General features: G+C 41.0%; 1 protein-coding gene across 1 annotated transcript; it reads left to right on the top strand.

Annotated features, from left to right (window-relative positions):
- The first annotated feature begins 55549 nt into the window (after positions 1-55549).
- PTCHD1 (patched domain containing 1) lies at positions 55550-118266 on the top strand. Its single transcript, XM_003917497.4, has 3 exons — positions 55550-55973; positions 101390-102050; positions 114041-118266. Exons 1-3 carry the CDS (start codon positions 55623-55625, stop codon positions 115693-115695), a joined length of 2667 nt encoding a protein of 888 aa, XP_003917546.1. The 5' UTR covers positions 55550-55622; the 3' UTR covers positions 115696-118266.
- Positions 118267-144179: the final 25913 nt, after the last annotated feature.

The following is a 144179-nucleotide window of genomic DNA, read 5'->3' as shown; positions in this document are numbered from 1 at the left end:
TCTGCCTTTTAAAGAAGAGCCCCAGGGAACTGACACAGCTGGTCTTTGTTGTTGGTTTTTTTTTTTTTTTTTTTTTTTGGTTTGTTTTTATGATACTTTAAGTTCTAGGGTACATGTGCACAACGTGCAGGTTTGTTACATATGTACACATGGTCTTTGATTCACCCTTTCAGAAGCACAGTTCCACACTGCCATTGGCTGACAACAAGTTCTGTTCCTAAACTTTAATCCCCAGTTTCCAAACATTATGTTTATAAGAAGTATTGGTAGTAACCACGAGGCTAGTCTAATTTTCTTTTAATCCTTTATGAGGCCCCAGTTCTTTTTAAATCAACCTTGGCAGAACTCATTGGTCTTCAGCTTCAACATAATTCAGAAAGGAAACAAGAGGTGCACAAGGAGGAATGAGATGCTTAAAAATGTAATTAAAAAACAACAGCAGGAACATTTACTTAGTACATACTAGATGTCAGATTCTAAGTGCTTTCATGTGTGAACTTAATCATTGTAACAACCCTGGGAGTATATACTGTTATTACCACTGTCCCCATGATACAGATGAGAAGACAAGCACAGAAAGGTTAAGTAACTTCCCTGAAGTTACGCAGTAGCAAGTGGAAAGCTCGTCTCAAAATAATGAAAATGGAAAAGGAACAAATGAAATGGGAAATGGGAACTCTCCCCCAAAGGTATGCTGTCTTCAGTCAATGTCATGTTGTCTCTGTTTTGGTGCTGGTATTTCTTATTTAATCCACATTTCCGATTCATGAGAGCACTTTTTCATAAAATGTTTTCTGCTCAGAAACAACTTCAAAGAAAATGAGTGCCATAAAACAAAGACATAGGTCAGGGGCAAGGTACCCAACATGAAAAGAAATATAAAATTGCATCTTCCCACTTGAAGTAATTTAGCTTCAAATAAGCCAAAGTCTCTTGAAATCAGGTATCGTGTAGCAGATTCCATTCCACCTTCCAGGAAAAAACCATAGCAAACAGTTTAACTGCCACACATCAGATTACATCCAATGCAACAGTGTGCTGTTGGTCCACAGCAGTTGTTCCCAAAATGAGGAGTGAGGCACAGTCAGGATTGCCTGGAGAGCTGATGGACAGAGAGGTCTAGTTTGGGTAAAGTGGAGCAGGGCCTGGGCCTCAGTATCTTACAAGTTCCTCTTTAGTGATTCATATGCTCACCAAAGTGAGAACCACTGGTCCAGAGTGTTCTGGGTCCATGTTCCTCCATTTCTTGAGGAATCCTGAAGAGAGGAAACTGGTAACTGATAGGGAAGACTCCAGGACAGCTGGAACACTGTTAGCAGACACAAGCTTCAGGTACCAGAGCTACCTCCCACCTCTTCGGTGTGTCTGTCCACAGCTCTCGATAGCCCCACATAGGTGCAATTTACTTGTCTGCATTCCAAATGTAAGCTCTGTCTTGCCCAGTGCTGTGTCTCCAGAATGGAACTCAATGTCTACACATAATAATTATAAAACAAATATTTGTTGGATAAATTAATTGATGGAAATCTACAAGCATTAAAATTATACAATGGGAGTGTTGAGAGTAGTATTGAATTGCCCACAAATCTAACTCCAAAGAGTCTATAGTTCAAGTATTGAAATGGTTTTGTAATATATGCAGCTAGAGATTACTTATTTTCCTTACCAAGGAACTGGCGGGATGACTAGTTAGTGATCCTGAATTCTAAGCCTGCATCCTCTCTTTCAGTGAAGAACTTGGATACATATTTACCCCCTAGGGTCTCCTGAACTTTTCCCTAAAACACAGATTATTCTATTACTCACCTACCACATAAGGAGTATTTGAACTAAGCAATTAATGACCTGGGCACCTTAAAAAATGCCAAGTGCTTTTCAAACATCTATTATATGGTCCTGGGCCTAATAATGCTGCTACAGAATTTCTTTCATTGAATTACACGCTCTTTAAATGTAAAAGAATGACCTTTTAATCATAAAACAAATGACTTGCTATCAACTGACCAAGAGTAGTATTTTCACAACTTGAAATAATCTGGTCTAAATCACCAAATACAAAGAATGTATACAAAAATGCTACCACATTCCCTCTGAACATGGTTTCTACTAAACAACAGCACAGTTCCCGGCTTGAGTGCCATATCGGCATTGTTGTCCACCAATGGTGAGGCTGCATAGGGGGTGATTAAAGGTGAGAGCTTAAAAACAACAAGATCTAAGCTTACTTCCAGCTTTGGTTTCTTCAACTCTAACATGGGGAAAATAATCATCTTTTTTAATGGGTTATCAGAAAAAAATCACACATAAGAAGTATTGAGCTCAATTCCTTAACAAAATAAGTGCTCAATAAATTTCACACTACTGTTACCATCATCTTTGTCATGTCAGTTGGCATCTAAGGGTTAGATAGAATAACCAGTCTGTCCCTCTGCTTGTTAGCCATTTCCCATCATATCACAATCCCAGCTAAGTCAGTTCCATCCTAATGGCTTAAACAGTTAGGGAAAGCATTCTGGAAATAATAACACTTAAACTAGATCTTAGAAGATGAGCAAAGAGCCCCAGCTTTCACAGTCATTCATCATCCAGTTAGCTGTGGCCAAGGAGGACTGGAATTACCCGGAGCAGAACAAAGATACCTAAGTGAGTTTCCTTTGAGTGGGGACAGTATCCTTCAAGGGAAACTCTTAATTTTAACACTCACATATCTAGAAGGCCCTGCTGAGCTACTCTGACATTCTTACCAGTCATCAAGAATAGTTAACTTTCCATACGCTCTTGGTATATATGTGTGCCTGTGTGTGCAAGTGTGTGCAGCGAACTAATAGAAAATTCTGGTAGCCCATCCCTTTATATTTTACATAGACTCAAAGACCTTCTTTGGATCTGTAGCAGCAGGAAACATTTCCATTTTCAATATGGGCCTGCCATCTGTCGGAAGGCTAGCTTCTAGAGCACCACGTTTTCTCCACTGCTATTTTCTACCACATGGTTATATTCTCAGTTTTGCTCACAGCACCACATGCAATAATAATTGCTATTTATTGGGTGCCTATCATGAGCCAGGCACTTTAAATGCAGTCCCTTGAGGTACATAAGATTATCCCATTTTATAGATGAAGAACTCAAAGGCTCTGAGAGGTTAGGTAACTTGCCCAAGTTCATACAGCTGGGAAAGCTGACCTGGAGTTTGAACTGCAATACGGTTGATACTATATAACGAGGTCCTTTTCTCTCCCCAGTGCTTGTGGTAGTATCATTAAAGGACATACTGCTTTGAGGTATGTTTAATGCATTTTTTCAGTCCAGCATGTTGTATTCACATCACTTCATTTCACCATAGCCATATAAGCAGAAATTGCTCAGGAACCTGCTGTCCCTGGGCTGGGCTTACATCCAGCTCCACGCTGTACTGGGGGGAGCAGTGCTTCTATTAAATTAATGTGCTCCAACACGAGTGCATCATTCCAGTCACCTGAGAATAGGAAAAGCCTTATCAAGAACTTGCTATTCATTTTAAGCTGCTTTAATCCCCTCTGGTTTGATGCAAATTCATTTCATTAATAATTAACAGCGCTTGGCAATGCTTTCCCTCAGTCTCAGTTCTTGGTTGGCATTCCACTTTGCTGAACCTGAGAGAGATCAGGGTCGAACCAAGGGAGAAAAGAAAATGAGAGAGCCAGGATCTGGCATTAACCCACCCACCTCGACCCCTATGGAGAAGGCAAGCTAACTACTGAAGCAACAGATATTGGCATTATCTGTGAGTTAGTGTGGATGATCCTTGTAGTTCATCTTCTTAAATATTACATCTTTAATGAGCTCATCCAAGCTTTGATAGTGTGGCTTTAAACCTTGCTTTTGGGTAGATATTATAGATCAGTGGTTCTCAGCTTTGGCTAGGAATCAGAATCACCTCTAAGACTTAAAAAAATACACATAAAATCTACTAAAAGCTGAACACTTACATACCTTATGACCCAGCAATTCCACTCTTAGGCTTATGCCCAACAGAAATACACACATATGTGCACCAAATGATACGTCAGAATGTTCAAAGAAGCACACAGTAGCCCCAAACTGGAAGCCACCCAAATGCCCGTCAACAATAGAATGGAAAATACATTTTCACACCATGGAATAACATATAGCATATGATTGAATAGCATACAACTACACAGAACAATATAGAATACTCTCACATACTTTGTACTGAGAATAAAAGCCATACACAAAGGAGTATATGCTATATGATTCTATCTAAATAAAGAATACAGATATGCAAAACTAATCCACAGGGTTAGATGTCAGGATACTAATTAGTGTTAGGGGGACTGGTGATTGGAAGGGGCTTCTGGGCTGTTGGTTATGTTCTGTTTTTCTTGATCTGGGCATTAGTTCTGTGGATGTGTTCACGTATAAAGATTTAATCTGTACACTTATCATACATATACACCTTTCTACATAGTTGTTATCCTCTAATTAAAAGCTTAAAATATGTACACATAAACCTATTGCCTCCAGTCCAGTAGCCTCTGCACTGTCCCCTCAATACACATGTATATACACACCCACTCACTTCTCCTGGGGAGCCCAATTCAGCAGTCTTGAGGCCCCTACACCCTCTTTTAAACTTCTAAAATTATTTCATGCCGTCAGTGTCATCTCAGTATCCCTAGTTTTCCCTAGCCTTCCAGCATTTGCAATAAACTTCGGTGGTAAAACAATCTAATTCCATTACCATCTGCATGATACTAAAATGTGGGAACTGAAAAAAATCAAATCAGTGTATTGAACAAAAACATAAACAGAATAATATAAACTGCTCATTTTCAACTTATAAAAAAGAAGCTGAGGAAGAACTTGAACATTTTTGCTACACAGGCTTAATGAGTATGACATCACCTGTCCTTTTTAATAATAATAACTACAAAGTAATAATAGCTAACACATATGCAAGGCACTGCTGTAAGTGATTTACATAAATTAACTCATTTAATCCTCATAACAGTTACTTGAAATAGGTATTATCATTATCCCCATTTGGCAAATGAGGAAACTGAGGTACAGAGCAGAGCTAGAAAACCATGATTTGAATTCTAACAGTGTGGCTTCAGAGTTCGTGCTCTTACCACTTCACTATATTCCTGTGTATTTTATGTTGCCTAACATACTTTTCCATTTTAAATCGACTACATTTAATATATTTAAAGTGGTAAGCTAAGTCCACTTGAATATTGGCATCTCAGCTGAAAATTACATGTGAGATGACTGAAATCAATAATACCAGTTTTATGTCAGTTCTTCAAGTGTCGGAAGAAATAGGTCAAACATTAAAAAAAAAAAAAAAAAGCCATGACCTAAAGGATATTTCTGTAAGTGTCATCCATTCATTGCCAAAACACTGAGTGAGCAGGTGCTATGCTTGTGCAGTGGGCCCAATAGTGACCTCAGTCAAGGGCAAGGTTCAGGCCCCCAAAGACCTCCTCATTCAGCAGGCAGACACTGGTCAAACAGCAGAACAGTAGGTGGAAGTTACACATGTGATCACAGGTCATGAAAGCGTATAAGAAAGGGAAGCTTCCTACTCAAAAAGGTCAGGAAAGGTCTCCCTGCAGAAATGGTGATGGTGTGAAATATGAAGAATGAGTAGGAGGTAAAGGCAAAGGTGAGTGGGGATGTAGAAAGAGTTGCATATGCATATGCAAATAACTGTAATGTAAGTCAGAATGAATAAGTACTATAATAAACATACATACAAAAAAGCACAGTGGAACTTCAGGATCTTTTTTCCTTTTTCGTTATTCAAATCACCTGAAATTGTTATCCTTTCAGCATGAACCCAGAAACTCTTATATTAGATTCACAGTTGGTCTCACAAGCCTGGAACACAATAAGACAAAAACCTTGTAGAAGAGGAATTTGAAACAGTACTTTTAAGTCAGCATATATTGAAGGATTCAAGACATCAAAGTGAAAAAAGGAAATAATAGTGTTTACCTTTTCTGGAAAAAACAAGCAACAAAGAGGAAAAAAGGAAAAACCCTAAGATGGTGAAATCACCAGTCACAGAAGATATTCTTACAACACTATATAGGACAGAACTTCCCCACTCCCCACCACCTACCACTGCTGAGGTTAGGTCTACTAGAAAAATAAGAGCACCCTAATAGACCAAAAGACATCATGCAATAGATGAGGAATGTGGTTAAGCACAACTTCTAAGGCTGCCTGATAGGCTCAAATTAAATCCAGGTGCAAAGAATGAATGGTCTTTGCGAATCTGAGCCAGCTCCTCACCACCTCCTGGTATAACTATGATCCAAACTGTTCTCCACTCTCCAAGATAAACCAATGTGACCTTTTGAAAATGTACATCTTTCATGGGCTACACCCTCCACCCCCACCCAATAACCCTTCAGTGGAACCCATTGCTTGTAAGGTAAAAATATAGCTCCTTAAAGTAGCCTGAGGGTGTTGCCTGGTCTGCTTTCCGCCAACCTCTCCAATGCTGTCTTGCACCTTGCTCACTTTCCTCCATATGTTTCCCAAAAAACAGCCTTCTGGCCAGGCGCAGTGACTCACGACTGTAATCCCAGCACTTTGGGAGACCAAGGCTGGCGGATCACCTAAGGTCAGGAGTTTGAGACCAGCCTGGCCAACATGGCGAAACCCCGTCTCTACTAAAAATACAACAATTAGCCGGGTGTGGTGGCAGGCATCTGTAATCCCAGCTACTTGGGAGGCTGAGGCACAAGAATCACTTGAACCCGGGAGGCAGAGGTTGCAGTGAGCCGAGATTGTGCCACTGCACTCCAGCCTGGGTGACAGAGTGAACTCCATCTCAAAAACAAACAAACAAACAAAAACAGCATTCTTTCAGTCCCTCATGTTCACCGTGCTCCATGTTACCTCAGGGTTTTGCACATGCTGCTGCTTCTTCCTACAACTCTCAGCTCAACCTGCCCTCCACCGAGTTGATTCCTACTCAGCCTTTAGCTCTTGGCCCCAATTTCAGACAAGCTATCCCTGGTTTCCCTGACTATGTTAACTCTCCCTATTACAAGCTCAGGTACCTTCCCACCATGGCACCTGCTATAGGTGAAATTTTACATATATTGTCCTGATTATTTGATCAATGTCTGTCAGCTTCTCAAATGCGAGAGTTGGAATTTTATCTGGTTTTGCTGACTTTGTATCCACAGTCCCAGGCACACTTGTTGACTCATAGTAGGGGCTTCATAAATATCCATTGTACTAATAAAATCATTTCATAGAGCTCCTCAATTCCTATGAATGTTTGGTTAGCATATTAACATATGCTTCCTGGTCACTCTCATAAGCACCATGTATAAAGAAGCATTTTTTAAAAAAGTACATGTATTATATCCCTGAAAGAGGCATGAAAGAGGGCAAACAAAAGTTGAGGATGATGTGCTACTCTAAACAAGTAGCACATTTCTAATTATCTTGGTTACCTAGAAGTAAAGTATAGTCTCAAGTCTCACAGTAGAAATGAGAAGGAAATAAGTATTTAGCTGTTTAAACCTAATGTTAACCAAACCATATTCTATCTATAACTAGATGCGGTAGGTTTTTCATTTATTCCCAACGTGTTTGATGAATGGTTCACACTGACAGGAGAAAACACTAAGTTCCTACTACAAAGGACAATGAAAGGCAAAGAAGGTAACATTGGGATTCCAGAAGGCCCTTTACTGCGAATAATTTCCATTTTTAGACTACTGTTTGTTTTTCTCTTTTATAAAATTAAACATAATTATCTGTACTCCATACCTGTCCCATCGGGAGTTTGGAGGAATTAATGAGATGATGTTTGTGCAGTGCTCAGGGCCCCTGGAAACACTATTATTAGAACAGTTAAGTAAAATGTTGCTTACGGTAACCTATGGGGTGACTTCCAGACAAGCAAGGCTGACATCAGAATAAAAAACAGCAAAGTGAAACATGAAGGACAAAATTACTAACTGGTGATTTTACAGTAATGAAAATCATCCACTTTCTGAATTTCTAACTGCACTCTCCAATCCAGTAGCCACTAGCCCCATATGGCTATTTAACTTAAACTGATGAACTAAATTTTAAATTAAATTAAAAATTCTTTTTTCCCCACAGTCTTTGCATTCTATTTTGTATTCTCTTGTACACAGTAAGGGAAAACCTCTCCATATTGATTACAGTTTACTCCAGTTTGAGCTCTCATGTGTACATCAAACGTGAGTGCTTCCTGAATATTTTTCCAATATAATCATGACAGCTACAGGATTTTTCCCCAGCGTGAATTCTCATGAACACAATGGGAGTGGCACTTACACTGAAAACTTTTCTGTATCAATCACATTTATAGAGGTTCTCCTCAGTATTCTCTTCTCTTCTCTAAGGACAGATCTAATGCTGAAGACTTGAAAATGCTACTTACAGTCATTGTGTTTTATTCTAATGTGAATTATAATATGTATCCAAAGGGATGAGTGATAACTGAAGGCCTTCTGCAGTCCTTACATTCATAAGGTTTCTCTCCGTTTTGTATTCACATGTACCTCAGAAATTAAGAGTTACTACTGAAACATTTTTCATATTAGTTATATGCAGAGCAGAAAATTCACCAGTTTGAATTTTCTTGTGTTGAATAAGGTTAGATCTTGCACTGATGATATTCATTGAGTGTTTCTCTAAGATGACTTATTTCCATTTTTTTTTTATACTTTAAGTTCTAGGGTACACGTGCACAATGTGCAGGTTTGTTACATATGTATACATATGCCATGTTGGTGTGCTGCACACATTAACTCGTCATTTACATTAGGTATATCTCCTAATGCTATCCCTCCCCCCTCCCCCCACCCCACAATAGGCCCTGGTGTGTGATGTTTCCCTTCCTGTGTCCAAGTGATCTCATTGTTCAATTCCCACTTATGAGTGAGAACATGTGGTATTTGGTTTTCTGTTCTTGTGATAGTTTGCTGAGAATGATGGTTTCCAGCTACATCCATATCCCTACAAAGGACACGAACTCATCCTTTTTTATAGCTGCATAGTATTCCATGGTGTATATATGCCACATTTTCCACTTTTTTTTTTTTTTTTTTTTTTGAGACGGAGTCTCGCTCTGTCGCCCAGGCTGGAGTGCAGTAGCCGGATCTCAGCTCACTGCAAGCTCTGCCTCCCGGGTTCACGCCATTCTCCGGCCTCAGCCTCCCGAGTAGCTGGGACTACAGGCGCCCGCCACCTCGCCCGGCTAGTTTTTTGTATTTCTTAATAGAGACGGGGTTTCACCGTGTTAGCCAGGATGGTCTCGATCTCCTGACCTCGTGATCCGCCCGTCTCGGCCTCCCAAAGTGCTGGGATTACAGGCTTGAGCCACCGCGCCCGGCCGTGCCACATTTTCTTAATCCAATCTGTCACTGATGGACATTTGGGTTGGTTCCAAGTCTTTGCTATTGTGAACAGTGCCGCAATAAACATATATGTGCATGTGTCTTTATAGCAGCATGATTTATAATCCTTTGGGTATATACCCAGTAATGGGATGGCTGGGTCAAATGGTATTTCTACTTTTAGATCCTTGAGGAATTGCCACACTGTCTTCCACAATGGTTGAACTAGTTTACAGTCCCACCAACAGTGTAAAAGTGTTCTCATTTCTCCACATCCTCTCCAGCACCTGTTGTTTCCTGACTTTTGAATGATCGCCATTCTAACTGTTGTGAGATGGTATCTCATTGTGGTTTTGATTTGCATTTCTCTGATGGCTAGTGATGATGAGCATTTTCTCATGTGTCTGTTGGCTGCATAAATGTCTTTTGAGAACTGTCTGTTCATATCCTTTGCCCACTTTTTGATGGGGTTGTCTGTTTTTTTCTTGTAAATTTGTTTGAGTTATTTGTAGGTTCTGGATATTAGCCCTTTGTCAGATGAGTAGACTGCAAACATTTTCTCCCATTCTGTAGTTTGCCTGTTCACTCTGATGGTAGTTTCTTTTGCTGTGCAGAAGCTCTTTAGTTTAATTAGATCCCATTTGTCAATTTTGGCTTTTGTTGCCATTGCTTTTTTTGGTTCCATATGAACTTTAGAGTAGTTTTTTCCAATTCTGTGAAGAAAGTCATTGGTAGCTTGGTGGGGATCGCATTGAATCTATAAATGACCTTGGGCAGTATGGCCATTTTCTTTTTTTTTTTTGAGACGGAGTCTTGCTCTGTCGCCCAGGCTGGAGTGCAGTGGCGCAATCTCGGCTCACTGCAAGCTCCGCCTCCCGGGTTCACACCATTCTCCTGCCTCAGCCTCCCGAGTAGCTGGGACCACAGGCGCCTGCCACCACGCCCGGCTAGTTTTTTGTATTTTTAGTAGAGACGGGGTTTCACCGTGTTAGCCAGGATGGTCTCGATCTCCTGACCTCGTGATCCACCCGCCTCGGCCTCCCAAAGTGCTGGGATTACAGGCTTGAGCCACCGCGCCCGGCCCGGCCATTTTCATGATATTGATTCTTCCTATCCATGAGCATGGAGTTCTTCCATTTGTTTGTGTCATCTTTTGTTTCACTGAGCAGTGGTTTGTAGTTCTCCTTGAAGAGGTCCTTTACATCCCTTGTAAGTTGGATTCCTAGGTATTTTATTCTGTTTGAAGCTATTGTGAATGGGAGTTCATTCATGATTTGGCTGTTTGTCTGTTACTGGTGTATAAGAATGCTTGTGATTTTTGCACATTGATTTTGTATCCTGAGACTTTGCTGAAGTTGCTTTTCAGCTTAAGGAGATTTTGGGCTGAGACGATGGGGTTTTCTAAATATACAATCATGTCATCTGCAAACAGGGACAATTTGACTTCTTCTTTTCCTAATTGAATACCCTTTATTTCTTTCTCTTGCCTGATTGCCCTGGCCAGAACTTCCAACACTATGTTGAATAGGAGTGGTGAGAGAGGGCATCCCTGTCTTGTGCCAGTTTTTAAGGGGAATGCTTCCAGTTTTTGCCCATTCAGTATGATATTGGCTGTGGGTTTGTCATAAATAGTTCTTATTGTTTTGAGACATGTTCCATCAATACCGAATTTATTGAGAGTTTTTAGCATGAAGGGCTGTTGAATTTTGTGAAAGACCTTTTCTGCATCTATTGAGATAATCATGTGGTTTTTGTCTGTGGTTGTGTTTATATGATGGATTACGTTTATTGATTTGTGTATGTTGAACCAGTCTTGCATCCCGGGGATGAAGCCCACTTGATCATGGTGGATAAGCTTTTAGATGTGCTGCTGGATTCGGTTTGCCAGTATTTTATTGAGGATTTTTGCATCGGTGTTCATCAGGGATATTGGTCTAAAATTCTCTTTTTTTGTTGTATCTCTGCCAGGCTTTGGTATCAGGATGATCCTGGCCTCATAAAATGAGTTAGGGAGGATTCCCTCTTTTTCTGTTGATTGGAATAGTTTCAGAAGGAATGGTACCAGCTCCTCCTTGTACCTCTGGTAGAATTCAGCTGTGAATCCGTCTGGTCCTGCACTTTTTTTGGTTGGTAGGCTATTAATTATTGCCTCAATTTCAGAGCCTGCTATTGGTCTATTCAGGGATTCAACTTCTTCCTGGTTTAGTCTTGGGAGGGTGTATGTGTCCAGGAATTTATCCATTTCTTCTAGGTTTTCTAGTTTATATGCGTAGAGGTGTTTATAATATTCTCTGATGGTAGTTTGTATTTCTGTGGGGTCAGTGGTGATATCCCCTTTATCATTTTTTATTGCGTCTATTTGATTCTTCTCTCTTTTCTTCTTTATTAGTCTTACTAAAGGTCTATCAATTTTATTGATCTTTTCAAAAAATCAGCTCCTGGATTCATTGATTTTTTGGAGGGTTTTTTGTGTCTCTATCTCCTTCAGTTCTGCTCTGATCTTAGTTATTTCTTGCCTTCTGCTAGCTTTTGAATGTGTTTGCTCTTGCTTCTCTGGTTCTTTTAATTGTGATGTTAGGGTGTCAATTTTAGATCTTTCCTGCTTTCTCTTGTGGGCATTTAATGCTATAAATTTCCCTCTACACACTGCTTCAAATGTGTCCCAGAGATTCTGGTATGTTGTATCTTTGTTCTCATTGGTTTCAAAGAACATCTTTATTTCTGCCTTCATTTTGTTATTTACCCAGTAGTCATTCAGGAGCAGGTTGTTCAGTTTCCATGTAGTTGAGCGGTTTTGATTGAGTTTCTCAGTCTTGAGTTCTAGTTTGATTGCACTGTGGTCTGAGAGGCAGTTTGTTATAATTTCTGTTCTTTTGCATTTGCTGAGGAGTGCTTTACTTCCAATTATGTGAATTAAATTTCTTAAAATTAAAATGTAAATAACCTCATGTGGCCAGTGGTTTCTACATTGGATAGTTCAGATATAGACTATTTCCATCATCACAGAAAATTCTACTGGACGGTACTATGAATCTGAGAGGGTCTTTTACTTTTGACTCTTTGTATGTGAATCCCGTTATTTGATACTTTCAAAGTCTCACCCAGAGAAGGGATTTGGAACTTTATCAGCTAGAAGAGAGATTACTCATCGAGCTGAAGAGAAATTATTCTTCAAAGACAAATGGTTTCCTTTCAAACTCATTTTGCCTTTTCTATGCTGCCTCCGCCTGGTTAGCACTAAGAATATGTGCAGTGTGGAATGGGTTAAATGTTTCTCTTTTTTCCCTATCTCATATTTCTCAGTGCCCCATCTATATATAAGTGCTGAAGTCTGGGCAGAGAGAGTAAACCATCTGAGTGACCATGAAAACAGATTCATAACTAAAAACCTGCTATATCTGGTTGTCCACAAAATAAGAGATGGGTCATTAATACATTCTCGTTGGGAACAAATCCCCTGTTGTATGAAGTGCTGCTGCATCTCATTTTTCTCTTTATACTATTTTAATCTTGTTGGATTAGGGGGTGGGGTGGGGAACAGAAATGAGCCCAGTGCATTCTAACTTTGTGTGGGTGTCTCCCTGGCTTGGTTACCAAAGAAACCATTATGTTCCATACTATTCAAATAATGGCTCTACTAGCGCTCTACATACTTGCGTCTTTTCTAACCTGACTGTAATGCAGATTTACAGCCACCATCTGTTGGCCAGCAAAAGAGAAGGGTTTCTGGAAATGTCATGGCCCTTCCCACACTGTTTGAAGCCTCAGTCTCAAGACTCCAACTGAAGAAGTCTGCTTCTGAGGCCAATGTTTCCTTACCAGGCCCAAGACACTGTCTTCATGCACCACTGCACTGTCAAACTGCATAAGTGAAAGGTATTTGCAGACATCCTGTGAGGCTGCCAAGCCTCCTGCCATCCATGCTGTGAGGCTCTTCTCCCACTGCAGTTGTGAGGGCCTTGCTGCTTCACCCCTGAAGCATGGTGGGGGATCTGACTAGGATGAGTGCTTGCCTGCCACCCTGGGCCTTGGAGGAGTCACATCACCATCCCATGGATGCCCATTGCTGATTTACAGAGTAACAAATCCAGCAGCTGGGACCACCTGTTTTCATGGCTGCCAGGATGGGTTGTGCCCTTCAGAGCCTCCCACTCCAAAGCAGAAGCCACCAGCCCAGGATGTTAATGCCCCAGGAGAGATGTGCTGGAAAAGGACCTGGTTTTCATGCTCCATTGACATTTGCTCTTCCCCACCCAATCTTTAGCTATACAGAGGTACAATGTACTTGGCAAATTCCCTGTGAATTCCAGGAAGCCAGAAACTAAGGAATGAGGTCTTCTTGTAAACCTCCAAGTCTCTGCCACAAAGGATTCTGAGCTACTCTCCCAAGCAGAGTGGTCACTCTTTCTGAGGTTTTACACAGGAAGTTGAAGGGCTTCCAAATGTCTCTTGTCTGGGCATCTAAGTATAAATCTGGTGAAATTTTGCAGTCTGTTCAATCACAAGAGTGTTAATGATTACAACTTAAGAACCACGGGCTGGGCGTGGTGGTTCACACCTGTAATCCCAGCACTTTGGGAGGCCAAGGTGGGTGGATCATTTGAGGTCAGGAGTTTGAGACCAGCCTGGCCAACATGGTGAAACCCCATCTCTACTAAAAATACAAAAAAATCAGCTGGGCATGGTGGCACGTGCCTGTAATCCCAGTTACTCGGGAGGCTGAGGCAGGAGAATCACTTGAACCCTGGAGGCGGAGGTTGCAGTGAGCCGAGATTGTGCCACTGCATTTTAGCCTGGGCTACAAAGCAAAACTCTGTCTCAAAAGAAAAAAAAAAAACAAGGAATTATTCTTAAGCTCAGTAGTTGCTTCCATTAAGACCAGTATGCATGCCACATCTTTTCTAACACAGTACTTTAAGCCAGGAGTCTCCAAACTTTTGGGGTCAAGCATCCTATTCACATATAACACCTTTGCACATCCCCAAATACACATATCTCTATTTATAACGTGTATATATATATATATATTCTAATATACTACTATATTATCACATTACAAAACATGTTCCCCAAATTGAAATCTTAAATGCATTAAAATGAAAATGCAATATTTTAAAAATTAGGTTTAATTTTGTTTCATTTATTAAAGGTAAAAAAGTCACTTTTACTCTCACTGGAAAAAGCTGACATTTTTAAGAAGAGAAATATTATCAAACTTGCTCTTTTATTTTTTAATTTAGTTTAATTTAAAGGTATTGTGCTAAATTCAGTTTATTTTGATACTTGGTTTTTAAAGCTGTGACAGCCCCCACAAAAAGAAAGAGAGAGAGCGAGAGAGATCACAAAGATGCAGAGATCCAAATGGAATAAGTGAGGTTATTTTACAACCTCATAATACCTGTCATAAAAAACTAATATCTGTATAAGTATCTGTGATAACAACATGTGTAAAAAACATATATCTGTATGCTATATGAGATACACATAAATATAAGACATATCTGTAGCCACATATATATCTATGTTTCTATATAAGTGAATATGTCCCCATTGGGACATACACTAAAAAATCGTTTATGTAAAAATTCAAATTTAACTAGCTGTCCTATACTTTATCTGGCAACCCTAAACTCGTGAAGTTTATTTTTTTTCTTATTTTTTAACCATAAGTAAATATAAATAGGAGTTCTAATATTTTCTTTCTGCATGCTTAGCAATGGTGATAATTTCTAAGAAGCTGCCACCAGAGTCCCGGGCCAAAGCAGTATCCTCCTCAATGAGCTAATATAGCCAAATGCTAATAAGAAACCCCTCTTCACTTAAGTTCCTTAAACCGTCCCCTCCTCAAACCCTCATTACACTGTAGTAGCATCCTGCATCAATGCTATGACTGACTGATATAGAACCTTCTTCATTTTTCTGGCCAATACATTTATTCAAAGATAGGGAAAATTACAAGTAAATCAGAAAGAGGCTTGAGCCACATGTGTAGGTACATGTGTCAACTCATCCATCTAGATTGCACCTCTGATTTACAGAGGTGGCAGCAGGAGTACTTTACCCTTTTCACCTCTACCACTGGCACCTAAGATCTGCTCAACATTGAAAGAGACCACATGCTAGGAATACAGTGATTATGGCCTAAAGAGTTCTAGAGATGACATGGTTGGAAAACGTGTCTTTGTGCATGTACACTATAAAATTCTGAATGGTAAATTTAACATGACCAGAAAAATGATTTATCACTCACATTTTCCTGCATACTCTGGATAAGACTATCCAGCATCAACAAAACATGGTTAAAAAAAAAAAAAAAAAAACTATGTGAGAGTCATTGGAAGACAGTATTTGTGGCAGCACAATGGATGATACAGTATCATGAGTAATGAAGTAGCCAGCATTAAAGGGTTCTAGGAAACTGTAGGGCAAGAAGATCTACGTGATTTCAACACAAACAATTCCAACAACCCATAGCATTGTGATTACTATAGCCTCTTGCTACCTCTTTCTCATGAAGGGTAGGGGGCAATGTTATATTATCCAGTGCATTTAACAGTAAAAACAAAACAAAACACTAATAGATGGTACCTAGACCTGAACAAGAAGACATTATGGCTGGACATGACAAAGAATTCTCATGTGCATTGATGTGACAATAAACAAATATGTAAATACTGCATCTCTACCTATTATTCTAAATCTTCATCAATAAAATGTTATACCTCTCATTGGTCCATGAATTTTTGTGATACATTTTTAATTGAATTGCTTACATAAATAGAGGCCCCACGCCAAATATTCGCCAGGGGCCTTGGACACCATAGGGGCAACCCTAGTACTGAGCAGTGCAAAAGTTCTCCTGTGCTGCTCCAATACGCAATTTCACAATGACACCTGGTCTCAGGACATTCTCCTGGACAAGGTCATTTTCATGGTAAGGGCTAAGAATTATTGAGTGCCAGCTCTGTGTTTGGCACTGTACTCAGGGCTTTACATACATTATCTTGTTTTGTACTAGTATTAAACCATGAGAAATAATAAATTGCTTTATTTTAAGCCGCTAAGTCTCAGAATAGTTTGTTAAGCAGCAATATACTATTGAAAAACAATCAGCTGAGATTTTTTTCATTGTTTGATTCATTTCCTCTAAACTACTGTGGAGCAGGCAGATCTCAGACTTTTCTATCTCCCTTTCACAACTGCAGAAATTGAGTAGCAGCAAGGAAGGGGAGGAAGATTGACAAGAGCAGGCCAATGGCTTTTCCCTGAGAAGGTGTGAAGGCTGCAGAACCACAGTAAAACGCCTGTCCTCCCAGATTAGATCCAGGGCCTGACCTCCCAAGCATTTTGCCTCACTAACAACTGGGGACATTTCTGAAGTCAACGGACAGTCCAGGGATGAGTGACCGTGAAAACACAACATGCCCAGACCAGGAATAAAAAATGCCTTCCTTTTCCTGGAAGTGGAGATATCACACCCTATCTGGGGTCATTTGCTCAAGATCTCAGCATCGCTTGCTGCCAGCTCCCTTCAGATAGAGAATACTGGACGGAGCCTTTTCCCCTTCATCATTTGACCTCTACCAAGACAATTTAGGAAAGTCATGATTAGTGCCAGAACCAGGAAAATAGGAGCCATCTCCTGACAAGTTCACATCAGACAAAATGTTCTAGCTTGAAAAGAGACAGGGGAGTATTAGGAAATTTGTCCTCTCTCCTCCTTGTTAATTAGTCCTTGCTTTTGAATTTCAGGGAGCGGTCCAAGAGACAGGTAAAAAAGAACATACATAAAGCATATGGTATGTTAGGTCGTGATAAGGAACATGGGAAAATATGAAGCAGGAAGAGGGGAAAAGGAGCACACTTTGGGTGGTGGTGGTAGCAGTGCATGTTTAAATAAGGTGATCAAAGAAGGCCTAGCACACAGCATTTACCAAACTTATCTAACCAAAGAAACTCATAGAGCATGTCACAGAAGTTAGGAAATGCTGTTTCAAAAGTAGTTTCAGCTAGGGAGGAGAGGCAGATAAATTAGCAATTGTATTAATAATGTTTGGCTACTAGTAAGAAAAATGTAAGTGGTTTACACAAGATAGAAGTTTCTTTTTCATTTGCATAAAAGAAGTGTGGACCAGGCAATCCAGGGATGCAGGACACCTCCATGTTGTCATCAGGGACTTGGGTTCCTTTTACCTTTCTGTCCATCCTGCTGAGTTCTTGGCTTCCATCCTCAAGCTTGCTGCAGCCCAAGATTTATCTTTATCTCCAGCCATCACATGTATGTTCCAGGCAGAACTCTCCCTCTTACAGAGTCTGCTCCTAAGTCCCACCCAACATGCTTTGCCTACATCTCATTGGCCACTCTCCAGCTAGAAGGGAGGCTAGGAAGGCATTTTAGCCAGAATATGACCTCTCATAATAAGATTAAGTTAATTAGTCTTAGTCTTGCTAAGTAATTACTAATGGCAATTAGCAATTTGCCTCAGGAAAGAAGGAAGGTGTGGTGGAAGGGACATCCCTGCATACCAGAGTGCAGCTTTCTATTTTGACACAGCAGATAGTGCAGCTGTTCACACACCAGTCCTGCAGCTGCATCGTCCATGTTTCCTATGAGAGCCTGGGGTTAAAACTTTGTAGAACACAGCCCCCAGCAGCAAAATCACTATACTCCCATCTTCTGGGGCAGTGTACCACCCAGCTCCTGTTTTGTCCATTCACCACAGAGCAGCCAGAATGCCATTTTAAAAATGTAAAGCCAGTCATGTCACTTTCCTACTTAAAACTGTCATCACACTTAGAATGAGATCCAAATACAGTGAGACGGATGAGGTGGATGGAGTCCACCTTCGACTGCTTCTTCACCACTCCTCCCCTTTGCTCAGGACTCCAGCCACACGGGCCTTTTTGTTACATGAACACAGCAAGGTCATTCCCACCTTAGAGCTTTTATCTGGAATGTTCTTTCCCACATGGCTGGATCCTTCTTATCATCCAGCTCTCCACTAAAATATCTCACTTCCTCAGCAAGACTTTCTTGACTTACTCCTGCTAATGAAGTCCCGCCCCTACTAGATAGCCCCTAGCACCTCATTTTATTTTCTTCATGAATTTATAACTAGTTCAATTTAACATGCTCACACATTTTTTTCCTTGTTCATTATCACCATTATTAAGTTCCATGAAGGCAGAAACACTGCTGCTTTTGTTCTCCCCATACCTCCAGCCCACAGTGAATAAAACGCAGAAGACTTTCAATGCTGTGGAATGAATGATATGGTTTGAAGTGTCCTCATTCTCTTAGTCACTCCTCCCCAAACACCCTTCAGCTTGGTAGACACCATCATAAACAGACTCCAAGAAAGACTACCCAATTCCTAGAAGTGTATCATTAACAAAGAACGGTATTGTGTTCTTGGGCATTATGTAATGTTCCCTGTCCTGGCTCAGTGGCTAATTTATATGTGTTTTTGCATGTGGATTCATTGATCCATTTTGAGAATTTTCAGGAATGGGAGACCTCAGGTCAGAAATCACTGCCCCATAGAATTCCATGTGATGAAGTAGGACCATGAATCAAGGCCCCTACATCTCAGCAACCCTCAGTCTCCGCAAAACCAATTTGAAATGCCCAAGTATGTATTGGGGATACCTCAAAGCCAAAATGTTTACTACACAACCATTCTTCTAATTTTAATGGTGAGTTTCTGTTTCAAGAAACAATCTACAAAATTTCAGACTTTTTATTGCATATTATTCCAATTTAAGGGGGGTAATACAGACACTACTACGCATTCACAAAATACTATTTTTTTTCCTCCTGAGCATATAGCTGGATTACAGTTAGGAGTGGTTATGTCATTGAGTCTGGCCAATGAAATCTGGGTGGAAGCGATCTATACCACATGATGGACAGGGACTGGATCCCTGAAGGACTGAGTGGAGTAGAATCACCCACATTCCCTATCTGAGTTAGACTCTGACATGAACAATAAATAAACTCTCAACGTATTAAGTCACTGAGATTTTAGGAATTGTTTGTTATGACACTATCCTACCTCGACTCATACAGAGGAATAAAATAAAGACCCTGTCATCATAATAATGTTAAATTTTCAAAGAAAAGACAATTCAACTTCCTGCAATCTCAGCCATTTTGGGCTGTTACAAATTATGTAGTTTTAACATCAGTGGAAGACTAGCAAAAAGCTTGCGGCTTCTTAGATGACATAAACATACTGTATTTGCTTTTCAAGTGCTGGAAATGTTTCTAACTAAAACATGAAAGCAATATTTTAACAGGCTGACTTGGGGAAAATGCTCAACATGAAAAGACCAAAATGTTTTTCAAAAAGGGAAACAACTCAATATGCTCCCAAAACCCTGCCCAGGCTTTAATCAAGGGACATCCAAAGGGAAGCAAAATGGCTGGACTTAGTCTGAAAGTTATGAGAAATTTTCTGGTAAGGGTAGAATACTATTTACTTATCATTTAATTTAATATTTACTTTTAAAGGTATTTTTTAAATTAAGGAAGCTATCCAAAATCTTTATCCTGAGAAGATCCTTTTATCCTTAAAAAAAAAAAAAGCCTCATTGGGATTCATAGGATCAAATGCAATCACTCTTTAACGTGGACACACTTTACCTATTTCTTGCTAACACTGCATATTCAGCCCATTATATCCTCCTAAAGAATTGGAAGACATTTCTGTAGAACTTCAGTTTTTCTTACGTTGACTTCATTTCCATATATTTAGTAATAATAATTAATAGTCATAATAGTATCAGTGCACATCAGAATTGACAAAAAAGCTTTCATAGCCATTATCAAGAGTTCTAGTGCTTGATAATACTGTAATCCATTTACTTCTGTATTCCATGTGTGACATTTGTACATTTCTAAGTTCCCAACTTCCTAATGTTTCCTGGACTACCACAGCCCTACACACTAATCATATACAGTAATTAGTATACATTAGAATGTATTTTATTCATAAAATATGGATGTATTTTCCCAGAACAAAAGTATTAATTATTGCTAACAAAAATTTAACTAGCAATATCTTTTAAGAATACATTCACTACATTTCTGCAGTTTCAAAAAATCCTTTGTTGCACTTCTCACTTTTGTTTTTTTCTTTTGTCCAGCAGTATCAAGTTTCCAGGTTTCAGGTCTCTGGTTTGAAATCCACAGCCTGCAAATGTTTTAAATAAAGCAGCGCCATGGCCGGGCGCGGTGGCTCAAGCCTGTAATCCCAGCACTTTGGGAGGCCGAGACGGGTGGATCACAAGGTCAGGAGATCGAGACCATCCTGGCTAACACGGTGAAACCCCGTCTCTACTAAAAAATACAAAAAACTAGCCGGGCGAAGTGGCGGGCGCCTGTGGTCCCAGCTACTCGGGAGGCTGAGGCAGGAGAATGGTGTAAACCCGGGAGGCGGAGCTTGCAGTGAGCCGAGATCCGGCCACTGCACTCCAGCCTGGGCGACAGAGCCAGACTCAGTCTCAAAAACAAAAAAAAAAAAAAAAAAAAAAAAAAAAGGCAGCGCCATATGAAAAGATTAAATGGATAGAGACAAGAAAGTTACCTTTGGGCGGTGTCATAGATTTCTGATTAGTGTTCATTTGGCTTTTCCAAATTTTTTGCATTGAGTTTATAATTTGTTTCATGAGTGAAGTAAAAAAATAAATAATTAAACAGAAAGCACTTCTTTTAGTCACCTATCTTTGGGTACACAGTTATATCTTAATTCATTTGGCTTCATTTGGTTTTAGTAATCCCTTATCCTCCACTCCTGCTGAAAACAAGTGATACAGTAAACTGCCCTGTGTCAAGCAGAATTCTTCTTCCTCTTTCAAAGAAGACTGTCTAGAAATGAACATTTTTTTCGAGGCACCTGTTTCCTTTCAACGGGAATGACAGATAAAGTTTGATTGAGAGAAACGCCAATCATGTCATGAGGCAGATGGATTAACTTTCTAATGTTTCTTTCCTGACAGTAAATCTCAAGTTTTACTCCTATGCTTAGCAAAATATTTTTAGAAATATCGTTTGTTCAATAGAGATGATGCATTTTACTACTTCTTAGAGCAAACCATTGACCCCTATCACCATGGCATTAGGTAGACCTCACAAATCATCCAGGCATCTGCCCTCAGTCTCGAATAAATCACTGACAAAGCAGTAAAGAAAAGGGAAATGCCAATCGGAACTAGGCAGTCAATAGGACAAGATTTTTCAGTGTCTCTATTTATGACATTTCCTTTCACTTAAAGACATTGGTTATTCTAATTCTTTTTTTTTTTTTCTTTTTTGCAATTTCCTCTTGAGAACTTATCCCATAAACTATATTTTAGCACAGTACGAATTTTCCCAGCTGGCATTTTTGAGTTCTTAAAAAATCCTATAGAGATTCATACTAAATATCATCTAGAGTAAATTTTAAAATGATAGGTTATGGGTCAGGCACGGTGGCTCACGCCTGTAATCCCAGCACTTTGGGAGGCTGAAGTGGGTGGATCACAAGGTCAGGAGTTCGAGGCCAGCCTGGCCAACATGGTGAAACCCCATCTCTACTAAAAATACAAGAAATTAGCCGGGCGTGGTGGCGGGCGCCTGTAATCCCAGCTACTCAGGAGGCTGAGGCAGGAGAATTGCTTGAATCCGGGAGGTAGAGGTTGCAGTGAGCCGAGATTGCGCCATTGCACTCTAGCCTGGGTGCAGAGCAAGAATCCGTCTCAAAAGAATAATAATAAAATGATAGGTTAAGCAACCATAAAATGTATAAACTTTACATAAATGTGCAGACACACATACTGGTATTTATTGATTGAATTTTGAAGTTCCCATCTTTAAAAAGTATCAATTCTCCAACTTAAAAATTCTCTACTTTGTTTACATTCATTTTACTATCAGGGAGGCCTGGATGAAATTCTTTCTGGGATATTTCATTATCTTGTTTATATTTTATGTGTTACGTATTATGTTATATTACTATATAATTTTATATATTTAACTTAATATTTAATTAATATTAATTTAATGGTAAGATAGTATTTCCTATTTTTAAATTCCAATCTCATATTTGATTCAAAGTCTTCATCCAAGCCAGGCTTATTAGTGGCACCAGAGGCCTGGAGCAGAGGTGAGACCAAAGTGAGGGGACCTTCTGTCTTCTACACTATCTTCTTTTCTTCTCAGACTCCTCTGAATTGAAGGTGGTGGAGAGGGATAAGAGAAAGAATTTTTTTTCATGTCTTCCCTCTGCTTTATTGGTTATAATTGCAATTATCTTAACAGTAGTGGCAATGGTGGTAAGGTCACCATCCCTTTTCTATTGGCGTCACTGTTGTCCTGTCTAACTCTGACTGCCCTGGGTTCCCTCTGTGAGGCAAGAATTAAAATGCTGGCTCTCTGAGGGGAAAGAGCATATTCATTCTTCAGAGGACCCCGTGGGAGGCCTCCCCTGAATAGCACCCTAGAATGGAAGATCCAGCTGAAGTTGGCCTCGTTCTTGCCCCTCCTCAGCACCGTCCCCATGGTGACTTGCTGGTGGGACTCCCTCACCAAGCTAGCAGCCCTCTTAGGGATATAATCGACAGAATTTCATCTCTAGCCACCTTCTGTAGTAACCACTCAGGCACAGGAGACTCCCACACTCTGGCCATGCCAAAGAGTGGGAATGCTCACACATCTAGCACTCTGCCTCTCAGTTCTTAACACCTCACCCTAGATCGTCAGACAGGAGATAACCTTACTCCCTGATTTAGAGCAGAGGGGTTGCGACACTTCTCCAGCCTCAATCTTGTACAAAGGAGATAGATGAGTTCTCTTTGTCAACCGAAACTCTGACATCTTGAAATACTGAACTTGATTTCTGGCTGCCTAATCTGTGGGGTATCTCTAAGGGAATGTTGTTATTAACAACAACAACAACAACATAACTACTGTATTCTGTACAGATAATTCCTGCCATCCCATCCAGAAAAGTATTGCTGACCTTTTGGACATCAGCCCTGCAAAAAGCAGAACCCAGAGCATTTTTTTGCTCACAACCTTTTATCTAAGATAAACACAGAAACAGCTATGTGTAATTCATGTAGCACATGCTTAGAAAATATCATCAAATTGAGCCAAATTATCTGCAAAATAAGAAGCTTTTAATTATTCTATATAACTTGATTATGACCCCCACTCCATAGCCCCTTGGGAAGAAACTTGCTAAAATATGTGTTAATACTTTGCTCCAGAAGTAGGTCTGGGAAACCCCAAAAGTGGTCCAAAATTTGAGATTCTTATCACAAGTGCTGTGGAAAATACCCATTTTGAAGAGTAACTTGAAGTGGGCTACGCAAATACGCCCTCCCCAACACACATATATTATCTATAGATATAGATATATACACTCTGTATATATAAATAAATATATTGACAACACACACACTTTATAGAGTGTGTGTGTATGTGGTATGTTTATTTACAACAGTTAATAATTTTCTGTTTATTAACAACAATTCTCTAATGGGATTCTGTGTTTTTAAATCTTTTTTTACACCATTGTATATTTTTCAAATTTCTACAATGAATATACTGATAATAAGATGAATGATGACATTGATTAAATTATTATATTTGCCAAGCACAATGATAAACTTTTATACATATAGCTAGTTTAAACCTCAAAACAGGACAATGAGATAGAAACTATGACTAACCTCATTTTATAGATGGAAAAACTACTACCTAGAGGTTCTTCATTGCACAGCAAGGAAGACAGAACAATTAACAGGTGGCAAAGCCACCGTGTAAGTTCATGTCAATCTGACTCTACATTTGTGTTCTTTCCACTATACCATGTGACATAACTGAAGTGAAAGATCCTTAGTGGGGCCACAGATCAGAAGTGGCTCAATCATAATCAGCACACCCAGGAGGTTTCTTCTCATGACATGGGATGTAAAATAGCGCTCTCCACTAGAAGTCAGAACAGGAAATAAGCAGAGGAGACGAAGATGAGGTGTCTGAAAAGTCAGCTTTGTTTCTTCTACAAAGCATATAAAGCAATGTACAGTGAAGGGAGGGGAGCAATTTGGGTATAGACTCGAGATTATACTAAAGCATGGCTGTGGAGAAAAGGTCAATTCAGGAAAGCCTCGCCAATCAGAGGTCCAATTTGCAGCTGCCTCAGTCAGCTGTAACCCAGGGAACCCCAAAATTTGTTTAAAGGACTTTCAGCAGCACATATGCCCCAAAAAGCTAGGAACTTAATCATATGAGAAATATGTAGTGACACCACTGGCCTCCTCCAAATGACTATGTTTGCAGAGAACAGCAGTAGATTAGAAATAGCAACACACTGACAACCAACGAAAGTCCACCGGGGCAAAGGAACATGAGATCAACAGAACAGGTGGAAGAATTGTTCAAGCAGAGCAGTTGGGCCGGGGGTAGACATTCAGTGAAAGGACCACCTGAGTTCTCCATATTTTGGCAGCCCCTGAAGACATCACTGCAAGGCAGCACAATAGAGAAACAACATTAGAACAAGAAAGAATAGAAGTCACTGGAGGTATCCTAGATCCCACCTTGTTTTACGGCTAAATTGATGAAAGGAAAAAACTCTTGCCACTCATAATCACAATCCTGAGTCATTAAGAAGCAGTGATTTTGTCAAAATATTATGTTTAAAATTGTTACAAAAAAAGTAAAAATAAGCCTAATGGCATTTACACACACCAACTTCTATTTTGTGAAAAAACATTACTTTGTAAAATATCTTGTGCTCTGATGAGGTCAAACATTATGAGTCTTTACGGTGAAACCTGGTAATAATATTAGTAGAGGACATTTAACTTTTTCAAAGAAAATCTCTTTTCATCGTCACACTTTTCATGTGAGATTGCCAGGGCACAGATTTGATATAATTATCTTGACTTTATAGATTTGTCTCAGTGAAGCCACTTAAGATCGGCAGAGCCACTGTTAAAACCCGGGTCTCCTAATGCACAACTCTGGGCATTTTCTTCTACGTTTCACTGCCCAATAACTTCTTTGAGTGGGTACAGGGGAATGCTAGGAAATTAAATGAGTATATAAGGACAGCTGGATATGCAATACTATGTATGCATTCATTCATTCAACAAGTATTCATTAAGCATCTAAATCAGTTAGCTATTGCCACAAAAATACCACTCCGCCAAAAAAACACCCCCAAACTATGTAGCTTTAAACAAGTCATTATACTCTCACAGATTTGAGTGTTTGATGAGAGTTAACTAATTTAGGATGGACTCAGCTGAGTAACTCTGCTGATCTCAGCTGGGAGTGAGCTGATCTGGCCTGGCTTGGCTGTGGTGGTTCAGCTCTGTTCCACATGTCTCTCCTTCTCCTCCTGGGACTAGAAGGTGAGCCCAGTCCTGCACCTCTCATGGCAACAGCAGAGGCACAAGAAGATAAGCATCATTTTCAGGTGCTTTCTAAACTTTTGTTCTGCCTTTTAAGCCTCTGGCCTGCTAACATTCCATTGGCCACAGCGAGTCACATAGCCAAAGTCAAAACCAAGAGGCAAGAACACAGCATCTGTCTCTTTAATGGGACAAACTGCAGAGTCAGATAACATAGGATGTGGATAGGCGGGAGTGAAGAATTGGGACTATTAATGCTGCCAACATCTACCATAGTCCAGGCACTGTGCAAAGCCCTGAGGAAGCCCCAACCATAACAGAAGCTGGCCTCCTGACGCTTACAGTCAAAAACAATGATTAAACATCCATGCATATGAATTCCACTGTAGCCTGCTACAACTGTAACAACATTTAATAATGAAAGTAAATCTGCTACCCCCATTATATTCTGCATTTCTAGAAGAAATATGTGCTTTGAGGGGTTATCCATTATTTTGAACTCTCTTCACACTGCTTCCTTTCTATTATCATACATTATCAGGATGATCTCATATGATGTATTTGTTCAAGTGAATAATGGTATTTATTTAGAGAACCAATGAAGTAGCACATCTCCGCTGTTTTGGCTACACATTAGTGTGAGATTCAGCAGGTAGGATGGAAAAATTCTCACCTTAAGAAGCTAAAGATCCACATTCCAGGGCTCCACCCCATATAAGCATCCTGACAATAATCTTGTTTGCATCACAGGAGTTGTTACTTAATTCAAAAACATTTACTGAGAGCCATCTATGTCCCAGGCTCAGAGATCAGGGTTTTTCCATCTAATGACTCATCTAATACTTGGGATAACCTTGTAAAACTAGTACAAGATTTATCCCATATTCAACAAATGGTTATTAAAGCACAATTATATGCCAACCACTGGGTCTGCCAGATGAGAAATACATATTTCTGGCCCTCCAGAAGTACACATCCCATTAAAAGACAGACCTGTAAACAATACAATTAAAATATAATGAGGTAAGTGCCTTTATAGGAGATAATGTACTTTAAAACATTATGCAAATATAAGGCATTATAATTAAGCATAGCTGTAGGTCTCAAAGACCTCATCCTGTTTTCAGAAGTGCGTCATTTATCTACAAGGAAGTCTGTGGTACTGAGACAATTTGAAGTGGATGGAAGAATACCCTGATTCCAAAACCATATGCCATCACCGTTTCCACTTTCTGAGAAAACACGATTAAAAGGAAAAATAAAAGCATGATGCTTGCCAGCCAAGCAGATAAATGACAATCTTGAGGATTCAAGTGGAGACTCAAGAAACGTATGTGCCCAGGACAGGGAATAAGAAAAGAGCAGTGAAAATTTCAAAAAGCTCAGAGATTGAGAGAACCCAGGTCATAAACCTAAAAAGAAAAAGAAAGTGGAACATGGGGTGACCTTTTCTGGGCATCGGTTCTAACTTCCTTGATAGGAAATCAATGTCCATTCCAGACACAAATAAAAGTTTATCACCTCCAGCACTGTACAAATAATTGTTTAAACAACCAACCAACCTATATATTTATCCCCCCTACAAATTGTTCCCTCCTCTACTTCTTTCCTTCCTTCCCCAAATATTTCCTAAAGGAAGCACGCTAATTGCTGGAAGGTACATGATAACATCAGCCACTGAATCAGCTTATCTGATCAAAAACTTTCACTGACAAATATGAAATGTTTTTAATAAAACACACACCCACGGACATAAAAGGAGTTATTTATCATAAACTTAAAACCCCTATAAAGCCCAATCGCTGATGATTAGAAATGTTACTTAGTATATCAGTGCCACAATCTCAGTACTGCTTTCATTAAATGACTTTGCCAAAGTTATGAAACCTTCATAATCCATGAAAAATGGGTGTTTCTAACAATACCATGTATAATTAAGCATACATTGCTCTGCAGTTGGAATATTCCATTGTCACCTGCATCAGCCTCAAAGATCAATTTGCATGCATGGATCAAAGAGAATCTTACAGCTTGCTGGTTCATTTAAAAGTGAACCGGGAGGATTTTAAGACCTTATTACATCCTCAAATTAATAAAATAAGAATGTTTTTACTTGTAAACAGCCAAGTATTTCATAAGGGATTATATGGGAAATGCATTTATCTATTGCTTGAGTTTAAGTTTTCTGATAAGTGTACTTTCATTACTTATCTCTCTCAAGCCTCAATATTCTTAAATCTTCTTCAAATTAATGATATATTTTAAAGTCAAATCAAAATTACATCATTCCGGCCGGGCACGGTGGCTCATGCCTGTAATCCTAGTACTTTGGGAGGCCAAGGCAGATGGATCACCTGAGGTCAGGAGTTCAAGACCAGCCTGGCCAACAGGATGAAACCCCCCTCTCTAGTAAAAATACAAAAATTAGCCAGATGTCATGGCAGGCACCTGTAATCCCAGCTACTTGGGAGGCTGAGGCAGGATAATAGCTTGAACCCAGAAGGCAGAAGTTGCAGTGAACCGAGATCACGCCACTGCACTCCAGCCTGGGCAACAGAAAGAGACTCTATCTCAAAACAAAAACAAATTATATTTTTCCATTCCATTTAACATGCAAGGTTTCAGTGGGTCCTCCAGAAGTGCAAGACTGGAGAAAATACTGCCGACATGAAGTAGCAACTAAAGTCCTCTCATCTGCATTTTGTGCAACATCTTTCCCCTAATGGAAGCCAAGGCTTCCAATAGGCCAGACTGAATAGAACAGGCTGAATAGGCCAGGCAGAATAGGAATGGAAAGTAGAAACTAAGGCAATGGACAAAGAAAGACCCACTCCCATTGGTCACCAGGCATCACTGCGATGTTCCATTACCTATTGTCTCTCAGCTCCAAGCCCACCATCCTATACTCTCCCCTGTGATCCTAGAGCTGGGACTCTGCAAGCCATGTTTCTCTGAGTCCCTTGCTTGCTGGCTTCCTGTCTAGTTCCACCATCAGGAGATTGAATGCATGTGGAGGATCTCCCAGAGGAGTGTGGCTGGACGGGGAAAGGGACTTCCTACTTCTTTCCCAGGTTCTGTCAGCATGTCTCTAATAGCAGCCTCACTTTACACCCTCAGAGGTGCCAGCAGCAGCTGGAGGACCAGCCATCTGTGCTCCCTAACTCACTGGGCCATGCCATCTGGGCTACTGGAGCACCCACTAGATCACCCACTCGTTGGCCCACGTACCAGAGGCAGGGCACCTACTCCACAAAGGTGCAGTCACCAGCCCCAGAAGGGCCCTTCCCCAAGCTCCTGGATTCTAAAACAGCACATCTTCCCTCTTGTTCTCCCAGCCCAGGGGCATTGCTTCCTGCAATTATTATCTCTGGTTCCCTCAGCTTCCCCTTTTGCTCTTTAGCCTTCCAGTGCTGGTGTAGCCAATTCCTGTGTTAAATCCCTTCTGTTTGAATTCCCAGTGTACCTTTTTTTTTTTTTTTTCCTTAACTAGATCCTGACTGATATATTCATCCAGGCAGTGATGCTCAATGAAGAAAAAGTGGATTTTTCCATTGCTGGTGAGAGATTGGGGAAAGGATCAATATGCTATTTTTAGAAGCTGTAGAGGTGATTCTGATAATGCTTCAGTTCGCTGCCATTGTTCTTTCTTATCCTTCAACTGTAACATGGTTTTCCAGTCATCTTACAAGGTCATACTGGGTACATCTAAAGGTGGCACCAGTGGAAGAAATACAGACAGTTTGACTTATGATGGTTCAACTTACGATTTTTCAACTCTATAATGGTGTGAAGGTGGTATGAATTCAATAGAATCCATAATTTGAGTACCCATATGACCATTCTGTTTTTCACTTTCAGTACAAGTATTCAATAAATTACATGAAATATTCAATACTTTATTACAAAATAGGCTTTGTGTTAGATGATTTTGCCCAGCTATAGGCTAATGGAAGTGCTCTGAGGACATTTAAGGTAGGCTAGGCTAAGCTATGATGTTTGGTAGGTTAGGTAAATTAAATGTATTTTCCCCTAAACGATATTTTCCACTTAGGACGGGTTTATCAGGATGTAACTTCATCATAAGTTGAGGAGCACCTGGATATGACAGTCTACAAGGAGTCCCTTTATCCATTAACCCCCCAGGTAAATCCACCCATTGCATGTGTCAATAATGGTGATTTGAAATGATGCTAGACCAGGTACAACCATATCTCACTCACCATGCCTTTCGGAGGCTGCCCCCACCTGCCAGTTAAGGGAGGTGGCACATAAGGTACCAACCTTCGTAGGAATTAAAGGCCACCCATATAATCATGCTTATACTCTGACATGAGGACATAGTCAACACTACAAAGGGAAAAAATAAGCAGAACTTCAGCCCACAGCTTAGGAAAAGGTTCCCAGCCCTTGATCCTTAACAACCTCATCAGTAATTGCACTCCAGAAAATAGCACTACACACTTTCACCGCAGCATAGACCTTAGCCCAGAAATAAATTCAAGCTAAAAGAGTCATTTAGAAAACTGGATATTCTTTCAGGGTATTCACACAAGAATACCATAATTATTTGTTATATCTGTAGAGTATCTTTATTTCTCTAGTGTGTTCGTTGTGTTGTATTTCAATTAAATATTAACCAGTGAATCTTTCAAGAAATATAAAAAGATAATTCCCTAGGTAAGTAACTTTAGTTTTTTAAAAAAGATCACTTCTAAAAATATTAATGCAATGCATCAAAGTGAGCATTTGAAAACTAAACTCAGGCAGATGTCGACTGCAGCATTTAGCCCTCTTTCTGAGCATCACTAGGCCCCTCATGCCCAGAGCTAATATGGCCTCAAGAAAATGAAGCCAGTCTTTGGCTCAGCAATGTAGAGCTGGTAGGGGGAGTTGGGAATAAATGCTAATGGTTTGCAGTCAAACCCAAAGCAAAATACAAGCCAGCCAAAGTAAATATTTCTGTTTCTTACGCTTCCAGTTGACATTTGTACGTCAGGATAAGGCCTTACCCTGATAAACAATTTTTTGAGTTAACAGCCCTTGCTTTAGTTTACCTTTTAGTGGGGAAAAAAAAACACACATATGCATACAAAGGAAATGAAGCATAAGACAAATGTTTCACAATAGTTCTATTTTATTTACCAGTTCCTTAGGCTAGTTACTGGTTCATCTTAAATTGTAGTCCTTACCACCCCACCCAGCCTCCACAGCACACAACATGCATCCTCTTCACACATCTAAAGCTTTTCACGTCAGTATTTCCTCCGGTATTTACCACTATTCATCTCAACTCTTCTGTACAATACGCCTTTCAAGTAGGGTCAGTATCATAAACCCTAATTTATAGAGCAATTTGCATTCAGTGTAACAGCTCTTCAGTTATAGCAAACTATAGCAGGCAGAAAAAATATTTTTTGACAAATTTGTCAGTTTAAATCTGTTTTTATCTTCCCTGTCAACTGTGGGAAAGTTGTATGTAAAGTACGATTGTTTACATACAATCGATTGTATGTAAACATCAATTGTCCTGTGATATCTTTGACAGATTGTTAAATCTGTCAAAGATTGTTTGTGATATCTTTGACATTTGTTGAATCTTCCCCCCAAAATCCTGCCAGTTTATCTATAGAACAAGAAAGGGGCTAGTGTTGGCTGATATAACATATCTGTTTGCATACAGGCCACATTATTTCTTAATTCGTCTACTTGTTTGTACTTGTTGAAGATAAGCATGTGTCCCGAACATTTATTACATGTTATATGTCCTGTAGATCTGCCTGAATTGTCACTGGTTGGAACTGTAAGCCTCAAAGTAACAAATTTTGTGGCCATTCCTAGCATGGTGGCAGATACACAGAGGTCCTCAGTATGGCAGATTCTGTTGGTGCCCTATCTACACCCTCCTGCTGCTCTTTGTTCTCTCAAACACTTAATGGCTTTTGAGAAAAATCTTTGTGGCTCTCTGCCTGAAGGTTCTGTCTAGCCGCAGGAACATGCTCCGTGTGCAAGTGGGGCAGGCTGAAAGGGCCAAGAATCACCATCCTTCCTCCAGCGGCTGTCAACCAGTGAAGGATGGAAGTGGATGGATACATACCTCAGCTTCCTCACCTCTTAGGTGGGACAACTCTGAAGCATGTTGTATACATCCCAGAGGTCCGCATAATAGGACTGACGGTCAGTCACCCACAAAGGTAACCCTATCGGTAATGTGCCTGTACTGGCTTCCTTCTCTTACCTATCTCACTTCCCACCTCTTTTCTCAGTGCTTCCTGGAATCACCTCCCAAGTAAAATATTTATATTCATGTTTTACCTCAAAGGCAGCTTATGAGGGACCTCATCCCACAACTACTCAACAAATGTTTTCAATGATGTGCATAGGTTTTTCTGCCCTACAAACTTAAATTTTTTTTGTTTTTGTTTTTGAGACAGGGTCTCACTCTGTCACCCAGGCTGGAGCGCAGTGGCTCCATCTCAGCTCGCTGCAACCTCTGCCTCCCAGGTTCAAGCAATTCTCCCACCTTAGCCTCCCCAGTAGCTGGGACTACAGGGTACACCACTATGCCCGGCTAATTTTTATATTTTTTGGTAGAGACGGGGTGTCACCATGTTGGCCAGGCTTGTCTCAAACTCTTGACTGCTGATCCACCCGCCTCGGCTTCCCAAAGTGCTCAGATTACAGGCATGAGTCACCGCACCCAGCCTGCCCTATAAACTTGACATATGAAAGGTCTGATATTTGGCAATGTGGCAACAAAAAAATGACCTTGGAGCTTTATCTTCAAAACACACCACCAAATCCCTTATAGAAAGTGTAGGCAGGCACTAAAATTTACCACGTATTATTACTAATAAAAACACACTTTTGACCCACAGGCCAGTGAAGCATTTGATAATGAAAAACCTTGATTAAATTGGGACCTGAGCCAGTGGAATTTAGTCAACTGCCCCACTCCACTCCCCGCCCTCACCACATCCCACCACCCAACACAGACATTGGTAATGCGGCCTAGACAAATGGCCCCAGCTCCTCAAACCACGAATCAATTAATAGCTAGGAATTTACACAGAAGCAGAGGAGGCTCACATAAACAACAATCCAAGATTCCAACCCTTTCTGTGTGGGCATTTTGATGTTATTGAAACCACTGCGTAGTCCTAAGGCCACATAACAGGAAAGCACAATGAGGCCATAAGGTGGCAGAGAGTGACCACTTGACTGGATTCAGCACCAAGAACCCAGCTTGGAAGGGGACAGTCACTCAGAGTCCTCTGGGAAGCTGCCATTGGAATTTGTCCCCGGCTACAGACCACTCTTGATTGAGTCTAGTACTGAAAAAAGAAGTGTCCTCCCTTGGGCTCATTCAACAAATATTAGCAAGCCAGTTAGGCACTGAGGATTTAATGGTGAACAAAACAGACCTATCTCACCTTTGTGGAGCTTACAGCATAGTGTGGAAGACAGATATTAAGTAACGAAATACCCACAAAACAGTAAATGCCTACAAAGATGAAGGGTGAAGGGAAATCTAAACAATATTAGGAATAAGAAGTTCTCAGTGCAAACGGAATATATAAGGGGCAGGCCAGAAGAAATAGCATGAGTGAAGGCAGGGAATGTGAGATTTTTTAAGGAACAAGAAAATTAGCTAAAAACCTTAACCAATGTGGCTAAGGTCAGGGGAGAGAGAAAAGGCAGGGGGAGGACTTAGAACATTGTCCGACACATAGCTAGTGTACAATAAATATTGGCTATTGAGGGACGCTTTAGAAAAGCCTTCCCTTCCTCAAACGAAACTCCAACTCGGGGTAAATCTTCACAACTCCACTATTATTCTAGAAATGCTACTGCCTACTTGATGGTCATTAACTAAATTAAAATTGTCCACGGATTTAACAGTGGATCTCTAGCTTCTCATTAGAAATACATGGGGAGCTTTTTAAAAATACTGTTTCTTGTAAAGATGAATAGCCTCAACCATCCAGACTGAATGCAGGAGCAGATATGAGAATCCAGCTGTCTTCTATTCAGCCAAACATTAAAGAAATTTGCAGAAATATAAAATGATACCACTCTTTTCACGACTTATTTTTTGTTTTGGAAAACACATTTTATAATAAATATTTATGTTAATATGTTAAAAAAATACTGCTTCTTTGACATCCCCGCTCCACCCAACCCACTAAATCAGAAACCTTAGGAGATGTGGCCTGAGTATTTAAAGTTCCCCAGCTGCTCTTACATGTGGCCAGCTTTGCACACCAGGACAACATTTTAACATGAACTAGTTTATTAGTGAACGGCTAGCCAGCCTGTCACTAGGCCAGGCCCCAAGTGGGATACAAGAAAGGTAAATTAAAATTTAAGTCTGGGCTGGGCATGGTGGCTCACGCCTGTAATCCCAGCACTTTGGGAGGCCAAAGTGGGAGGATCACTTGAGGTCAGGAGTTCAAGACCAGCCTGACCAACATGGTGGAACCCCATCTGTATTAAAAATACAAAAAATTAGCTGGGTGTAGTGACATACGCCTGTAATTCCAGCTACTCATGAGGCTGAGGGAGGAGAATCACTTGAACCCGGGAGGCAGAGTTTGCAGTGGGCCGAGATCGCACCACTGCACTCCAGCCTGGGCAACAGAGCAAGACTCTGTCTCAAATAATAATAATAATAATAATAATAAATAACAAAATAAAAAATAAAATTTAAGTCTGGATGAGTTTACCGAGAGCCTGCTGTAGGGTAGGCACTTTTCATTCACTGTGTTATTTGGTCTCCAAAAATTCTATAACGCATTTCATCCCATTTCATAGACAATAAACAATTGCTATCCAGAGAAGCAAGTTTCCTAGATCACACAAGAAATAAATGGGGGAACCAGGATTCAAGAGCTAGTTATTTTGCATTCCAAACCCTACCCTCTATCTGCTACCTCAAAGAGCTTTCTAAGAAAGTGGTACATGGTTGCAGCCCTTGGGAAGTAAAAAAAAAAAAAAAAAAAAAAAAGGAAATTAGAGACTGAAAAAGTGGTGGGATTGAGAAGAGTCGAAGGGAGAAGTATCAGAAGACATAAGACAGACTTCACATAACCTGACATTTTCCCCACAGACATTGCTGCTAGGTATGGCAAATCTCTGGGTACCCATCCTCACCCAGAAACTTCTCTCCACGTTGCTGGGGAGTCATCCTTGATACTTTGCTTTCTTTTATGTCCCATATCTAATTCAACGGTAAGTACTCTAAAAGCCTCTAAACCATCTCCAGAATCTGGCCACTTCTCACTATATGCACAGCTACAACCCTCATCTTACAGATTAAATGTTTGTCCCCGCCCCCAAATTCACATGTTGAAGCCCTTTCCCCCAATGTGATGGTATTAAGAGGTGGGGCCTCTGGGAGGTGACTAGATTTTGATGAGGTTTTGAAGGTGGGAACCTCAGAATGAGATGAGTGTCCCTATAAGAAGTGGAAGAGACCTCAGAGCCCTCTCTCTCTCCATCAGGTGAGGAGTCAATGAGAAGGTGGCCATCTGCAAACCAGGAACTGAATCTGCCAGCACCTTGATCTTTGACCTCCCAGCCTCTAGAACTGTGAGAAATGAATGTCTATTGTTTAAGCCACCAAAAATATGGTATTTTGTTAGAGCAGTCCAAGTTGATTAGGACACCCAGTCCAAGTCACCACAACTCCCCATTGGGATGACTGTCTTCACCTCCCTTGTACTCTTGCTCCTGGACAGTCTCTCCTCACACAGCAGCAAGAGTTATCAAGGGAAAAAGAAATCAGAGCATGCTGATCAAGCAAGCTGCTTCTCTTCAAACCCTCTAACAACTTCCCATTTCAACCAGACCAAAATCCCTACTCCTCCATGGCCCTCTGAGCTCTGGGTCTGCCTATTGCTCCAGCTCCATCACCTGCCATGCTCCCTCTCATGCACACTGGCTTTCTCCCATCCCTCACTATTTGCTGCTATGTCAGGGCATTCCTACACTCCGTTCTCTCTAACTGGAGTGCTTTCTCCCAGATCTTTGCATGGCAGCCTGCTTTTCATTTTGCTCTCAACTCCAACTTCACCTCCCCAGAGAGGTCTTGCCTGACAATCATAGCTGAAAGAGACCCCCTTCCTCTGCTTGCTAGTCATGTGCCAGACATTCAATAATTACTTGCTTACTGGTAGGCTTTTTTAAAAGCGTAACTAACTGCATCCATGGTCAGAAGGATTGTGATTCTTTAGTTGGAAATTCTATTCAACACACCCTGACAGGCTCTTCAGCCTTGAACTCATGGCTAGTTCTCACTTCTGTTTGCAAAATGAGAATAATGATTAACATGAGTCTTGAGGCGACCTTCTGACTAAGGGCTCGATGTGGATTAGTAATTAGACTCCCAGTGCCCTACCCAGAAAGAGGGAGAACCCAGAGCCAAATCCTTTTCTTGCACCTTTTCCTTTGCATTTGATGCTGGCTTTTCATTTAGCACATTCAGGGAGGAGGCAAATAAATATTACATTGGCTGACACTGTGTGAATGCTCATCAGATCCAGTCAGGGCAGAAAGGCTGGGAGCAAACCATTATGAGAAACCCTCATAGGCTTGGACCAGACTCTAAGTCCATTAATCTCCTGCAAGATAACCAAGTCCACTGTCAATAAAAAATTAACGACACCATTTCCTGAACTTGACACTATCTAAGAGTCCAAACAGACCCAGGAAATGGAGTGTAGCTTCTACTCCAGATCCTTCATGAAAAAAAAAAGGGATATTGCCCAGGACAAATAACAGAACTGCCTCCACAGTTAGTGTCTAGTCTTCTGCCTGCCCTCCCTAATGGCAACACTGATCTGCTGTTATATAGTCCCCTCTTTTCTCCTCTCTGTAGCCAGAAGCTCTAAACTTGTAGACCCTCATGAGGACTGTGGGTAAAATTCAGGGGTCTCTAACTTGGATGGGAAATTTTTACTTTTTTTCCCTCTAATCTCTAACTGAAATTTGGCATTTCCTTTAAATCAACATAGGTAACAAACTGCAGCACTACTAGCAGTGCCTGTGACTTCGTCGCCAATAAAATTCACTGTTATTTTCATATCACATTTCAGTCGTTGCAGATATCTCAAAATCCTGTTAATACTCACACTACTTCAAAATTACTGCAGTTATTAGACCTGTTGTTAGATCTTGTTATTTAATGTGTCAAGAAAGAAGCACCTGTATTACTGTTTCACAAACCTGTTTTTAAGATATATTTTGATAGCTGTATTTTGATATAATTGATTTCCTTTGTTATCCAGTGTATTTTATTTTATGCTTTTAAAAACATTTTCTGAGAGGGAATTCATAGGCTTCACCAGCCTTCCAAAGCTGTACATGGCACCAGAAAGATTAAGAATACCTGCCCTAGTTCCCACCTTTGGTCACACAGTAAAGTGGCCAAGTCTTCTCACTGATGTAGAAGAGAAGTTTCCATCTTAGGCAACTTGCAATACAGGCAAGGTTTGTCATCTAACCTGTCCCCACGCGACGCCCCACTCTGCCCTGCCTCACTGTCCCTAGCAGTGTTTCTTGGCTTTTGTAGGCCATGCTACCCTTTACTAAACATTTATGCCCACCTTTAATGCTCTCTGAAATGTAAAATAAACACTGTGATTAAAAACCACTCGACAGAAAGAATGAATAAGACCTACTATTTGATAACACAACACGGTGACTATAGTCAATAATAACTTAATTGTCCATTTAAAAATAACTAAGAGTGTAATTGGATTGTTTGTAACACTAGGGATAAATGCTTGAGGGGATGGATTCCCCATTCTCCATAATGTGATTATTACACACTGCATGCCTGTATCAAAACATCTCATGTACTCCGTAAATATATACACCTACCATGTACCCACAAAATTTTTAAAATAATTTTTAAAAAAACACTAAGTAGGGCAAAGTATTTCTTTATGTTAAATCCCCACATGTCAACTTCACCAGAAATTTCGATTCCCCCATCTCACTAGCAACTGTGGCGGAGTGGCTGAGAATCACTTCTGAGTGAATCACTTCTTTTTTTTTTTTTTTTCTTTTTTAGATGGAGTTTCGTTCTTGTCGCCCAGGCTGGAGTGCAATGGTGCGATCTTGGCTCACTGCAACCTCCACCTCCTGGATTCAAGTGATACTCCTGCTTCAGCCTCCCAAGTAGCTGGGATTACAGGCATGCACCACCACGCCCGGCTAATTTTGTATTTTTAGTAGAGACGGGGTTTCTCCATGTTGGTCAGGTTGCTCTCGAACTCCCGACCTCAGGTGATCCACCCGACTTGGCCTCCCAAAGTGCTGGGATTATAGGCATGAGCCACCGCGCCTGGCCTGAATGAATCACTTCTAAATGAATTCTACTGAAAGGACAGTAGAAACCACCCGTGTTCTTGGTTACCTCCTAGGTATTTACCTGAATAACTGTCCCATTCCTACCAGTATCCGAGGCTAGGATGGGTTGACTTCTATTCCTAGCCTGAGATGTAAGGATGAGGGTCTCAGTGGCATGGGGTGGGCAATTTCCCTTTCTCTTTTAGTTATGAGATAACGAGGGTGGGGTTTCTGGAAAACAAGTTTACCAAGACACTAAAGGAAAAGGCAGAAACCATGTAGAAAATGCAGAAGTCTGAAATCAAGCTTGTCTTCAGAGAACAGATTTCTTATCCCAGGGTGACTCCAGTCTGGCTTAACACTGGCCTGGCAGTCATCATTGGGCACTCAAGCCCCTGTTATTTTCTTCCTCTCTAACTAGGATGTGAGACTTGGCAACTCTAAACCCTACCCAGAGGGAGTTCATGGTTGGCACAGCTGCTAGGCCTGGCAGGAATCTCAGGCCCTTCCAATGTCAGCTTCCTGAATTCTCTCCAGGTGTGGGCAGGGTGAGAAGAAAAGAGGCCAATGGCAAAATCCGAGAAAAAACTAACATATGAAAGGTAGGGAGAGGATATGGATCCACGGAAGGGATAGAGAAAGAATGATAGTGGAGAATAGCTACCCCAAAGAATCATGAAAAGAGCACTGTGTGGGGGCCCAGCTGAGTGGCCTTCTCTTTGGCTCCCCCTTGAGGGCATTTCCTAGTACTGCACCTAGCCCTGGACACCCAGCCTAGGCCACAAGTAACCCTGGCACTCCTACAAGACAAACATACACAAACACACATACACACACACATTCCTGCCTGGTCCTCCAAATACTCATTTCCAACCTCCTTCTCCCTTCTCTGAGAAGCTGAAAAAGCTAATCTTTTCCCAATGTCTCTTGAGTGTAGGAGTGGCCATGTGCTACAAGTATGACCATTAAGATATAAAAGGAAATTTACTAGAGTGGTTCTGGAGAAAGTATTATGTTTCCTTATTAAAGGAACAGACACAACTTTCCCCTCCCCTCATGTCTTAAATACAGACCTGATGTGTCTAGAACTGTAACAGTTATATTTTGACCAGAGGCAATGACCATGGTGGGAAGGCCACAGGGATGGTAGGGATGCCAGCCCTGTCATTTTTTTTTTTTTTGAGACGGAGTCTTGCTCTGTCACCCAGGCTGGAGTGCAGTGGCCGGATCTCAGCTCACTGCAAGCTCCTCCTCTCGGGTTCACGCCATTCTCCTGCCTCAGCCTCCCGAGTAGCTGGGACTACAGGCACCCGCCACTTCGCCCGGCTAGTTTTTTGTATTTTTTAGTAGAGACGGGGTTTCACCATGTTAGCCAGGATGGTCTCGATCTCCTGACCTCGTGATCCGCCCGTCTCGGCCTCCCAAAGTGCTGGGATTACAGGCTTGAGCCACCGCGCCCGGCCGCCCTGACATTTTTGAGCCATTGAACCAATACCACCAGACTTTGGGCTATGCAGGAAAAAGCAATCCTTTTTTGTTAAAGCAATTCTTAGTTAGGTTTCATTACTTGCAGACAGAAGCATTCCTAACTCATATACCAGAATAGTCCTTTCATGCCAATATCTCTTCATCAGCTCAAAGTAGCCAACTACCCGCTTCCCACACCCATCTTCTGTGAGATACCTCTCCATAGCAACCCCTTAACACACACACATACTGATGACTCAGGAGACACCATTTAGATAGCAATACCAGCTATCAGATTCAATGTCAAGCCCTTCTCTTCTGGCTAATTATATCTTGCTCTGACCATACTAGACCCCAAGCTTGTCTCATCACCAGAACTCCCTACAGAGAGTATCCACAATGCACAGGCACAAAGCAGCAAGGTCTGTGAAATTTCTGACATCAACTTTCACAGTTTATCTGAAGTCCAACTCCTCCATGAAGTCCCTCTTCATCACCGCAACATGAGGTGACCTCCCCTATTTTTGAATGCCTCTTATGCCTGCACCCCTCTGTTAGTGCTGAACACTTATGGCACTGGTATACATTGGTCTTAGTTATCTTCCACCTCCACAAAGCCTCCATGTTCCCTCTCAGTCTGAGTTAGATACCCCTAATACCAATTCTTAGAATGCCCTGTGCTTCCCTCTAGTAAAGTCTTTACCAAACATTTGCCACCTTCTGTCAACTTCTCTACATCCTCCAGTAAACTATGACCTTCTTGAGATAAGGATGGATTATGGCTTACTTGTCACATGTATCAGTCCTTAGGTTGGGTCTGGAACATACTAGTTGCTTTAAAAATATATTTGTTAAATGAATAAAGAACATTAACTCGCCACCAAGATATCAAGCTCCTTGAGAACAGGAATCTGGACTTGTGCCTCCTTGCATCCCCCAAGTGATGCACACAGTGGGCTTATAATAAATATTTGGTCAGTGATTTGTGTAAAGAGGAAGCCATGTTTTACTTCAATAGCTTTCACTCGACACCTAAGGAACATGATTTTGTTTATATATACCATATAAAAAATCTAATCATTAAATATGTATTTATAAACATATACAACACATAATCAAGAGTGTCAAATGGAAGCTTGGCCTGACAATTTTCTCCCACCAAATGGCTCGGTGGTTTGACTTGACCCTCCAACTGGTCCTGCATCATGCTGACATAGCGTCTATTATTTTCTTATTAGATCTTTGCAACAAAAATCAGCAGTAATTAAAAGGAGTCACTTCTGAAGAAGCTATTAGATGAAGGAGAGCAAGATGGGTGTGGCCGTTATCATAGGTAAGAGCAAGGTGCCTTCCAAGGATAGCTTAATACTGATACATATATCCTGTGACATTACTCACAAAAAGTCTACAGTCTACCAGGATACTGCTGGTGATTTTCTCAAGAGCGAGCGAGCCTTGCAAAGTGCAATCCATCATTTACAGCAAGGGCTGATTATTCAGACATTATGATGCTAACCTAGGTGTTTAGGATACTTAAAAGGATGACTTTGGTCTCCTTTTTTCCAGGTGGGAAACAGTAGCCAAGTGATTCTCCCAAATCCAAATCCAAATCCAAAGTCACGTTAGGGTAAGGATGGGATGGAGATGGCCATAGTGCTGATGGGGCAAAAGGATGTGGCAGTTAAGCTGGGAAACTAGGGCACATGTTTTCAAATAAAGGAGAAGAGAAGATTCTGAGAGGGCATCTGTTAGGTTAAGAAAGTGAAAATTCTTGCGAGGTGGGGAAAATACCTCCTATAGGAGAGAGCAGTTTTATACAAAGTAAAAGAAAATACCTGTGGGTCTTCTGACACAAAACTTCAAATTGGACTGGAAAATATATGAACACCCAAAGTATGAATATTATCATATTATAATCTTCAAGCCTAGAAGAGACCTAAGTCACCCTCAAAAAACTGTGACAATTTTGCCAAAGTTTGAGTTTCTCTCGGACCCCAAATATTAAAGCAACTTTTAGTCCCAGTCCTCTGAAATGTGGAAGAGATGCATCAAAGAGCATTAAGTAAAAACATAGAATTTTATGTTCCTGGCATACAGTTGACAGCAGATTTATACAAAACTGGATTAGTCTTTCTACTTTGCCCTTATCTCCACCCCAAAAGATCCAATCAAAAGTGACTTTTGCCAGAGATCACAGAGACTGCTGGGCCTCTGTGAAGGTGCTATTGATCTCTTACCAGATGTTACGGGTTGAATTACATTAAAAATTTATATTTATAAATTTATGTCCCCCCAAAAATGTGTATATTGAACTCCTTACCCCCAGTACCTCAGAATATAACCTGACTTGGAAATATGACCTTATTTGGTTCATTGCAGATGTAATTAGTTAAGATGAGATCATACTGGAGTAGGGTGGGCCCCTAATCCAATATGACTGGTGTCCTCCAAGAGAAAAAGGGTAAATTTGGACATAGACAGGCACACAGGGAGAACCTCAAGTGAACATCAAGGCAGAGATCAGGGTAATGAATCTACAAGCCAGGGAAAGCCAAAGTTCGCCAACAAACCACAAGAAGCTAGGCAAGTAGCGTGGAACAGATTCTTTCTCTCAGTCCTCAGAAAGAACCAATCATACCCACACCTTGATCTCGGACTTCCAGCCTCTAGTACTGTGAGATGATCAGTTTCTTTTTTTTTAAGCCACCTAGTTTTTGGTATTTTGTTACGGCAGTCCTAGGAAACTAACACAACAGATTAACAACCAAGATCTCCAACGTTTGCATTGCCATGGGCTCTCTTCCACAGATTATGTTACCACCACTGAAGAATTACCACTGCCCTGATTTCCAGAGTTATCTTAAGTTACCTTCTCATAACATCATGTTGGAAACCTCAAGTATGCATAATCAAATTTATCTTAACAAAAGCTTCTTTTTCTTATAGCCCCTTCTTATGTATGTACTTCTGTTCCATGGGTGGTAAAATCTGTGTTTACTAATTTCTAAAATGAGATTGATACGAAGCCATCTGTTAAATGGGAAATATTCCTGTATATATGAGATAGTCAACAAATATGGTTCCAATTAATGATCTTTTAATTAGTATTTAAATATTTACTTGGATGTGCCCATATGATGTCAAAATAACTGATTTACATGTGAATATTTCATCCAAACAAATAGCTGTTTGTCTACATAACACTAAATAATGTGGCTGACTGTTGTTCTATTAAAAGACTGACTGGATTGGCCAGTGGTTTTTGGCATCATGAAGCATAGCCTAGATTCCTTTATGAATACCAGGAGACCAAGCCAGAGAAATAAAAAGGTTTTTCTTTTCTTGAAACTCCCAAGTACTATTAATAATGAAATATTACAGTGGAGGGGATGTTTCACTTAGGAAGTATCACTTAATAATATTAGTTAATAGTCCTTCCTGTGGGATTTTGTCACTACCTTATTTCATCTTTATTGTTCCATAGGGAAGTTCATTTCCGTGGCTTAGGTGATACTAACTGCTTTATAGAGATGAAAAGTGTTCTCTCTCCAGATGAGGCAAACTAGTATGCCTACCAGACTGATAATAAATAGGGAGGCAAAGAAGTAGGGGAGGGGTCATGAACACGGTTGTTCTCATTTTCCTCTTTTTCCCACTCCCTACTTTTTCTCATCACTCACTGCCCACAGTGATGGGGCCTGGATGGATAGACGTAGGGTGAAACCGAAAGAAGTAAGCTGGGAAGAGTAGCTTGAACTTGAGAAAGAGGATGACATGAATTGGACAAGTTTCCAAAGGGATCCAAACCAGACCCATGACTGTAACTCAGACATTGGCCTTCTGCCTACATCAAAGCCATAACAGTGGGCATGTTATGTCTTTGTTGTCTTTTCACAACTCTCTCTGAGTCTTCCACTTCCTTTTTGCTTCCACCTCCTTTCTTTCCCCTTCTGACTATAAGATGAGTGGTCCCTATAATCCATCTTTACTCCCTAATTAGAGATCCTATAGATGTGGGATGCCATAGCAAGATGTGGACATCGCAATCTGAAATTCAGGATCCCTAAACAAACAGCTTCTCATATCTATCTAAGTAATACATTGGTCTAATCCAATACATTTTCTAGACAATCTCACTGATTCTTATTACGATAGTATGGGGATTTTCAAGTAACATTTTAAGATTTTTTAAAATGTTTTTTACAAGAAGGAGAATTTAAAGATACATCAAGAATGAGATTGCAAAGGTTTGTGAAACTAACATCTAGTAATAAGTAGAGAAAAATTTAGCATATATAATGGTATAAAAACAAAAACATAGCTGGTGGGAATATATGATGGTTCAGGTACTTTTGAAAACAGTTTGGCAGTTTCTTAAGATGTTAAGCATGGAGTTATGAAATGACCCAGCAATTCCACTCCTAGGTATATATCCAAAAGAAATGTAGACTTATGTCCACATAAAATCTTATACATGAATGTTCATACCAGCATCATTTATAATAGGACTAAAAATACGTCATTAAAATGGTCTCATATTTATAGTGCCCCGACACAGGTGTCAATGAAAGAATGAGTTGGTCCTGTTTTCTTCAATGTGTTTGCTGTGTAAATTAAAGCAAGCAAGTGTGTGTGTGTGTTTCCTAACAGAAGTATAAGCTGCCCTCAGGTAATAATAGGGGCCTTGTGCATGGTGTTTGATCACCTTCAGGGATGGATTCTAGCAGGTCATCAGAAGGAAAATCCCCAATCCCCACCTCTGCATTGTAAAGATAAAAAGAATCGAGATGAACCAAAGACAGGAGGTTTTCCAGAGACTCTCACCCACGAAAGCCAATTATTTCCTCCCCCTTCTCCTTCTCCTTCTTCCTCCAGATTTATCTCCTTTCCTTCTTCAAATGAAGTTGTCTCAGGTAAGCAACTGGCCCTAAAATCTAACTCAATTCTTTGAGAAGCAAGGACATTCATTAATCCACATGAATCTCTACACTGTGGATTTGACCTAATGAACTGTGGCCTCTACCTTGTGGACTCCTCCAGGCCACTTTCCAGGCTGCTGGTCCCTATTGTCCAGCTTTCATTCCCAAAATATTATAACCACCCCCTATTTGTCATAGTCTAGAGCTAAACACAGTCCACCTTTTTTCCTTCCTCACTCTGATAAGAAACTGTTCTTCAGTTGAATTTGGTAAAAATAAAAAATAAAATAATACTTCTGGGGTTGGATATGGTTTGGCATGGCTATTTGGAATGACGTCGTGTCATCAGAAATCACGATGCAGTATCTTAGCTCCATTCTTCAATCATCCAAGTCCTGCCAATTCTATCTCCCTAAAAACATATCAACTCTTCCCTTTCTCTCCATCCCACTGGCCTCTACCTTGCTTCAGGCCCTAATTCTTTCTTGTCATAGTTATGATCATGACTTCCTAATTGGTCTGTTAGCCTCTAGTCTTGTTTTCCCTTATCCACCTCCTATGTGGCCACCAGACTTGTAAAATATAAACAAACATAAACCTGACCATAAACTCTTTAAAGCCCTGAAATGGCTCCCTGTCATCTCCAGAATAAATACTCTTTATTTGAGCTTAAAAGTTCCTTTTTAACCTAGTTCCCGTATACTTTCCCAAACTATTGCCTATCCATCCTGAGCTATTCATAGTTCTCAAAACAAGCTAAGCCCTTTATCCCATCCTTATAATTTTGAATGTTATTCCCGCTGCTTGGAATATTCTTTCTCTCCATAGGTGGGTTAGCTAACTCTTTTACTTAACAGCTTTACTGAAATATAGTTTACATACCAGCACGTTTACTAGGCTTAACTAACTGCTAACCTTTGAGACTCCATTTGGATGTCATCTCCTGTGTTTGGTTGGGTTCCACCAAAGACAGATCCTGAAATAAATATGTGGAAGCAAGTGGTTTATCTCAGAGAAGATTCCCAGAAAGCAGAGTAAGGGAATGGAGAAGGGAGACAGAGAGAAAAGTTTATAAAGGATGTGTTAATGAGCATGAATGTGTTATTGCTGTGGGCAACAAAGGTTCCACTCCATTGGAATTCTTTGAGAGCCTGTGAGAAACACATCTCTGAGCTGTCCCATTGCAAGACAAAGAAGCCTGGGTATTTATCCATTTATCCTACCCCTCATTAATTTAAGGTCATTTCTAGAGGTGTTAGCTCTCTGGCATTTGCAGTGTGTCTCATGGCCAGGAAATAGCTCAGACAGAGAGAGGCAGGAAGACTTCAGTGTAAATGGAAACCACCTAGAGTGAACTTCTGGGGGTGGGGGAGGGGATAAGGATGGAGCACCAGATGGCATCTGTGCACATCTTCTTGAAAACTTTTCCAACCTCCCCACCCAACTCACCTGGCTCTGCTTCTCAGGCTAGGTTAAAGGAACCTTCTCACTGATTGCATAGCACAACAAAGTCCTTGCCACACTACACAACTTTCTTGTTTCACTTGTTGGCCTCACTCCACTGCACTGTGGACACCTTGAAGGCAAGGTCTTTACATCTCTTCATGCTCTGCATTTAGCAAAGTGCCCTGGACCTAGAAGGCCCAATAATGCATGTGTTTGTTTCAAAGCATTCTACATTTCTCATCAACTTTTACATCTGAAACCCTGCTTAGGAGGGAGACAGCATAATCATCATCTTTATTATTCCCATTTTAAGGATAGAAATCTTAACTGAAGTGACGTAACAGAGCTAGATGAAGGACCTTATCTGTTGATGACTAGGCTAGTACCCAAACTACTTTAGTTCCTGTTGCTTAGCACACTGCAGGAGGTAATGGCATTCACCTGAGGCTAAACCTTTCAACCCATGGCAGAACAGAGTTTTCCATGTCCAGAATAATCCCCTTTACGATATTCAGAAGATGCCTGAAGGTGGAAGCAGGGCAGCCCTAGAAATGCCAAGTTCTGTGCTTTGTCTAAAAAAGGAGGCTTTGATTTTTTTTGTCTTCCCACACTTAGCCTCTCCTTGGAGCTGCCTCCTGATTTAACTTTTCTACAATTTTAATATTTGTGAATATGTAAATCAGATTTTACTATTAATTAATTCACTAACATAATGCCATTTATGAGAAGGAAGTGATCAGCCATGGGGAATAGAATGCTTGTAGCTCTGTCATTTTTAAAAGTCAAAGCAAGAAGTACACAATTCTAATAACAGAAGGGATGAAGTGCTTTGTTCTTAGGTTAGGCTCTGGAGTACGAGTTTTAAAAGGATTAAATATATAAACATCAAAGAAAGATTGCCCCGAAGCTAAGAGTTGTATCAGGAAGCCCCCTGCTTTCCTATGTCCCCTATGTTCAAACATAAGACAATGGATCTGGTGATTAGAATGGTCTCTGTTCACTTTACACAGTAAAGGAAGAGAATTAAAGAAGCTTTCCCTTAGCAATATCATGACTACTGGTGAACCACTAAAGCAATGGAAAAATTTTAACATGCATAAGGTCAGAGTCTATTCAGTTACTTTTTCTGCTATGTATTTTGGAACCACTTGACAGTTTTCCATTTTAACATTTTGAGGGATTTTTCTTGGTAGAATTCAGACAAGGACTGCAGAAGTTTTGCCATCTGCAAAAAGAGTGGGTTGGATTAGATTAGCAAACACTTTGGGTTCCATACAATATTTTTGTTGGTCCACAGAACTCCTCTAAAGAATACCAACATTAGAAATGAATCCAAACACTGAAACCCCAATTAATGGATAGGCCACAATATTGCCATTTTACAGTACTATTAAATGAATAGCAAATACAGAAATAACATTAAATTGTTTATAATATTCATGGCATATTATGTTTTCTGATTAGAATGTTTTTAAATCTAGTCAAGGCATTTTAGAAATGGAATCAAGTAATTTTTTGCTTAACAGCAGAATGAGTGAATGGAAAAATATGGATTTTTATATCAGATAGTCCTGTACTCTATTTATACTTCCATTATGGTGTAACCCTGCACAAGATATTTAATCTCCTTAATCCTCAATTTCCTCTCTTTAAAATGGGTTTGACAATGCTTAATAGCCCACAGAGTGATTTTGCAAATCATACAGGCTAGATATTTGAAAGTGTCTAGGGCTAATCTTGGCATACGAAATGCATAAAAATATTCTTTTCCCATTTTCTATCATTCCTGTAAATTTTCAGCACAATTACTCCTCAAATGCAAGAGATTATATTTTAGAGTCATTTCTAACATTTCTCTTCAAATGTCTCCCTCCTCATGCAAACATCACAAGGGTATAAAAGTAATGGACACACTTTGAAATATGATCATATTGGATTAGTGGCCCACTGATTTAAATTTATTTTCATCTTAATTGGCCTTGTTTAGAAAAAGATGATCAACCCCTGTATTATATTAGTTTATAAAACTTCTTTAGCTCTAAAAATTTTCTAAAACCAACTTACAAGTGATGGAAGCTGGAAAGGGTAGGGGTAGCTAGGTTGTTTCAGATCTGTCCCTGGTGCTGAAAGTGAACAATGTGCCTAAACTCTCCTCATTTAGACACAGTAGAGGGGAAACTAGTGCGATTTAATGAAAATCCTGAATCGTGCCTTGTTGGCTATGAAGAAAGTGACAATACTCAGGCATCTCCAGAATACAGTGATCATCCTCTTTGATCAAGTTAAAACTTTAAGACCACTCCAAGGGAAGAAAGAGAAAGGAGACACCAGCCCAGCCCAGTGATCAAAAGGCTGATGCATGCTGAAACACAATTACATGCTCATCCACTTGAGTTACAGATTAGTTTTTAAATGCATATGCACTTTGCTGCTTTCAATGTCCCAAGTGCCTCTAAGTGTTCCTTGTAAAACGTGTCTGAACCAGTATCCCATTCAGCCCAGTTTAGCAAAAAGATACTCATTTATAGTTAGCAACATTCCTTCACATATTAAAATATGCACATTGGATTTAAAGGATTTCTCTTAAATAAGCACTCCCCATCCATCTTATTTACAGCTCGAATTTATCATGTGGACTAACAAATATTTTGAATATGTGAAATCAGAATTGTTAACTACTTTTTAAAAAATAACTGATCATTGGTTCTAACAAAATGATTTTAAAAACCATTTATCTGAATGTGGCAGCATCCTTATCTTCCTTGGGTGATTTGTGTATTTTACTCTAATAAGCCAGTAACATGCATTTACTCAAGCCTGCTCTGTGCTCAATCCTAGCACCAAAGGTCTGAAGGTGAAATCAAAAGGTAAGGTTCTTGGCCTGTAGGAAATCAAAATCTTGTTAAGAGAATAGGAAAAATATATAATATATATACATATATATGAAACATCAGACAACAAAGAAGCTCAAAACAGCAAGCAAGATGCTAACTCTAGGGTTAAAGGTATTCTAAGACCAGGGACCAGCCAGATATCATTTATGATTTCTCTGAATCCTACACACTGATGGGACAGGACTTCACTGAAATTCACCTTATACAGGTTCATATTTTAATCCTCTGTATTTTTATTCAACCATGTTAGACTACAAATCCCTTGAGAGCAGGGAATTCTTTGCTCAATTTCTCCTAGTTGCCAAGCACAGTAGGAACTTGCTCACTGAAATAATTCAAATAAAATTGCTCAGAGTTAATAGAGTTAAATTAATCAATGTTGGTTGTGGCAATCAGAGAAGGTTTATTGGATGTGTAAGCTGGGATTCTGAGAGAACCTTGAAGGAAGGGAGCATTTTGAAAGGTCGAGAGAAGGTATGGCCATGCTTTCTGTTAGGAGAAAAAAGCAAAGCAAAGGTTTAGAGCTGGCCACCTCAACTCACCAGTGGCATTGTGAGCATAGACATCCAGAGAGTGTGTGCCAAAGTGTTTTCCCCTGAATCAGAATATGAAATATCTCTCTTTTGGTCCTGAGTCCTGTGTTTATTCAGGAAGATAATTTGGAATAATTTTTTTCCTTACATCATCACAGATCATTCTTCTAAAAGACTCATGATGCTATTGAGAGCATGCTGAGTTGGCAAAACATCCTGAAAGACCCAGACAGAACAATTAGCCCACTTTTCAGCAGGGATCATCTACACACAGCAGTGTGTCTCTTTATCTTAAGCAAACAATTAAGGTTTGCCACACATGTTTTCTCTTTTCAATTTCAAGTTTAAACTATCTTTAGAAATCTCTTTGGGTACCATTTCAAGGAGTACAGTGTTGTTGTGTGTAAAACAGCTTCTTGGTCAAAACATGGCTGAGACCCAGTAGATACTTCATGGAGACATCCCCATTCAAGGGAGCTCTGATGTTTGCCAGAGGAGCTTCCCCACTTTGAAAGGATAATTCTTGTTATACTTTTACCTTCTCTGCATGCACTTCCATTCTCCAAGAAATCTTACGTAGATCTTTTAGGATAGGAGAAACACCCACCACTTGGCAATATGTCAGAACTACTGAGATTGGGATGGTATAAAATAATAAACACACTATACTAAGTGCCACCCTCAATTGCAGCCTCCCAAATATCCTTTGTATTATATCACTTGCCATGCATAGTGATTTCATGGGTGACATAGAACTGTTTAGATTTAAGACATATGCATGAAAATATTTTGTTGTTTCTCAGGCAGAAAATGGTGGTGTGATTAAAAGCTAACACTTGAAACATTTGCTAGACAAGAGCAGGCCTCTTTTTGTAACCTTATCAAACCAAATAATCTTTTCTTTGGAATCCCTACTCCACATTATGATCAATCTCTCTGGCATATCTGAGCAAGACTGAGCCAAGAAACGGATTCCAAATGTAGCACAGGATAGAAATCCCTGTAAAGTAGGACTAAGTCGGTATTTCATCAAAGAATTTAATCCCTGTGAAGGAATGCCCTTGTCCCTTCCAATTTAAAAATTATTACAAAGGCATTTGTTAGGAGCTGTCTACTTAACATGTAGTGGCAGATATTTGATCCTAAGAAAATAAAGATACAACCAGAGATTAATGTACAGGATGTTCATCTCAGTGTTATTTATAGTAGTAAAATTTCTAAAAACTAAATGACCAACAACATGGCATAAGTTAAATTATGGTTCAGCCATATGATGGAATTCTATGCAGCCATAAAATCTTTTATAGCACTAATAATTGAAATGAGAAAATGTTCATGGGAAATATTTAATGGGAAAAAATGGTTATCAAACAGAATGTTTACTATGATCCTTAATTTTGGAAAAGAAAGTAAATAAACACTGTATATACATTGTCAGTGCCCTCTTGCCAAAGACTCTAAGGACCACAACAAGTAGTGGGCCAAACTGGGTTTCCTTCTTGTTGCAGTGAGGAACACACACCATGAAGACCTAAGAGGTGTCTCAAGAAGGGGGTATTAGAAAGGACTTACAGGATTTGGGTTTGTGTTAAGTAATCTGGGAGAAGGTTGTGGGTTGTGTGTATGGGGGGCTTACACCAGATTGGGTGCCATTAGGAAGCAGGGGTAGTTTTATGTCTGAGTGTCTTAATCTTTTTTCTAGAGGGAGAAAAGACTAGAATGAGGCTAAAGCTGCAATTTTTTTTTTTTTTTTTTTTTTTGAGACGGAGTTTTGCTCTTGTTGCCCAGGCTGGAGTGCGGTGGCGCAGTCTCGGCTCACTGCAACCTCCGCCTTCTGGTTTCAAGCAATTCTTCTGCCTCAGCCTCGCGGGTAGCTGGGATTACAGGTACTGGCCACCACGCCTGGCTAATTTTTCTATTTGTAGTAGAAACGGGGTTTTACCACTTTGGCCAGGCTGGTCTCTAGCTCCTGACCTCATGATCCACCCACCTTGGCCTCCCAAAGTGCTGGGATTACAGGCATGAGCCACCATGCCCAGTCGTAACTGGTTTTTAAAAGACCACAACTGTCCCCCATATTAGCCAGGATGACATACTTCGTCATTTTTTGTGGTTTGGACAGGGTTCATGTTTTGTCTGTTTTCAGATATGATTATGGAGTGGTCCTAATTTTATCTTAATCCATCATAGTTACAGAATGTGCTTATCTGACATTAGTGTTTCAGGAAATGGTTTATGTTGGGTGCGAGAACACCAAACTTAGTTGTGAGTGCCAGGCTAGCTTCTGAATACCAGGGACTGATTTTCTTTTCACACTTGTGTATAGAATAGGATTATAACAAATATCATTTATTATATGTCTGTGGTATTTCAGGCACTGTTTAAGTGCGTTACATCTTCTAATCTATTTAATCCTCACAGCAATTCTATGGGGTTAGTACTATTGTTATTCCCATTTTCCAGAAGAGAAAAATTATGCCATAAAGAAGTAAAGTTATCCATTGCATTTTAGCTAATAAATAGTGGAGCAAGGATTCAACTCAGGGGCTAGAGAACCAAAAGCCTCAACTTCTATATTATATTGCCTATGTGTACAATAAACGATCAACAAAGGTTGAAAGGTAGTGTGAGTACACTGATACAGGTGTTTTTGTTTCCTTCTTTTTCTTGTTCTTACTTTCCAAATTGTCTAAAATTAATATGTATTAATTTTAAATCAAAAAAGTAATAATTTATTAACGTACTGGTGAAAGCTCTGATCACAAAGTCATTGGCCCAAATGCAAACCCAAGTCGTTGGTGGAGGCAATGCTCCCCAGAACTTCTACAAAAAGAGAAGAAAAATTGGGGGGGTGGGAGGCAACACCCTTCCTGTACTCTTATATGTGGGCTCTCTTTCTCTTTCTCCCCTCTCTCTTCCCCCCTCTCTCTCCTCTCTCTTCCCCCTCTCTCCTCACTCTCACTCTCTCTGCTGCTCCAATTCAATTTAAACAACACTAACGGGATTGCCTGCAGTAAAAGGTGGCCCAAGGTCCACATTCAGTTGGTTCTGTCTCCAAATTGAAACATACAGGGTAGAAGCTCCTCCAAATATACATAAGGACAGTTAGGAATAGAGTTGGGAGGACTAGGAACGAATGCCTTGGTCCCAAAGGAAAGGCCTTTTCTGTGTGGGAGGACAACACTCTCGCCCTGGCCAGCTGAGCAATGCAGTTTCTCCCGCTCTAAGACTCAGCCCAGGCGCTGAGGGAGGGCACTCTGTTCTTCAGCTCTTGTGAGGGCTGACGTTAAAAGGCCGGAAATTCTAGGGATGAGGGCGAACCGAGGTTGGGAGGGAGCCACTGGGAGGGTCAAAGACTTCAGAATGAAAAGAGCTTGGCCAAAATGTTAAAGGCGCCCAAGCAGACGTGACGGCTGGTTTTCCTTCACTTACTTTTATCCCTGCGCTGGCATCGGGGCACATGAAATAGCTCTGTTCATTCCCTGTGCAGCGACCGATTTTAGGCCTCCTGAGAAGTGCCCACCCACTAGCTGCCGCTGGCTCAGTCGCAAAGAGCTGGGATCGCAGTATTTCCCACCGCCACCCCGCCTCCCCGCCCTTCCATCTTTCCGTCTGCCCGGGCTGAGAGCCACGCAGGGCATCCACCCTGTCATTTAGCACCTCGGCTACGCAATGGTGGGTGGTTTCCCAAAGCGCGTGCCCTCGCAGCCACTCGCGCTCGCCTCGCCGCTTGCAGGGGCACAAGTCAATGAGGCTTTTCCCTCCGCGATCATGGTGAATCAGCAAAGCGCTGCAGAGCAGCGGCATCTCCACGAGCATAAATTAAGATGCTGGGGGAATGGCACGAGTTGAGTGTGGCATGGGAATTTCTAGCCCCTTCCAATGTGTCCCTCACAGGGATGGCGATACTGGAGGAGGGGAGTAAGCTGGAAGCTGCTGGGGAGCCTCTGGAAACAGAGCAGTGTAGGGAATAACGAGGATGAGCACAGAAAGTGGATGAGAAATGGGTGGAAGGATCTAGGGAGCACAAGCAGAGCAGGGCAGGTGCGCCCCCGGGGTGGGCAGCGCAGCAGGTGCAGGTGTTGCTGAGGAAAGGTACGAAGAAGGGTCCGGTATGGGGGAAGGGAGCAGATAATCAAATAAGGATTTCCCAAACCGCGACTTGCTGTTTCCAACTGCAAGTTCCCAAGTTCAGTTTGAGAAGTGAAGGGCTGCTAGGTGCAGGGGAGTCTGGAATGGGAACGTTAGGGAAATGCCTCCCCGAGGCGCATTCTCCTACCCATTCTCCTCTTTCTTCCCCCACCACTCCCCTTCCTCCTCCTGTCCCTATTCCGTCTTCCTTCAGCTTTGATTAATATGCATGTCTATGCTCCGTAGTGCGGGCCACCGCCTCCCGTTCGACCCCTGGCACAGGGAGGCTGAGCTGTAGCGACCAAAGCCTTGGGATGGGGAGGCTGAGCGCTCAGAGCGCGGAGCCTGAGGACCCCTCGCCGCGCCCTGTACCCCACCCCCCTGGCTGGAGAGAGCGCTTCAGTGACCCAGACTCCGAGATCCCGCCCGGTCTGCGTTGCGGTGGACAGACCCAGGAGCTTGGAGCGCGAAATGAAACGCGCTAAATTGTACCTGTGCGTGGCCGTTCCCGCCGCCGCCGCAGGTCTATCCCGGGGCCGAAGCCGGCGCCCGCCTTCTCGGGGAATTCTCCGGAGGGGGAGTGCGAGGGAACCACGGTGACTGTCTGCTAGCTCACGGCTGGCGCGCACACGCACACGCCCAACTTTGCCAAGCCGTCGGCGCCCCCCGGGCTCCCCCGCGCCCCCTGCGGCTCAACACGCTCGGAAACCTGTATCTCTCCTGGTCTGAGATAAGGTTCCCTCCACTCTCACACCTTCGCGTGTAGGGGAGGAGAGGGCGGAGTGAGGCAGAGAAGGGGGTTAACGCTACTGACTCCCTGGCCAGCCTTTCTCAAACACTCTACGCCCGCAGGGGCGCCCGCGCCAGCCACGCCGCACCAGGTCCCCCAGACCTGCTGGTGACGACAGACCGAGGAGGAGGAGGAGAAGGCAGGGCGAAGAACCGGGAGCCCGGGAGCCCCGGAGCCCAGGCGACCGACAGTTCCATCGACTGACCGTCATTATCAGCACTTTTATTACTAAAGGACTGGGTGGGGAGGTTGGGGGGGGGTGTGCAACAGAGCTGGCCAGCCCCAATCCACTCTGGAACGACCCTAAATTAGAGCCAGAGAGAAAGATTCTCCACGGATACCTTTTGAGTGGACGTGCTCCAGACACACACCCGGACCCCGTGGTCCCGCCGAAGCTGCAGTGTTGGGGGTATTTTAAACGGTTCTTATTTGGGAGGAGGCGTGATTTCCACGTTCGAGCGTCTTCGCTCCCCACCCCCTCTCGGCACCAGCCAGTGCGCGCCACCACCTGAGCCTGGCGAGAGCCGGGACGCACGCAGTCTTCAGCCTGCTCCTTTCTGCCTCTGGGGAGACTCGGCTCTGAGCGGGTCCGCCCGACGCCCGCCCCCTCCCCCCTCCGGAGAACTCTTTACTTTTTGTTTGGAAAATCGGGGCCATTTCTTTATTTATCTCTGGGTCTTCCCGGAGGAGGGCAAAGAAGGGGAGAGCTAGCTCAGCGGGCCGGGCCGGGGGAGGGGAGCGCGGGGAGGGGAGGGGACTGGGTGTAGCCTGGAATTCTCCGTCCTCGTGTTCCTAGGCTGGCGCGCAGAGTCTCCTGGCTATAACGCCGTCGCCGCTCCCCGCGCCACCCCGTCGTTGGCCTTGGGGGTCGGGTGAGTGGGGTCATGACGAGCCGCGGGGGCTGCCCCGGGCCCAGCCAGCGCTGAGAGGGGACGCGGCCGAGCGGCGCGGAGCCCCCCGGGCGGGGAGGCGGCGGGGGGTGGGGAGGGCGCACGCGGTAGGGCGGAGTGGGGGCGGCGCAGAGGCCGCCAAGCTGGGGGGCTCTCCGGGAGGGCGCGGCCGCGGGCAGGAGGGCGTGTCTCCGGCCCGAGGGGACCCTCCCGAGGCGTGGCGCGGGACTCCCCGATGGTGGTGCCGCGGCTCCGGGAGAGCTCAGGGTCTCGCCTCCGCCGCCGCCGCCGTCGCCGCCGCCGCGGGCGCCACTGCCGCCGCCGCCGCCGCCGCCGCCGCCGCCCGAACCCGCGCCGAGCGTGCGCCTCGCCCTCCTCCCGCGCCCGCTCTGCTCTAGGATGCTGCGGCAGGTTCTGCACAGGGGCTTGAGGACGTGTTTCTCCCGGCTCGGCCACTTCATTGCCAGTCACCCTGTCTTCTTCGCCTCGGCGCCGGTGCTCATCTCCATCCTGCTCGGCGCCAGCTTCAGCCGCTACCAGGTCGAGGAGAGCGTGGAGCACCTGCTGGCGCCCCAGCACAGCCTGGCCAAGATCGAGCGCAACCTCGTTAACAGCCTCTTCCCGGTCAACCGCTCCAAGCACCGTCTCTACTCGGACCTGCAGACCCCCGGGCGCTACGGCCGGGTCATCGTCACCTCCTTCCAGAAAGCCAACATGCTGGACCAGCATCACACCGACCTGATCTTAAAGGTGAGAGGGGGGCGGGTGCGGGTAGACTCCGCCAGCGCCGCGGCCGCGGTCGGGCTGGCTCTGCGCTGGGGTCCACCTCTCCTAGCCCAGGCAGCTGCCGCAGGGGCTCTCCTGCACCGCGCGCCCCAGGGCGGCCGACTGGAGCCTCCCAGCCTCCTGGACAGGGAGCGTCGGGGTCCGGGTCCAGCCCTGCCCGCGTCGCCTCTGCCGCCACCCCGCAGCTGCTGCAACAGTTGGGGCGGCGGCGGCCACAGTGCTGTGGTCGGTGCGCTTGTTTTGGTCGCAGTGGGCTTGGGGGTGGGGAGGCTTTGGGGTAACTGGGCCAGGAAGGAGCAGAATGAGAGAAGACATTCTGGAAAGTCCTACTAGAGAACAAAATACTATGCTTGGAGAGGATTCCGAGATACCCCTCCCTGTCCTGTTTTGTTTCTCCCTTTTTCTGGCCCCCCGGAGTGTTTGGGGAAAGGTTGTTGGTGGGGGAGGTTGGGAAAGGACAAAAGAATGTGAGGCGGAGGGGTGAGGAAAATGCCTCCCACCCACCCAGAAAGAAGTGTGGTCTCTGGCGAGAACAGGGGGCTGCCGTGCTGCCCTCTTCTCTGGAGCGAGGTAGCCATCTCTATCTTCTAGGGTATGAAATTATGTTTGTAATTCGCAGTTACTTCGTCTTTCACCGTAGCTCCTCAAGAAATGCCAAAACTTTGGGAAAAGAAGGAACCGATCAATCCACTTTTATTTGGGTGCATCTGAGCGTGGGGGTGAGGGGCAAAGCCAGAAGGGTGAGAACAGAAGCCGGGCTGTGTGGCCCCGAGAAGAGCACAGGAAACCGAGCAGCTGGTTAGAGGGTGACACTCGCAGAAACCGGTTGTGCCATCAGCTTGAGGTGGGAATTAGATGTGGAAAGTGAGGTTAATGGTGGTAACTTTCAGGAAGTTCCTAAGAAAAGCCGAGGAGTGAGGACTAGAGATGGAAAAGTGGAGACCTCAGGAGAGAAAAGTAAAAATAGGTGAGAATGTTCTATCTGAATCCCTGATGGGGATTGTGGGGCTTGTTTACTTAAGGTTCTCCTTTGGGGAGGGCAGACAAGAACCAGTCCCAGCTGGGACTCTGGTGCAGAGGGATGGAAGGTGATGGTTTTGTGTGAGTCTCTAGTCCCGAGCTGGTACTACAGGCTGGTTAGATTTCTAGTCTACTTATCCCAAGGGGGAGTCTGCTGGGAAACCTGGGGAACTCTTTCCTCTTCTTTTCCTCTACAGGTAATAGTTTGTCCCTAGAGACAAGCTAATTTTCATCCATTATTTCCCTACGTCTGTTTGTTGACATGTTATCAATCAGCAATTAGTAATGAGGGGAATCTGACTAGGGGCTCAATGGAATTAGGATCTTCCCACACTGAGTAGCTCATGATATTTTTAATGGCACACAAATCACACAGTTACTCATCAGAGAACCTTAATAACATTAATCCCGAGATGTTTGTTTTTCTCATGATTAGACTTCCAGCATCAAAGTGTTTTTTTTTTTTTTCTCAATACTTTAGTGACTATATTTTGGGACACAGATAAATACTGCTCCAAAAGCTTTCCCAAGAAAACACATAGTAGATTCATCATGGGCACAAGGAAACTATAATTTAACCAGTTCTGACAGTTGGAAATGCCCCATCTTTTGATTGATGATCTACTAAATGATATTTCTCTTTTTGTGTTTTTTTAAGGTGATGTTTCCATTGGCTTTTTTCCCCCCCTCACAAACCATCACACCACTGTGACAGGCAGTCACCAGTTACAGTCACTCTCAAGGTTAATGAGACATCAACAAGCGCATCAGATCTCTTTTCAGCTGGATTACTTCTTCCCTATTTGATTTTGATCAGTTCAGGACAGAAAACAGTGTGATAGGAGAAGGATGAGACTGGAGAGAGGGAGGCTTGTCTTTGCCTCCATATCTAAAGGGCAACTTTAAAGGACAATGGTCAAATCAGTGGATTGTTTTAAGAAGTGGGATGGTTTTTCATCTTCTAGGTGTCTGAGTAAAGTCAAAACCAAGCCTAATAGTGGTCCGAACTTATTTCTAGCTGATGACTCTCTGGTCAAGTGAGTTCATACAGCTTATAAAAACCCAGACTTACGAAACCAAGGGAATTAATTGTCTTCAATTTTAAATTATATATTTAATTTTTTCTTTCTGCATCCAGCCCCTACTTTTAGTAGGTATGGAGCCAGGGGACAGGAAGATGGACCTTCATTAGTCATGGTAATGTAAAGTGTGGGAGTGAGCACTTATTTTTTTAAATTTTTTTCCATTTAGAGACATGATGACTTGTCCTTTACAAAAGGTGTCAGGAGTGAAAGAATCACTGTTATTGTCGTTACTAGTGTTATTCTGATACTTCGTTACCGGCATCAAGGATAGCATTGACAGTTAACACTACACAACACCGAATGGTCCCTGCTGGTTTTATGGCGTCACATTTGAAATGAAGTGAAGTGGACAGATCATAAGCAGGTCTGAGGCTTTTTCAGACTCCAGTACAAAACTGAGGAGGTGACTTGTAGGATGGTGTAGGGTGTTGCTTCAAGCATGAAGAGTAGCCCCATTCTCTCCTCTTAATGTTTTGGGATTGTACCTGTGCAGTGAGGAGATCCTTCTTGCGATATTGGTCCCACTATTTGCTGACAAAAAAAAAAAAACAGACTGGGAGGGAGTGATGACAGAAAACGAAAAGCCAGGTTGACATTTTTAAATGTAATTGAGAGTATTACAGAAAAATATCTGTGTTTGAAAATCCAGCTGATCTGGTTTGGAGAAGCTTTCTCGAATTTGCGCAAGTGATATGATTACCATACTCTGACCACTATAGTTGACCCCGCACTTTGAGGCATGACAGTGAGGCACACTGTGAGGCATGACTCCCCCTAGCATCGGTTTCCCCTGAGGGCTACAGGGCAAAGATGCAATATTAGGCAAAAGTGGGTAGGACCTGGTGGTGCTGATAAGGGCTCATGCAGTAATTTCTAAACCTCTTTAAATAAATGCTGCTCTTCAAACGTCTTCCCTTTCCTAGAAAATTAAATTTAGCTGATTATATCTTTTAACAGAAAATCTATGATGTTCATCTCAAAGCAAATTTCAAAGTAGGGCCTCACAAGCTTTTACAGATACATTTCTTTGCGATCACCTAAAATGAAGTGTAAGTAGGTCCCTTTGATAACTGATGCAGGCTGTTAACAAAACAATTCTTGATTTATTCCAGAATCATCTCTGTAAAGTGAAGAATCAGTACAGCCCAGTACTTATGATAATGACATCATCTTTATAGGACTTTATAGGTTATAAACATACAGTATGTTTAAATACAGCAAATTAGGAAAAATGCTATATCCCATTTTACATATGAGAAAACTACTTCTTAGAAGTTAAGTGACTTGTCCATGGGAAAAAAAGCAAGGCTAGAACCAGGACTGGACTGGACCCAGGGTTTTGGACTCCAAGCCCAGTGTTCTTTTCATTATAATTTACTTTCATATGATACACTACTTGAATGATTTAAAATATACATTTTTGTTATCCAAATGAAGTATAGTTGACCAAAGTTTTATATCCCATCCCATCCAGTTGTTCTAATAGTGGTAATTGGATCATAAGAATATTTTTCTTGACTGATTCTGTCTAGTGTCAATTAAAATCCACATACAGAAACTCCAAATACCCAAAGTAAAGCATAAGATATTTATAATTAATAATATACAAGAATAAAAAGATTTTATTGGAAAAAAAATCTCTGGATGATTGAATGTAGCTGCTTCCTGATTGAGTGCTGCTCATTGGCAGGGTCCAGGTTGACTGAACTTTAGTTCCTTATGCAGTCCCTGGCACGTAGTAGCTACTCAATAAATACTTGTTGAATAGACCTCCCTAGTTTACTCAGACATTTATGTGATGAGTTAAGGAAGATTCCATAAAAACGAATTTGAAATGTATTTGCATAGTGAGATTTTTATTTTTACAACTTTACAGACAGTTTCTAGGATTCTTTGTTTGCAAGATATCATTCTTCCCTCCTTGATAACCTCTGTAGTCATATCAAAGCATATTTCAGTTTGAAAATTGGGTAGGGGCATTCATTGCCTTTGTACAAAGTCCTCTTCTTCAGGGGAAACTCAGAATGGTTTATTCCAAACCACGGGAAGGACGCATCGTCACTTAGCAAACATCCTTCCATTTACTAGGAGATCTCATTTCTTTCAAATATCAAGTTTCTGTTTTATTTAAACCTTTTATGTTTAAATACATTAAATAGAATTAAGTTACAGACAAGATTAATAAAATCTAACTTGAAGTTATTTACTTCAGACTTTCCAAGAAGGGCAGCATAACTGCTAGCTCAGGGTCACAAAGACTGGGTAGCTAGATCAAGATCATAGTTTTTCCAAATACTGTCTCCACACTTTCAATCATTATGGGAATCACCATCATCTCTTCCTCTACAATCTAAGGATCAGCAAATTTCAGCCTATTTTTGAATGTAGATTGACTTTTTACAGTTTTGAAAGATTATAAACACAGCAAAACAAAAACCAAGAAGGCTATATAGCAGAGACTGTGGCTCACAAAGCCTGAGAGATTTGCTCTCTTTACGTTAAAGGTTCCTATGTTGTATTCTAAAATTTCATTACTAGAGCACTTTCAAGAAGTTAATACTGTTAACCTGTATGGCAGTAGTTCTCAACTGGGGCTGACTGTGCACACACCCAGGGGACATCTGGCAATGTCTGGAGACATTTTTGGTTGTCACAACTTGGGGAAGGGGCTTGTGCTACTGGCACCTAGTGAGTAGAGGCCAGGTTTGCGGCTAAACATCCTGGATGCACAGCATAGCCCCCACAACAAAAAATTATCCAACCCCAAATGTTAATAGTGCCAAGGTGGAGAAACTCTCTGCCTTGCATGTTTCTTTTGTTTTTTAAAGATTCTTTTTTGCTACATTGATTATATAAAATGAAAAAATGCCAAAGAAAAGTTCATAGAACTCTGGGGACAAATATTATGACCTCTGAAGTGATGCTCTCTTGGGCAGTTGAGCAGAGACCAGATTTTCCAGATTTTCCCCAAAATGCAGTTCCCTCGCTCTCTTCGATACTCTGTCCCTTCAGGTCTAAATCCCACCTGCTGTAGAAGAGCCCAAGAAACTGAATACAGTATAACTGCTTGAATGACAAAGTGGCTAAGTTGACACTGGCCTTTGAGACTTGTCAGTTACTAGAGTGCCCATTATTGGCATGCCTTAAGCATCAGTCGGTAGCAGTTGCCCACTTAGGTTGGGCTTCTTCTCACTGTGTAAGACCCCACTGTGAGCAGTGACCTAATGAGGCAGAAGGCAGTGCTTTGTTGCCTATTCCAGCCTCTGCTTTTCCAAGTATAAAATGACAATAGAAGAGCTTGCATCTAAGAAACACGGAATCAAAGAACCTTGGGTTTAGAAGGCACCTTAAAGGTCATCTCCACAAAGGCTGATGCTAGAATCTTCTCTTAGCATCTCAGGGTGCTTTGTTTGGTGACAGGTACTATGAAGCCTTGGGCAGTGCAGTCCCTTCTTGTGAGTTATCCAAGTGGCAGATACTCTTAGAAAAGATTGAGCCTGGGCCTGAAAGGGCAGCATTTGTGCATTTGCTGGGTCAATTGACTTTTACTCTTTATTTTTGTACTAGGGGAAAATTAAGGAGAGACTGAGATAGGTTTTCATTCTCCTTTCATTTCATAGGTAGTGTATCCAAATAATCTGAGCACAATCTCATCCTAGGGTTGTCTGACTTTTTTTTTTTTGAGATGGAGTCTCTCTCTGTTGCCCAGGCTGGAGCGCAGTGGCGCAATCTCAGCTCATTGCACGCTCCGCCTCCCGGGTTCACGCCATTCTCCTGCCTCAGCCTCCCGAGTAGCTGGGACTACAGGCACCCACCAATACGCCCGGCTAATTTTTTGTATTTTTAGTAGACACGGAGTTTCACCGTGTTAGCCAGGATGGTCTCGATCTCCTGACCTCGTGATCTGCCTGCCTCGGCCTCCCAAAGTGCTGGGATTACAGGCGTGAGCCACCGTGCTCGGCCATGTCTGACTTTTAAGTACCTTTCATTTGTGTGATTAGTATGTCAAATGCCCTCTTGTCTCATTGAGATTTGGGGAGCAATCTTTCAATTCTCCATTTAGGTACACATTTGAGACAAACTTTGGTTAAACTGAAATTTAGATATAAAGCCCCAGTGGGAGAGGAAGCCCACCTTTGTAATGACTCATGACATCTTGATAGATGCCATATTAGAGTTAGAGAAGGATGATTATATATATATATATTTTTTTTTTTTTTTTTTTTTTTGAGACAGAGTCTCGCTCTGTCACCCAGGCTGGAGTACAGTGGCCGGATCTCAGCTCACTGCAAGCTCTGTCTCCCAGGTTTATGCCATTCTCCTGCCTCAGCCTCCCGAGTAGCTGGGACTACAGGCGCCCGCCACCTCACCCGGCTAGTTTTTTTGTATTTTTAGTAGAGACGGGGTTTCACCGTGTTAGCCAGGATGGCCTCGATCTCCTGACCTCGTGATCCGCCCGTCTCGGCCTCCCAAAGTGCTGGGATTACAGGCTTGAGCCACCGCGCCCGGCCAGGATGATTATATTTTAAATGGCCACAAAAACTGTGCCACTCAGGATTCACCAGACCTATAAACCTCACAGGACAGTCAAACACTGAACTGGTGACTCCTTGTAAATATGAGAAGGAGGAATAAGCTAACAGAAGTTATTTGTTTTCTACCTGAGTGGTTCCAGTCCCTTGGCACAAGAGACAGGGAAATGTGAGATGCTGGTGAGCTGATCAACTTTGACTTTGTGAGATGTGCCATCTGGTACCTGATTTCGGGGCTCAGTGTGAGCCCCAAGTGATACTTGAGATAGGCTTAAAGCAGACCTTTGAAGTCACCTGCTTGATAGCACATCACAGCAAGCAGGCCTGTCTGCAGCACTGCCTGTGTCTCCGCCACATACCCGGAAGGCCACAGAACTACCAAGGAATCCTGCCAGACTGATTTAATGACCAGCAGGGGAGGTGAGTAATCTCTAACCTTTAAAAAGGAAATCAACACCAGTTGTTATTTCTTACGGGAAGCCCTGAATAATATGTTGTGCTTGCAACTTCTGAGTTCATATTTTGAACAAAAGGAGGCAGTGAGGACATAGAAAAAGCTCTTTTTATCTTCTTGCTCTCTAAGAAATCCTCTTGAGAATATTGTTTCTGCTATTTTGAAAGATCCCCATTGTTAGGTCTTCCACTTTAGGTTTAATTCATAGGCTTCAAGTACAGTTAAGATGATTTATTTAAGTGCAGTTGGGTATCTTGGGAGGTGATATCAGAAAAGGCTGATAGGGGAGTGGGGAAGTAAAACAGTGAGTAGCAGGAAGCCAATCAAGAGAGTATTATTAAGCAAGTGTCTACTGTGGGCAACTGGGGCTCAGTCTCACTAGGGAATTCTGGGAGACACTGTAGAATGTGTTGGAGAAATCTCAATTGTGGATAAAGAAGCTGAATATTTTTTCCCCAACTCCAGCCATCATCGGTTAATTCAACTGCATTTAGGGGCATTAAGTTTCTGGCATTTTCATATGCTGTGTTTCTCTATATAATTTTTTTTTTAAGAGAATTGGGTACAGAGCTACAGGTGTTTGTAGCAAGCAACCTTAGCATGGAGAAGTGAGTGTGAGCTGAGACTATATGGGTGGGACCCTGAGAGCATCTGCCCTAAGGGTCTTATATTCATCTAGAGTTATACATCTAGAGATTTAGGGCCCTGTTTCTAGGGAATGGATATTCATCCCTTTACTCAACAAGATGGCTATGACCCTGTCTCTTTAAAGCTTACAGTTAAGAATCATCCAGCATAGCTATTTAGTTATTCTCAAGTTTGACAAGTGCCAGTGGATGCTGGTAAAGATGATTCCAAACAGGGCCTAGACACCAACAGGATGTGTGGTTTTAGATGCCAAACCTCCACATTTGAGAGGCACATATTCATTCTCACCTTTATGAATACAGAAGTCTGCAGACCCCATCTTCACACATTTACTTCTGTTGTTCTCGCTAAAAGTGCCCTCCCTCTTCTCTTTAAGGACCAGTTCACATGCCTCTTACTTCATGAGGCTTTCTCAGATTCATGGCTTCTTCTCACCCTTAAATCTATTGGGCTTTCATTCTTATCCACATTCTTTAATGCGGAGCTGTAGACTCTTATGTAATTTGCTGTATTGTCATGTGATAGTTTCTCTTAAGCAAGATAACGAACTCTTCAGGGGCAGGAACAATGTCTGAAACTGCCACATCTCTCCTAGAGCCTAGCATAATGTGGAGTGTGCAGCAGGTGCTTCATAAATTGTTACTGGTTGATAGCTTATAAGATGGAAAATGTGCTCTCCCTCCCTATTGATTTATTTTGGTCAAATATAATTTTGCCTGGTAGCATGACCATGTGATTTCTTTTGCTCTATATTCATTTTTCATCCTTGACAAATCTTGGTTTCAAACTTGTCAATAAGCAATAAGCATCCATTCTGTTTCCAGATCTGCTGCCATTTATATAAGGAGAAATTCTTTGAAAACCAAATATCTGACGACCTTCTCTGGTCCAAGTACAGTTTGGGAGGGTATAAACTTGACCTCAGTCCCCATTCAGTGGTCCATTTCCATGTGGGAGGGTGGAGCCCTGTGCAGTTCCCAGTGAGCAACCTGGAAATCGGGTCCCCACACTACACATTCCCTTATTTACTTGAAGAAAAGTCTCAAAACATTGGCCACACCCATACTCAAATGTAAATAGGACACACACTTAAAAGAAAAAAATCAAGGACAAGTGGTTTTTCTGACCATAGCACCAGTGTTCAAGAGATCACCATTCTGATGTTGCTCATTCCCACTCTCCTTAAAAATTAGCCCAGAGTAACATAAAGAATTGTTCTAAAAGACAAACTCAAAGAAAATGATACTGGTACAAAATCAGCACATTTCTTTGAGTTTAATGGAAACACTAGAACTGCTAATTTTTCAGCGTGGAAGATACAGATTCCTTTACCCATTCTTCCATGAGGCTCTCCTGCTGTGACTAAAACCATGGCTTTGTCAATTCTTTCTAATTGTCTCAAGAAAAAAAATGCATCTCTGCTATAGAGCTGTCATTATAAATGCTCAAGAACATTTTGTGATATTTATACCTTAATTGTGTGAGGGTTGAGTTGTTGGATTTTGTTTTCGTTCTTGTGGTATAGGCAAGTAGTCATACTGAGTAAAGATTGTTTCATTGCTCTCAGACTTTTTAACATGCATACACATCACCTAGGCATCTTGCTAAAATACAGACTAATTCAGAGGGTCTGGGGTGGGACCTGCAAGTCTGCATTTCTAACAAGATCTGAGGTGATGTTGATGCTACAGATCAGCAGAACACACTTTGAGTAGCAAGGCTCAAATTTAACTGTTGTAAACAGAAAACTGGATTTAGAATCAGGAAAGCCAGGCTCAAGTCCCAGTTCTCCTAAGTATGTATCTTTGGGCAAGTCACCTAACCTCCCTGAGAAACAGGTTCCTTATTTGCACTGGGTGTAATAGCATCTCCTTCACCCACTTAAGGTAAAGACAGAATGAGATAAAGTATGTGAAGGCACTGTGTAACCATAGCCTTCTGTAAGGTGTGTTATCATTATTACTATTTACTTTGAAAATGACTGCTATTTCCTCACATGTGCCAGCTCTTTCAAAGCCATTATTGCCTGTTGAGTAAATACACATGTAGCCACTTTTTTTATTTGATCCAACAGGCAATAATGGGTGCTCAATCTACATTCAATACTCATATTGCCAATTTGTTGGTCTTTAATGACTCCATCTGAGTCATTACAGACAATTGGATTCATCCTACTGCTGAGCATGCAGCTCCTCTTCCTGCAGAAAGTTCTTAGGCAGGCAGAGCTGCAGATGGGGATGGGTGCATTGCATTCCAGCACACCAACGTGGTTTCTCTGGGCTCAGAACCTCCTCTTCATGCCTGATGGGGCTTTGCACACAAAAAAAGCCTTTACTTCCTGCCCAGGGAAGTGCCTTTTGAATTAAAATTTCTGAGAGGCTGCCTGCTCTGGTTTCAGGGCTCTTCTCACCACATCTCACAGCACAGCATGCCAGAGAGGGATTCTCCAGTAATTTAGGTGAGAACGTTGATCATTCTCCTCTCTTACTGAATTTACATGACTACAGTGTTTCCCTGGGAAATCTTGTCCACATAAGTAGACCTGCAAGCACTTCACAGGGAAGAGTGTCATCAGAATTGCCAGAGATCAGGAGCGCCAGGCAAAGTGATAATTGTAAAGCCCTTTGAAACTGGAATGTTGCAAAATTTTGCTGACTGTGAATTTTGATCATTTAGTTCAGTGTGCTTCCCCACCTAACCCTTTAGAAAATTTCTTTTTATAGGATCCTAAAAGAAATTCACAATTATTCAGGCTCCACATCAAATCCACCAAAGAAGATTCCTCTGCCTATCTGGTTCTCTATCCCTAATCTCTTCAAACAAAATTAACCTCTGTGTAAGTGAGGGTTAGCGGTACTTCTCAAACTTTGTGCTTCTAAATTCCCTGGGAATTTCAACATGCAGATTCTGATTCAGTAGGTCTGAGGCAGTAGCCCTGACATTCTGCACTTCCAGCAAGCACCCAGGGATGTTGATGCTACTGGTCTGCAGACCACACTTTGAGTAGAGCAGTGGATTAGTGGATCTAAGGAACCCTGCTGAACCTTTGTATATCCTGACTACTCAGTTCAATTTAATTGCCTCTATAAGCTAAAGTAGTGGCTCTCCAACTTGAGCAGATAGCCATTGGAGAACTTGTTCAAAACAGATTGTGGTCTCCACCCCACAGAGTTTCTGAGTCAGTAGGTCTGGGGTGGAGTCTGAGAGTTTGCATTTATAACAGGTTCACAAGGTGATGCTGTTCTTGCTGGTCCAGGGACCACACTTTCAGAACCACTGCTATAAAGTATCCTAGAAATTAGCTACCAGGACTGCTTCCAAAAATGCAGTCTCTCTCTGTGGAATCTGGCCAATAAGATACAAGCAGGATGAAAAAGTTGTTTGCTCAGCACTTAATTCTGAATGATGCTGTAATAGGTCTTCTACAAAGGGTATTACATAAATCTGAATATTTGAAGTTTGCACTGTAAGGCAAGCATGTTGAACATAGGGCCATACTCCACTGCCTGTCTCCTGGTGTTGGAGTTCAGGAGAAAGGGGCTGAGTAGAGGAAAGGACACCCTGAGATGGAGGAAGAGAGATACACCTCCCCCTCAGTACACACACACCGTGAGTGTTGTTGCTACCATCTCCACATATGGGATTGCCAAAGCTTTCATTCTTCCAAAGACTTCCCATACGGGGTCATCTGCCATTTGTCTTTTCCGGAACTTTCTTTAAAGCAAACCAGATGGTATAGCAGGCACAAATAGGAGCTACATGCTGCATTTCTGAGACAGGGTCCTAGTACCGTGGTTCTGTTAAAGAAAAAGTTACTCAGAACCCTTGGTAAAGAATGGTAAGGCAGAGTTTATTCAGCAGGAGCCACTGACATAGTATAGAGACTACTGCAGTGGGGTTTTGCAGTAGGGGAGAGATCCGACCCACTCTGAATATGACAAAGAAGAGTGGGAATTTATAGCCAAGGAGCAGGGTGGGATCAGTGGATAGAACATTATTAAAAGGAAACATCACGGGGAAGGGGCAGATTCTGGCTAAACCAATCTGACAGGATTCTTGCTGAAAGCTGGCCAGGATGATCAGATATCATCTGAGAGATGGTCAGAGATAAAGAATTTGGTCAGATATCTAGAATGATCAGATACAAAGGGTGGGGGATTATGGTTAAATGGATTTAGCAGAAGTCTTGCTAAAATTGGATGATGTAAAGACAGAAAAGGAAATCTGAATGCTGAGGGTTAGTTGAGAAGAAGGTTCAGAGGAGCCAGACTAGAGTTTGGTAAAGAAGAGTCGTTGTCAGTTGTCAGAGGTGAGGTGTCCACAGGGAGGGCCCTGGCAGCTAATATTCAGTGTCAATTACTATTTGATGTCAAGTGCTGTCAGAGAGAGGTGACAGTTGCAACCAAAATTCAGTGGATACCAGTTTGGGCAGAGTGGAAAAAGCGTTGCTTTAGACCCCAAAGTTTTGTGTTTGAGGTTGTGAACTATTAATGTGTCCTTGATCAAGTCACTTAACCTCTCTGGGAGGTCTCAATCTCTTCATCCATACAATGGGATCAGCAATATTATCATTGTGAAATCTACCCAGTGTTCTCCATTAACAAATGCTTACTCTCCAGGAGAATGGACTTGCCAGAGCACGATTCTGAAACTTTATCCTAGGTTCTTTCCCATTTCAGCCCCCTTCAGCCTTTCTGCCTTATCTAAGAGTTGGTGGGGGGAGAGTCAACAGGGGTCAGGGATTCAAATAAATCAATTTGAAGCACTACAGCCAGGGAAGGGAATGGAAGACAGGAAAAAACTATACCACTAGAGAAATACTTGTGAAGGTCACAGGTCTACTAAACGACTGAGATTTCATTGGAAGATTATATAGCAATTTCCCCTTACCACACTTTACTACCACATCAGCAGAGCTCCAGTTTAATAATAGTGGATTACAGCTGAAAGAACAAAAAGACACAGACCCTTTCTGAGGAGAAGTATGTGGGGAAATCCAACGTCAACAAAGACAAAAACAAGGACAGTAGAGAAAATTAAAGCTTCTGGTACCTATAGCTACAACAAACATTAAATACATTCTGACCCCTAGATTAACATAAATCTTCCTTGTAAAGTCCTATTATCTTAGTTCCTATTAACTGATATAACATGTCTAGCCTTGAAGAAAAAATTAGAAGGCAAGCCAAAATAAAATGCATATAGTCTGAAGAGACAAAAGAAACATCAAAACCAGACTCAGATATGGGAATTTAAATTCAATACCAGACAGAGAATTTAAAGTAACTATGATGGCCAGGCAAGGTGGCTCATGCCTATAATCCTGGTACTTTGGGAAGCCGAGGTGGAAGGATAGCTTGAGGCCAGGAGTTCATAACCAGCCTGGGCAACATAGCAAGACCCCGTCTCTACAAAAAAAAAATTTAAAAATATTAACAGGGCATCGTGGTACATGCCTGTAGTCCTAGATTCTTGGGAAGCTGAGACAGGAGGGTCATTTGAGACCAGGAGTTCAAGGCTGCAGTGAGCTTTGATCACACCACTATACTCCAGCCTGGGTAACAGAGTGAGATCCTGTCTCAAAAAAATAAAGTAACAATGATTAATATGTTAAGGGCTTTAGTGGAAAAAGTAGACAACAAGACCACATGGGTAGTGTAAGCAGAGAAATGGAAACTCTCAGGATGAATCAAAAGGAAATGCTAGAGATAAACACTGTAACAGAAATGAAGAAAGGCTTTGATGAACTCATCAGTAGCCTTAACTGCCAAGGAAAGAATCAGTGAGCTTGAATATAGGGCAATAGAAACGTCACAAACCGAAACACAAAGAGTTAAAAGAGGAAAAAAAAAACCAAACGGAACATCTAAAAATTGTGAGACAGTGTTATCAAAATATATGACATACACATAATTGGAATACCAGAAGAAGAATGAAGCAGAAGACTTTTGAAGTAACAATGGCCAAACACTTTCCAAAATTAAAGACACCAAACCACAGATCCAGGTAGCTCAAAGAACACCAAGACAGATAAGTACTCATAAAACCACACTTAGGTGTATCATAATCAAACTACAGAAAACCAAAAACAAAGAGGAAATCTTGAAAGACGCCAGAGTTGGGGGGACACCTTATATATAGAGGAACAGACGATAAGAATTACATTAGAGTTATCAGAGAAAAAAATTGCAAGGAGAGAATGAAGATAAATAGTTAAAGGGTTAAAAGGAAAAAAAAAACAACCTAAAATCCAATATCCAGCAAAATTATGCTTCAAAGTGAAGGAGATATAAAGACTTGCTCAGACAGAAACAGTGAATTCATCGCCAGCAGTCTTGTCCCACAAAAAGTGTTATAAGAAGTTGTTCAAGAAAAAGGAAAATTATATAGGTCAGAAACTCAGATCTATATAAAAAAGAGTATTAGAGAAGGAATAAATGAAGCTGAAGTAAAATATTTATATTTTTCTTACTCTTAATTGATCTGAAACAACTTCATTTAAATCAATAATAGTAACAATATATTGGATGATTATAACATGGATAAGTGAAATGAATGGCAGCCATGTCACAAAGCATGTGAGGGAGGAATTGGGAATACCCTGTTATAACTGCACCACATATAAACCAGTATTATTTAAAGGTGAACTTAAATTAGGTATAAATGTGTATTGTAAGTGCTATGGCAACCACTAAATTTTTTTTTAAAGAAGTAAAATTGATATACTAACAGAGGAGATAAAATGCTCAATTAAAACCAGAGAAGGCAGAAAAAGAGGAGGTAAAAAAAAAAACAAGAACAAATGCCAAAAAAAAAAAAAAAAACACAAAACACAAAACAGAGAACAGTTACCACCATGGTAGATATAATAGATACTAATTCTATCAATAATCACTTTAAGTGTGAATGGTATAAATATGCCAAGTAAAAGATGATGACTGTCAAAGTGGATAATGAAAAAAAGAGACCTAACTCTATATTGTCTATAAGAAACCCACTTTAAATATAAAGAGTCATACAGTTAAAAGTAAAGGGATGGAGAAAGATATACCATGCTAATACTGCTAACCAAGAGAAAGCTAGAGTAGCTATGTTCATTTCAGATGAAGCTAACATCAGAACAAGAACAATTATCAGGAATAAAGAGGGGTATTACCTAATTATAAAGAGATCAATCCTCCAAGAAGATACAACAATCCTAAATATGTATGTACTTAACAACAGAGCATCAAAATACATGAGGCAGGAACTGATAGAGCTGAAAGGAGAAATAGACAAATCCATTATTATAGTTGGAGACTTCAGCATTCCTCTGTCAGTAATTGATTAAAAAAAAAAACAGGCAGAAAATAAGTAAGGATATAGATGATCAAGACAGAGTAAGGGACAGCATGTCTACTACTCTGGGAAGATTCATGATCCAACTCTAATAAGGGTACCTGTTGCAGAGTGGAGGGGTTAAATTAGAGAATCAAGACACTGGAGATAGGGAGACGCCTTTTGTGCACCCAAGGAGCTGTTGTAAGTCTGCAGGCAGAAGGCTTGGAATAGAAGAGCTGTAGAAAGAGAAGAAAGGACATAGATCAGACCACCATTTCCCAAAATGTGTTCTAGGAAAGCTCCCTTTAGTGCTGTTAAAAAAAAAAAAAAATGAGCTCTGTGGCCAAATAACTTTGGCAAACAATAGATGTGGTACCCCCATATCAGATCCTCATATTGCATGCACATTATCATAGTAAAGGCTCTAAAAAGTTCCTCTGTAAAGAAACCTATTTAAGTCTGTCCAGTTTGGCATTTCTCAAATCTATTTGATATGAATATTTTTTACTTTTTTGGTGGCCCCTATCAACATCCCAAGAATCTAATGTGCTTCAGAACATACACTAAAAATACCAGCCCAAAGATTGGGAGATAGAATTAATAAGACTTGAAGATCATTGGCTCTGGGAGTCATCAAAGGGAAAAGGGTGACGTTGGCTTAGAAGTTTCCCAGCTGGGTGAGTAGAAAGAGGATGATACTGTGTTAACCATTACAGGAAACAGGTGGAAGAACAAATTTGGAGAAAAGGATTCAGCTGTTGTATATATGCCAGTTGAAATACTCCCATAGCATTTATTTGCAAATCTTCAGGAGGCAGATGGAAATTAAGATCTGGAGTTTGAAGAAAAGGTGAAGTGTTGATGTGAACTGGTGATTGGTCTGTGTAAAGGTGACAAGTCAAACCATGGAGGTGGAATTCATTGCCTGCGAAGAAAATATTCTGTTATAACAAGATCAGAAGTGCCAAGGACCATCTTGAGTAACATCAAATTTACAAATAGGCAAAGGTAGAGAAGTCAGATAGAAGAATACTGAGAAAACTAGGTCGAAAGATAGCAGGAGAGGAAAGAGTTGAGTCATGTATTCGTTATGGGAGAAAGAAAGGGTTTCAGTCAAACTACAAATATTTACTGAGTACCTTTGTTTGCCGGGCATATAGTAGAGGATGCAGCAGTGAAGAAAGCATGCTCATGCCTTACCAGAGCCTACTGGATTCCCATGAAATTATGGATTCCATTTTCATGGGACTCCAGTAGGCTCTGTCTACTTTTCCTATCCTGATTCAAATGGGATGTCAGTATGACAACTCCTATGATTTGCCATGAATGGGAAACCAAGTGCCATCTTCAAAATTTCAGGTCTTAAATCTATAGGAGGAAGCCAACATCATTTTGGAGCCATGAATATTGTCCAAACTCCATCTGTTGCTCAGAATGGAATTTCGGGGGAATCATTGGACAGTATGGCTCAGCAGACTCCTGTAGGTAATGCTGCTGTATCCTCAGTTGACTCACTATGTTCACACAAAAGATGTTGGACAACTTATACAATTTTACTTCATCGTTTGCTGTCTCTCAGGCCCAGATGACACCAAGCCTATATGAAATGTTCATTCTGGAAAATGTGTTTCTGAAATGGTATGAAAACTTTCAAAGATGACTAGCACAGAACCCTCTCTTTTGGAAAATATAATTTGAATAAAATAATTTTTAATGGATTCCGAAATTTGCCATGTTTTGAAGATAACTGACTCCATTCAAAAGTATGAAGTCAAAGAATCATGAAACCTAGGTTTAAAAACTTAGTGACTGAAGCTTAATTAAAATCTTTATTAAAAATTAAAAACATTGAAAAATGAAAAAAATGCTTAACCATCTCAAGATATTTTTAAGTACTCCCTTGACTTTTTATTATTGACTTAACTGTGTGCCTCTGCTCAGAGTTTAAGGAAATGAAAATTTAAAAAGTAGCCATTGAATTTATCTTCTTAGAAGTCATTGTTGAGTTTTGGTTGAGTGCTAGGATAGAATCTAGACTGTAGTGGTTTGAGAAGTGAGTGGGAGGTGAGAAAATAAAGTTAGCAAGCACAAATCACTCTTTGAGGTATAGTTGGAGACATCAAATGTAAAGGGTTTATTAAAGAAGGGGAGGTGTGGCAGAAGGTGGAAAGGACATGGGGTTAATGAGGCCTTTTTTAAAATATGGGAGAGACATGAACATATTTTAAGGCCCATGGGAAAGAATTAGTAGAGTTTGAGGACATGGGAGAAGAAGGAATAAACTGTACTAGAAAGAAGGAAAGGAATCGTTTGTAGGGACATGGATGCAGCTGGAAACCATCATTCTCAGCAAACTATCGCAAGAACAGAAAACCAGAAGCACGCGTGTTCTCACTCATGGAGGTGGGAACTGGTTTTGTGAGATCCTTGGACTCGGGAAGGGGAACATCACTGGGGCCGCGCGGGGAGGGAGAGGGATTACATTAGGAGATTCACCTGATGTAAATGTGAGTTGATGGGTGCTGATGAGTTGATGGGTGCAGCACACCAGCATGGCACAAGTATACATATGTGAAACAAACCTACGTTATGCTGTGTACCCTAGAACTTAAAGTATAATAATAATAATTTTAAAAAATTAAAAAAAAAAAAGGAAAAGGAAAACAAAACCCAGTGAAAGCAATTGAACTTAAAGAGAGAGACAGAGCCATGGCCTTGATTTTCACAGGAGGGCAAGAAGGGAGTAGGTTTAGGTATTTATATGGTGGCAGCAAGTTGGTAACTCCCATCTGGCTTGGGTTTGCTCTGGAAGATAAAAAACAAGGTCAGCAGCTGAAAATGAGTTTTGTCGAGTGCTAAAGAAAGAACATTCTAATATCTGTGAGCTTGGCGACCAATTGACAAGGGAATGAGAAGAGCCTAGGTCCTAATGTGGAAGCAATCTCTTACAGAATTTGAGTATGAAAGCAAAGGGACAGTCTCTCCTTCCCTTTTATCTCAAGATGAGCAAAAGTATAGAGAAGAAATTGAAGTGGAAGTATGTTGAGAGAGTTCACATAGGGTATATTTAAATTTCAGAAGAAGAATATGGATTATAAAGTAAGAAAGAATTATTAACTCCAAGAATTATTTGGCATTTGAATAGCTCATCAGAGGAGACTGGAATGACCTAGAATGGTTTAAACAGAGGTTGGGATGGTGTGGCCTCCGAGGATCACACAGCCTTTCAATTTCATCACATATCTCAGTGGTTCTCAACCCTGGCTACATATTAGAATCACCATAGTAACTCAAATATACTGTACCCAGGCCTTAAACCCATGGATTCTCATTTCATTGGTCTAAAAACAGTGGCCTACTCCAAATACAGTCCCACAGACTGGCAGCATCAGTAGCACTGTCAGTCACCTGGGACCGTGTTAGAACTGCAGACTCTCAGGCTTCACCCAGAACTACTAAATCAGAATCTGCATTTTAACAAGATCCTTAGTTGATTTGTACACATCTTAAAGTCTGAGAAGTGCTAGACTAAAGCATGGTCTGAAGTGGGGCCAAACTTTGGTACTTATTTGAAGCTCCCCTAGGAAATTCTAATGTGCAGTTAGAGTTAGGAACTACTGCTAGATAGAAAAAGAGATCATTTTAAAACTGTATTAAGCGCATGTGATAAAATCTCATTGTATTCTATATACACACAAAAAAGAATGAATGTAAAAACTGGTCAAAACCAAATAAGGCCTGTCACATTGTACCAAAGTCAGTTATGTGGTTTTGGTAATTTACTATAGTAATGAAAGATATTAGGGGAAGCTGAGTAAGGGATACATGGGAACTCTAAACTATATTTGCAACTTCTCATGAGTCTTAAATAAAAAGTTTTTTTAAAATTCGCTAGGCAGACACAGTGGCTCATGCCTGTAATCCCAGTGCTTTGAGAGAGGCCGGGGAGGCAGTAGGACTCACCTGGTTTGAGACCAGCCTGACCAACATGGAGAGCAGTCTCTGCTAAAAAGCAGAATTAGCCAGGTAGTGGTGCATGCCTGTAATCCCAACTACTCCAGGAGGCTGGGAGAATTGTTTGAACCTGGGAGGCTAGGAGGAGTTCGCAGTGACAGAGAATCCATGTTGCACTCTCCAGCCTGGGCAGCAGAGGCGAAAACTCTGTCTCAAGAAAAAAAGATTTAAGCCAGGAATTATACCTAAGATGAAGAGCAACTGTTTTCCATCATCATCTAAGATGCACACGGGCTCCATCATTTATTCGTAGGGGAGCCATTAAAGGATTTAAAGCAGAGGAAAGACAGATTTGGATTTGTGTTTTAGAAAAACAAGTCTGGTGGCATATGAAGGGTTGATTGAAAGCAAAAAAGCTAAGTTAAAAAGCTGTTTCTGCCATCCACATAGATTATAAGGGCTAGAACCAAATCAGGAGCAATGGAAATGGAGTAGGAGAGGATGGATTTGAGAGATTTGGGAAGCAAGGTCAACAAGATTTTATGAATGATGCAGGGTTTCTCAATCTTGGCTGTGTGTTATAGTCTCCTGGGAAGCTTTTTAAAATACAGATACCTAAAACCTCGCCAAGAGATTCTGATTTAATGGTATGAGGGTGGGCCCATGTATCTGAGTTTGTAAAGTTCCTCAGGTGGTCCAAATGGTCAGGGTTTAGAGGGGCTAGATCAGAGACTAGGGCTGAGGAAGCGGGAAGTACAGCCTCATAGGTTTTTAATCAAGTATTCCAGGAACCAGCATGGATGAGGAGGAGGTAGCAAAGGTACAGCCTGGAAAAATTAGAGAGGTAGCCCTTCCTCTTCCATTTGTTTTATGTTGAGAAAAACCACAAAACTTTGAGATAACATGTGTAAAGCTATAATCCTTCCAACCTATCTATCTTCCCATGGCCTGTCTAGACAAACAGATTTAAAAAAAAAAAAAAAATTCAGTTGTTTGTGCCATCTAAACATAACCTCAGCTTGTTTTACACACACAGAAACACACAACTTTCTTGTCAATCCCAAAATGTGAAGTACATATATCTATAAAGAAGTCGTCCGGAAATCATCAGGAAACTGGGCTAGAATGGTTTGGGAACAAGGTGACATTCTTTTTTTTTTTTTTTTTGAGATGGAGTCTTGCTCTGTCACCCAGGCTGGAGTGCAGTGGCACGATCTCGGCTAACTGCAACCTCCGCCTCCCAGGTTCAAGCAATTCTCCTGCCTCAGCCTCCCAAGTAGCTGGGACTACAGGCACGGGCCACCACGCCCAGCTGATTTTTGTATTTTTAGTAGAGATGGAGTTTCACCATGTTGGCCAGGATAGTCTCGATCTCTTGACCTCATGATCTGCCCGCCTCAGCCTCCCAAAGTGCTGGGGTTACAGGCATGAGCCACCGAGCCCGGCCAAAATTCTTGTTTTTGTTTTTTTTTTTAACTGCTGCTAGCCATTCTGCATATTTCGGAAAGCCCCTCCCAAGTTGTCTCCTAAAGTCCACCCAAACATTGTTCCCATCTTTCTCCAGGGAAATCTTTGATTTTGAGTAGGTTTGCTTTTATTCATGTAAGGCTTTTTTTTGGTGTGGTCGGGGGGGAGCCAGCCAATTGATGCAACAGGTATGGAGTGTGGTTGCTCCTGCTCCCTGCCCACTGGGGCAGCAGGGTAGCAGGCACAGCAAAGCTTCCTCAGGACTCACTGCTAATAGACCCCGAGCTTCCATGGAAAGTGTCCTGTGAGTATGCACCCTACCCTCAGATTCACACGTTGAAAGCAGCCGGTGGCTGACAGACTGTCTTTTACAGGGTGATCTGCCAAAGCCACCAGTCTGCCTGATAAAAACAGAGGTTTCCCTACTGAGAGTTGCTTGCCGCCTATTGGGGTCTCTCTTTATAAATTTGTGTGCAAAGCACCATGAAAATGTTTCCACCTCAAAATGGTCTGCTCTTTAGCATTTCACTTTTCCCTTTTAGGACGTTTTTGCTCCTTTTCAACTGAAAAAAGTTACAAAGCCCAGTAGTAGCCATTATAATAATGCATAAGCACATCACAGATTTTAACAATTATTGTAAGTGGTTAGTGTGAGAAAACATTAAGGTGGCATTTCAGGGCTACTGCTATGTTCCAGGTTCTTCTGTTATGTTATGTCTCAGCTTCTATGAGCTATGTTATTTACAAGGTAAAAGAGTAACACCTAAGCTCATTCATTTCTTAAGTGAACCCAAACTTAGTTTGAGATCTGTAGGCTGGTTTAAATTGATTCTGGTAAAGCTACTTCAGCCTGGAAAAGGATAAAAGAAATGATAGACTGAGAATTTTTTAATGTTTTATTCTCATTCCAATGTGCTAGCCGTTCTACAAATGCATATATTAATATCTGCCTGTGTATTCCCTTGAGAGCTGGGCTGCAAAAGCGTTGCTATACGTTTTGGTTTGGTTTTGTTTTTAAACTGCCACAGTATCTTTACTTTTACAAACATAAAAGTATATATACTTATTTTAACAATCATCCTTTCCCACATGTTCTGTTTCCTCTTGTTTGCTTGCTTTTTTGTTTGCTTGTTTTGGTTTTTTTTCCCCTGAGTCTTTCAGACTTAGCTAGTACTTTTGCTTAATCACTTCTCAATATTTAACAAGGTTTCAGGACATGCAAGGGGAAGCTGTTTAATGCATGCTGGTGATGCCAAGGAGATTGTACAACAGTATGTTGGCTTGTCCAGAATGTTTCTATCTTGAGTATTGTGTGCCTACTCTCCACATGCACCGTGCTGGGAGCGGGGATGTAACAAATAACAAGATTCAGCTCCTTTCTTCAAAGAGCTGAAAGAAGATGCCATTATAATATTTCAAGTGATAAAACAGATGTGTATACACCCTGGGGACCAGGGAGGATCTAAACTGCATTTCTAGGGCAGGCTTCCTGGAGGAGGTTATGCCTGAGCTAAGCCTTCACTTCTCACAAATCCAAACTCTTACAAGGGAGGGCAGAGGACTACAACTTGACTGCTCACTCTGCAGCCCTTTCAGAAACAGCCCCAGTTTCTTATTAGTGCTGATTTGCACCAGCTTCTTCCCCAGAATAGAGGACAGGGCTCTAAAAAGTGCCCTGTAAATCCCTTCCTGCCTCACATCAAATCAGTCACTGCAGAATATCACATCCAGTAAACGTTGCCATTGCACCTCCAGCAAAAAGAGAAGTGCTGCTTCTCAAAAAGAATACCACCCTCACATCATGAGAGAGGCAGTTGCTCTATGACAACGCCACTAGACAGCCAGGACAAATACGGGATTTCCAGGCATTAAATTAAAACCATCATGCACTTCACAAATAGCAACTTTTGGGTGAAGGTGCCAGCTACATTTTCTGATTGAGATGGGGAAATGTTTCTCAATGCACAGAAGAGTGCTGAACACCTGTGATGGGCTTTTCTGCCAGGCATTTCATCTATGTTGTCTCATTCTGGAGTCAACAAGACAGTAATCCCATTTTGATGATCGGGAAGCTGATGCTCAGAAGGGTGACTTGCTCAAGGTCGTCAGGAAGTGACTAACGTAGTTTGGTATGAATACAAGTCTGTATGACTTAAGTGTCAGACTCTTTCTACCATACCAGGCTGCCGCTGGGACTCTTCTTTCTTGCAGTATTTACAGTTTAGCTCACTGGTCTTGAAGTTAGATACTCCCCCACAGAACAGTAAGGAAAAGACAAAGCAGCCTAATACCCAAGGGGCAAAAGGCTTCATTAGGTACTTTGGAAAAGAAGATAGCCACAGGGGTAATGAGCATGTGGAAAGTTGCCTAGTTTCAGTCATCATGGAAATGTGAATTAAAATCAAAATGAGATACCAGTACACACCCATCAGAGTGATAAAAATTTAAAAAGACTGACATTACCAAGTGTTGCAGAGGATATGGGGTAACTGGAACTCTCATATATTGCTGGTGAGACTGTAAAATGTTATGATCACTTTGGGAAACTTAAACTAAATATATGCCTACTCTGTGATCCCAAAATTCCAGCCCTGAGTCTATATACCCAGTGATGTGCTGGGGCTGGCTCCTACTGACTCCTGAAAGCTGACTGGGTGCATCTTTTCCTAACTCCCACCCCCTTGGTAGCTGAAAATTGGCCATGGTGGGGTATTTACAAACCAGAGCTATTATTATTATTATTATTATTATTATACTTTAAGTTCCAGGATACATGTGCACAACATGCAGGCTCATGACATAGGTATACACATGCCATGCTGGCCCACTGCACCTATCAACCTGTCGTTTACATTAGGTATTTCTCCCAAAGCTATCATTCCCCCCGCCCCCCACCCCACAACAGGCCCCAGTGTGTGATGTTCCCACCCAGTGTCCAAGTGTTCTCACTGTTCAGTTCCCACCTATGAGTGAGAACGTGCGGTGTTTGGTTTTCTGTCCTTGTGATAGTTTGCTCAGAATGATGGTTTCCAGCTTCATCCATGTCCCTGCAAAGGACATGAACTCATCTTTTTTTATGGCTGCATAGTATTCCATGGTGTATATGTGCCACATTTTCGTAATCCAGTCTATCATTGATGGACATTTGGGTTGGTTCCAAGTCTTTGCTTTTGTGAATAGTACCACAGTAAACATACGTGTGCATGTGTCTTTATAGTAGCATGATTTATAATCCTTTGGGTATACACCCAGTAACGGGATCACTGGGTCAAATGGTATTTCTAGCTCTAGATCCTTGAGGAATCACCACACTGTCTTCCACAATGGTCAAACAAGTTTATACTCCCACCAACAGTGTAAAAGCATCCCTATTTCTCCACATCCTCTTCAGCATCTGTTGTTTCCTGACTTTTTAATGATCGCCATTCTAACTGGTGTGAGATGGTATCTCATTGTGGTTTTGATTTGCATTTCTCTGATGACCAGTGATGATGAGCATTTTTTCATGTGTCTGTTCGCTGCATAAATGTCTTCTTTTGAGAAGTGTATGTTCATATCCTTTGCCCACTTTTTGATGGGGTTGTTTGTTTTTTTCTTGTAAATTTGTTTAAGTTCTTTGTAGATTCTGGATATTAGCCCTTTGTCAGATGGGTAGATTGCAAAAATTTTCTCCCATTCTGTAGGTTGCCTGTTCATTCTGATGGTAGTTTCTTTTGCTGTGCAGAAGTTCTTTAGTTTAATTAGATCCTATTTGTCTATTTTGGCTTTTGTTGCCATTACTTTTGGTGTTTTAGTCATGAAGTCCTTTCCCATGCCTATGTCCTGAATGGTATTACCTAGGTTTTCTTCTAGGATATTTATGGTTTTAGGTCTAACATTTAAGTCTTTAATCCATCTTGAATTAATTTTTGTATAAGGTCCATTAATTTTTGTATAGGGATCCAGTTTCAGCTTTCTACATATGACTAGCCAGTTTTCCCAGGACCATTTATTAAATAGAGAATCCTTTCCCCATTTCTTGTTTTTGTCAGGTTTGTGAAAGATCAGATGGTTGTAGATGCATGGTGTTACTTCTGAGGCCTCTGTTCTGTTCCGTTGGTCTATATCTCTGTTTTGGTACCAGTACCATGCTGTTTTGGCTACTGTAACCTTGTACTATAGTTTGAAGTCAGGTAGCATGATGCCTCCAGCTTTGTTCTTTTTGCTTAGGATTGACTTGGCAATGTGGGCTCTTTTTTGGTTCCATATGAACTTTAAAGTAGTTTTTTCCAATTCTGTGAAAAAAGTCATTGGTAACTTGATGGGGATGGCACTGAATCTATAAATTACCTTGGGCAGTATGGCCATTTTCACAATATTGATTCTTCCTATCCATGAGCATGGTATGTTCTTCCATTTGTTTGTGTCCTCTTTTATTTCACTGAGCAGTGGTTTGTAGTTCTCCTTGAAGAGGTCCTTCACATCCCTTGTAAGTTGTATTCCTAGGTGTTTTATTCTCTTTGTAGCAGTTGTGAATGAGAGTTCACTCATGATTTGGTTCTCTGTTTGTCTGTTATTGGTGTGTAGGAATGCTTGTGATTTTTGCACATTGATTTTGTATCCTGAGACTTTGCTGAAGTTTCTTATCAGCTTAAGGAGATTTTGAGCTGAGACAATGGGATTTTCTAAATATACAATCATGTCATCTGCAAACAGGGACAATTTGACTTCCTCATTTCCCAATTGAATACCCTTTATTTCTTTCTCTTGCCTGATTGCCCTGGCCAGAAATTCCAACACTATGTTGAATAGGAGTGGTGAGAGAAGGCATCCCTGTCTTGTGCCAGTTTTCAAAGGGAATGCTTCCAGTTTTTGCCCATTCAGTATGATATTGGCTGTGGGTTTATTATAAAAAGCTCTTATTATTTTGAGATACTTTGCATCGATACCTAGTTTATTGAGAGTTTTTAGCATGAAGGGCTGTTGAATTTTCGTGATGACATTTTCTGCATCTATTGAGAAAATCATGTGGTTTTTGTCGATGGTTCTGTTTATGTGATGGATTACGTTTATTGATTTGTGAATGTTGAACCAGCCTTGCATCCCAGGGATACAGCCAACTTGATTGTGGTGGATAAGCTTTTTGATGTGCTGCTGGATTCGGTTTGCCAGTATTTTATTGAGGATTTTTGCATCAATGTTCATCAGGGATATTGATCTAAAATTCTCTTTTATTGTTGTCTCTCTGCCAGGCTTTGCTATCAGGATGATGCTGGCCTCATAAAATGAGTTAGGGAGGATTCCCTCTTTTTCATTGACTGGAATAGTTTCAGAAGGAATGGTACCAGCTCCTCTTTGTACCTCTGGTAGAATTTGACTTTGAATCCATCTGGTCCTGGACTTTTTTTGGTTGGTTGGCTATTAATTATTGCCTCAATTTCAGAGCCTGTTACTGATCTATTCAGAGATTCAGTTTCTTCCTGGTTTAGTCTTGGGAGGGTGTATGTGTCCAGGAATTTATCCATTTCTTCTAGATTTTCTAGTTTGTTTGCATTCAGGTGTTTATAGTATTCTCTGATGGTAGTTTGTATTTCTGTGGGATTGGTGGTAATATCCCCTTTATCATTTTTTATTGTGTCTATTTGATTCTTCTCTCTTTTCTTCTTTATTAGTCTTGCTAGTTGTCTATTTTGTTGATGTTTTCAAAAAGCCAGCTCCTGGATTCATTGATTTTTTTGAAGGGTTTTTTGTGTTTCTATCTCCTTCAGTTCTGCTCTGATCTTAGTTATTTCTTGCCTTCTGCTAGCTTTTTAATTTGTTTGCTCTTGCTTCTCTGGTTCTTTTAATTGTGATGTTAGGGTGTCGATTTTAGATCTTTCCTGTCTCTTGTGGGCATTTAGTGCTATAAATTTCCCTCTACACACTGCTTTAAATGTGTCCCAGAGATTCTGGTATGTTGTGTCTTTGTTCTCATTGGTTTCAAAGAACATCTTTATTTCTGCCTTCATTTTGTTATTTACCCAGTAGTCATTCAGGAGCAGGTTGTTCAGTTTCCAGGTAGTTGTGTGGTTTTGAGTGAGTTTCTTAATCCTGAGTTCTAATTTGATTGCACTGTGATCTGAGAGAGTTTGTTATAATGTCTGTTCTTTTACATTTGCTGAGGAGTGCTTTACTTCCAACTATGTGGTCAATATTGGAATAAGTGCGATGTGGTGCTGAGAAGAATGTATATTCTGTTGATTTGGGGTGGAGAGTTATGTAGATGTCTATTAGGTCTGCTTGGTGCAGAGCTGAGTTCAAGTCCTGGATATCCTTGTTAACCTCCTTTCTCGTTGATCTGTCTAATATTGACAGTGTGGTGTTAAAGTCTCCCATTATCATTGTGTGGGAGTCTAAGTCTCTTTGTAAGTCTCTAAGGACTTGCTTTATGAATCTGGGTGCTCCTGTATTGGGTGCATACATATTTAGGATAGTTAGCTCTTCTTGTTGAATTGATCCCTTCACCATTATGTAATGGCCTTCTTTGTCTCTTTTGATCTTTGTTGGTTTAAAGTCTGTTTTATCAGAGACTAGGTTTGCAACCCCTGCTTTTTTTGCTTTCCGTTTGCTTGGTAGTTCTTCCTCCATCCCTTTATTTTGAGCCTATGTGTGTCTCTGCACGTGAGATGGGTCTCCTGAATACAGCACACTGATGGGTCTTGACTCTTTATCCAATTTGCCAGTCTGTGTCTTTTAATGGGAGCATTTAGCCCATTTACATTTAAGGTTAATATTGTTATGTGTGAATTTGATCCTGTCATTATGATGTTTGCTCGTTATTTTGCCCATTAGTTGATGCATTTTCTTCCTAGCATTGATGGTCTTTACAATTTGGCATGTTTTTGCAGTGGCCGGTACTGGTTGTTCCTTTCCATGTTTAGTGCTTCTTTCAGGAGCTCTTGTAAGGCAGGCCTGGTGATGACAAAATATCTCACCATTTGCTTGTCTGTAAAGGATTTTACTTCTCCTTCACTTATGAAGCTTAGTTTGACTGGATATGAAATTCTGGGTTGAAAATTCTTTTCTTTAGGAATGTTAAATATTGGCCCCCACTCTCTTCTGGCTTGTAGAGTTTCTGCTGAGAGATCTGCTGATAGTCTGATGGGCTTCCTTTTGTGGGTAACCTGACCTTTCTCTCTGACTGCCCTTAACATTTTTTCCTTCATTTCAACCTTGGAGAATCTGACAATTATGTGTCTTGGGGTTGCTCTTCTCGAGGAGTATCTTTGTAGTGTTCTCTGATTTCCTGAATTTGAATGTTGGTCTGCCCTGCTAGGTTAGGGAAGTTCTCCTGGATAATATCCTGAAGAGTGTTTTCCAACTTAGTTCCATTCTCCCCGTCACTTTCAGGTACACCAATCAGACGTAGATTTGGTCTTTTCACATAGTCCCATATTTCTTGGAGGCTTTGTTCATTTCTTTTTACTGTTTTTTCTCTAAACTTCTCTTCTCACTTTATTTCATTAATTTGATCTTCAATCACTGACACCCTTTCTTCCACTTGATCGAATTGGCTATTGGAGCTTGTACATGCGTCATGTAGTTCTCATGTCATGGTTTTCAGTTCCATGAGGTCATTTAAGGTCTTCTCTACACTGTTTATTCTAGTTAGCCATTCATCTAATCTTTTTTCAAGGTTTTTAGCTTCCTTGCAATGGGTTCGAATATCCTCCTTTAGCTTGGAGAAGTTTGTTATTACCAACCTTCTGAAGCCTACTTCTGTCAGCTCGTCAAAGTCGCTCTCCGTCCAGCTTTGTTCCATTGCTGGTGAGGAATTGTGATCCTTTGGAGGAGAAGAGGCATGCGGTTTTTAGAATTTTCAGCGTTTCTGCTCTGGTTTCTCCCCATCTTTGTGGTTTTATCTTCCTTTGGTCTTTGATGTTGGTGACCTACAGATGGGGTTTTGGTGTGGATATCCTTTTTGTTGATGTTGATGTTATTCCATTCTGTTTGTTAGTTTTCCTTCTAACAGTCAGGACCCTCAGCTGCAGGTCTGTTGGAGTTTGCTGGAGGTCCACTACAGACCCTGTTTGCCAGGGTATCACCAGCGGAGGCTGCAGAACAGCAAATATTGCAGAACAGCAAATATTGGTGCCTGATCCTTCCTCTGGAAGCTTCATCCCAGAGGGGCGCCCACCTGTATGAGGTGTCAGTCGGCCCTTAGTGGATGGTGTCTCCCAGTTAGGCTACATGGGGGTCAGGGACCCACTTGAGGAGGCAGTGTGTCTGTTCTCAGAGCCCAAACACCATGCTGGGAGAACCACTGCTCTCTTCAGAGCTGTCAGACAGGTACATTTAAGTCTGCAGAAGTTTCTGCTCCCTTTTGTTCAGCTATGCCCTGCCCCCAGAGGAATCTACAGAGGCAACAGGCCTTGCTGAGCTGCGGTGGGCTCTGCCCAGTTTGAGCTTCCTGGGCCGCTTTGTTTACCTACTGAAGCCTCAGCAATGGCAGACGCCCCTGCCCCTACCAGGCTGCTGCCTCACAGGTCGATCTCAGACTGCTGTGCTAGCAGTAAGCAAGGCTCCATGGGCATGGGACCTGCCGAGCGAAGCGCGGGATATAATCTCCTGGTGTGCCATTTGCTAAGACCACTGGAAAAGCACTGTATGTGGGTAGGAGTGTCCCGATTTTCCAGGTACAGTCTTTCACAACTGCCCTTGGGTAGGAAAGGGAAATCCCCCAACCCCTTGCGCTTCCTGGGTGAGGCAATGCCCTGCCCTGCTTCAGCTCACCCTCCGTGGGCTGCACCCACTGTCCAACTGGTCCCAGTGAGATGAACCAGGTACCTCAGTTGGAAATGCAGAAATCACCTGTCTTCTGCATCGATCATGCTGTAAGCTGCAGACTGGAGCTGTTCCTACTGGGACATCTTGGAACGGAAGTCAACCTATTTTTTTTAGAGAACTGATTGTTCAGCATTTACTAACACACCACTATATACACCTGAGAGAAGTGAGTGCATATGTCTACCAAAGGCTATCTAAAAGAAAGTTTATAGCAGTTTTATGTATTAAAGAAAAACCAAACTGGAAACAACCCAAAGGTCCACCAACAGGAGAATGGAAAAGTAAATTGTGGTCTTTTCACACAGTGGAATACTGCACAGCAAAAATAAATAAAAATAACAGAGTACTGATAAGCACAACAATGTGGATAAATCTCACAAGCCTGTTAAGTAGAAGATGTCAGACACAGAAGAGCGCATTCTACATGATTCTATTTTTAGGAAGCTGAAGAACAAGCAAGACTAACTGAAGTTGATAGAGTCAGAATATCTTTCCTCTGGGGATAGTGGCGGTATTAACTGGAAAATGACATGAGGGGGCCCTCTGGGTACTGTAAATATGCTGTGTCTTGATCTGAGCAATGTTTATGGGTATGTATATATAAAAATTCATTAAATATGCACTTAAGATTTGTACAATGTACTGTATATAAATTATACCTTAATTATGAAGAGTGTAGACACTCACACTCACACACACCAGACACCACACACACACACACACACACACACACACACACATATCCTATTCAGTGACCCTGTCAGTAAGGTGGAAGAGTTAGACTACCATCCCAGCAGTGCAGAACATCCAACAATGGTGAGTACCAAGAAGAAGAAAGGCAGCCTAAATCTTGGCAGACAAATCAGCCCAGTTTTACTGACATCCAACGCACTGCCATCATGGAGACTTTCAGCACCTGTACTGGCAGCAATGCCGATGCATGGAGAATTTGTCTCCATCAGCACATACTCCCCAGGCACATCACTGCCTGGGAAGGAATCCAGTGAACACATCAGCTGTCTCTCCCACACACCTACTGCCATAACAGCAGAAACCCAGAAATGTAAAGATAGGGACTTTCATCCAACTTGGGCAATATTCCAGCATTTGCTGTCAACAGAGAACACTGAAGCCCGAGACCTTACCTGTTGAGATGATCCGGAAGGTTGCAAAGAGGCTTCTAACTATGTCTCTAAGCTTTTATTCCAAATAAAGTAAAAGCCAAACAAATGCCTGCTTCCTTTATCATCAGCAAGAAGAAAAATAAGAGATCATGCCATCTCACAGCTCTCCATTCCTGGCAGGATGCAGGTCTAAGCCCTTCTTGAAGAATTATGGTGCATTCTCATCACCAGTATACCCTAGACCCAACATGTGATTGGCTGTAAGCCTTAACGAAAAGATTGGACTGTGTCCCAAATGAGGGTGAAGTGCAGTTGATAGCATCAGGCCATCTACACTCGTGAACTTGTCTGGGCCACTTGGAGAAATATTTATTGCATACCTACTGTGTTCATCGTCATAAAAATGTGCCTACCATCAAAAGACTGAGTATGAAGAGAAGCTCACAAGATCCTAGCTTTATGCCCTAAGGGTTGAGTGTTGTGTATTCAAATATGGCTGTGTGAAAATAATACAAGACTTTGGGGAGTTGGTTTTAGAATGGTTTAGTGTTTTGAGGACACTAGGAAACTCTAATTCCAGAGGCTATGAGCATTATTGGACATTGTCTTAGTTTGGGTTCCCCCAGAAGCCAATCCGGAAACAAGAAATCAAGTAAAGGCAGCTTACTCGGGAGGTATAGGGCAACCAGAAGGGAGCAGAGGGGAGAGACAGAAAGAGGAAGGAGCCTAAAAGGGCCTGTAATTAAGCAGGCCACTTCTGTGGGCAACTAGAGCACAATCACACTGGGGGAAGCTCTGGGAACCAGTTTAAAACACACCCCAAAGTGATCCCACCCATGAGGAGGGAGCTGGGTATTTATAGGCCAAGTCCCATCTGTCATTGGTTGAGGGATGCTCCTAAGGAGTGTTAATTCCCCAGCACTTCTGGCCTGCCAAGCAGATGGTGAAGTGGGCTCTGTGACAAAGAAGTGTGGGTGCTGGCATTTGAAGTCGGGCAGGTGTGCTCTCAAGAGATAAGGGCTAGAGGATATGAGCAGAGTACCAGCTGCATCTGCTGCAGAGGAACTTAAAGCAATTGGCCAGGAATTTCTGTGCTTGTATAGTCTATGACTGCATTTTAGAAGTATGCATACAGAAAAGTGAAAAGCCACACATCAGCTAAATCTACATATCTATAAATCTACAATTGATAGATGGCACATTAAGATCCAAACCTGGGAAATGCAGCCCAAATGTTTAATCAGTACCATGGAGCTGAAAGTTGTCATCCCGTTCTATTACCTGGCTTATTGCCTTGGCTAAGCTGTCCAAATCTATAAAAAAGTAAAGGCATAAACCTTCTGTCTCCTTCAAGCTAGTATGACCCCCACAGTTCAGACCTTCATTTCATCAGTGAACTAGTTGTTGCATTTGTGTCTTATTTTGTCTCCCTGGTTACACTCTTCATCCCTTCCAATCTGTCTACCACACTGCAGGCAGAGTGATCTTCCCAAGACACACTTCTGATCATTTCATCCCCTGACTAAAATCTTTGATTGACTCGCAGTTGCCCACAGGACAAAATCTGTCTTCCAAGTTCAACTAACAAGGCCTTGTGTGATTGGGACCTTGCCTGCCCCTCTGGCTTTCCTCTCCGTTTTCCGACCAGCCTGAATTACTTCCATTTCCCCTGACATCCTTTTTGTGCCTCTGAAACTTTGTCCATGCCTTAGCTTCCACCTGAAATACTCTGTCAACCAGTTCCACACCCTGAGCCAAACCTCTGCCCAGAATTAACTTTTCCTCATTCTTGGGTCCTAATTTAAAAGTCAGTTCATCCTAGAAATCATCCTTGATGTCTGCTAGGCCAGTGTGGGTGCCCTTCCCTTAATACTCTGCACTTCTTTTGTCTTAGAACTCCACAAAGGTTTTGTAATTGCCTCGTTGCTTGTCTTTATCTCCCACAGTTTGAATTTTCTGTGAGGGCAGAACCATGTTTGTCTTGTTCACATGGCTTGAGGTAAGATTTACTAATAGTTACTAATAAACTTCAATGAATGAATGAATGAGAAGATCCTCCCTCATCTGGCCCCTGTCTCCTTTCCAGCTTTTATTCCATTGCACACTCACCAGTGCTACACACATGCTCCTGGTACACACACACACACTCACCCCTGCATCCCCCTCACATACGCATATATCCTAGACAGCAACATACTAGACTCCCTATACCTCTTTAGCTATTCCTGTCATAGCACTGTAATACTCACTGCACTTTGTGGTTCGCTTGTGCTAACCAATTCTGAGAATCTGCCTGAAGTCCCTCCACTAAACTCTAAGTTACTTGAGGATAAAGTTATGTCTTAATGTTCTTTATCTCTCCAGGGCTTACATAATGCCCAGTATGGTATAGACCCTTAATATATGTTGAGTAAATGCATCATTGCTATCATTGGTGATGAAGTGCAGAAGACTTTATCAGCATGACTTCTAATTCTCAACAAAGCGAAAAAGCCCTGGCCTCCCACCTGCCCAGTGTCTGAGACCCATCACAGACTTCACATCTGCGAGCCTCGCAAATTTTCATTAGCCAAATTAGCAAGCCATTGTCACCATTAAAGCAAGATAGAATCACCCAGAGTGACATCTTTGGACATGAAAGCAATCTTTGCTCCTGGCTGGGCAAATCACTTCCAGAAGCCACATGCCAGTGAGACAGCTTAGTAGAAGCTATCTGTCAATTTCAGTAGGGCTGGTGTGCTCAGGGAAGGTAGGTGAAATGTTCTGAGGGTCCTATGGATGCACTCCACCTCTAAAGTAGCAAGCAAAACCAGGCTGCAGGATAACTGAATCTTGCCAATACATCAGAGTCTTCACATGGAAGGAAGTTGCAATAGTGGGAGCATAGGTGTGGTTGGAAGTGGTTACAGACAGAAGTTTTTCCAAATTCTTTTCCTGGAGACCTTTATGATGACAGGATAGGGTTACATGCAATATTCTAGGTTCCATCAGCAGCAATGGGCTGCAAACCAAGGGACTGTCACCTCAGGTCTGCTGTGAGGCATAAGCAGATGAAGTTACATCAGTGCTTGCATCGTCTGAGACATCCAAAGATAGGAAGGGTATACAACCTAGTTTGCTTGTGATAGTCCCATTTTATGCCTATTGTTCCTGTGAAATTAACACTGCCCTCTTGCACTCCCAAAAGTGTTCCAGTTTGAATGAGAAATTATATGGTCACACTACCCATCAACAGCATGAACAGGAGGACATGGCATTGGATGGAAGGTACACAGAAATTCTTACAATAGGCTCCAGACTTCTGTATTTAAACAAAACAAAACAAAACAAAACTTTTCTCTTCAAAATAAAAAGAAATACAAAAAAAAAAAAAACACATGAAAAATTCAAACTACCCTATAATTAAGCATAGCACATAATTACTTCAGTCCCCAGTTGCCTACCTAAATTGTTTCTCTGCTCTTATTTTTTTAGATTATAGTTTAACCATATCCATTTGTCTAACGAGACCAGCCATTTGTCTGCAGCATGTAAGCAACAGGACCAAATTCAATGTCATCTGTTTATTTAAGATGTAAATGATATGCATGTAGCACAGTAGCCTTTGGGTACAAATGAAGTATCATTCAATGTCACCAGAGAAATATAAATCAGCAAGAAGGAACAAACACTGAAGGTTTCATCAGCACATGTTTGTTGGGCTCCTTTTATGTGCCAGGCACTACTCTAGGTAATTGGAATAGGATTGAGCGAAACAGACAAAATCCCTGCCCTCGTGAAGCAGGTATATTCTAGTGTTAAACTGTTTTTGGGGAGAGATGATACCCAAGTCCTATAACACCCCTAACTTCAATCTGATATTTTCAGTAAATCCACAAACTGCCAGCCCTTTATACAAGTATGTTCTGTAAAGTTTTGTTTTGTTTTTTCTTTTTCCTCGTGTGTGTCTGAGGTCAAGGGGTTGTATAAGAAACATACATGGCCGGGTACGGTGGCTCACGCCTGTAATCCCAGCACTTTGGGAGACCAAGGTGGGTGAATCACCTGATGTCAGGAGTTCAAGACCAGCCTGGCCAACATGGTGAAACCCCATCTCTACTAAAAATACAAAAAATTAGCCGGACGTGGTGGCGATCACCTGTAATTCCAGCTACTCGGAAGGCTGAGGCGGGAGAATCGCTTGAACCCAGGAGGCGGAGGTTGCAGTGAGCTGAGATCACGCCATCGCACTGCAGCCTGGGCAACAAAAGGAAAAATACTCCGTCTCAAAAAAGAAAAAAAAAAAAAAGAAACATACATGATGCAAAAGATGCTATTTTGACTGATGAAAGTCTTCTCTCTTCACATCTGTTTTCTTCATCTCCAGCTGTTTGTGCATGCTTGTCATTGATAATGGGCTTGTGGCTTCTCTCTGAAGTTTCTATTGTAAATATCTGGCATTCACTGTTTTTCACTGTTTAGTACTGTTTAGAGTCTTGTTACTTTTCCTAGGCTGTTTTATCATGGTTGACCTCCGACTTTGCTACCTCATCACCATCTCATGCTGTGAGTTGACCATGTTTAAGCCTAATGCCAGAAAGCAAATGTATCAATATCCACATGTCCAAAGCACAGAGATTAGGGGATAAAGTCTTTACTTTTCCAGAAGAACTCTCCTTAGGGGACAATTTTCTGAGCCCAGGATTTAAATCTGGGCTGATCCATTACTAAATTTGTGGCCAAGGACAAGTTATTTAAGCTCCTAGAGGTTCAGCTTCCTCACCTGCAGATGGAGGTGTAATATCTACCTCCCTGATTTGCTGTCAGGCTTATATAAGATGATGGATTGTAGCATTCTTTGCACAATGTCCAACACTTAGCAAGCACTTAATACCTTTTAGTTTCCTTCTTTTACCCCCACCATCTTTTCCTGCCTAGACTACATTCCTTTAGTTGATGTGCACAGTAATCTAACTAGAGAGCTAACCTGCAGATGATGGGACAATTTTCAAGCTTGGAGCTTATACTGGGATTAAGAGTGCCAACTTTAAACACATACTACCTAGCCATTCTCTTCAAGTATTTATACTGATCCATGCTTCTAACCCCATTTACCCCTTAGTCTTTCAGCAAAGATGTGAGCAAAAATCTGTCACCTTTACATTTCATTGAATATACTTTTCAAGAAAAATGGAGGAAGTTTCACTATTTAAAGGAAAAAAAAGTTGAATTAGACAAGACACAACAGAAAGTAGAAATGGGGTTTTCTGTTTGTTCATTTTGTCTTTGCTATCAGACATTTACTGGGTACTACGTGTGTGTCAGAGACTGTACAGAGCAATTTACATTCAATTTCTCATTTATCCTTCAACAATCCTAATGAGATGGGTACTATTATTGTCCCCATTTTACAGATGAATAAGCTGAGGCAAGGGATAGCTATTACATAACAGCTTAGTGTCCAGGATCACACATCTCCTTAGTGCCAAAGCTGGGATTTGAGCCTAGGCAGTCTTGACTCCATCATGCCAAACCACACCACCAACATCAGCACCTCCCAGAAGGGTCAAGGTCTTAGCAAACTGAATCACAGAAACTATCATAGTTTGACCTTTTGCCCTGTGAGACCTCTTTTCAGATCAGAAAAGGGAGGGCAGTGGCTGAAATGCTCCTGTGATTTTTAAGGGCAGTAGCTTTGTATGAGAACCTTGAGAACAGAGAAAAATTATTGTCAGGAAAAAATGCACTGTCCTGTAATACATTCTTTTATGAATTACATCGAGTACTCATCCTTGGTAAGGCTTATGGTCCATCATTCAGGAGAGCTGTTACCATATCATTAGGTGGAACTTTCTTATTTTTTCTTTCATCAGCCATAATTTCCATTGTTCTCAAGTTCAGTGCCCATTAGAAACATAGCAAATCCTTTCAAGGAAAAAAAATTGCCAAAGAGCTCATCCGATGAAGACATTTATATATTTTTCGATTTACCAGTATTATTAATTATTCAGTTTCAATATCTTGGGGATGTAGGTTATATGGCATTTTGATTTTTTTTCATAAGTTGAAACTACTAAAATTGTGAATTCCAGTCGCATGTGGGGACTCATGCTCACAATGTGTGCAGCCCTGTTTTTGCTTGTGGAAAAGGGAATGAGAAGATTTGTGAGATCCTTCCTAGCCCAAAACTGTTGTCTTTTTTCTAAAATCCTGCCCTGATACCACCAAACTGTCTCTTGGCAACAAAACAAAATTGTCTGATAGCCCCTCAGAAAGCTCAGGTTCTGACAGGACTCTTGGGGAGAAGGAGAGGCAGGAGGGGAAAGAACAAACACTGACGAAAGGTCAGTTAAGTGACTCACATAAAATTGCCACGATTCAACTACTTTTTAACCTATAGAAATGGCAATTTCACACGGTTTAACCTAATACTAAATGCCAGGCCAGACACCTTTTATAGGTTATCATAATGACTTTATGAGGTAAGGATTATTCCCATAATTCAGATAACAAAAGTGAATTAAATACCTAAAGTCATTGTCTTAGTTTGAGCTCCCCCAGAAGCTAACCTGGAGTCAAGCACTTCATGAGAGTAGAATATTTGGAAGACAATCCCAGGAAGCATTGAGAAGAGAACGGCATCATGAGGCAGGGAAGAAAAGCCGTTGGCTATGGAGGCATTGTCAAGTCAGCTACTGTGTGGGCAACTGGAGCTTAATCCTGCTGGGGAACTCTGGGAAACAGTGAGGAACACATGTTGCAGGGTTATCCCATTTAGGAGGACATGTGAGTTGGGCTGTTCATACACTAACTGTCTTTAGTCATAGGTCCAGGCTGCTTGGAATTGAGATAGTATGTTAGTATTTCCACATCAGGCTGGAAATAGGTATGATGTGCACTGAAGTGGTAAGGATGAGGGGATATGTGCAGGGCCCAGCTGTGTTATGAACAGAGGCAGGATTTGAACTTGTGGCATTCCAACCTCATAACCCATGTCCCTCCCACAAAAGCATAAGATATTGTCAAGTCGGGAAGGATTAGGGGCTCCAGGACTGAATTGTAGATTACGTTTGGACAGCTATAAGACCACTCACCAGAGGAGCTACCATCCATGCTTCCTGCTGTATAATAATACAATTTTATTTGTGTAGCTCTCAAGAGTTTACAGAATGCATGCACATTCATCATCTCATTTGGCTTTCGTCATGCCCATGATGAGACAAACTAAAGTCCCTTTACTCATGAGATTATTATATTCATGTGTTTACTTCACAATTGTTATGTGTTCCAGGCACTGTTCTAGTTAATGGAGATGAAGAGGTGGACCAAACAGAAACACATTCCGGCATGACAGAATTCATATTCTAATGGGGGCAGCAGAATAAAAACAGAGATGATGATAATGTCATGTCGTGATTGGTGCCATGAAAAAATTAAAACAAGAAAAGATGATGGTGATGGGCAAAGATGCTAGTTTTGTTTTTTTTTAAATTGGGGGTGGGTTCAGGAAAGATGATTGCATTTAAGCAGGGAAGTAAAGGAAGTGAGAACACAAGTTTTGTAAGTGTCTGGAGGAAGAATGTCCCAGGCAGAATCAAGAGCAAGACGAGCACTGCAATGTGAGAATAGTGAAATAGTAGTCCAGAGAGGTCAGCAAAGACAATGTTTCGTGTCAGGGGCCACAGTCAGTGCTCTGAGCATGATGAAGAACTCTTGGGGGACTTAAAGCAGGAAAGTGATGTGTTTTCATGGGTTCATTTTTTTGTTTATCTCTAAGTCATGTGGTCAGCAAGACCCAGAACCAGGACTAAAATTGAAGCCTTCTGACTCCTGATACAGTGCTCCTCCCATTCAGGTCCGTGGTTGGTCATTCTCTAGACCTGAATGTCCTTGGCATCCTGTTTTTCCTGTTCCTTGCATGGTTATTTGTGGTCTGCTAATCAAATCTTATAACAGCTGTTGCCTGTTCCCAAGCCCAAGCATTTGGCTCCTTGGGACTTCCCTTTGCCATTTGCCCAGCCAATCAGCTTTAACATTCTCCCGTTTCTGTGAGCATCGGGTCCTCTTAGAGCTATCCAACAAAACTCTTCACCCACAAACTAGCTCAACTACAGTTTAAGCTTGATCATGAAAATCAAGTGAGGATTTAGGGAATTTAAAAATAGCCACTCTATCAGCCACTCTAAACACTCTAATCAGAAAGTTCAACTTTACAGATTGCCAAGTATCTTCATAATATGAAGGATTTTTTCAAAAATCAAGACCAAGTGAAATTTTCTCCCAGACTATGGGAATAAAGAGATTGTTGAACCGGTGGTTCACTGTACTGACTGTCTTATCCATACCAATGTGGAATCAGGCAGGAGTTGCAATGAGATACTGCAATTGCATTTTCCTTCACCATCACTATTTTTTGTTTCTAAAATCTCAGATTTCTCTGCTTCAAATCCAAAGCTGCCTTGTTTTTTCAGCCAAGCCTGCAAAGACAAACTCAGCTTGTTTGGAGAATTACAATAGGGGCTGTCTTGGCTGCTTTTCAGTGTCAACACCCGCAATAAGAGTGTTTACCACCCTGTAGAATAAGGAGCAAAACAGAAGTATTCCGCTCTCCCAGACCTGCACTGGCATTGCATTACTGACAGAGGTAACCATTTGTCTTTTGTCACTGGAGCAGGTGAGCATGGCACCAGGCACACATGTGCAGAGGAAGTGTGTGGATAGATAGTCACTTGTTTGGCTATATCCACAGCTTAAATTTGGTGTCCTCTGGAAATGTAATATTTCAAAGGCAGGATGATATTTCTGTTCACTTATTAAGGGATGACTAACTTGCTTTTGGCTGCACTACAAATGAATCACGGTAACAATCCCTAACTTGCGACTTCTGGTGTTCTGATGTAATGCATTTCTATTAAAAGAAGAGGAAAGAGAGTGGGTGAGAGTGAGATCATGCAAAGACAGAACATAACACCAAGGGAGCTAGCGTAATTTATGAACTGCAGCAGACAGATCCATCCACTTCAAGGTGTTTTTTTGCGTCCTGAGTGAGGATACCTTGCCAGTTAGCACCTACCCATTTACAGTTGCAGAATATAGACCCAGATCAAGACATGTAGTTTGGAGGGATTCGGTGAAGGGAACATTTCATTTAGGGGTGAAAAACAGATATTCCTTGAAAGCATTTTTAAGCACTTTTGATTTAGTGTCACTTGGAAGGTAATATTTGGGGACGGATGATGTATGTTAAGAAGTCAAATCATAATCTTCCTTTTTACATTTTTAAATGTATGCAGCTTATTTGGGAATAGAAGAAGTGGGAAGGGGGTGGAAACGTGAGACAAGGAAGGGAAGGCAGCCTATAAAGGGGGCATCATCAGGCTAACTCCCACTGGAGGTAACTGGAGCTCCATCCTGCTGGGACATGGGGAACCCATACGAAGTCCGAGTCTTCCCTCACAGATGAGATTGCTTGGAGACTGCTTGAGGCTGCTCCCAGAGCGTGTTAATTGCCCTGCATGGGCAGAGTGGCCTTCCTGCCTTCCCTCTTCCCTTTTCAACAAGAAACAAATACAAAAAAAAAAAACCCTGCAACGTATTGTATAAGATCCTCTAAACCCACCGGTATTTTTCCTGTGTTAATCACCACTCAGGAGCAGATACATCCTTCCTCCCTTCTGTACTGTCCTCTACAAAGTGTCCCTGCTGTCTTCTGAGGAAGATCTGAGTGTGCCAAGGAGAGGGAGAGGAAATTAGACTGGCCTGTCGTGACCAAGCAGCCCACACTGGCTTTGTCCCAGGATCTGGCAGAAGGGGATTATAAGAGCCAGCACCTCCCCAGAATGAGAAATCACTCAGAGAGGGAAATCTTTTTTTTTTTTTTTTCTCCCAGTAAACCTATTTTCTTTACCCTGTTTTCCTTCTGGGTTTCATCCATTAGATCTGATTGCCTTAAAAAGAACTTCTGTGTGTCAGAAAAGCATACTTCAAGTAGCTGTAATAATGTTTAAATTGATATTTATTAAGTTCACTTTCTCTCACCTAGTGTCTGATTATGTAGTTTGTGGATATCACTCATCTTAGAATTATGTAGTGTTAAAACTGGAAGGGTCTGTCCTTAAATATTAGCTAGAGCAACACCCTTTTTTACTGATAAATATGAGACCTGAAGTTTCAGACTTAAAGAAGCAGAGTGGCATTCCTGAGGTTTCTGACACTCTTAAGGTAGGTAACAGAAGCCACACTGGAAGCCAAAACTTCTTATTACTGGATTCCACTGTGCCCCAGGACCGCTTTTCTTAGGAAGCCTGTCTTTGAAAAGTTTTTTGTAAAATTTTTTATTATACTTTTAAGTTCTAGGGTACATGTGCCCAACGTGCAGGTTTGTTACATATGTATACATGTGCCATGTGGATGTGCTGCACCCATTAACTCGTCATTTACATTAGGTGTATCTCCTAATGCTATTGCTCCCCACTCCCCCCTCCCCACAATAGGCCCCAGTGTGTGATGTTCCCCTTCCTGTGTCCAAGTGTTCTCATATTGCGGCGCTATTCACAATAGCAAAGACTTGGAACCGACCCACATGTCCATCAATGACTGACTAGATTAAGAAAATGTGGCACTTATACACCATGGAATACTATGCAGCCATTAAAAAGGATGAGTTCATGTCCTTTGTAGGGACATGGATGCAGCTAGAAACCATCTTTCTCAGCAAACTATCGCAAGGACAAAAAACCAAACACCGCATGTTCTGACTCATAGGTGGGAATTGAACAATGAAAAGTTTTATTTAGCAACATCAGAGGCTGGATGGAGATTAAGAAAAATTGTTAAACTCTAAACCCATCCCCTTTATTACCTGTTAATACTGCCATGTAACGTTGCTGCTGTCTGAACTTGAGTTTCGCTGTTTGGATTATTTCTGATCTCTCTTATTGGACCCCAGATCTCCAACTGTGGCCATCCCATAGCTCAGTCATATCCACTGCCAGCTATTTGAAGCAGGTGGGCTGACATTTCTTTATCCACCGCCAGGTTGTCTTCATGCTCACTGCTGAATTTGTTGGTCTATGCTAAGTGTCCTGCTGTGAAGTGAGACTTGAGAATCAGGTCTGTCCTTATTTACTGGCTCATCTTAGGTAAGCTATTCAAAGTCACTAGGCCTTAGTTGCACCAGCTATAAAATGAGGATTATAGTGTCACCATTGCCATAGAGTTGGTTTTAAATACATTTTTTAACTGTATAGAAAGCACTTAGAAAACTAATTACTATTATCATTATCATTCTTAACCTGAAGGATGATGAGAGCAAAGAAGCTAATAATTTACATGATGCGTTCAGAGCTTCAGATTAAAACTAATCTCAATTTAACATTCAGTTTTGGCCTCTTTGGCAGCAAATACAATTAATAATCAAAAATATTGTGATTGAAATTGACACTGGATCGGGCTTTACTAGTACAAAGCACTTGGCGTTGTTTACTGTTAGGATTTTCCCTTTGTTTTGGACATTGCATCTCATGTGATTTTTTTCCATCTGCGAGTGCAAGCACGCTAAATTCAGGGAAATTATGCTATTATTGACAACATAGTAGATTTGATAAGTACTTGTTGAATGTGTGTTGAATGAATAATCTAGAATCTATACATAGTTATGGAAACATGGATTATATGTTATTTCACACGACAGATTTAGACCACATTAAGGGTCAGGACGATTAGTTTGTGTCATTTTTCCCTTCTTTTTATTTTCTGAGAAGAGTATCTCTTACCTAGTTCAATAACAAGCTTATGTGGATTGCAGTTGTTCATTTTGTGGTTTATCTGAAGCATAGCTTCAAACCCTAGCTTCCTTTTCCTCCTGTGAATATATCTGGTACTACAGTTTAGAACATCCACTAATGTTTCTACTGCCTTGAGTGGGGTTCTTTTAGGAAAGTAAATCAGGACACGCTAAAACTCGGTATAGGTAGATGTTCAGGTAGCATGTGCAGTATATCTGCCCATGGCTATGTGGATTTCCAAGAGTGGATTGTGTCTGTATTTCATGTGTATTCATAAGCACCAAAGATCAGAACTGAGCCACTGCCGAAGTCATGGAAGGGAGTCTCAACTCCTTGTTATAACCCTTATTATCCCACAGTAGAATCCTACGGATTCCCCCTGCCGGGTGGGTGGCGTCAGCCAACACCCTCTCTCTGGCTGCTTTGTCACTCTGCAGAACTCTGCCACTCAGAAGCAAGAGTGACATGTTCTACCCACCACTCTATCGGAACGTCAAGGCAGTTTCATCTTACAGCAGCTCTGGAACTGAGTTAAGAAACCTTCCCTCTCAAACTTCATTAAGATTCTCATTTTCCAAGACTCCCTCCTATGGTCTTGTAATACGTGGGTTAACATGGTATCTGTTTTCTTCGATGTATGGTCCTAGGGGTCATAGCAGTAGATCTGCAGAGTTGGAAGATCACTAAATAGTTTACAACTCCCCACCCAGCAGGGCATAGTCGTCATAGAGAATGGATGGAAAATATCCCCTTGCTATAATTGGGTTCAGCCCTGTGGCTTAACACCATCTTTTTTGGCAATCTTTTTCTCTTGACATATTTAGTAATCACTTTAAGGGAGATTTATTACACTGCCCATGGGAACAAACAATGCACTAAATATTACACTTAGGCATGCTTTCAATACCACTCCTTTTCTAGCCTATTCTGAATCTTTTCCCAAAGTCTTTCTTCAACGCTTATCAAAATTCTCTCTTGTCTTTAAATTCCTCTAAGTTCTTCTTTCTTCCAAAATAACCTTTTATAATTTGAAATATTTTGTAACTAGGAGTTCTTTTAATCAAAATTCACTGGGCCATGCTTCGAGAAGAATTGATAAAAACGCGCTTTCACAGCTTAAAATCATTGAAGACATTTTTCTCACAATTAATCCCAAAGCATCAAAACAAACATTTAGCATATGATTAGGCTGTGAAAGTAGCCTCCTAGGGGTGTGTGTGTGTGTGTGTGTGTGTGTGTGTGTGTGTGTGTCTTTACACATTTATGTAAAGGAATTCAAATTATTTCAGCCAAACATAATTCAATGAAATGTTTTCTGATCCTGTGGGTTGGTACCCATGAAGAGATGTGGGGCAAGGAGCCACTGAGAATTAGGATTCTTAACTCATGCTCTGTGCTAATGAAAGGACTTTGACAGCTGGTGCCCCTCAGACATTTTTTTAAAAGCATAATATCCCACTCATCCAAGCACATGCACAGCAAAGTGTCTTAACAGATAATCTATTTAGAACAGATTTGAGAGAAAATATATCAGGATCATGGAGAAGGTAGTGAGTTGTAGTGGCACAGCTACAGTATAACAACTGTGTGAATGTTAAATTCTAGCTTCTTTACAGATGAAATGTCCTTCATTCATCAGATATGTCATAATGGCTATCTATACTCTTGAGAGAGTCCACTCAGTGCTAAGCACAGTCGTAGATGTACTAGTTTACTTAACACTCAACTACATATTTGTCACTGGCCTCAATTTGCACACGGGCCACATTTTATACAGAGAAAGCAAAGCCACCATGAGGATAAGCTGCTGGTGAGTCAAAACTAAGGACCTGTGTAGCTACCACTGAAACAGTACCATGATGCCATTTTTAAAAAGACAGTGATGAGCCCTGCCCTTCCTCCTACCTACATGGTCTCCCTGAGCCCCAGTTTTCTTATCTGTAAAGTGACTTGTTGAGAGAATTTAAGGCGTGAAGCCCTGACACGTGGTAATAGCTCATTTAAGTCCCTTAGTCCAACCACACCCTCGACTGCCTTGTTTTCTTATCTTACTAGATTACACATACTTGTACATATCTGAAATTGAGCATTGGTGACTTTTAGGGGTGGGGCAGTAAAAGCACAAATTCAGAAATTAGTTGCTAACAAGAACCTTAGTCATTCAGATGCCTAGAGGTGTATGGTGAGGGGCCAAGAGCACAGGTTCTGGAGCCAGACTGCCTGGTGTAGCCCAGCTCTGCCTATTACTATGTGTGTGACATTGGGCAAGTGACTTGACTTCTCTGTATTTCCTCATCTGTAAAATGAAGCTAGTACTTATACCTACTTTGTAATTTGCTGCAAGGATTAAATAAGTTTATCTGTATAAAGAGCCTAGAATTGTGCCTGGCATGTAGTAGGGGCAGTTAAATTAGTGCTTGTATTCTCATGCGTATTTTGATGACAAGCATTCAGCACCTGGGCACAGCAAATTCAATATGGAGCAAGGTGTGTAGAATAAATCCCATTGTTCTGCTTTAGCATGATTCCCATATATCCAAGCCAGGCTCTTACAGTTATAGCTCCCTTCCCATACATGTAGGCGAGGAAAGCCAGAGAAAACAAGGACCCTCAAGGTAAACCTCTTGTCTTTTATGGTAGAGAATGATTTAATTGGATAAAGAGATCATTTAGCTGCCCTGCAAATCAGCATCAGAGGAGGAGTCAGCAGAGGATATCTGCATTTGGAATTGCACCTTAGTTCACTTTTTATGTTACATTTTCAAGAAGGAAACTGAACAGGGGACCTATATAAGATTTCCCAAAAGTATAGACCAATTGGGTCACAAATAAAGAACACGTGGAAAGAACACTGGTGCTTTAATGCAGCATTTCTCAAACGTCAGCTGCATCAGAATTCTTAAGAGGGCTTGTGAAAACCCAAATTCCTGGGCTCCACCCCAGAAATTCTGATTTACCAGGTCCGTGTGGGGCTAAGAATTTTCATTTCTGACAAGCTCCCAGGTTGTGCTGCTGCTGTTGTTCTAGGGGCCACATTGTGAGAACCACTGGTCAAATGTGTGTTTCACATTCCTACTACCTATTTCTGATCTAGGTTTATAACACTTAATTTGAACTGTTTAGCTTACAGATGGAATGTCTACCCTCTCCAAAAACCAAAAATAGAAATATTTGATTAATAAATACTGTCATTTTTTTCCCCACAGTTGCATGCTGCTGTCACCAAGATCCAGGTTCCAAGGCCTGGTTTTAATTACACGTTTGCCCATATATGTATCCTGAATAATGATAAGACTTGCATCGTGGATGACATAGTGCACGTCCTGGAAGAGCTAAAGAACGCTCGGGCCACCAATCGGACCAATTTTGCTATCACATACCCAATCACTCACTTAAAGGACGGGAGGGCTGTGTACAATGGGCACCAGCTTGGGGGCGTCACTGTGCACAGCAAAGACCGGGTGAAATCTGCAGAGGCCATCCAGCTCACCTACTACCTGCAGTCAATCAACAGTCTAAATGACATGGTGGCCGAGAGGTGGGAGTCCAGCTTCTGCGACACTGTCAGACTGTTTCAGAAATCCAACAGCAAAGTCAAAATGTACCCTTACACATCCTCCTCACTGAGGGAAGATTTCCAGAAGACCAGCCGCGTATCAGAACGTTACCTGGTCACCAGCCTGATCCTGGTGGTTACCATGGCCATCCTTTGCTGCTCTATGCAGGACTGCGTCCGCAGCAAACCCTGGCTAGGCCTGCTCGGATTGGTGACCATAAGCCTGGCCACTCTCACTGCAGCTGGGATCATCAATCTTACTGGTGGGAAATATAATTCCACCTTCCTGGGAGTCCCTTTCGTCATGCTAGGTAATTACTACCCTTCATTTTTCTGTTTCCTCCTGCTGGTGGTGTTGACTGGGTTCCTAAAAGGCCAGGAATAGCCATCTAACAACTTTGTTTCATTTATAGTATCTTCATTTTGCCCAAAAGTCCTGGGACCAACTCTTTAAAGTGCTGGTAATCAGCCAAAAACAACCTAATCTGGTAAATGTGCCAGAAGTTCAAAGTCCTGGGTTCTAACACTGACTCTCCATTGAGCAGCCATGTGGTGTTTAGCAGGTATTAATCTTCTCTGTGTCCCAGTGGCTTAGGTTGGGCTTCCCCATAAGCAGGGCCCTGAGACAAAGATTTGGATACAAGTAGTGTATTTGGAAGGTGAGCCCAGGAAGCACCAGTATGGGCGTGAGGAAGTGAGACAGGAAGGCAGGCAGTTGAAGGTATGTTAATGAGCCCAAGGTATATTACATTCTGCCCATTGCTGTGGGCACCTGTGGTTCAGCCCCACTGGGGACCTTTGGGAGACCTTGTAAAACACACTTCAGAGTTAACTGGCCTGGGGAGCAGCCCTCAATTAATCACAAGCCGTCTGTGGGAAAATAGCCCAAATTCCTCCCCCTTTTCTATAGCAGCTTCTTATCAATTCCTTTAACAAAATTAAAATGTCATTTGGAATCATTTTTAACATGACAAATGAAGTGGCACTTTTTTGTTAACTAAGAAATAACCACTGTTGAGTTCATTAGTGTGCCTTATGCCCTGTTTTAGAGTAGTAGAAAAGAATTTCCTCAGGAAATCTCAGCTGTGTTATGGGCACATGATAAGCAGGGCTGGTGGGGCTGCAAAGCCACAGAATTACATTCGGCCCTCGATTCTCCATGGCCTGAGGAATTGAAACCTAGTCAATAAACATATACTGGTAGCTTTTGTGAAAAGCTGGGCACCGTAAGGAGACTGAGCAGCCTGATAATTTGATAATGTACTTGTCACTGCTGAAAACAACAGAGAAGAAGGCTGCTGTACCTCCTCCTGAATTCAGTCTATTAAGAAAGCAGCATAACTTGCCTCTTTACAATAACCCCAAGACCATGTGGGTTGACTGTGGAATACAGGGTGGTTCCTTGAAGAGTGAGTAGGACTGAGTATTAGTAGCTTCCACAGAGGCCTGTATCAAGGTTGAAATTAAGATGTTTTGCTCACGATTAGTCACAATCTTGAATGTTTTGGGGGTTACGGGAAGGGTTTTCATTTCATTTGTTTTTTAGCTTTTCATTTTCTTGCTGCTTTTGTGGGAGGAAGAGAAATAGGAGTAAGAAAAGAGTGGAGAACTGAAGGGAGATCGTGAGGTTCTTAAGGTGAGGCAAAAGGACGCTGGAGCTAGAAAAAGGACAATCAGTGCTGATTTCATGACATTCCAGGTTGTTACCAGTGAGCTCAAAGCATGTTAGAATATTTAAAACTTCTGAAAAATTAATTTACTAAGTAAAATAAAATTATAATATTTAAAGTTTCTTAAAATTAATTTTAAGTAAAGTAAAATAGCAGTATTCAAAACTTAATTTTATTAAAAATGAAATTGTAATATTCAAAACTTCTTAAATTAGTTTTATAAAGTAAATTGAAATATTTAAAATTTCTTAAAACTTACTTTTTTGTACTTTTTAAAGAGGTTTTAAATATTGTAAGAGAAAGTCAACACAAAACAGACTATGGCAGATAGTATTGGTGCAGGGATGTAAGAGATGGTAGGATGGAAAGATGCTGTTAGCAGGGAAGTGTCTTTAAAAAACAAATCCAGAAATAGTAATGCCACAGATCCGCAGACTGAGTGTCACTGAACTTTACATCAGAGTTCAATTCAGAAAAAATCTGGCATTTGCAGTGAAAGAGACCATGCACCACAGGTGCCCAATAAGCCCTTGTTTGCAATTTGTGAGGAATGTTATGTGCATTGATTTGATGGCAGTTTTCCCTGCTGACAATCAGTGTGCAACCTTTCTGTACATTCTCAGCCCAAAGCGTTCTCAAATTACTTAGTCATAACATGAAAGGAAGCTACATGTTTTAGTAGCTAAGGCCCATTTGCAATAAATACTTTGCACGATGTAATGGGTGCTTAATATGCTCATAAAGCTAACAGTGCCTGGATTTAGGATGGTCGCCCTCCTGTATTTCTCAGATAAACTCTTCATTTTTAAGAGTTTATAAAATGAAATATAAGCAAGAGCTGCTTCATAAATGTTGCATTCAAGGCCATCGCTTAATTCTGGGTTTTTTTGATGACCATTCCTAAAATACCAGTAAATATTTCAAATGACTAAGAAGAAATTCAGTGCTAAGGGTTTTGGCACTACAAAAAACTGTCCGGTATTTAAATTTTCCTGTCTATAGCTTAAAATGGCTATGCTTAACCTAAGTAGATTTAAGCAAAACTTGATTTAGTATGTTATATAAATACAATATCAAATCAAAAAGCCTCATTTAAAAGGTAAAGTATCTTAGAAAAAGTCTCAAACAGACATTTCCTTGGCTGTCAGTAGGTCTACAATGTGATAAACATCATAGATTTAAAATTCAACAAACTGAACATTGTCAGTGTGATTCTGGTCACATAGGCCAAATCCAGCCAAATGCCAAAATGACACTAGATTTAGAATGGAAAAATTTAAGATCACGTGTGAAGCAGTATTAACCTGACAAAATTCCAGAAGAGGAAAGAATTTGGATAAACTCTTAAGAGTTCACCATAATGGGATGTGACTGTGTGTTTCTAGCCAAGATGATATGTGACAGTTCTGGCAATAAGAATATATCCTACACAGATGAATCATTTTGGCAATGATGTAAGCATAGATACATCATGATTTAGAATGTTTTTAATCAGTGTTGTACATACTAGACAATCCCACTTCTACCAAAACCTCTGTCCAGATGAGTCATATCAGTTTATTTAGAGCTGAAATCCTAAAAGGTCTACAGTATTATAAATGTTCATCGACATTTTTTAGTTACTCTAATTTGGAGAAGAGTTTATTTGGTCTATACCCTTATCGTGCATAAAATAATATCCCTTCTTTCCAAATATATTGATAACAAGTAGTGAGTTACTTGAATTGCTATTTGTGAGTATATGATGCTAATTATTTTAATCTGTTATAGAATTTCCTTTAAAGGATGAAGATTTACACCATTATTCTCCAGTTGGGTATGATTTTTAAAATTGGCATAGGTTTTCTATGTGCAAGCTCTCCTTACAGACTTAATGTTTCCACAGCTTTGCTGATCAGATACAAATCAGGAAAGGGATAGAATGTTAGAGGATATAGAAGGGAACCAAAGGAAAGTTTTCTCCCTTCTGCATCTGGAAGATTTGTTGCTTCATGTACATCCTGTACAACTAAAAAGGAGAATTGAAGTCATAGTGAAAGAGTTTGGATATTAGTTTCTACATGTAATCTAGTTTATAAAGGTTGCTTTGCATTTATCAAGATACAAGAGCCCCAGAGATTTATGAGATGAAAAATACTCTTTAAGCCCTTTTTCAGATGTTTGGGATTTGAGGTCAGCGGTTAGATCCAGGGTATCCTCTTCCTTTTGAATTATCCAACCAGGCCACTCAGATTCAAGGATGTGAAAGGAAGAAAGAATTAGTGGATTATTTCTAATTTGCTGATTAGTGCTAGGAAAAGAATAATAGCAGGGAAGTTTGGCTTCTTTCAGCTGTGTATTTTAAGATTATTCATATGTAGCAGAAACCAGAAGATTGGGTTCCATTCTTCAAAAATTTGTTCTCATATGATGCCACTTGAAATGTAATGCAGTACATGGAGCTCATAAAAAGGAAAGGGTAAAAATACTCATGCAAAAAATTTAGTTCCAACTGAAAAATTGTAATTATTAATTATTTTTGCTCTAAACTTAAGCAAACCTGAAAGGTTTTGCTTTCCTGATGAGTATTCTGATATATTTCTAAAGTCACGAGAAAATGGGGGAAAAATCAGTCAGATAATAATAAAATTTAAGCCATATGAAATTGCCAATATCCAACCATTTTTGGCCTACAAACTTGGTACCACTATCTGGTCATTTTTGAACTACAAAAATGGTAATTTTGTGTGGTTCAGCCTAATACATTATTGTAGAAATCCATTATTTGTAACAACATGACAATTTACCTGATGGAGTAGAAGTATATTAGAATGCTGTAGAAATTCTTTGCTTAGATATAAATCAGTAATAGGTTCAGCATGTTATAGAGAAAAAAAACTGATTGATAAGAGTTTTGTTGTTCACATTTTTGTGTACATCTATTTTTTAAAAAGACATTTTATTTTACAGTATTTCCAAAGTTTGTCTCCCGAATATCTTTTTTTTGTAATGGCCCATGGTCATTATGGGACTAATTTACAAGGAGATTATGTAATTTAGGCTTGTAATTTGTTCTTGCCCTTTTATTCTTATGCTCCACCAATCATATTAGGGTGAGAGTAGGTGGAAAGAAATAGATTTAGGGGAATGGAATAAAACAAGTTTTATTGTTCTATTTTTAACCATAAAGTAAGACAAGAACAGGACTTGGGGGCACAAATCCAGGAAGGCAGAACTCAGGCAGAGGAATACAAAGGGGCTTTGTCTTTGACCCAGGATTCCCAGATATCCCCTGGGTGGTCTCTCTACCCGGTCTTGCCCAGGGAATGATGGAGTGACAGACCCTGTAAAGCTTGGGCAGCAGGAGGCAACATGAGGACACTGAACTAAACATAGACCCTGAGGAGGAATACCTAGCATCTACATTTGGACTAGACTCCCAGAAAGTCACAGCTGGGCAGTCTTGACCAGATGGATATACAGAAGCTCACAACCCAAACAGGTTCATAGTTATTGTCAGGGAAACCCTGCATTTCACCAAGGCTATTTTATTACTCAAGAACCAAAATATAGACAGATGGAGCCCAAGAGAGGGATTCTATAGCCCCTTCTCTACACTGATTGGTGTAGCAACACTAACATTATTTTGCCTCATCAGTAACATAAATTTCACATCAGCCTACTATTCATCTTGTGTGTATGTGTGTCTTTATAACCTATGTGCATAATATATATTATATATCACATTAGCTGTATTATATATCATATGCAATATGATATGTAGTAAGCTCATGTTATGTATTTATATGTATACAATGTGTTTATAACATATATTATGTAATATATATTGCTTGAATATTTAAATAGAAGTACTATATATTTCTCTGTATATATTATCTGGTATATAGAGTCCAACATTTTATATGTAAATATATAAAATATATTTGAATAAGATATGCCATATCTACATGTTTATATATTACATCTGTATTCTATACAAAAAGAAATTACACAATGACCATAGCATATATTATGGGCCACATTTATACACACTGGTCTTATATAATGTACATACACACAATATTGAAATACTTTATCTTTAAACAAGGAAGAGCTATAAGCAAATTCATTTCTAGGGCTCTCTTTTGCAGCTATCTAGTGAAGAAAAATCATTTCTAAGACTAAAACCCAATGCTCTGATTAGAATTTTCAAAATGTGACAAGTATCTGGTACAAAGAATAAGATGTGTGTGTTCCCCCTGATGTGAGCATCTGTCTTTACTTAAACAGAGTACACCTTTATTCTTACTCTTAACTGTGAGACAAAACAGGCTGCGATAAACCAAACAATTCAGCTTAGAAAGTAAATGTTTATAACTGGCAAAGTGTAAATGTAACCCAATTAATGAACTTCTCCCTGAAAATAGATGTTACTCAACCCAGACATATGTACACTTTAAATTTCTTCTTAAAAAAACACAAAAATCATGAATTTATGTGGATGTCATTGAAAAACAGGCATCTTATAAACATGAGCTACTTAGTGAAGTTTTTCTAAGAATAAAATAGGCTTTAAGCAGATTTTGCTTATGGATTATAGTCTATGAATTTTTGAGAAGAATATAGTAATTTTATTTCCATATATGAAATTTAGCACTGCCCAGGCATGCTATAAACAGCTTCATTGACTCATGACATTAAATGTTTTCACGTTGAAACTGAAAGATCATCCATCAATCAGCAAGCCATCCCATTTCCTCCTTCTTAGCCATTCCTTACTTTGAGGAACTCAGGATGAAGAAATCCTGCTAGTGTGGAAAGGATTAAAATGTGAGTAGCACCCAAAGGCATCTATCAGCTGCTGTGTTGTGGCTATGTACATTGGGACAGGTGGGAGAATCTGGGCCTGAAGAAAAATCTGACTTACAAAATCCAGAAGTATTGTACAAAGTAGATCGATTTGCCTATGATTATTCATTGAAAACAAAACAACACCACCACCACCAACAACAAATCACCCAGACTGTTTCCAATAGCAAAACCACTAAATACATTTAAAATATTATTCACTTTATGAGCAACTTTCCAGAAGTATATCTACTGGGTAAAGAAAGGTTAACTCTCAACTATTTGTTAGTGGATTCTGTCTTACTGGATTATAAACAACCCTGAAGGCTTTGATCAGGCCCCAGAAAGTTCTGGGTGACAGTAAGATTTAATCTCGAGGGTGCTTGATAGTCACCCTCAGTGATGGGAGGATTGGCCAGTTGAGTTTTTTTCCACCATTAGTGTTATTTATCATCTGTGCTTCTTTTTCTCTTCATTAGCTGCAAAGTCTGAGAGTTAACAACACATTCAGATATAAAAATTCTTTTGAAAAGAAGAAAAATTATTAGCCTAAATTTTTTTTTTTTTTTGAGAGGGAGTCTTACTCTGTTGCCCAGGCTGGAGTGCAGTGACGCGATCTCACTGCAAGCTCCACCTCCTGGGTTCACGCCATTCTCCTGCCTCAGCCTCCTGAATAGCTGGGACTACAGGCACCCACCACCACGCCCGGCTAATTTTTCGTATTTTTAGTAGAAACGGGGTTTCACCGTGTTACCCAGGATGGTCTCAAACTCCTGACCTCGTGATCCACCCGCCTCGGCCTCTGAAAGTGCTGGAATTACAGGCATGAGCCACCGCACCCGGTCTAGCCTAAATTATTTAATATTTTATTTTATTAGATGACAACCCCAAAGTTTACTGCAAATAAAATTAATAAAAGCAGTTTTTTAAAAATCACACTCCTGGCCCAAATTTTGCCTCAGCATTAGTGAAGAACCCTACTGGCCTGACTAAAACCTCGAGCTGCCTCAGAGTATTCACTCATGAATAATTAGAACTTGGCGCTCTCTTCTCTCTCTCTCTCTCTCTCTCTTTATATGTGTGTGTGTTTTCACATACTAATATGCATTTGTTCTTATGCATGTAACAATACAGACATGCAGTGTAACAAAAATAGAAACAAACATCTTGAATATGCTTTTAAAGGACAAGAGAATGCTTTAAAAGCATTTTTATCTTCAAAATCTGATGGAATCAAGATGTGTTTAACAGTTCCCGTTGGCAACTCCTCAGTCTTACACTGTGACTGTAAAAGAAGGAATCCCCTGGGATGTTGTATCATCCAGGATAATCCTTAGAATGTCAGGATGTCAGGATGTTGAGGTTCCTGATATCCTCACTATGATATAGTCTTTTACCTCAAGGTCTCAGGCTGTGACCTGGCCCTCAAATGATGAGTCATGACTCCCATTACCACCATAGGGTCCCTAGTGACCAAAATCAAAATCTGTATTTAGGTAGCTCCGCCCTGCCCCCACCCCATGAGTTCTGTCACCAGGGAGTCCTTGTGAACAGACTTGGGACTTTGGAGATGGGAAATTGTTATTTGCCAAAGTTATGCTTTATGCCAATGACATAGGCCCACTGGTCAGATTTCACAGAGAAGCTTATATAACTCCTACTCTGTGGAGAAGTTTTTAAACCTAGAGTGCAAAGCAAACAGCAGTACTTTTGCTTTTAAAATACCTTTTTAAAAAGTAGGAAACAATAGTCAGACCTCTGAAAAGTATCTTCAGTCCACATGCAGTATCTGTTTGCCCACGTCTGCAAGATTTGGTGTTAGAGTTCCGCTTGCTGGACTACAGCCCCAGAATTAAGAGAGTGGGCTGGGCGCAGTGGCTCACGCCTGTAATCCCAGCACTTTGGGAGGCCGAGGCAGGCGGATCACCTGAGGTCAGGAGTTCAAGACCAGCCTGGCCAATATGGTGAAACCCCGTCTCTACTAAAAATACAAAAATTACCCAGGCATGGTGGCACGTGCCTGTAATCCCAGCTACCCGGGAGGCTGAGGCAGGGGAATCACTGGAATTTAGGAGGCAGAGGCTGCAGTGAACCGAGATTACGCCACTCCACTCCACCCTGGGAGATCGAGTGAGACTCCATCTCAAAAAAAAGAAAAAAAAAAAAATAGAGCAATGAATGATGGTGATGCTAAAGAATGGAGCCATCCACTGAAAGAGGAAAGTGGAGAGGAACAGAACCTACCAAAATCTATCTTCTCTGCCTCTCCTTGACTCCAAGTGGCTCAGTTTCTGGAGTGCTAGTAAAAGATAAGATCAGACCTGACTGGAGGAAAAACTGAAGAAATTCATCTCTGTGAAATTCTCCTACCTGCCATTTCCTCTTTATTCCATCCCCACTTCCATTCTCTGTCCCATTCCCCAGACCTAAGAGAAGCTGCTTCAGTAGACCACTGTCCCAGAGGAGTTTGCATTTAAAAGGATACCCTTGAAAGTTCCAAGGGGAACTCAGGTATAGTTCCAGCATTCTGGAGGGCAGGATGGTCCTCATGTCCTAGGGCTTTTGGAATGTGTCTCCCCTTGAATCCAGGCCAGAAAACAGGGTCCTCACTGATGGGCTTTCCTATAGGATAACAGGCCAACCTCTTCAGCAAAAATACCCAGCTGTAAGCCAGGACTACTGCCAGCCAGGCACTCCAGGCTGCTAATCCTTAAGAGGTAACCACAGCTGTGTTGGCACTTGTCCCTCCCTTGACTGACAAAGCTTCAGGAAGGAGGCCCAGTTATGGTATCAGCAATTGTTCCAGAAATCCAAAGGGCTCTTGTAAGATGCTGTGGAACTCCAGTTTGGGGTTTCGGGTGTAGGAATCTGCTAGAGAGGTGTGGCTTGAGAAAGAGAAATCTGACCTATCAGGAATGGTGGTAGGGGCCTTTGGAGGCAAAGCCAGGGATAACTAGCAATAAATGCTGAGTGATCAGTTAGAACAAATTCTTTCTCAGGGCCTCTTCTGATTTCTCTGAGTGGCTGCATGTACACACCTGTAGCAAGAAGAACTAAGGAAAGGCATTGTTTCCAAAACCCCAAGAATAAAATTAGAATTCTCTTTGGAGCTGCCCCCAAACCAAGAACATACGCAAAAAGAGCCAGGATTCAGTATAAAAGATCAAACTATAGAAGGACAAGGCATTTAAAATGCAGCAACAGAACTCAAGAGAGAAGCCAACAGCCTACTTCCACCTTTCCTTGATTTTGATTACTTTCATTCTGGGCCCTGGAGCCTCAGTCTTGTCACCTAATATCTCTGTTAATTCAAATTCCTTTTCTCAATTAGCTTCTAAGATTATTCAACAGCAAGGTAAGAAATTGATTCCTATTGTATTTTCCAAGAATCAGGGTCAGATAATGTCATTATAAAACATCACACTGATTTTTAAAAGAACTGCAAAACAGATTTAAGTTCTATTATATGGCTAATTCTAATTCTGCTACATGCTTTATTTTCTTGCCATATTTAATGACTCAGTACTAAAACCCTGTTTTAATTTTTTGTGTGTTTCTGGCAAGTAAGTATCATTAAAAAATTATTTCCCATTTAGAGTGACCCCCTGAAGTGTGCTTTGCCCACCAAAGCTTACTTGCTCTACATGGCCCCAGAAAAAAAAAAAAAAAGTCAATATTACTTCTTCAGGGACAGTGCCTCAGAGATATTCTCTTTTTACCCTCATTGTCAAGGGAATGGTTACTTAATCAAAGGTCAGTGGGTCCATCTTGAAAATATACTAGAAACAGATTTACTCATGTTCCGTCTCCAGACTAGATGTTAACTACCTAAGCATAATTAGCAACAGGATGCCAGTCAATGAGTGTACTTTTTACTTCATGTCTGGGGAGTTTAGGTGCCTTCATTTTAATAGGGGCCTTGGTGCTAGTTATCAAATTGACAGTCTTGACCTGACTTCTAAAAGTGGCTGTAAAATGATGCCTAGTAAATTAAGATAAATGCCAAATTCCTCTGAGGAAATAGGCCTAAATCATTACTGTGAAATGGGCATTCAGGTTTGGGGCCAGGACTTCACAATAAGGATATAAATACTAGCCTGGGCATGAGGGAAGATGTGCACTTAGCTATTGTACACACAAGATAACAGTGACTCACTTTATTCAGCATTATGCTTGGCTGGAGATTTTAAATTCCTTTTTAAAAACAAGACTATTGTACCACAGGGTAAAGATTTTATTATCCTCAATAATGGGATTGAATATGCCAAGGCATGGAAACAGGAAATTCAATCTGCTGATACTCAGTGCCAAGACAGGGGTTATCGAAATCCACAATGGGTCACTTTGGTGGGCTTTCCAATGTTGCAGTGGCCTGGAAACACAGGGACCTGAAGTAGGGAAATGTCTGACTCCAACTAGGAGAGGTGGTAGAAGTCATGCTAGCTCAGGTTCCAGGCAGTAGTATGGAGTCAGAACATGGGCATTTACTGTACCTCTGCTATTTCAGTATCGCTGAAATACTAAACCGGGAGGCGAAGGCACTAAGCAGTTATGCAGAGGGGTTACTGATCTGGCTCTTTCCCACAGATGCCACTATCAAATAGTGCAGAGAAGCTAGCAGAGTCACTGCTGACGTATTATATCACTGCTTGATAAGTCATTTATGAATAACCAAAATTGGTCAAACAGATCCCTGAAGACAAATTGCAAGTCATAAACCTTCAACCTGAATCCTAATTTTTATCAATAACCAGGAGAGTTCATATTTATCTTATTTTTTCTGTGTTTTCTTCACTGAAACTTCTTCACTCCTACTTATTTTGCTTCCCTCTTTCTCAGATTTATTGCTTCCTGCCCTGATATTTGGGGAGGGAAAAAAGAGGGGGCTGTGATTTAGTTTCCTGTCAAGACTCAAATTAAATACACTGCCTATTTATCACTAAAACCCGCCAGTTGGCCAATTTTAAATGAGGTGACGGGACATTAACTCAGAACCCTCTGCCCACTGTCTTCCTCTGCACTGACCCCTAGCCAGACTTGTGGGAATGGAAAGCAAAATGATGAGTATCCAGATCTCTTCTCTTCTCTGGAATGGTCCACCAACCAGACTTCACCAATAACCCTAAGCTATTAATGGGAAAAATCCCCAGGAGACATATGCACAAGTTTAATCAGCTTTTATTCTTTTTAGAGTCAGGGTCTTGCTCTGCTACCCAGGCTGGAGTGCAGTGGCACAATCATAGCTCACTGCAGCCTCCAATTCCCAGGCTCAAGAGATCCACCTACCTCAGCCTCCCGAGTAGCTGAGACTACAGATATGAGCCACGATTCCTGGCTAAGTTCTTTCATTTTCTTTCTTTCTTTCTTTTTTTTTTCTTGAGACAGGGTCTTGCTACACTGCCCAGGCTGGTATCAAACTCCTGGTCTCAAGTCATCTTCCTTCCTCAGTCTCCCAAGTTGCTAGGATTACAGGCATGAGCCACCATGCCTGGCTCTACTCAGCAAAAGTTCATCTAAGTGCAGTTTGGTTGGTGGAACACTCCAAAGAAGAGAACTTTCTTAAGCCAGAGGGAATATGAAGATCTTTGCTTCTCTAGCTGCCCTTTCATTATCTATTAACATTTATGATTCATCAAAACACGGGTCTATCTCCCCATAGGAGAAATCATTGGCATTCACATACCCATCACCACTAGGGTTGGTTACGTTTGCCTTGACCCAGTAGTCCCTCATAATCAAGTTGATTTCCCTCTTAAGAGATTAGTCCTTTAAACTTCTGCTCTGGTCTTTTTCTGCCCCCTTAGGTCATGGATTATATGGGACTTTTGAAATGTTATCCTCCTGGAGGAAAACTAGAGAAGACCAACATGTTAAAGAGAGAACTGCAGCAGTCTATGCAGACTCCATGCTCTCCTTTTCTCTCACCACTGCCATGTACCTGGTCACCTTTGGCATAGGGGCCAGCCCTTTCACAAACATTGAGGCAGCCAGGATTTTCTGCTGCAATTCCTGTATTGCAATCTTCTTCAACTACCTCTATGTACTCTCGTTTTATGGTTCCAGCCTAGTGTTCACTGGCTACATAGAAAACAATTACCAGCATAGTATCTTCTGTAGAAAAGTCCCAAAGCCTGAGGCATTGCAGGAGAAGCCGGCATGGTACAGGTTTCTCCTGACAGCCAGATTCAGTGAGGACACAACCGAAGGCGAGGAAGCGAACACTTACGAGAGTCACCTATTGGTATGTTTCCTCAAACGCTATTACTGTGACTGGATAACCAACACCTATGTCAAGCCTTTTGTAGTTCTCTTTTACCTTATTTATATTTCCTTTGCCTTAATGGGCTATCTGCAGGTCAGTGAAGGGTCAGACCTTAGTAACATCGTAGCAACCGCGACACAAACCATTGAGTACACTACTGCCCAGCAAAAGTACTTTAGCAACTACAGTCCTGTGATTGGGTTTTACATATATGAGTCTATAGAATACTGGAACACTAGTGTCCAAGAAGATGTTCTAGAATACACCAAGGGGTTTGTGCGGATATCCTGGTTTGAGAGCTATTTAAATTACCTTCGGAAACTCAATGTATCCACTGGCTTGCCTAAGAAAAATTTCACAGACATGTTGAGGAATTCCTTTCTGAAAGCCCCTCAATTTTCACATTTTCAAGAGGACATCATCTTCTCTAAAAAATACAATGATGAGGTCGATGTAGTGGCCTCCAGAATGTTTCTGGTGGCCAAGACCATGGAAACAAACAGAGAAGAACTCTATGATCTCTTGGAAACCCTGAGGAGACTTTCTGTCACCTCCAAGGTGAAGTTCATCGTCTTCAATCCGTCCTTTGTGTACATGGATCGATACGCCTCCTCTCTGGGAGCCCCCCTGCACAACTCCTGCATCAGTGCTTTGTTCCTGCTCTTCTTCTCGGCATTCCTGGTGGCAGATTCACTGATTAACGTCTGGATCACTCTAACAGTTGTGTCCGTGGAGTTTGGAGTGATAGGTTTCATGACATTATGGAAAGTAGAACTGGACTGCATTTCTGTGCTATGCTTAATTTATGGAATTAATTACACAATTGACAATTGTGCTCCACTGTTATCCACATTTGTTCTGGGCAAGGATTTCACAAGAACTAAATGGGTAAAAAATGCCCTGGAAGTGCATGGGGTAGCTATTTTACAGAGTTACCTCTGCTATATTGTTGGTCTGATTCCTCTTGCAGCTGTGCCTTCAAATCTGACCTGTACACTGTTCAGGTGCTTGTTTTTAATAGCATTTGTCACCTTCTTTCACTGCTTTGCCATTTTACCTGTGATACTGACTTTCCTGCCACCCTCTAAGAAAAAAAGGAAAGAGAAGAAAAATCCTGAGAACCGGGAGGAAATTGAGTGTGTAGAAATGGTGGATATCGATAGTACCCGTGTGGTTGACCAAATTACAACAGTGTGATAATGTCTGCTTGGTATATTTTCACCTTAGGTCTTATCAAGACCAAAGAGATTATGTTAATGAAACAATTAAATTCAAAGTTGTTCTCTTTTTTAAAGATAGGAAACAGGCATTGCCAAAAAAAAAAAAAAAAGTAAGAGACAATGGGGAGAAATGGGCATGGCATATTTTCAGTCTTTAAAACAAAAGAGTTGTTATGAGAATTCACACACACACACACACACACACACACACACACACACACACGCTAGGAGACCTATAGTCTCTTAAACTAAGATCAAATAGAAGAAAGCTTATTAACAAGCAGGATCCTGTCTTATCCAAACTGCAGATGTTGCTGGCATTGTGACAAAACCCACTGATAGAAAGGTCAACTGCCAAGGCAGAAACAGCTTTTAAGCATTGTCAAACAATAAGGCTTCCAGAACTTCTGTAGAGCAGTAGCTCCAGCCATGGTCTGTGGTTTGAGGTTTTAGCTGTCTCACCTAGCTCCCTAACACCAAAGGAGATGCTCTGAAAGTTCTGACCAGCAAAAGCAAGCCAGAGCCTTGGAAACTGATACGTGGTAGAGTGGCCATCACTCATGGACTAAAATTGTTTCACCCCTAAATTCACCCAGGTGAAGCAGTTTTGTTGTCTAGAATGAAATTATGATATTCCCCCATTGGTATGCTTTTAACATTTGTATAGTTTGGTTTGGTTAAAACACCTTAAAACCAATGACAGCTCCAGCACTGCAGAACTGGTGTGATTCTATTTTGGAAGAGCTTGTCACTTGTCACCAAATGGGTCTGCTTTATTAGTTACAGCTCTTGGCAGGAGGATCCAGGGACCCAAAACCACAGAGCCAAACCCAAATACCTGGCATGATGGAGCAAAAGCAGGTGTCTACTTGGACCCAGATATAGTGTCTCCATTTTAACAATGACAACAAAATAGCCAGCTGGTACAGCTGTTTGTGGTTGGCCCTACATGCATTTTTTGCATGGATACCCAGAAACATCTGCCCACGCATAACTGAGGGAAAAAAACGAACACTGAAATAGTAATTTGCTGTTGCTTCCAACTTGTAGTGCCAGTCTGCCTTTGCTATGAAACACACCTGCTCAGAGACAGAGAGGGGAAGATCTTTGGTAAGTCTAAGTCCTGACACTGAGAAGCTTTGTAGAAGTGCAGGGAGATAAAGGGCCAAAAGGGAGACAGATGGAAAAGACTGGACAAAGTATTCACTAATACAAATCTATCAATGATGGCAGTCCAATTCTCTTACTAAACTGGCTGCACCTCACCTTGCTGGTTCCCCCCACACCTTTTTTGATGTCCTTCTACTTCATCATAGCAAGGCCCTTCTGTGTATTAACAAGCCTAGATATTTACACTCTTGACTTCCAGTATCTACAGAAGAATGGTTCATAGATCTAAACAGAAATGGGTTAGATCTAAAAAGGCTGTATACGTTGTCCAGGCCCCTGCATTTCTTTAAATTTATAAAAATGAAGCTAAAACCTGGTTACATTTATAGCAAATATCTACAGTATTTTTCCCTTTTGGAGATGTAGCTTATTTAGACATCTATAGTGGTAAGCATTTCCCAAAAGCATCTTACCTTTCTGAACCTTAGCAGACATGCTGTGCAAGTTACCCATCTTCTGCAGAGGAGGAAACTGAGACCTAGGAGAATAAAGTGACTCACTCAGGTCACACCACTAAAGAATTTTCATCATTTCAGCATACCTAAGACAGGGCAGGCCAATTTTCAGTTTTCTCATAAGATGGCTATTACTCCTCTCAAAATGCATTTCCAAAGAAGGAACATAGGACTTTATTGGCCACAGGGCAGACATCTTTTTAGTGTCTGGGATTAAAATGTTTGAGGTTTAGGTTTGCCGTTGTCTTTCCAAACCAGCAAAAAAGCCCAAATAATTCAGATGTAACCATACCAAGTGCAAACCTATGCTTTCTATTTCATGTACCGTTGTCCATACAATTCTAAATACATGTGCAGGGGATTGTAGCTAATGCATTACGCACTTGCTCAGTCTCCCTTGCAGACACACTAAGTGATAATACAAGTGTTATGCACTCAACTAGAAGATAATAAGCTTTAATCTGAGGACAAGTGCAGTCCTCACAAAAGGGCAAGTTTGCATAATAGATCTTCGATCAATTCTGTCGCCAAGGGGCCTGCAACTAGGCTATTATTTATAAACACAACTGAAGAGGGGATTGGTTTTATTCTTAAATCATATGTTGCTAAATCATTTTCTGAACAGTGTGTTCTAAATCAGTCATTGATTTAGTGTCAGCCACGTGGAGCACCTCGGCTTAAAGCGACTCCACAAAACTGACACAACACACACACCAATTAAATGGATTTTGTTGAGAATTTAATCATTCAATTTGGTCAACCAGAATGACTTACTGTGGAACTTTGTTTTATGACAGATAGTAGTTTTCCAAGTTGATTGAGTCTCTGTATACCCTGGGATATTGTATTTTTTAATGAAGGGCATTTTCAAACTTGTCAGCTTCTCTTTTCAGCACTTGAAATGAAGGCTTATGGAATTCTGACTGTGAAATGAATTTTTCTATTGGGAGATTATGCATGCCAAGCTTTATTATTTATTGTTAGATAATTATTATTTATTTGTTAATACTGATTATTGATTATTGCTCTGCCGCATTGGTTTAGCCCCACTGTGGAGAAGACACTTTAGAAGTAACTCAGAATCACATCCCCATAAAATCTAAGTCTTTACTTCATCAAGTTTTACTTTTTGAAGTACTATAAAGAGGGAAAAATTGATCCCTGCAAACACTTGAAGAAGCGGTGTTTTTTTCTTTCAATTAATTCCAACCAAGACATTAACGTCCACTTGACCAAAGAAACTTATTTGATTGGTTTTGAGTTGGTGTTTGTTGTTTGTTTACCAAAGAAAATATTCCATTCATCAAAAATATTTCTCCTGGTCAACTAAAAAACTGTCATACTGGGATTTTTTTAGCCATTCATAAAGAAAATTTTTAAAAGTCAGGGTAGGCCGGGCGCGGTGGCTCAAGCCTGTAATCCCAGCACTTTGGGAGGCCGAGACGGGCAGATCACGAGGTCAGGAGATCAAGACCATCCTGGCTAACACGGTGAAACCCCGTCTCTACTAAAAAATACAAAAAACTAGCCGGGCGAGGTGGCGGGCGCCTATAGTCCCAGCTACTCGGGAGGCTGAGGCAGGAGAATGGCATAAACCCGGGAGGTGGAGCTTGCAGTGAGCTGAGATCCGGCCATTGCACTCTGGGCTGGGCGAAAGAGCGGTAGGAAGGGAAAAACCAAATAAAAAAAAAAAAAAAAAGTCAGGGTAAGGGTGATATTCTCTCATTTAGTGAAACTCAGAAGAAGATGTAAACTCACAAGGAATGTGGCGTTTGCAAGAAAAAAAGTGATACTTGAAATAGGGCATTATTGTTTAGCCTACAGCAACATTCCAACAAGTAGCATCAGGGCTCCTCAGGTTAAAAGAAGTATAGTTTGTTCCAGAGAAAAACGAAGACAAACCCTCATGAAATGTTTCTCCATTGTTCCAGCTCATAAGTTTTACTTTGTGTTGGGTTTTGGAGTCTTTAGTTTCTTTGATGTTTGTTTTGCTTTAATTTGGTTTGTGGTTTGTGTTTGCTTGTGTTTGCTTCTGCCTTTCCTACCACTTTTACTCCCTCAGTTTTCAGTCAGAAGTGTGATAATCAGATGCCATCCTCCATGGCCACGCTTTTTGTACAATATACTGCTCCAAATGAGGCCCTTGGTAACCCTTATGACCCTTTAATTCTAACTAACCATCAACCAATCGTAAGTGGCATTCTGAAACCATGACACCACTTTTCTCCAGTGCCAATGACGGGGTTCAGCTGTGTCCATCACAAGAAAAGGTGGAATGGGCAGCTGTCTTGGGGGTGTGGCATGAGGCAGAACCTCTTGGACACAAATGTTATCTTCCTCATACTGGCTTCATTCTTTTGGATCCTATTAAAGTACCCCTGTAGCTTATAGTAGTGTTTGACCTCTGACTGTTTTCTCATCTGTAAAATGGGGATAATATCAGTAAATATCTTTACATTCAGCAAATACTTATTGAGTGCCAAATATTGCCCAGATACTGTTCTAGAGACTGGGGACACAACAGTCAACAAATCAGATTTTTAAAAATCTGTGCTCGTAGAGCCTACCTTTGCGTGACATTGCAGTTATATTGTGGGGATTGAGTGAGATGAGAGATGACATTTGGAAAGCACACTTGGAAAGGCCTGGCAAAGAAAAGAGACTCAAGACATTATTTGTAATTTTTCATTCTCGCACAGTAGCACTAGGGCTCGAGATGTAAAGCTACTGAGAAGTACATTTGAGCCTGAGATTAGGGCTACAAATACAGTGAGTTGCCACAGAAGGTAGTTAATTACCAATCATTTTAGGACATTCAAAATGAAGCTGGTCACCACTTAGTGGGGCCACTGGAAAGGGGCTGCAAGTCCTGGATGTTGACATCATACTATGATCTTTGAAAAAAACGGATACAGGCACTTGCTTTTGGGGATGGGGAAGAGACACCACTGATTACTGAACAACTGTGCCTGGCTTGTCTGAGGGAATGTAAACACTCCCTTTAGGTAATTTGCTTTTAATTTTGTGTTAAAAGCACCAGGTATTTAGAGACATAAAGTTCCTATTTTTTAAAAGCATAGTAAAGCTGTGATACAAAGAAAAATATTAAGTTAGTGGATTCGCTGGCAAAGAACTAAGAATGGCTGCAGCCAGCATATTGCAGAGTTCCTCCCTGTGGTGGTTACAACTGTTTATTTCTGTTTCATGCCAGTCCAGGAGAAAGCAAAGAGGAAAGTGGATGAGCTATAATCCATTCACCTGAATAGGCAGTGCCAGGATGTTCCCGCCAGCTTGCTTCTAACCCGCCCCGCTTCTGTCCAGGTGATTTGTTTGAAGTCCTCTTTGATAACTATGAGAGCACTGTGGAAGGAAGAGGAAGTGAGGCGACCGGAGAGCTATGGCCTCTGTGCAGATTTTTGAGTTAGATTAAAATTAGTGCCACCTGATTAGGAGCCTACCTGGTGAGGAAAGAAACCTTCTTTTCGAAGTACAAAGAAAGCAATGTGTACCAAGGAGGAAACCAGCAGAGAAACCTTGGTGGAAGAAGTGATGTTCCTGTGGAATATGCCAGCAGCTTCTCCTTCCAGAATGCTGACACCAGATGAATCTTTGGTTAGAATTAAGCCTACCCCTTTGTTTTTCACATGAGAAAACTGAACCCTGGAGTAATGAAATTATATTCACAGAGCTAATTAGAAACAGATATGAGAATATAATTGAAATCTAGTTCTTAGCCTCAATTCTTTCTCCATTCTGCCACTTTACTGCCAGATTCTATTCATCTAAATTATTGGGGTCTTAAACTGGGGGCCAAATGAGTTCATGGGAGGGGTCTCTGAGCTCCCAAAAATTAAATTATATGCAAAAATGTGTGTATATATTCAACATGTGCATTTTCCTAAAGAGGGCTCACAGTCGTCATCAGATTCCAAAAGAGGTCTATAACCCAAAAAGGGTGAAGAACCACTGTCCTAAATTAATAAAGACCTCATTAGGAATGTGACCCTGGTGTCCTCATTTTGGCTAATGAGCAATCAAGAACTTTTGAACTATCTTTTCTCTAAGGATCCAAAAATGCTTCAAAATAGTGGTTTCTTCATCCCAAGCCAAGTGCCTACTTCTGTTCATTTATTCTTCATTCATTCTTTCATTCATTCATTTATTCTGCAAATGTATTTTCAGTGCCAATTCATGTTCTAGCAGCAGCTAAATATGCCCTCCACAGCAGGACCAGGAAAGGAGCCCTCTGTACTGTGCTCTTGTTGGCAAGAGGAACACCAGGTTGCTACCACATTCTCACTGTTGCAACAAAATATATATAGCCTCAAAATTTCAGTAACCATCCCACACACATACACACATAAAGGCAGCAGCCAACAAAGCCAACATATAGAAATGTGCCCTGTCAAAGAACCAGGGAAGAGCAGCCTATTTCCAGGTTATATATAGTTATATGCTGCTTTGCAACTGCATACCACATCCTTGGAAGGGCTGCTCCCAAATGAGCCCTACTCTGAGATGTCTACACTAGGCATGCTTTCACACATGTGCAGTACCCTACTCTCAAACAAGCATGGAGAGAATAAATCTCATTCATTTTGATAATATTCATAGTGGGCAAAGAAGCAACCATGGCCATGGACAGATGGGTGCATTTAAGGACAGGTGTGGCCAGGCACGGTGGCTCATGCTGGTAATCCCAGCACTTTGGGAGCCGAGGCAGGCAGATCATGAGGTCAAGAGATTGAGACCATTCTGGCCAGCATGGTGAAGCCCCGCCTCTACTAAAAAATACAAAAAAATTAGCTGGGCGTGGTGGCACATGCCTGTAGTCCCAGCTACTCAGGAGGCTGAGGCAGGAGAATCACTTGAACCCACAAGGTAGAGGTTGCAGTGAGCCGAGATTTCGCCACTGCACTGCAGCCTGGTGACAGAGTGAGAATCCATCTCAAAAAGGAAAAAAAAAAAGGACAGGTGTGTTTTATGCACAAATATGCAGAAGCCCAGTTCTCTTGACTCCAAGTCAGAAGCTAGATAAAATATAGGTTTCTGGAGGAAGTTGGAAAATAAATGACTATACTGCACTTGTTGGCTCTGTGGCTACTGATATAACTTCAGGCACAATGGAATTCACCTGGGTTGACCTATGGGAAAGGCTGGGTGAATCAGTACTTGGCCTTGCATGAAGCACAAAGGAGACACCAATGGCTGATCAGTGCCCCTTCCATCATCTTCTGCCCAGCCATGATAAGGAAAGCCTTCTGTTGAGATGGAGGAATATTAGTTCAACTTTGTAACATCTGATGTGAAGTTTGAGGGCTTTGTTCACTGGGATCCACAAAGTGCATTGTCTAATTCCTGCCAAATGGCAAAGACCCAGCCCATTTCCATTACTCATTCCAGGCTCATGCTTGGGAAAACTAATAACGTTCTCTGACAAAACAATTTCCTTAATTTTCTAGGATGAATCTTGAACATGTTTAGCTCAGCCTTTCAGATATTTATTCTTTAAATTACCACCCTGTCAAAATTGCCTTTGCCCACTGATCCAGAATCACCAAGGCAATTGCCATGATGCCTCCCAGGACTGTGGGTGACTGGGCAAACTGGTAATGACCCACTGGCTCTGCTTCACACACACACATACATATTGACACACATATGTACACATGCATATATGTGTGTACAACACAACTATAACATAGAAACATATACCTAGACACATGCACATGTTTACATACACACATCACAGATGTGCATGCACACATACACATGCACACCACCTTTTACAATATGCCTGACACATTTGAGGCACATTAAAAAGCCTTGGCAAGCCCAGCCCTATAGTTCTGTAAGGTTTGGCAGGCCGAAGGCTTCAGACGTCTGCAGGATACCATAGAAAAAATGTTATCTTCCCCTTCTATATGTTTCTTGTGCATGAGCACAGCTAAGAGCAGCCAAACAGTATGCTTTAAAGAAAAGAAACCTGGAAAAGTGAATGTGCCTTGCAATTTAAAAATTGCTAACTGTTTCATAGTGGGAAAACTGCATTTGTTGGAATTTTCTAAGTTATAAGCAAGAAGAATAGCATAGACCCAAAACCACAGAGATCTCTCCCAAGGTATGGAATTGTGGAAATTTATTTACAATATTTGCTTGGTGATCCAGCGAAGGGGGAAAGAAGTGGTGAGGAAGGACATATGGGGTGGTCCCTTCATCTTGCCAACTCCTTGTCTTAGGAAGAAGTGGGCAGTTTCCATTTATCCCTAGCATCAGTTTGATGGGAAAACCAGTGCATTTCATCCACCTCAAGGAAAGGAAGTGCCATGCACAGAGGCCTGGTGATAGGCAACATCCATTTAGGAGAAAAGTCACACAAGCAACAGAAGAACTATCCAAGACTAGAAGCTTAAAAGCTTATACCAAACTCTCTGTCTCTCTCTCTCTCTCTCTCACACACACACACACACACACACACATACTCTGTCTCTCTCTCTCTCTCTCTCACACACACACACACACACACACACAGTAGTTGGGAGTGGACATTAAGAGGAACCCTAGTGCAGTTCCCCAACAAAATCTTGGCATACGGTATAACAGGGAAAACGTAATTATTGGGAAGCTGAAAACAATCACATCTGTGAGGAATGACTGAATATATGAGCTGAGGATAATGTAAATTGTTCTGGATTGTCTATAAGGTAAAGACACAGAGCCTGAATCTATGCTTTTCTAAATAAAGGGACCCCATATTTTCTTTTGAATTATTGACCTGTAATTCCTCTTCAGCAACTTAGAATACACTCAAGTTCTCTTCCTATTGTTTATGATCCCATAATACAACCACCCACTATTTGTTGTGCTTTACACTCCAGCTTAGAACCCATGAGCAAAATTACTGAATTATTGAATGCTAGGCCCAAACAAAAGAAATTTCAGCTTGCTTTTAGTAATTTCTTGATCAAACTTCTCTCACTCCTCTAAATGTGCAAATGTTTCAAAATTGTAAAAAGTATGTCTACATAGCCAATGCTCTTAGCATTTTTAACAACAAAAATAACCTCTGCCAATAATTATTAATGACAAAATAGTCATAACTGTTCAGTGTTCCTTTAACAGTCCAATTGTAGTAGGTGAGAAAACAAAAAAGAGAAGCTATGTTGAATATTTAGTAATGTTGGAAAAGATCCTCACCCTAGACATAAAATAGTTTAAACATTTAAACATGGCCCCTCTCCTATTGTCATTGCTAGTGAAAGAAGTTCCTGAAATTACATCTTATTTTGCAAAGTTTTGGGCTAAATCACAATAAATTTTTAAGTTGCTTCCAAGGCAATAGATCTAAGACCACAGCTTGTCAATCAAAGTAAGCACTAATTCAGTATTCGGAAATCTTATCACCTATTCCTCCAAAAAGACCCCATAGTTACGTTGTGTTTCCCGGTATTTTAGTTGGGTTTCTTCACACTAGGCAAGTGGGTGATTCTGGTCATAATAAACTATTTTCAAACTAGGAAAAAGTATCCAAATGCTAGAGCAAATAATGAGTTCAGCTTGGTCAGTTTTGAGACAGATAAGCATAAAACCCTACTAGAAAAAAATAATAGTCAAACCTAGAGCTTTACAAAGTGTGAGTCACATCACTTTTCTCCATGACAGGCAGCATGTGGTCAGGTGGAATTTAATCAAAAATGTACCCAGAGCAATTTCCCGCAAAGAGCTGTAATACTTTGCAACAAGGGACATTAATAAACTATAATTTTTACCTAAAGTCAGGAGACACACAAATCCTTTTTAGTGCCCCTCTACATCATCATAGCAAGGCCCTTCTGAACATTAACAAACCTAGATGTTTATGCTGCTTATTTGCAGTATCTACAGGGCAATGGTTCATGGATATAAACAGAAATGTTTTATCTGAAGAGGCTGTGTATGCCACCCCAGACCCCTGCATTTCTTAATATCTTGAAAAATAAGACTAAACTTGTTACATTTGAGGCAAATGTGTACAGTATTTTTCCCTTTTAAAGATAGTTTAAAAAATCAATCTAATAAAAAATGGCCAACTCTTTCAGGAAAAAAAAAATCCTGTATTTTGTACTACTTGAGTTCCTCTAATGCCTAAAATATGTATTTACATCATCCCACACCTACACAGAAACAAAATCAGCAGGGAAAACCATCCCACTGATGATTGGCAATTCCACGGTTCCTCTCCATCTGACCAGCTTTCACCATAGGGCGATCTTTCGTGCTTGCACATGGAGTTTATACAATGTAGAAGCCCCCAAGTCACTTAGCACACTAAACCTGGGAAATGGCTCATGCCAAATACATTGAGTCCTTAGTTGACTATCTTTTCATATTAAAATCCCATCTTCCAATGAAGCATCCTGTTTTCAATCTTGATATCAAATTTCAAATGTAAAGGAGATTTCAAATGTATTGCTTTCACCTTTTCTTTTTTATTCATTTATTTTTAATTGACATAAAAATTGTATATATTTATGGGATACAATGTGATGTTTTGATATATGTATGCATTGTGGAATGATTAAATCAAGTTAATTAACATATCTATCACCTCACATCTTTCTTTTTTTGCTTTCACTTTTTCGGGTATATTTCTAATCCTCTACTAGACACACAACAAAGAGTGAAATGTCAGTGGGCCAGGGGAATATCTCTAGTTTTTTTTTTTTTTTTTTTTTTATTTTGAGATGGAGTCTCACTCTATCACCCACGCTGGAGTGCAATGGCATGATCTCAGCTCACTGCAACCTCTGTCTCCCGGGTTCAAGCGATTCTCATGCCTCAGCCTCCCAGGTAGCTGGATTTACAGATGTGCACGACACCCAGCTAATTTTGTGTTTTTAGTAGAGACAGGGTTTCACCATGTTGGCCAGGCTGGTCTCAAACTCCTGACCTCAAGTGATCCACCCGCCTCGGCCTCCCAAAGTGCTGGGATTACAGGTGTGAGCCACCGCGCCTGGTCGTTTCTTTCTTTTTTTATGTCCAGGTATTTCATTTCTCTTAAGAGTAATTAGTATGTGTTCTTTTTTGTTGTTTATGTTTTGTTTTGTTTGTACCAGATGAGCAATCAAAAAAAAGTATATATGACTCAATATCCTACAGGCAGAAGTTTGGGGTTTTTTTGTTTGTTTACTTGCTTGTTTGTTTGTTTAGCAGCAGGTGTCTTTTTATAAAACCTTGTATATGGTGCCTTCTTTGGCTTAACAGTCACAATGTTACACCTCTGTCTCTGAAGAAAGAAAAGAAAAACCAGTTCCTGGCCTTAGTTTAATATATAATCACAAATGCGGAAATAAAATTTTAGTGGGAAGCACCCTATATGCCTGCCTGCCTGGGCTTACGGGAAGTCAGCAAAAGCCTAAGAAAAAATATAAGCTTGGCCTCTTCTTTCTGTAGAATTCTGGTTTTCCCTGGGTATTTAGGGTTGGGGGAGAGGAAATGTTGGGTGTATTAGTTATAGGTCAACACCTGTATGGAAAGAAAGGAGAAAAACCTAGGAGGAAGGTAACAAAGCAGTATATATACACGGGGTGTCAAAACAATTGTCAGGAGTTGCTGGGTGAGTATTCTTTTTTAGTTCATTTCACAGGACTAAATAAATGGATGAATGATTATCACTGTCACAAAAGAAAGTTTGAATCTAAAATTATATGTTACAGGTACCAAATTACAATATCATAATGTAAAGAACTGGGATGATTTCAGATTTTGTTTCAATAGTACTGAGCTGGAACCCAGCAGCTGGGAACAGCTAAAGGAGAAGTAGCACTCACTGCTGTCTGCTAAAGTCCTTATTTAGCCCATTTCCATGGAAACTGAAATCAGATCTCTCTCTCTCTCTCTCTCTCTCTCACACACACACACACACACACACACACACACACACACGGTGGTGGGGAATGTCTACAGTTTGTGTGTGTGTGTAAATATACACAGGATAATTTCTGCATGAACATTCTCTCATCAGAGAGAACTCTCCAACAAATGGAAGAAGGGTCAGCAATCCAGGCTGACTTCCTTTTTTAGAAGCCAAACCTGTAATGCAGATGAAAAACTCAGGTTAGAAAAGTAAATATATCACACTAGACCTTTGCTACCAATTCCTTGGGGCATTCCATTTCATAACTGCATGTTCAATTAATTTAGCTAACTTGGAAATATTTTATGGTGAGAAGACAGCCACTGAAACTAAATTTAATCCCTTGGATTTTTGCCCACTTTGCTTTACTCTGAAGCATTGACATTTCCCTATATAGCCCGGAAAATAAAGGCTAAGGGAAAAGAGAAAGTGAATGAGTTTATTTTAATTTTTCAACATATACTTTGTTAAGTTTCTATCCTAATGGAAAAATGATAGGTGCATATTCCAGATTTATGGGGACATTTTATAATAAATGATCCCATCTTAGTCCACATCTCCCTTGAAGACAGGCCAACACTCAAGTTGCTGCCTATAAAAGGGTACTGAAAAAACCTCCCCGTAAGGGTGGAAGAAGAATGAATACTGTTCCTTTCAATGAGGTCACCAGGCAACCTGGATGCCTTCTATACATGGAAAATTTTTGATAGGGGAAAATATTTTACTTCCCATTTCTGTCCTTTTTTTTTTTCTATGAGAAAAGATAAAAATAGGATTTCTTTTTAAAGAATTTTCACTTTAAAATGGACTGTAGATGATGATTTTGGATCTTAAATTAGGTTATTTTACCATACCCCTTTGCAAAATTGGTTAGTATTGCAGTTTGTAAAATATTTAGCTTTTGCTGGAATCTAAAATAGGATGAAAAGCTGTATGTTTCAGCTGACATAGATCAACAGGACAATAGGGCTTGATCATAAACATAAGTGGTTTATTTTATTTATTTTTTTAACTTTTTAAAATTATACTTTAAGTTCTAGGGTACATGTGCACAACGTGCAGGTTTGTTACATATGTATACATGTGCCATGTTGGTGTGCTGCACCCATTAACTCGTCATTTACATTAGGTATCTCTCCTAATGCTATCCCTCCCCTCTCCCCCTACCCCATGACAGGCCCTGGTGTGTGATGTTCCCCTTCCTGTGTCCAAGTATTCTCACTGTTCAATTCCCACCTATGAGTCAGAACATGCAGTGTTTGGTTTTTTGTCCTTGTGATAGTTTGCTGAGAATGATGGTTTCCAGCTTCATCCATGTCCCTACAAAGGACATGAACTCATCCTTTTTTATGGCTGCATAGTATTCCATGGTGTATATGTGCCACATTTTCTTAATCCAGTCTATCATTCATGGATATTTGGGTTTGTTCCAAGTCTTTGTTGTTGTGAATAGTGCCTCAATAAACATATATGTGCATGTGTCTTTATAGCAGCATGATTTAGAATCCTTTAGGTATATACCCAGCAATGGGATGGCTGGGTCAAATGGCATTTCTACTTCTAGATCCAGTAGAATGGTATTTCTACTTCTAGATCCAATAGATTGCTACACTGTCTTCCACAATGGTTAAACTAGTTTACAGTCCCACCAACATGTAAAAGTGTTTCTATTTCTCCACATCCTCTCCAGCACCTGTTGTTTCCTGACTTTTGAATGATCACCATTCTAACTGGTGTGAGATGGTATCTCATTGTGGTTTTGATTTGCATTTCTCTGATGACCAGTGATGAAGAGCATTTTTTTCATGTGTCTGTGGGCTACACAAATGTCTCCTTTTGAGAAGTGTATGTTCATATCCTCTGCCCACTTTTTGATGGGGTTGTTTGTTTTTTTCTTGTAAATTTGTTTGAGTTCTTTGTAGGTTCTGGATATTAGCCCTTTGTCAGATGAGTAGATTGCAAAAATGTTCTCCCATTCTGTAGGTTGCCTATTCACTCTGATGGTAGTTTCCTTTGCTGTGCAGAAGCTCTTTAGTTTAATTAGATCCCATTTGTCAAATTTTGGCTTTTGTTGCCGTTGACTTAGGTGTTTTAGACATGAAGTCCTTGCCCATGCCTATGTCCTGAATGGTATTGCCTAGGTTTTCTTCTAGGATTTTTATGGTTTTAGGTCTAATGTTTAAGTCTTTAATCCGTCTTGAATTAATTTTTGTATAAGGTATAAGGAAGGGATCCAGTTTCAGCTTTCTACATATGGCTAGCCAATTTTCCCAGCACCATTTATTACGTAGGGAATCCTTTCCCCATTTCTTGTTTTTGTCAGTTTTGTCAAAGATCAGATGGTTGTAGATGTGTGGTATTATTTCTGAGGACTCTGTTCTGTTCCATTGGTCTATATCTCTGTTTTGGTACCAGTACCATGCTGTTTTGGTTACCGTAGCCTTGTAGTGCAGTTTGAAGCCAGGTAGCATGATGCCTCCAGCTTTGTTCTTTTTGCTTAGGATTAACTTGGCAAGGGGGGTTCTTTTTTGGTTCCATATGAACTTTAAAGTAGTTTTTTTCCAATTCTGTGAAGAAAGTAATTGGTAGCTTGATGGCAGTGAATCTATAAATTACCTTGGGCAGCATGGCCATTTTCACAATATTGATTCTTCCTATCCATGAGCATGGAATGTTCTTCCATTTGTTTGTGTCCTCTTTTATTTCGTTGAGCAGTGGTTTGTAGTTCTCCTTGAAGAGGTCCTTCACATCCCTTGTAAGTTGGATTCCTAGGTATTTTATTCTCTTTGAAGCAATTGTGAATGGGAGTTCACTCATGATTTGGCTCTCTGTTTGTCTGTTACTGGTGTATAAGAATACTTGTGATTTTTACACATTGATTTTATGTCCTGAGACTTTGCTGAAGTTGCTTATCAGCTTAAGGACATTTTGGGCTGAGACAATGGGATTTTCTAAATATACAGTCATGTCATCTGCAAACAGGGATAATTTGACTTCCTCTTTTCCTAATTGAACACCCTTTATTTCTTTCTCCTGCCTGATTGCCCTGGCTACAGCTTCCAACACTATGTTGAATAGAGTGGTGAGAGAGGGCATCCCTGTCTTGTGCCAGTTTTCCAAGGGAATGCTTCCAGTTTTTGCCCATTCAGTAAGATATTGGCTGTGGGTTTGTCATAAATAGCTCTTATTATTTTGAGATACATCCCATCAATACCGAATTTATTGAGAGGTTTTAGCATGAAGGGCTGTTGAATTTTGTCAAAGGCCTTTTCTGCATCTATTGAGATAATCATGTGGTTTTTGTCTTTGGTTCTGTTTATATGCTGGATTATGTTTATTGATTTACATATGTTGAACCAGCCCTGCATCCCAGGGATGAAGCCCACTTGATCATGGTGGATAAGCTTTTTGATGTGCTGCTGGATTCGGTTTGCCAGTATTTTATTGAGGATTTTTGCATTGATGTTCATCAGGGATATTGGTCTAAAATTCTCTTTTTTTTTGTTGTGTCTCTGCCAGACTTTGGTATCAGGATGATGTTGGCCTCATAACATGAGTTAGGGAGGATTCCCTCTTTTTCATTGACTGGAATAGTTTCAGAAGGAATGGTACCAGCTCCTCCTTGTACCTCTGGTAGAATTCAGCTGTGAATCCATTTGGTCCTGGACTTTTTTTGGTTGGTAGGCTATTAATTATTGCTTCAATTTCAGAGCCTGCTATTGGTCTATTCAGGGATTCAACTTCTTCCTGGTTTAGTCTTGGGAGAGTGTAAGTGTCCAGGAAATTATCCATTTCTTCTAGGTTTTCTAGTTTATTTGTGTAGAGGTGTTTATAGTATTCTCTGATGGTAGTTTGTATTTCTGTGGGGTTGGTGGTGATATCCCCTTTATCATATTTTATTGTGTCTATTTGATTCTTCTCTCTTTTCTTCTTTATTAGTCTTGCTAAAGGTCTATCAATTTTGTTGATCTTTTCAAAAAACCAGCTCCTGGATTCACTGATTTTTTGAAGGGTTTTTTGTGTCTCTATCTCCTTCAGTTCTGCTCTGATCTTAGTTATTTCTTGCCTTCTGCTAGTGTTTGCTCTTGCTTCTCTAGTTCTTTTAATTGTGATGTTAGGATGTCAATTTTAGATCTTTCCTGCTTTCTCCTGTGGGCATTTAATGCTATAAAATTTCCCTCTACTGCTTTAAATGTGTACCAGAGATTCTGGTATGTTGTGTCTTTGTTCTCATTGGTTTCAAAGAACATCTTTATTTCTGCCTTCATTTCGTGATGTACCCAGTAGTCATTCAGGAGCAGGTTGTTCAGTTTCCATGTAGTTGAGTGGTTTTGAGTGAGTTTCTTAATCCTGAGTTCTAGTTTGATTGCACTGTGGTCTGAGGGACAGTTTGTTATAATTTCTGTTCTTTTACATTTGCTGAGGCGTGCTTTACTTCCAACTATGTGGTCAGTTTTGGAATAAGTGTGATGTGGTGCTGAGAATAATCTATATTCTGTTGATTTGGAGTGGAGAGTTCTGTAGATGTCTATTAGGTCTGCTTGGTACAGAGTTGAGTTCAATTCCTGGATATCCTTGTTAACTTTCTGTTTCATTGATCTGTCTAATGTTGACAGTGGGGTGTTAAAGTCTCCCATTATTATTGTGTGGGAGTCTAAGTCTCTTTGCAGGTCTCTAAGGACTTGCTTTATGAATCTGGGTGCTCCTGTATTGGGTGCATATATATTTAGGATAGTTAGCACTTCTTGTTGAATTGATCCCTTTACCATTAAGTAATGGCCTTCTTTGTCTCTTTTGATCTTTGTTGGTTTAAAGTCTGTTTAATCAGAGACTAGGATGAAACTGCTGTCTTTTTTTGTTTTCCATTTGCTTGGTAGATCTTCCTCCATCCCTTCATTTTGAGCCTATGTGTCTCTCTGCACGTGAGATGGATCTCCTGAATACAGCACACTAATGGGCCTTGACTCTTTATCCAGTTTGCCAGTCTGTGTCTTTTAACTGGAGCATTTAGCCCATTTACATTTAAGGTTAATATTGTTATGTGTGAATTTGATCCTGTCATTATGATGTTAGCTGGTTATTTTGCCCGTTAGTTGATGTAGTTTCCTCCTAGCAACGATGGTCTTTACCATTTGGCATGTTTTTGCAGTGGCTGGTACCAGTTGTTCCTTTCCATGTTTAGTGCTTCCTTCAGGAGCTCTTGTAGGGCAGGCCTGGTGGTGACAAAATCTCTCAGCATTTTCTTGTCTGTAAAGGGTTTTATTTCTCCTTCACTTATGAAACTTAGTTTGGCTGGATATGAAATTCTGGGTTGAAAATTCTTTTCTTTAACAATGTTGAATATTGGCCCCCACTCTCTTCTGGGAAGTAGAGTTTCTGCCAAGAGAGCTGCTGTTAATCTGATGGGCTTCCCTTTGTGGGTAACCTGACCTTTCTCTCTGGCTGCCCGTAACATTTTTTCCTTCATTTCAACTTTGGTGAATCTGACAATTATGTGTCTTGGAGTTGCTCTTCTCGAGGAGTATCTTTGTGGCATTCTCTGTATTTCCTGGATTTGAATGTTGGGGGTGCCTTGCTAGGTTTGGGAAGTTCTCCTGGATAATATCCTGCAGAGTGCTTTCCAACTTGGTTCCCATCCCCCGTCACTTTCAGGTACACCAATCAGACGTAGATTTGGTCTTTTCACATAGTCCCATATTTCTTTGAGGCTTTGTTCATTTCTTTTTACTCTTTTTTCTCTAAACTTCTCTTCTCACTTCATTTCATTCATTTGATCTTCAATCACTGATACCCTTTCTTCCAGTTGATCGTCACGTACTTCTCATGCCATGGTTTTCAGCTCCATCAGGTCATTTAAGGACTTCTCTACACTGGTTATTCTAGTTAGCCATTTGTCTAATCTTTATTCAAGGTTTTTAGCTTCTTTGCGATGGGTTGGAACTTCCTCTTTTAGCTCAGAGAAGTTTGACCATCTGAAGCCTTCTTCTCTCAACTTGTCAAAGTCATTCTCCGTCCAGCTTTGTTCTGTTGCTGGCGAGGAACTGTGTTCCTTTGGAGGGGGAGAGGCGCTCTGATTTTTCAAATTTTCAGCTATTCTGCTGTTTTTTTCCCCCATCTTTGTGGTTTTATCTACCTTTGGTCTTTGATGGTGGTGATGTACACATGGGGTTTTGGTGTGGATGTCCTTTCTGTCTGTTAGCTTTCCTTCTAACAGTCAGGACCCTCAGCTGCAGGTCTGTTGGAGTTTGCTGGAGGTCCTCTCCAGACCCTGTTTGCCTGGGTATCAGCAGCAGAGGCTGCAGAACAGCGAATATTGCTGAACAGCAAATGTTGCTGCCTGATCGTTCCTCTGGAAGCTTCGTCTTAGAGACATACCCGGCCATGTGAGGTGTCAGTCTGCCCCTACTGAGGGGTGCCTTCCAGTTAGGCTACTCAGGGGTCAGGGACCCACTTGAGGAGGCAGTCTGTCTGTTCCCAGATCTCAAACTCCATGCTGGGAGAATCACTAGTTTCTTCAAAGCTGTCAGACAGGGACATTTAAGTCTGCAGAGGTTTCTGCTGCCTTTTGTTTGGCTATGCCCTGCCCCCAGAGGTGGAGTCTACAGAGACAGGCAGGCCTCCTTGAGTTGCGGTGGGCTCCACCCAGTTCAAGCTTCTGGGCCGCTTTGTTTAGCTACTCAAGCCTCAGCAATGGTGGGCGCCCCTCCCCAGCCTTGCTGCCACCTTGCAGTTCAATCTCAGACTGCTGTGCTAGCAATGAGTGAGGCTCCATGGGCGTGGGACCCTCTGAGCCAGGTGCGGGATATAATCTCCTGGTGTGCCGTTTGCTAAGACCATTGGAAAAGCGCAGTATTAGGGTGGGAATGACCCTATTTTGCAGGTGCCATCTGTCACAGCTTCCCTTGGCTAGGAAAGGGAATTCCCTGACTCCTTGCACTTCCTGGGAGAGGTGATGCCTTGCCCTGCTTTGGCTCATGCTCAGTGGGCTGCACCCACTGTCCTGCACCCACTGTCCTGCACCCACTGTCTGACAAGCCTCAGTGAGATGAACCCGGTACCTCAGTTGGAAATGCAGAAATCACCTGTCTTCTCCATCACTCATGTTGGGAGCTATAGACTGGAGCTGTTCCTATTTGGCCATCTTGGAACCGCCCCCCCATTTTATTTTATTTGAGAGACAGAATTTCACTCTGTTGACCAGGCTGGGGTGCAGTGGTGCAGTCATGTAGCCTCGAACTCTTAGCCTTAAGCAATCATCTTGCCTCAGTGTCCTGAGTAACTAGGACTATACGCATACATCCCCATGCCTGGCTAATTTCTTCTCTAATTTCTTGTAGAGATGGGAGTGTCCCTATGTTTCCTAGGCTAGCCTCAAGCTCCTGGCCTCAAGATGATCCACCTGCCTCAGCCTCCCAAAGTTCTGGAATTACAGATGTGAGCCACCACACACAGCCCATAAGAGATTTAAAAAAAAACCAAAAAACAAAAAACAAAAAAGACACTTCACTATAGCATATTCTCATTTATGCTTCATACTTGAATAGGCAGTCTTGTGAAGGGATGAGGGTGCTGATAGTCTATATTCAAAACTAGGCTGGGGGAGGCAATTGTTGTATTTTATAAAATTTAAATATTTTTAGAATTAGAAAATTGATGAAGGGCTAAAGGCTATTCAAAACCACCATGGTGGGCAATGGTTTTACTTTATAAAATGGAAGAGTCATTTCTTAGAATAAAAAATAATCAAGAGTAAAGAGTGAGGGGTGAGAAAACTAAAATTCCTTATACTAAGGCATGGCTCCAGATGCCAGCCCCTGCCTGCCCTATTGGAGGCAAGTGCTATCTCCCCACAGGTGTTACACCGAGATGACATTTCATCTTCTACATGAAAATCTTCGTTTCTGCAGAGAGCATCACTAACTCACAGAATATAAAAACGAAAACAAAAACAAAAAACCTTGAGTCACAGGACCTAAACCAAGTTCGAAAACATCCATTGGGAGAGACCCCTAAAAGAATGTATAAGTCCCCTTCACTATAGCTTGAACAGCAATACAGATGTTGAATCCGTAAGAATAGAGCCCTAGAAGCCATCAAATAAAGGATTCCAGGCTGTCATATTTGTCTGCATTTATATGAATTAAGAAATGTATGGTTGTTAGAAAAAGGGGCCCACGTAATTTTTCGCTTGACCTTGCGTTATAGAAAAGTAACAGAATGACCAAAAAAAAAAAAAAAAAAAAAAACCCAAAACCTGGAAGTATTACTGAATATGGTTAACAGACCTTGGCAATCGCTGTTCCATGGCTAAAATGTAAATTTTAGAATCATCTAGTACTACTGAATAATTTCTGTATATAAACACACTGAGTCCAAAGCTTAAACTTGAAATAACTGTAGTTGTGGGATTTGTATCCCAGCATTTCTTTTGTGGGTGTGAAAAGAAAATCTGGAAATTCAGCAATGTTATTAAATACAAATTCACAATATAACTTTACTTTCAATCCTTCTAGGGTCTGAGCATTTCCTTTCCATTACTAAAGAAATGGGAAATCTTAGCAAGTGAAAATATTTTTATCATTGTATTAATTTGAATGTTTTTTTCTCTCTCTAGAAGTGTTCTTCCTCCTCCCTTGTTCTTTTACTGTTTCAGAATACTCAAAAAACAATCCATAGACTTCAGCTAGTATGGCCGAATGTTTCCCAAACTTTTGCGATTGTAAGCACTCCTGGGTTCCACTAAAGGGTGGCTGATGCAGCTTCCAGATTAACTGTATCCTAAAAGTTATAGAATTATGTACCAACAGCTAAAGGACACAATTACAAGCTGAAATATTGTGACATACTGTGTAATATCATGCAATCAAATGCAGTGTTTAATAAACAGACACCTCTGTCATTTCATATTTATACAAATTTTAAAATAAAGCACACAACTGAAAACAAGTATATATGTATCCCTTTTGCATTACTTTGATCATGGCAAAGGGAAAACACAACAAACACTACTACAAAATGTTTGGCCATCACACAGCTTTAAAAATAAAGCAGATGCCGAGTTGAACATTTACTAGTGTGTGATGTGTCAGCCAAGAATCTTCTTAAGGTGTTATAACTCAAGCATTTTTCAGAATTTGGTTCATAAATGTCTTACAATCTGTTATTGACATAATGATAAGGGAGATGAGTATCTCAGGCTGGGTCTCCCCCAGAATCAGATTAGGAGACAATGTGTGCATGCAAGTAGTTTATTTAGGAGATAATCCCAGGAGTACCAGCAGGGGAGAGGCAAAGTGATACAGGGACTGGGAAGAAGACAACAGGGGATGTGTTAATGAACAGGTTACTTCTATGGGCAACTGGAGCCCAATCCCATTGGAGGCTTCTGGGAGATGGTTATGGAACATACTTCAGAGTTCTATCTGGGTAATCTGGGGTATTTAACTTCCACTTGCCATCAGATACTGGATAAAGGTTCCTTATTAACTCACCATTATTAACTCCTCATTAACTTGCCAGCACCTCCAGCCTGCCTGCCCCATCTGTAACCTGAAGAAGAGGCCTCAAGGAAAGAGCTGCAGGTGTCTGCAGTAGATGCTCTTGGCATATAGTAAAATGGTAAGTGTCAAAGGATATGGACAGAGCATCAACAGTCTGGTACAATGAGGGATATTATATATATATATATATATATATATATAGACACTGAACAGATTCTTTAGCTCTCTGAGACACCATGAGGTTGGGGCTGCAGGGATCTAAGCCAAGACTAAAGGCAGGTAAGCTAAGGTCTGGATAAGGTCTCCAGCAGAATAAGACCACCAAGGAAAAACTAAAAGCTGGTTAACAATACCAAAAAACTAAGGCCATAGGCATAGTAGACGCAGATAAATATCATAGCTCATGAGGTACTCTGAAGGCTAGGTCATTCTAAGGTATGAACAGGATTAAGAAAATAGATGACTGGAGAAAAACTGGGGTATAGTGTCAGCACCAAGCAGAGCTCTAATTCTAGTTTATCTTTGTACCAAAGGCTTCATATCCAATTATGTGCTGATAAACTTTAACAACTGGCTGCCTGGGGAAGAGGGGTGGCATGGCCTATTCCAAGCTACTCATGGTTTAATGATTGGCTTCCAAAACTCCTGAAAATTTAACAATTGGCTCTCACAAATTGGAATGAGCCAGCTTCAGCATGCCATTGCCTGCATCTCTCCACCCAACATCCAGCCACTTTTTAAGGGCTACTGACTACCACTAAAACATATCCAGTTCCTGGTGTTGAAGGTTATGCCTGTAACTACCTCAGTACCTGTGTAGGTGGGTAACAACATTGATTTGGGTCTTGGTGATATTTAGTGGAGGCTGACCTCTTGGAAACCTCTGACTCTCCTTCATCATTGTCTTCCTCGGAGCCTTCGAAATTCCTTGAGTCTGGAATTATGATTTTGGAAGAAGTGCCTCTGGGTCAGATTCTGGAAGTCCTTTACCACCTGCACATTGGCATCTGTAATGTGTTTTCTCCATTCCATATCTATTCCAATGGCTTATGCACTAACATTTGTTCCATGTATTTATAGATAAAATCAAATTATATCCAAAAGCAAAAGAACCTGGAACTGTCATACTTCAGTTAATGAACACATCACACCACAGTCATATACTCAGCTCTCCTCCAGATATCACAGTTAATGCAGATTATGTCAGCCCAAGCCATGAACAAAATGTTGCACATGAAATCAACAGAAAGGCATGTTCAGTTCATACATTGGGCTTCGTCTCCACCCAGAGTTCAGGGAACCCTGTATCTCCCCCATTAAATCTTAACAAACAGAGGTAATTGTCAACCATACTACAAGAAGCCACTCCTTCTCTGCAAGCAAGCTACTCACCATTAATCAGCATTTACCATGACCTTCATATTTTTAAATATTAAGTGCTACATTTCTATAACCTCCCCAATAGCCACACAAGTTCTACTCTGGATTCATGCTGAATTGTGTTCCATTCTCTTGATTGTTTCTTCTATGTTCAGAAAGAATGGTAGATCCATTTTCAAAGTAAAATATCCCCCTTTCCCTGTCTTCCTCTGGTCATACATAAAGAAGTTATTAAGACATCGCTCATGTATTCTTTGAATTTCTTTTCACTTCAGTGAAACTTCCCCACAACTTGCTGGCCCTCTTCACTGCTAAGGTGGCAAATTTGAGTTGGGTTCTTCTGTGTCTATGTTTTATGAAAAGAAGTTCTTAATTATGTCAATTATAGAATTAGAGTAAAAATGAGTATAAGGTTCCAATTATTTGGACATGCTACTCTGGAAGTTCTTGTATTCAGAAGGCATCTCAAGGAAAGTCTGGAGAAGAAGAAACTATTTGTGGCTTAAAACTTGTTCTCTTTATAGGGCTTCTCTTTGTGGTAGGTACTCCTTGGCTCTGATCAAGGCTATGATTTTAAACTCCTTTGTTCAATTTTACACTGTCATCTGAAGACTAGTAGCAGAAAGTAGCAATTTGAATAACAATAGTCTTTCAATGTAGTTCCAATATTTCTTCAAGAGGTATTTAAATAGAAGCATTTCTTTAATATTTTCTGACAGGTTTTCCTTTGAAGAAACTGTAATCTATACAATATTTTATTTTCTACTATAGCACATCCCATCCTTCTGTCCACAGCAGCCAGATGGTACTTCTTATTAGCTGAAGAAATAATCAGACAAGAAAAACTGGCCATTGAACAATTAGGAATACTACCTGATATATTATTCCCAGGTATACATTCTTGGTTCTCAGTAGCAAGAATGTGCCAGCTTTCAACAACAAATGCTGGCAAGGATGTGGAGAAAAGGGAACAGGGAATCCTCGTATGGAATGTAAATTAGTACAGCCATTATGGAGAACAGTTTAGAGATTCCTCAAAAAACTAAAAATTGAGCTACCATATGATCCAGCAATCCCACTCCTGGGTATATACCCAAAAGGAAGGAAATCAGTATATTGAAGAGATATATGTACTCCTATGTTTGTTTCAGCACTGTTTACACTAATTAAGATGTACACTAATTAAGAGAAAGAAAAGAAAAGAAAGGAAAGAAAGGAAGAAGGGAAAGAAAGGAAAGAAAAGAAAGGAAAGGAAAGAGAAAGGAAAGAAAGGAAAAAAGAAAGGAAAGAAAGAAAAGAAAGAAAGAGGGCCGGGCGCGGTGGCTCAAGCCTGTAATCCCAGCACTTTGGGAGGCCGAGACGGGCGGATCACGAGGTCAGGAGATCGAGACCATCCTGGCTAACACCGTGAAACCCCGTCTCTACTAAAAATACAAAAAACTAGCCGGGCGAGGTGGCGGGCGCCTGTAGTCCCAGCTACTTGGGAGGCTGAGGCAGAAGAATGGCGTAAACCCGGGAGGCGGAGCTTGCAGTGAGCTGAGATCCGGCCACTGCACTCCAGCCCGGGCTACCGAGCAAGACTCCGCCTCAAAAAAAAAAAAAAAAAAAGAAAAGAAAGAAAGAAATTACCATGAGATTAGAGTAACTGAACAGGTAAGAGGTAGATGAGATAGGAGATGGGGGTGAGAAGGGGAAGAATGGAGTGCCTAATCTGTATTTAAGTAAACTTCATTTATTTAACACAGGTTTCTTTTCATAAGGTGCTTGGCTGTTTGGAACTGTCATTTCTAGCTATCTTAGAACTTGTCAATGGTAGGAGTATACCTCTTTCTTTAAAAATCATATTATAAAAAGATACCTAAATGTACTTTTTTTTCTGTTGCAACCCTAATTTATATTATTATTCCAGAAAGTTTTTCTTAATTTCAAACTAATTTTTGTTAAATTAGTTTTAGGTTTAAATTGTTCTGCTCACCAATCTTTGACTAATGATTGTCAAACAAAGTCCTGCTATTTCAAAGAATCCCTTGGTCAAATGGTATCACAACATATATCACTGTGAAAGAGAGGATTAAGGAACAAGGTTATTTCCTCAACTGGCAAAAAAAAAAAAAAAAATTGTTGATTTGATTATAAATTTTATATGCTGAATTGATCGGTGTGAAAAATGGTATTTCTGGCACTGTGATCCTCTATAAGGAACAAACTTGATTATTAACTATGGCACACAAATCATGATGTTCTATTATTATCGATTATCAATTATTCATTTCCTTGCAACCATTTTCCCTTCAAATATTCCAACAGCTTACATAAAAGTCACCTAAATTTTCCTCAAGTCACCTGCCAAAGGAAACAGAGGATATTCAGAACATACAAGACAGGTGAGGAAAGTGGTTGGAAATCGGGTGGAATTTAAATATTTCCCCTGCCCATGCTGACCTCTAATTCACTACTAAGATAAGTTGCTTCAGGTGATGAAAAGTGGGAAATAATTTTATGAAGTCAAAGACATTTCAATATCTCATAGAAAAGGATATTTGTAAATGGTTGCCACTACTTGGAAATGACTCAAGTTTTAGCTCATTTAATTGCAGTAATGTTATCTTTTATGTATGTCATCATTTTTGGTACATTTGTATGTAACTATTGGGTATAACATGAGAAATCAAAATAAGCAAATTAGAGGCCAGGCATGGTGGCTCATGCCTGTAATTCTAGCACTTTGGGAGACCGAGGCAGGTGGATTACATGAGCTCAGGAGTTCGAGACCAGCTTGGGCAACATGCTGAAACCCTGGCTCTACTAAAAATACAAAAATTAGCCAGACATAGTGGTGCATGCCTGTAATCCTTGCTACTTGGGAGGCTGAGACATGAGAATTGCTTGAACCCGGGAGGTGGTGGTTGCAGTGAGCTGAGATCGTGCCATTGCACTCTAGCCTGGGCAAACAGAGTGAGACTCTTGTCTCCAAATAAGTACATAAATTAGAACAAACAAATCATTAACAATTTTATTTGAATATTGTATTAATGCTTTCTCTGTTTTGTTTCATAAATGGTTTCTCTTACAGACAAGAAAATTTATTAAAACTTCAAATCACACAGGATTGCAATGGATGCCATATATATTAAAAGTCTTTAAATTGTTGATTACCTCTAACCTGATGATTCCGTGAAATAGATCACATTCATTGCAGCCTTAACTAGATGGCCTATTATAGAGTCTGTTTTAGAAACAGATACTAAGTAGATTGTTTTTAAAGGCAAGTATACTCAGATCAACTGTTGACCCTACATTGGATGGGCATGAATTGTAATGGGACCCATGATGGAGCCAAGAAATTATGAAGAGTAACATGGGACTCCCTTCCTCAAGAGAAATACCTCTCAATCATCCTACTGGCAAGTATGTACCATCAGCTTCCTTTGTGAATGAACAATGTGTTATTTGTTCTTGATTACATAAAGTGAAAGTTCCTTGACATGTACTCATTCTAGAATAATAAGTATATGGTACAAGTAACACTGAAAGATACAGAGGTCAATGCAGCTTAGAAAGAAACTGAAGAGGGCAAGGGAGTGTGAAAACATTTTGGAGGCAACTGCACAAATAATAAAGGCTTAATTTGTGCTGCCTGCCCTTCCTGTGCTCTATGGCACTGTTTCCAGTGTCCTGCAAAAGGCCATCACCCATAATCCCAAAGATCCACTCTTCACTATAAGGCCCAAAGACTCAGGATCTGATGAACTGTGAAAATATGACCTCTTTATGACACTAGCAAATTTACCAAGAAGTGAGTGGAAGAAGTACACATGCTTTCTCAGTAGTATAACATTGCTTTTATTCAATTGGATATGACAGTTATTAAGTACCTGCTCAATATTATGCAGCTATGGCAGAAACTCAACTTACTGAGGGACTTGGAACTAGACTGAAAAAGAAGATAGGCATGTCAATACTGGCATCCGAGAGACTTCCTTATGTCTGCAATGCCTTCCACCTATCTCTGAATTCCACGACCTCCCAGAGGTCTTATCTGCTAATTTGAAAATATGATGGAAATTGTCTTCATTTAACCACCCCCCTCAAATGCCATTTCTATTCACTGTATTTTTAGGGTGAATTAGGTTGTAAGTAACAGAAAAGCCAACTCAAAATAGCTTAAACAATAAAAGGCTAAGTAATTTGAAAGTTTAGGGTTAGGGCAGGGAGGTTTTAGGGTAGATTTGATTCAGTAGTTCAACAATGAAACACAAGGCCCAGATTCTTTCTTCCATGCATCAACTTTATCCTCAGGATGTTTCCCCTTTCTGGTCTGAAGACAGCTCCAGTGGCTCCTAGAGATACATACTCTTCAAGGGAGGCAGAGAATCAATATAGCTTTAAAGATCCTAGAAGCTTCTTTCCCATAAGTTGCTAGTATTACTATTATATCACAAATCCATCCCTGAACCAATATGTATGGTCAAGGAATGGGATTACCCTCAGAATCTCAGGCCTAAGAAAGAGATCTCACTTCTAGAGCCATGGGTGGGATCAGTTTTTCCAAAAGCAATTGAAGGAATGGAACAAAAACCTCAAGGTTGAAGAAAAGCTACACAGAAATACACTTGTGATTACTAGGCCGGAGAAAGAAGACCTCAGAGGAGCAATTTTTCCCTACAAGGAGAAGCCACCATCCATACTCCATCCTTTGTCATTGCTCTTATGGCACCATAAGGTTGGGTGTTTTGCATTCTGAAAAAGAAGAAATAGGTGAGGGCATGACACATATGGGCCTGAGGTCAGAAATATTTCTTTCCTTTTCAACAAAATGAGCCACTTTTTAAGCTGAACAATTTTAGCCAGTGGTGATCAACAGGCTAGACAGTGTCATTTGTCTGGAGCTGTAGCCACAACAGGGCTAAGATCAACATATCCATCACACCAGACAATTATATACACTAGTTATTTGAGGAACATGAGCACACAAGAAAAGAGCTGCCCAATAGAATGGCTGTCAAAAGACTCAAGAACTGTTCTATACCATAGCCAAGGGTAGAGGAGAATACCCTTGAAACATAACTCCCAAAATGCATGGCTTATCTGAGAACCATCACTTCCATTTGTGGCCATCACCTATTCTCTACCTCCTTGCCATCCCCACCTCTTCCTGCTCCTTGGATTTCACCTCTCAGCAGCAAGGAGGACAAAAGCACCCAGATGAACAGAGCAAGCATCATTCTTCTATCTCTTTTCTATCTATCATCCTTCTATCTATCTCTTCTTCTCTAATCAGCCACGGCTCTGCTTTAGACATTTTAATTCTTGCACTTATTTTTAAAGCAAAAACTGGGGGATCTATAGGTGGCCCATTTTACCAAAAGATTAGGTAATCGAGGAGTAAGTTATAAGAATATCTCATTGGCAAGAAGGGCGAAGTTTTCTGCCCCTTACTATCATTTCTCCAGTGTCCACAGGCCTTGCTTCTGCGACGCTTCCCACTGAAAGGAGTTAAGTCAGCTGGTCCTGAGTATTCGGGCCATAATTTATGCCTGTAATTCTATGTCCTAGCCCTAGAAAAATGAATCAAATGGGCTGTCCTAGAGTAGTGAGTGGGTCACCAACAGTATCTCTCTACATGGAGGCCAATATGTTACAAAGCCACAAGATTCCTTCCTTTAGGGGGTTTTTTTCTATGCTTTTTGTGTGCATCACTCCATATCCTCACTTGCCTTTCACATTTCATAAACGGAGGAATTTGTGGTCAGAATAGTCATTTGCCATCAGCAAAGTTTAATAACACTCAGTTAATTTCTAGGAAATAATAGGCTTCATTAAATGCTGAAGTCTGCCAGATCCTTCACCTCTTCAATAGAGGTGTGCTTGGCAACTGACGGGTTGGTTTTGTTTTGCTGCATTGTGACATGCTGCCCTGACATTACATATTCCACCAAAGAAGTGAAAGCTAATTCAAGAATTATCTGTACCATGAAAGTTCAATATGCTAGGCATTTACTTAGTTCTACTCAGAATTATTTATCATTTCTGAGAAAAGATTTTATATTATGAACTATAA

The sequence above is a fragment of the Papio anubis genome, chromosome X, assembly GCF_008728515.1.
Source record: "Papio anubis isolate 15944 chromosome X, Panubis1.0, whole genome shotgun sequence".
NCBI lineage: Eukaryota > Metazoa > Chordata > Mammalia > Primates > Cercopithecidae > Papio > Papio anubis.
Note: the sequence above shows the minus strand (reverse complement) of the source record. Positions and strands in the feature narration are given on the sequence as shown.

Excerpts from the sequence above, each read along its gene's own strand:
- PTCHD1 (XM_003917497.4), top strand. The coding sequence starts at position 55,623 with ATGCTGCGGCAGGTTCTGCACAGGGGCTTGAGGACGTGTTTCTCCCGG. Across the intron at positions 55,974-101,389 it reads ACACCGACCTGATCTTAAAG|TTGCATGCTGCTGTCACCAA; the intron begins GTGAGAGGGGGG and ends TTTTCCCCACAG. Across the intron at positions 102,051-114,040 it reads AGTCCCTTTCGTCATGCTAG|GTCATGGATTATATGGGACT; the intron begins GTAATTACTACC and ends CTGCCCCCTTAG.